Here is a 144,179-nt window from a genome sequence, read left to right on the forward strand (position 1 = left end):
AAAGTTGGGGATGTGTTTACAGCCCAAAATGACAGAAATGAGGAAACCCAAGATACAGATCCTACATTCTAATCTTCACCAAACTAGATTTAGGATTAAGCTGCATACTACAAAAGAACCACTAAAATAAATGGCAGCTGCAGTGCCCAGCAGAGCAGCGATGCCAGGTACAAACAATGGGTTGCCAAGGATCCATCTCCTTGTGGTAGTTGACCTATCCTGTCCATAAGGACTTGGACACCATCTGGAGACACCCAGAAATCCCTGAAGTGACTTTGCAGGAGGTGAGAGGTCCTGCATGAGCTTGCTTGTGGTATAAGACCATAAAAACAGTTTTCATATAGTTTTGTTACTAAACCAAAATCAATTAAAGCATTTGGAGGTAAATAGCTGCTGTGGGTAGATTGAAAGCTTAAGCACTGTGGTGTTTTTTTGTATATAATTCCCATGTGCTTATTCATTATTCAAAACATCAATATCCACAGCAGCTGCACATGAGCTAGAAGCACACAGATCAGCCTATAATGAGGTTTTTGTCTTGCAGGGTATTAATATAGGAATACCAAATAAAATTATCCTTTTTATTGTACCCGGAAATCCGGTTCTTGAGAATTGGTTTCTTGCTTTAAAGTGTAAACAATTTCAAAACCTTCATAAGGTTTAAATGCAAACAACCATGTAGGGACCCCAAAAGAAAATTCTTGTTTCTAGGTGATGACTCATTCTGTCCTCTGTGACTAATTGAGCCCAAATTTCACACACTAGAACGCTCTTATGCTTTTAAGTCTGGGCTAGAGAAGGACAATGTTTTGCAAAGCACTTTACTTCAGTGAAGAATATATTCTCACAAAAAAAAAAAAAAAAAAAAAAAAAGAATATATTCTGGAGTCACTATTATTTCAAGTCTTGTCCCATCCTCACCCAAATTTAGTCATCGAAACTCAGATAAAAAATTATAGAAATGGTTGAAAATGACATTTGACCACAGCACTACTGAAATATACGCGTAAGCTAATATCAGCCTCTATTATAATGTGCAAGATCACCCTTATTTCTTTCCTTCTCTCCTCTTTTCCTCTCTTTGGTCTTCCCCTCCTTCATCTTCCCTGTGCCCCACGAAGACCTCTCTCACCTTTCAAACTCCCTCTGTCCATGAACACCACCAAAATAGAAGAGCACATCAGCAGCTGATCCATTACTACATTCAGGGCAAAAATATCACCCACATTACCCACTAAAATAGATGTAATTCCAATGACTAGGAAGGAGGAAAAGGCGATATGCACCCTCTGTTTCTGGAGCTGTTGCTTCCCCTGCTGTTCTCTGGGTAGGAGTTACAAAGGAATGCCCAAGACTTCATGCTGTAGGAAGTTGTGCCCTTGCTGAAACCAGCATGAACATCTGTGGGTCATAAATCTTTGAGGAACAGTTGACATTTGGGATCCCCTGGTGGTAGGTATCCAGCAAGAATCACTTAAATCCATCCAAGTGTTTAAACTGCAGCTACAATATGCTGGCCGTTCTGTCAAATGTTAGATAAACAGGATGAACAAGATAAAGGGGTCCCTGCCCTGAAGAAATATATGGCATTTTTGCTTAATCATGGCAAAAACTTCTACGCACAAATATCTTTAATTTGCTAAATATTTTTCTCCATTTGCTCATGTCCTAAATGCCCAAATAATAACTACTGGGGTTTAAAATGTCAGAATGTGAGAAGTAAGTTCAAGGATCAGCTGGATGCTCCCCATTCCTTGTATCAGATTCAGTTACATTGTGCACTTTTAGGCTTTGAGTTCTTTAACAATGCAGACCTTAGTTTCTCTTCCCTAGAATTAGTTTCCTGGTCTTCCAGAGACAAAGAAGGTTAATGGTGGGGAGCTGGAGAGTGGAACATACTTTTACTGGTGACACCTCCTACCATTTGCCTGTGTTTGGGACCTGCAATCAAAGATAGCCTACTACCATCAGCTCCCATTCACAGTCAGGCATGTCCTGTGAAATCATGTGTTCTTGTGTTCAGGTGCCCATTATTCTTCTGCAAGCTTCTTTCTTCATCATTTTCTTCTATAGATAACTGGAGCAGCTATGACTCTCCCAACCAAGAAACATCTTCTCTCCACTTTTCCAGTGTAACACAACCTCTTTAACTTATGGCTAACCCTACTATGTGCTTTAGGTAACTTGACCTCATTCCTGAGTGCAGAGGCAGGCTTGTGACCCAGGCTCAGCCAGAGGATGCCAGTAACCCACTGGTCACAGTGGTTAGTTCAGTGATGGGCATAAGCTCTGAACCTGGCCCACCAGCATTTTCCCTCGAGCCATCAGGAAAGAGTCCCCATCCATTGACGGGATGAGCACTGGGTGTTATATATGTTGGCAAATCAAACTCCAATAAGAAAAAAAATATATATATATAAAAAAAAGAGCTCCCATCTTCTCTCTGGGTCACTATTAGCTGGTAAAGCCACTGTTAATGTCGAGCTGCCAGTGGGAACTTTTCTTGTTGGTGATGTTTTGCCACCTGATTAAGACAACCTTTAGACATGCAGCCAGGACTTAGGAAAATAGAAACAGACTGAAGAAAAAGAGAAAGAGAGAAAAGTTCTCTCAAGATACATCTCTCTAGAGATAACATCATCAGATGCAACACCACCCTTAGATCTAGATTTTTCTGAAACTTCAACCTCTTGACTTTCTATTTATGTAAGCAATACACTTCTGCTGTGTTCATATTAGTTTTGAATGGGCTTCTGTCACCTGATAACAAGAGATTCCAGACTAATGCAACTTTTATGTACTTGTTTCAATTCTCACATTTTTATTGCAAATATATATTGCTTTAGTAATCAGATATTGATAGCATATTTACAAAGGTAATTATCTAGGCAAGTCAAAAATTCTGGCTAGAATTGTACTGACTATTAAGGTATTACAACTAGACTATTGCACTATTTTCTTACTTCTAGTAGATAGCACCCTGTGGGTCTATCTTGTATAAGTGGCTCAAAAGCATCAAAGGAATAAACCAGATTTTCTCCTATCAGGGGACAGTCCTCTAACTTTGTCTGCAAGGCAGAGAGCCCAGATATATGATCACAGAGTCCAGGGGATTGTCTGGCTCATCCCAGTCCATTAGTCCTCTAAAGAGATAGGATTTTTCAGATATTCTAGATGCCAACCCCACAGCTTTCTCCAGAAAGATTACCAGAAAGCCAAGAATAATGTCTGTGTCTCAATTTCTACAAAGCAAATAAGGAATGAAAACAGACTAAATTAATTTAAAGATTGTCCGTTTACTAATATTTCAAGTCACTTTTTAATTCCAAGAAAACAAAGTCAGAAAAAACTATGGAGGGAGGGAGGGAAGGAGGGAAGGAGGGAAGGAGGAAAGAGAAAGAAAGAAAAAAGAAAGAAAGAAAGAAAGAAAGAAAGAAAGAAAGAAAGAAAGAAGAAAGAAAGAAAGAAGAAAGAAAGAAAGAAGAAAGAAAAAGAAAGAAAAGAAAGAAAGAAGAAAGAAAGAAAGAGAAAGAAAGAAAGAAGAAAGAAAGAAAGAAAAAGAAAGAAAGAAAGAAAGAAAGAAAGAAAGAAAGAAAGAAAGAAAGAAAGAAAGAAAAAGAAAGAAAGGAAGAAAGGAAGGAAGAAAGAAAGATGAAAGTCTACAAGGATGTTTAGAAATTGATTAAACATAAAGCCAGCAGGTCCCTGTGGCACAAATTCCAAAATAACAAAGAACAAAAAACAACCTAGCAAGTGAGTTTACAAAAACCTTTATAATTCAGTGCAAACAATCATATTGAATGTAATATATAAGTTGCGAAAAAAGAGAGAAATCTAATTTTCTCTGAAAGGAAAGAGATCACCCCATAAATCTGCACTGAGAGAAGCTTTTAAATACCTCTGAAATGGTCATATCATAAGTAATTGAACCACAACTAAATTAAGAATCTGCCACAGAATAACAAGTTTATGGCCCTTCTACATTATAAATCAGTTGATCTGTATCAAAATCAATTATGTAATGTGTATTAAGATTTTTTTTTAATGCACCTTTTGACCTGGTCATTTCATTCATTGGACTTTATCTTTGGGAAAAAGCTGAATTTGAAAAGAATAAAACTAAACACAGAGATAATTGGAATTAAACCAGTTATCCCAACAAAAGAGGTAAGCAAGCTGGTTGGGGAACTGGTACATCCATCAATGTCAAATTTAAGTTAAGACAAAAGCCAATTCCCAGTGGTCTCTCCTTTTGCAAAGGAAACTCAGCATCATCCAGTCTAGTCATCTAATACAAGAAATTAACCACCTGTAGGACTCAAAAGGAGTTTAATAGCATGTGCCTTCTTACTGTGTCCCTGAAGCAAGCCGCCTTCTCTGTATATACAAATACACCCCCAGGAGTATAGTACTTAACAAGACGATGACAGCAAAACTGAGCTGGATTCAATCCTGCCCCACAGATCCTCAACTGCATGGATAATTCATGAACATGGTTTTTCAAAGTTCATATTCATCATTTCACAGAAGACTGAAAACTTTTTTTAAGCTGGATTTTACAACTGAATTGAGACTCCTCAAATTTAAGATCCTGTAGCTCTTTCGATCCAGGTTTTTTGGTTGATGGTTTCTGCTTCTTTTGGGTTTTTTTTTGGGGGGGGGGGAGGTTGGGGGGTTTTTTTTGTTTTTTTTTTTGTTTGTTTTGCTTTTTAGTTCAAGCTCACAGGGTGAGAGGGAAAGGAAAACTAATATTTTGGAGAATAAAAAAGAAAAGCAGCTAAAATAAGGCACAAATGGATTTCTCTGATCATGCCAGCCTAATAGTGCTGCTACAGGGTGATCAGGGAAGAAAAACCTCAAAAAAAAAAAAAAAAGTAGAAAGAATGTGAGTAATCATCACGTTAAGATTAGGCAGAAATCAAACCTAACAAGTCTACTCTGAAGAACTTCTGTTTTTAACGAAGCCTAAAAATCCTTTTCAACAACTAAAGTGACATCTAGTGTCTAGAAAGAGAAGCAAGGTGGTTCTCAAGGGGAGAGAACTGCCTGGACATTTCTTTGCTTCACATCCTTCTTGTTGAAGATTAGTTAAAATGGACCATTTTTGGCTCCTGTCATCTCAGAAATATTAATAGGAAGTCACCAGCATGGACAATGGTAGGAATCATGGAGAAATTTAAGTCTTTTTTAATAATCAGACAAGGCATATTGGATATTTATTTGCAAATTCAGGTTAGAAGTAGATGAGAATCATTACAATAAAAGTCAAACAATATCCACTGATAGAAAATGGATTAAATAACTTACGACATATCCTTTCAACAAAATACTATGCAACTTAAAAGTTAAAATGTTTAATGATACTGGAAAAACATCTAGTATATCCTAAGCTGGGGGGCGGGGAACAAGCTACATAAAACAGAGAATGTCCTGATTTTGTATAAAATTTTAAAATGCATGTTCTTGTATACAATACCTCAGAAGTTAACAGTAATAGAATTAAGGTGACTTTTTCTCTTTTTTTGGGGGGGGGTAAATGTATATTGCTTTTGCAATAAAAATAGAATTAATTTCTTTTCTTTAACAGAAGAAAAAAATCTAAATAAGAAGAGAAGTGGGATTCTTGGATTCTGGAGGCAACAGACTCAGCTCTAGATTCCAGCCCTGCCACTCCACAGGATCCTTGACAAACCCATTAACAGCCCTGGGCCTTACCTTTCAAATCTGCACAGTGAGGATAATGGTAATACTTCATTCATATAGCTGTGCTGAGGATGACATGAAAATCTACTTGGAAAATACACTGAATAGCAGAAGTTTCAAAAATGTTATTTAGCACTATGTAGCTGTGCTGCCTGGAATCTGTGGTTTGCCTTGTATCATGCTTCACCCTAAGTAAGTCTCAAACAATTCTTAGTTGAAACCTGAGTCTGCGTCCTCATCCTTTACCAGCTCCTTTTTCAGGTTCACCAGACTGCAGCACCTCCATGCCTCCACATTTCACAAAGGATACAACCCTCTAGGATATCAAGCTCTCAACTATTCTGAAAGAAAGGTTTTCTCCATGGTTGACCATTATCAATACTCGGGGGAACATTCTGGGCCTGTTAAACATGTTGTACCTCCTCCAAGCTGCTTGACTTGCTGCATCAGGCCCTTTCTGGGCTTCATGTCATCTCACTAATAAACGTTGTTTGAGACCGGCTCCTCCAAATTCTCATTTTATATTGCCAGGCTGTGGACTCTCTTAACTCTATAGAGAAGCTTTCCCTTAAGAATTTCACAAATACCCTAGATATGAACTCACTACTATTTACACAGGGTTATGTTTTGTTTTTAACCCAGGTGATATCAGCGTTGTGTTCATTTCCCTTTTTGTTGGGGAATGGGGACACTAATGTAGCCAATGAATTAGGAATTAATCCAAATGTGTGAGTTAAATTTTCCAGGGAAAGTCTATAAATATCATAGGGTTGGATTCAAATTATGGGCATATCAATAAGCAAAATATATTGAAATATTTGTTTCCTGTCTAAAGCTCCAAAAGCCATCATACAATACCACATATTAAATAATACACCCCTAATGTTGCTGTATACAACCAGAAATAGAGAGAAATAAAACTTACCTTCAATTTCTTTAAGAAGGAGAAGAATTAGTAAAGGAAAAACAATGGTTAAAGAGGAAAAGAAATCAAGACATATACGGTAATTGCATCAGAGTAATTTGTTGCTTCCAAAGATTCTAAATATCCAAGCCAGATGAATCAGATCATGAGACTGGAGTAGGTGTTTACAGAACCATTATTAATCATCTTTGGGAACAAAACAAATATAAAGTATATCAAAGGATTGAAAATTGGCAAATATTTCAAGTTTCAGAAAGTACTGATTCCAGATTGATAAAGTTAATAACCAGCAACATTTCACAATGGGTTATTAAAGAGAGAGATGTTTGGAGAACATTAAAAAAGTCACTAATTAGTAACCATATGTTCTCTAAAAATAAACCATAACGACTACATTTTCTGTTCTTTTTGGTAAGGACATTAGCTAGCTGAAACAGATTGGGAATCCAGATCCATATGACTTTATGTGGCCATGAGCAAAGTCACTTGACTGGGACTAAATGTCCCCAGGTGTTTTTCTTATAAGTCACTAATAACCGTTCATCAAGAAAGGTTCTGTGGTGAAATACACTGCAGAAGCATTCAGTTAAGCAGAGATCAATAAGATTCGTTGTTACAGAATTCTCCGTCTTTAATAAGGTCACTGTATGGTCAATTTCCAAGAGTGAGCAACTGTGTGAATGTTTCCCAACTTCATTGCACAAAGAACAATTTTTTTTTCCAGAGCATCTAATAAGACGAGGCTTCTGCAGAACTCTAAGAACTGCTGTTCTCAAAGTCCCCTCCAGTCCTAACAGTTTACGGTTAATCATAAACTATTAGAGTCAATATAGTCACTGTTAATATAGTTAAACTCCATGGTTTAGAAACATTGTGTTAAATTTTCACATTCATACACAAAAACAATGAAAACTCTGAAACAATGAAATACATATTTTTGAACTCTGGAACTTAAACATTAAGTGATGCAACTAAATTTTAAAGCAACTTTAGATTCAGCTAAGCTTGTTTTCCTATTATTTTTTGTTTCGGGAGCTATTAAAGCTGATCTCCTGATAGGCTATCATTCATTCAATTTAAATTGGATGTTAATTCACTTATAAAAAGAAGCAGGACAGGGGATGAGGAATGGAGAGAGATCAGCCCCTTTATAATTCAATTAGATAATCCTGAATCCTTAATTAGATGAGAAAAACCTTTTAACTATATTCCATATTTGAAAGAACCCTGAGATATGTTCCAGATACAGAACAAAAGGAATAAGCTTTAGCAAACAGTATCATTCTGTAACCAAAAACATTCTCCAATCACATTTAAACTATTAATGTGCACTTTAAGTCTTATTTAAAAAATACTTGATTTTTTGAAGTATTTTTGAAGTATTGATGAAGACCTTCTAAGGCCAATTAATATCTATGATTTATATATGTATATAGGTTCTGCAAACACCAATCTCTGTATTTAACAACAACAACAACAAAAAGATTCATCTTCTTTTGATTCCACATCCTCCTTTTGACTGATCAATATTTCCAGGGAAAACTCAGGCTTCCTAAGCCCTTGAGTTCCTCACTTTGGTAAATTCTGAGAGAAGACAACCTCTCCACTCTTTCCTACACTCATGATTCCCACTTCTCTATTTACTTAGCCTTTTAGTAATGCCTTTATTTCTTGGCCAGACAGTTCATTATCACCTTGGTCTTAATCTAATCCTCACAATAATCAGGTTGTTGGCCTGTACATTTACAAGTGAGGATGCCAGGGCAGCCCCGGTGACACAGTGGTTTAGCGCTGCCTGCAGCCCGGAGTGTGTGTGATCCTGGAGACCCGGGACGATCCCACGTCGGGCTCCCTGCAGAGAGCCTGCTTCTCCCTCTGCCTGTGTCTCTTGCCTCTGTGTGTGTGTGTGTGTGTGTGTGTGTGTGTCTATGAATAAATAAATAATAAAAAAAATCTTAAAAATAAAACAAACAAGTGAGGATGCCCAGCCTGGGAAAGGTCATATGCACAGTAGAGGGAACAAGACCTTGCCTTCTGGCTGCTTCCATGCTGCTTCCACTCTGCCCCATAGCCCCACAGTAGTCTGTGGCCACAACTTGCAAACAGCAAGATGCTTTTCTATAGATTTGATCTCACTATTTATTAGAGGGCAGGTTTAAATTACTTAATTTCTCTACAGCTCAACTTCCCAAACTGTAAAATGGGCATATTCTGAAACATACTTTATCGAGAGATGAAGATTAAACTGGTTAGTGCATGTAAGAGACAAACCATAGATTTTGGTTCATAATAAATGCAAATTAATTAATTATAAGGTCTACTGATTACTTAATTCATTTATCCATCCAAAACACATAATCTGTGCCAAGGCAAGGGAGTCATGGCAATTGCCCTCATGGATTTCGTAGCTGTTTTAGTATGATTATTTTAATTGATAATAGCACTAAACAGATGAAGAGATCAGAAAGCTGAAGACTAAGGAGTAATAATACTCCATGAAACAGGAGTAGTACTACTCCATGCTAGGGGCATGGAATATATCTAGGTAGACCAAAGTATTTTTAAATAATAGTAATAAATCAGTAAAATTAAGGGTTGTGGGGTTTTTTAGATTTATTTATTTATTTTGGAGAGAGAGAGTGTGTATGTGTGTGTGCAGGGGTTAGGGGCAGAGAGGGTGAGAGAATCCCTAACCGACTCTGTGCTGAGCTTAGAGTCCAGCATGGGGCTCCATCTTACAATCCTGAGACCATGACCTGGGCTGAAATCAGGAGTTGGACGCTTCACCTACTGAGGCACCCAGGTACACCAGAAAAATTAAGTTTATTAATACTTTTTAAGTAGTATTCATGCCTCTATTTTCCAAAACTTCCATTTATCTCTTCAAACTGATTTCCTGGTAGCAGAATTTCTATCATGCACTTAGATGTAAGGAATGTGTTACTTAAACCATTATCTTAAATTTTCATTTACAGAGAGAAAAAAATCTGAGGGACATCCACAAGCTTGGGAAAATACCACAGGAAAATCATAAGTAGTCTCTAGGTCTTGGGTGTGTAGGTATAGCTTTTCTGAAAGATTCAACAAGCTTGTTTTAATTCAACCTTTGTTGGCCTCATCTTTTTTTTTTTTTTTTGGTTGGCCTCTGTCTTGAGGGGCCTTATTATAAATCCCAATTGAGATTCTCCCGGCTGAGAACTTTTCACCTTCTACTCAGCAATCTTGCTCTTCCCTTTGCTCTTCCCTTCTGGAAATGCTTTTGGCACACTTGAGGGGGTGACTTTAATAGTAGCGGAAGAGCTGGGGACAGGTAAAGCAATATAAAGAAAGAAAGCTGACATATGGAGATAATACAAGGAAGTAGACTTCTTATAAGATTTGAGGATCTTTTGAAACCTCTCTCCGTGGCTGCTGAAGAACTGGGAATCAGGTAACTCTCAATTATAATAATAGATAAAAAGGATTATTCCTTTATACACATGAATATTGGCATTTTTCCTGAGAGTTCTCTGATTTACTGATTTGAGCAATGGCTGCTATTGAATACCCCTTTGGAATAAGTCATTCCTGACATGAAATAATGTAAATCTTAATCTTCATACACCTTTTAGGAGCTGCCAAAGATCATTACAATTTGAGGTAATAAAATCCCCTCACCCATTTCATCACACATACAAAATAAAGACAGTCCAGACTGAGCAGGATCCCTTCATGTGTGCCCCAACCCTAAAATGCAGCACAGTTTAGAATATACCCTGGAAGTCAAAGTACAATTCAATTCCACATCACCTGAGTACAAACCATATTCAAAGCACTGTACTATATCAAGTGAGTATAAGAATGATTACGACCTGTCCCCTGCCCTAGAAGCATTTATAATCTACCAGCAGAGATGGATACTTCAGTAGACAATTCCAAGAATATGTGGTAGATACTAAGCGAATGGCACCCTTGGGACCATTGGACACACAGGAGACTGTGTTCAGACCAGTCTCATTGGCTGAATGAAAGTGTACAGGTGTGAAAAATACTTTGGGCAAGATAATATGCTCGAACTGATTCTTAAGAGTGAATAAAAGATTCTAAGATAAAAGCGGTTGGGGGATGTGTTCTAGGCAGCTGGGACTACGTGATCACAGATACTAAAGTGTGAAATCAGAGAGAAATTGCAAGTAATTTAGAACAACTAGAGCATAAAGGGTTTGGTGGAAGTGGCATGAGATGACCTAAGCAGGTAGAAGAAGGCTACAATTTACAACATATTTTTGAATGTATAAAAAATGTATTTTTGAAATTCAAAAAATTAAGATAATTTAGAAATTTTATTTAAAACAATGACTTTGGGGCACCTGGGTGGCTCAGTTGGTTAAGCATCTGCCTTCAGCTCTGGTCATGATCCCAGCATCCTGGGATCCAGCCCCGTGGGGACTTCCTGCTCAGCAGGGAGTCTGCTTCTCTCTCTCCCCCTCCTGCTGCTTGTACTTACTCTCAAATAAATACATAAAATCTTTTAAAAAAATAAAACAATGACTTTTCCTTTCCCCTTTTCCATTTCTCTAGTCCAGAAAGATTTTCACTGACAATCCTTTCCTTCATAGAACTGTTCTTGATCTCCTGCACCATTTTGTATCTATCTTAATAAACTTGTTTCTATTATATATTACATCCATTTGCACAAATAATATTTTACCTCCTTTCTCTTTCCTACACTTTAAAAGCATCTTGCAAATTAGGGTTTCACATGGTGCCTGGCATCACAGGTTTTCAACTGAAAGAAGTTGTGTGGTACTTTGAACTTTTCTAATCTTCGAAACCTAGTCATTTACACATTTTCTTGAACCAATCCTCAGAAGTTATGTTAATAGCACAATTTTCCCTCTAGAGGGAGCCGAGGAACTTCCTTTCATTCTACCTCTTAAGAATTCTCCTGTGTGACAAGGACAAAAATCCTCAGATACCAAATCATTAACCACAGGATATAGCTTATAAAAGATGAGGTGTAGCTTTGATGGGTAGTATAAACAGAAATGGATTGGAGAAAAAATTATATTTTCTTGGAACTCTTTTCTGCAAAGGACCAATCTTTCAAAGGTTCTCACTCTCTTATCTGGTATGAAAAGACCTTACCAAGGATTACTCTTATCTTTGGAAGCCACGAAAGAATAAATAAGAACTTAACAACACATACACAAAGGCAGGTGTACAGCAAGATACTTGAGGCTTTTACTCGTCTAGGTAAAAAGATTTATCCTGCTTGTTCCATCAGATTAAGAAACCACATAGTGGTCATGGCATTGATGTTTATCTAGAATGAAAGAAATTTCCATTCATTTAGGTCTTGGCATGCCCAGGACTGAATTTAGTGACACCAACATTCAGAAACTGATCACATACCAACATGACTAATAATAAGCAGAATTAGTATAATGATCCTCTTTCTCTGAAATAATAAAAACAAGCATCAGGAAGATAAACTCATTTGCTTAAGGTCACAAACCTAATTAGTTGTGAACAAATATCAGCACCAGGGTGATTTATGAGAATTGAATAATTATTTCAACCTGAATTCTAATTTTCAATAAGCATTTAATTTAACAAAAATAAACATAAGTTATTTAAGACAAATTGGAATATTAAGCTAGCCCTAAATGAAAATATTTTACAAAATGATAAAGAATAATTTTGTTGTGTGGGGTTTTAGCTTCATGTTGTTTTTCTAAAACAGTGGTAAGACTCTGAGTTCATCGTTAAATTTGAACGAAAGAATTCTCTTTGGAAGTCTAGCTGGCAAGTTTCCAGGAAATCAAGAGGTCATATGTCTGAAGAAGATCACCTTTACTTGTCCTGATACCACAGAACTCTAGTCTCTAAAAAAAGTGAAAGTCTGAAGTATCTACTTTCTATGCAAATTATTTCTGTTTATCATTTATATGAACTGTTATTATAAAATAGGCCTACTTTTCATTTAGAACCAAAACCAGAAAATTTTGCTTAATTTCATCCTAATATAGGTTTAGAGTCAGGACACAAGCACACCCTAACACATACAAACACACACACACACACACACACACACACACGTACATTTCTACCCTGAGCATAAAGCACAATCCTGATTGATTGTTGCCTTCTTTCTCTTTTTTCCTTCTCTCTCTCACCTCTTCTTTCATAGTTGGATTCAAAATTAAGGGATGGTGATAAGGCCAAAGCTTGGTGGACGTAGGGAAAAGATTATTGTGGAAGGTACAAGCAGATTTACAGAAAGTTGAACAAAAAAGACAGGAGATGAAAAGCATTGTTATCTAATAGCATTGGCCTTCTTTTTACCCACTCAAGCATAATTTTAAGTGATTACAATTCTATCAAAATTCCTTCACTATGCACCAGCAAGAATATCAGTAGAATAAGTTTATTCCACGTTGCTTCCAGGGTTGTGATTCTAAAACAAATGAGGGTGCAAACTAGATGTTCGTTCCTATATTTGATCCCAGGATTACAGATGTGATCTGTAACTGGTACGATATTATGGAACCCAACATGTCTGGATCAATAATTCACAGATCAGAGGATTTCTGCTTCTGGGAAGGGTGTAGCCCAATGCTGCCACTAGCAGCATCTAGGAAAGAGTGGATGAATTACAAGAAGCATACCTTAATTAAGGCAGGGTGGCATCCATGCCACGGGAACAAAATGAACTGGAATGGCAGATTAGGGGAAATCTTTCCAGGATGAGCTATCACCAGCTGTCCGCTTGCTGGGAGGAGGTGGTTGGCTGGTGGAAAGTGAAATCAGCAAGGATTTTGGCAGCCAGATGGACTGAACGGAGACTTGGAGTCTCCAAAATGAGGCCAGCTTCCCACCCTTCAAAGGTGGGAAATTCTTGCTGAATTCTGGATTTGTGAGTAGGAGGCTGGGGATCCAAAGGCTTTGAAAGGCAGAGTAACATTTGCTATGACCTCTTAGAACTCTTACATGTTACTAGTAGGAGGCTAACTTAGTACCACTGCCCTGAAAGCCTCTCTGGCAGAATGTAGTAAATAAATGCCTACCACGACCCAGCAATCCTACTCCTGGGTATTTACCCAAAGGAGATGGTATATGCTCACCCCCAAAGATTTGTACAAGAATATTTATAGTGACTTACGGGGCACTGCATGACTTCATTGGTTAAGCATTCAACTTTTGATTTTGACTCAGGTCATGATCTCAGGGTCGTGAGATCAAGTTCTGTGACAGACTCCATGCTGGGCATGGATCCTGCTTAAGATCTCCCTCTCCCCCAACCTGGCTCACATGCTCTCTCTCTCCCCCTCTCTCTCTCTCTCTCTCTCTCTCTCTCTCAAAAAGAGAATATTTATAATGATTTTATTTGTAATAGCCAAAATTGAGGGGAATTTTGATGAGTAGAATTAATGAGTAAGTAGTGGTATATTTATACACAGTAATAGACACCAAATAACATGAAAAATCACCCCTCTTGAAACCAACCTGAATGAACTCATGAACAGAATGTTGAGGAAAGATGACCAAGGAATAAGGTATACTACGTGATACCATTTATATGTAGTTCAAAAATGAGCAAAACAAACGGATGATTATATAGGTCAGAAGAGTAGATACCTTTGGGGTAGTATCACCTGGTGGGGGCATAAGGAAACTTGTAGGGGTGCTGATAATTTTCTGTATCAGTCTGGTGGCACTTACTTGGCTATAAACACGTATAAAAATTCATCAAACTATACACTTAATATGAATCTCCAGTAAAAAGTACCAAAAATAAATAAATAAAATAAAATCACTTACTGTTAGAACTAGGAAGCAGCTTAGTGACTCACCCTGGCCAGCTTCTATGTTACATGTGAGGAAACCAAGGCTCAGAAAACTGAAGCTTGTAAATGTCCCCCAGGTAATGTATCCATCCATTTGTTCAAGGAGTAATAGGTGCTCACTCTTTGCTGAGACTGTATTTAGACACGAGTTACACAAGACAGCTAAACAAGATGGGCCATCTTCATAAAGCCTACGATTTGGCTGGAGAAACAGAAATTAAACAGATAACCTAAGAAATAAGTATTGAATTGCACCACGAGGTGTTTTTAGCGATTGTACCTGGAGCTGGAAACCGGCTCACTTGGCTAACAAGTTCGTCCTCTCTTGACTGTAACAACATTGCCTTTTTCCATAATCTGAGCTTTTTAAAAACTAGGCATGAATTACAGTTTCTCCAGATTTAAAGGGCAACTTTTAATTGGAAAGCATAAGCAAAACAATAAATTCAAAGGGATGATTCTCTCTCAAGTCTTGCCAGAAAAGACCCAATTTCATCAGACGAGGCACTGCCAGAATTATCGGACTTAAAATTTGTTTCCCGTTTGTTAAATTTCAGTTCTTTAGATTCATCACATTTATGGCCTGGCAATGGTCTCTCAACCACTTTCCCTTAGCGGAGCAGCCTCTGGTGCCCATTTATTTGATATTTATCTGGATCCAATGGTTATAAATTAGCCAACTTAGAAAACAGAACTGAGATAAATCAATCCCAAGACAACCAAGATATCCGTAATAAAATTAAAATACACAACACATCTGATATCTTAACCAACTCACGGTCTATTGCTTTGGAGATTTGTTTTGAAAGATGCCAGCTTCTGCTCACTATCTGGCTGGAGCGGATTGTCTCTGCAGAAAGGCTGGTTCGATTTTCCTGCAACAAAGCAGAAGTCATTAGTAATCTCAGTTTTCTTTGATAAGAAACAACCATACTACCACTGTCTGAAGTTTGCTTTCCTGAGAGGCAGACCCGGAAGCAAAGATGTGAATGAAAGTCATTCAGCTGGGAGCTCACCCTAGGAAGCACCAGTGGGAAGAATGATGGCAAAGTAGGGAGAGAGAAGGCGAGGGCCGTGCACACCTGGGACTCATCAGGGCGGCAGCTGCTAGGAGACTGCAGGCTGTGCCTCAGCATCAGGCCACCTGAGGGGTGACAGGGCTGGGATACATATGCACCAGCTCCCATCTATCACCCTTAGAGGGCTGCTCCTAGGGCCATGGCTCCCTGGTGCTTCCAGCTGCCCCTTGTGTGGGCTGAGCACACAGCCATAGCCAGAAAAAGCCCACAGGCAAAAAATAACAGCTACTTGCAGTGAGAAGCCATCTGTGCACAGAGAAATGGCAAATGCTGAGGCGTACGATGGCCACCAACAGTGTCAGCTAGACATATATCTCAATTAGTGGGGCATGCAAGAGCGTCAATTCTTACACAACAATGAGGCATGTAAGAAAAGCACTGATTAACTGGTTAAGTAGAAGTCAGATAGGAATCTGCTGTACAATTATAACTTGCTCTAAAAATTGTAAAGCACTGTAGGAATAAAGCTATTCTTTTCTTCACTTATTACTTAGACTGTGGACCATCTGTGGCCTAAGTCCAATGATTAGAGGAATCATTTTTCTCAATGGGAGGATCACCCTGGGTCATCATGTGCTGTCAGAGTCTTTCTGTTCAGTTTCAGTGGAAGAATGAGCCAATAGTGGTCATGTATGGCATTAGGGAATTTAGATACATAATAGATGATATATATATATAGAGAGAGAATGATAGATATGAGATAAATTATACATATATAAAACACACACATCTCTTAATACATTTTTTAGTTTTTTAAAAAGATTTTATTTATTTATTCATGAAAGACACAGAGAGAGAGAGAGAGGCAGAGACATAGGCAGAGGGAGAAGCAGGCTTGCTGCGGGGAACCTGATGTGGGACTCGATCTCAGGACCCTGGGATCACACCCTGAGCCAAAGGCAGACGCTCAACCACTGAGCCACACTGGCATCCCCTATTTTTTATTTAATGAAAGAAAAAGAACCTAAATGAAAGTAAAGGTATTGTTAACTTTAAATACATCTTTCTTCAGCATCGTGTGTTATTTTCTAAAACATTCCTCTCAGGTTAAGAAAAGAAATTATAAGATCAATTAAGAATTTTGTGTCATTAGGTTTTTTAACTAAATCATTCAACTTAAGATCACACCAATTCTCTTTCTCTGACAGATGAAGTCATTAGCATGATGTCATTTCCTCTGTCCCATCTTGTGATTTTTGTTAGTCATATTTTTATGCTGTCAAGATATAACAATTTACATTCTTTTCTTTGACCTAATTTTCACAATTATGTAATATTTACTTGATATTTAAGTGAAGGCAGCACTCCTCACTAGTCCTTTTACTGTAGCTCCTCCATTGCTTAGACTCTTTTATTTTTTTAAGATTTATGTATTTATTTTAGATAGAGAGTAAGGGGAAGGGCACAGGGAGAGGGAGAAGGAGAAAAGCTTGAGGAGACTCTGCGCTCAGTGCAAGCGTGAAGGATGGCTCCATCCCATGTCCCTGAGATCATGACCTGAGCTGAAATCAAGAACTGGACGCTTAACCAACTGTGCTACCCAGGCGCCCCTAGACTATTTTGATTTATCTTTTAGTTGGCTGAAGTTTATGGCTAAGCATTTTTTTTTTTTTTTTTTAAGAAGGACTCAAGCCACCAGTAACCCTTAGGATATTTTTTCTTCCCTTTTTTTTTTTTTTTTGCTTGCTTGCCTTCATTCTCCAATGACATGTTGGCTGCTGGGAATAGCAAGCTTACTTCATACTTTCCTTTTCAGAGCTACTTTGTAGCCTCTTCTCCTTTATGTTAGCCTATTGAATATTGCTATGAGGTAGTCTGATGCCAGTCTAAAGTTTTTACCTTCCTAAATGGCTTGCTCTCAGCCTAAAAATTTCTAGGATATTATTCTTATTCTAGGAGTATTGGTATTGAACATTTTGTATCCATTTTCCTAGAACACGATGAAGAGATTCTTTAATATGCATTTATCTTGTCCTTTCTTCATTTCTGTAAGATAAGCTTGTCACTTCTGTGTGGTAGGAGTACCTTCTCCAATTCTGTCTATTTCTTCATACGAGTCATTTCTACTACACTGTCCTTGACAGACAAACGACAAAGTCACCCACTGCATTCATCTTGCCCCACACCTGGGTCAGGATTTCATGGACTTTGCAAGTGGCTCTGAGGAACAAAGATAAGTGAACTTGCCATGCTCTGTTGTGACCTTCTATTTTGTTTCCTCTGCAATTTCCTTTTTCTTTCCTTAGCTACCACTTTTTGATGTTAATAGCATTGAGCTATTTCTATTGATGATGATTTTTCTGGCCTTTTCCTACTTTTATGACATTTCTTACTAGAAGGCAGTTTTATTGTTCCATCTTAACATAGATATCCCCAGAATTTATATTTCTTCTCCTGAGCTAATTCATATGCTCTCAAAGTTCAATATCAGTGATTCATGTATTCTTGTGCCCAATAATACTTGCTGTTTATCACTTAGGATATACTTATCCTCCCTTATACTCATCACTTAGGATATACTTATCACACTTAGGATATACTCAGTGTGACTTTATTTGCAAAAGGAGAATAAGATCTTCCGAGATGCTATATATCGTGAAGTAGTGGCAATGAGAAAAATGAGTTACTATTTTAGAAAACTTTCTCACATTCAAGAGAAAAGATGTGATTATTGTGGTTTCCACATTCTCCTTTTATGAACTGAAGAATTTGCTCGAGTGTTTAAGTCTTTCACCTGTCTGGGTACTATAGTGGCTAAACTCAGAGATTTTATTCTCAATTGCATCTTATTGGAATAGCTGTTATAGTAGATTAATTAAAAATTCCCTTTTCTAAAGATCTTTTTCATGGAGACCTTAAAACCTTGAAAACAGGCAGTTATTCACTCTTGATTGGCATAAATAACATGGTTACTGTTAAATGGTTCATTCATTTGTTTATGACTTAAAATCCTACCATAAGGGAAATGATGCAGCTAAAAAAGAGGGATGTGGGGAGGAAAAAGGATTTCTCTCTTTGGTCTACTCCATGGCCAGGCAAAGTAAAAGATGAACAGCTGAACACACAACACTGGGAGGCCCATGAATGCTTCACTGTGTAGTAAATCAGGAAGATAAAAGACATTAAATAAATATTCATATGAATTCCTAAAACCAAAAGCTGTGTGCTGGTTTATGATAATAACCAAGTTGTAACCCACCTTAATCTGATGCCAAATGAAGGTCCATAGGCCCCTCTCAAAGCCAATAACCTTATCTTTATACTGAGAGATCAGCAAGTTTAACAGGTAGATTCATGTTTATGGCCAAGCTTTCTTAGGATTCTGCCAATATGGCACCAACCTATTGAGTGCAGAAGTTGCTCAACTTCCTTTTCTTCTTCCAAGAATTTCTCAATATCTCTGTTCTTACTGTAGATGTTCCATCTCAGATTGATCATGAAAGACACTCAACTTTCCAGATCCACACTCACCTTTACTTTCTGAGATCAAAAGGCCACTTCTTAGCACACGTCCTTTTCTTTTCAAGCCTCAGGAACCATCACCCCACAGACTTACAGTAAAGACCCATGGAAGAAACACTCTCGGGATCACGATATCTAGGGATTTGGAAAACTTGGGATGCCTCATGGTGCCATATGAATGTAAGGTATACATATGAAATGAGCCAAAAAGTAGGCGGTAGAAAACTTGGCTTATAATGACAACATATTTCAAAGCTGGATATATTTTATTTACAAATAATGTTTAGATACAGAAGTTAATCAGATATTCTCAAAGATCCCCAATGTATTAGCACAGACACACCAGAGAAGAAAGATAGCGCATTTCTATATTTCTGTCACATGATTTGACAGCAGGGTCCAGGACTGGTTATAACCAGCATCTTAGTAGATAGACATGGTGCTAGATCACCTGCAAACTACAAGCGTTGGGTTTATTTTTATAGTAGATCTTTCTGAATGATTTCTCTTAATACTTTCATTCCCATTATCCACATACTGTACAATCATATCATATTGATTATATGACTTCAAATCAATTTAAACTCATTCTCCAATTGTCATAAGTTCTGCTAAAAAATATTTAGAAATAAAGCACATTTAAATTTTAACTCCCTCTGCTCCCTCTCACAGCCATTCTTTCTGTGAATTTATTCCAGCCATGCATCATGTGAGACAGTCTAACAAAGCTGATAAGAGAGTGTTTTCATTTATCTAATATTATCAATAGTATCCATCTTGGAAAGTGTAACATTCTGGAATTCTAGAAGTAAATCTTAATATCAATTATATCATATGTGCTGATATTGGCTTTCAAAAAAAAAACAATCAAACATAGATTTTGATATTCTGAAGCCAAAGGGTTTTTACTAATGGTCAGATTCTTTCTCTGTCTTCAGTAGCACCAACTCAATGACTGTTGTGAAACCCAGACAATGGGGTTCTAATGACCCCAGAAATATGTGCCTTATTGATATGGGGTAGAAGTCATACTATTACAATAATGATAGCTTTTTTCATATGCACATGTATCTCCATTATTGTAGTGTCCAAAACACTGTTACTTTATCATTTCCACTGTATTTTCGTGCTTCAGAGAGTTTTAAAAAAATGGTTTCCCCATTTTCAGTGTTATTTATTCCTGATATGTATGATTTTCATAATCTCAAAAATATAATTTTAATTTGTGAGTGGGAAGGGAAAAGTTCTTATTAGGAAGGTACTAGTGGGACGGCAGAGCCTGATGACAACATAGTATTTAAAAAGCCCCAAAACTCTTTCCATGGACACTGTACCCCATAATCGGACTCCAGTGTATCCCCAGGGTGGAATCTATAGTTCTAGTTGCTCCTCATGGGGCTGCTAAAAAAAATTGGATCATTGGCAACTCATGCATATATACCCATCATTTGTCTTATTTTAATTTGAGATAGAAAAAGAAATCCATATTTCTAAAGGACTTTTGCACAGAGAGTGAAAACCAGCTAACAAACCATGGAGAGAAAAAAAAAGAGTTCTTAAAAACTTAAACTCCTCCTTTTTAAAAAGTAATATAAATATATGCCTTGAAAGATCCTGAGGGACTGAGTCTTAGAATTTGCTTTTGCTCAACTTGATCTTGGACCTGAACCCAGTGAAGCCTTTGAATCCATATTTGAAGTTGACAAACTCCATTCCTTCACATATCCGGCATGTCTTTTTTCAAATATTACAGAGAACACAATAACAATATTTCAGCAAAAAGGATTGCTGGTTATACTTGCAAAAAGATGCATAAAAGGCAAAAGTAAATAAACAAGACAGAAACTTCAGGAAAAAAGAACTTTAAAAATAAATTGTGCTGCAAAACTACTTTTGCAATTACAGAGTCGTGTTTGGCCCCGCTATGTTTCAGAGGCACTGCATTAATATAAACAGAATCGTCTAATGCACTTTTTCAACACAGTGTTTCCCAGCCAAGGGCTAGCACAAATTCATTCTACTGCTAGGTGCCGATGACACTTTGGTTTGCTTTACTGGCAACATTTTGGCAACGCATCCTATACTAAGAGGAAGGCTGGAAACCAAGCACATGACAAGAGCCAAATCCACTGTGTTACTTCTTTTCATGCTTCTTGGTTAATTCCCCCACGCCCAGTTGGAGGCTGCCCCGGCTGTCACTGGTTCTCTCTCCCCTCTGCTGGCTCTCCTGGGAGACTTGCTGCACAGCTTGCAAGATGGCATTCTGCACAATCTGTTTGCTGGCTTTCTGCAGCTTCACCTCTTCAGGCTCATTTCCAGGTTTCTCACCTAGCCAAAAATATGAAAGGGAGGTAAAAAGAACAAAATCAATTTCAGGAACTGTTACTTTGGAAAGGGCAGGCGGGATAGGTGAGAACTAAGAAGGTGCTAGAATGGCCTGGTTAATTGCTACTGTCTCCCTTTCCATTTGTTTGCCCCAGTCGTGTGCCCAACGTTTATTCTCACCTTCTCAGAATCCTCTGCTGCCAGCAGGTGTCATGAGAATACAGTCCCGGCCAATCAGGACCTCTGGGAAACTTCTGGAGAGAGATAAATTCATGCCTCTTTGGGCCTTTGACACCTACCCCTTCTTTCTATGCAGGATGCAGACATAATGCTTTTAGGTGCTGCACCCAAATTACAATAAGCATGGGGATGAAAGCCAACATTCTGGCCATGGCTGGGTAGAAAAAAAAGAGTCTAGTTTTGAAAGTATCACTCAGCATCCACATCAGCCCTGGACCATGTACTTCTGGACTTCTTTGTATGTGAGATAAATAAACTCCTTGTAGTTGAATCTGCCATTAGCCAGGTTTTATGTTATTTGCAACTGAATGTATGCCTAATCGATTTAATTTCACCAGGGCTGGAAAAGAATGGATTACTACTGAATCTGTTTTAGGCTCAACCCTGCTCCTATAATAACATCCTGAGGAATGAAGCCTTTTGTTCATCTGAATCTGTCCTTCATGACCTAGAACAGAGGTTGGCAAACTTTTTCAATAGAACCAGAGTGGAAATATTTTAGACTTGTGGGCCATACAGTCTCTATGACCCAACTACTCAGCTCTGCTTATTGTAGCGCTATCAACAATACATAAATGAATGCCTATGGTTTTGGTTCAATAACTCATTATTTACAAAAAAGAGGTTGTGGGCCAGATTTGGCCCTTAGGCCATGGTTTGCCAACCCCTAGTCTTAGAATGGTGGGAATTTTCTAATTAGAAGGCAGGTAGTCTACCCATAATTGAGTCTTCTCTTCCTTATTAAAAACAAGACAAAACTTTGATTTTATTCAGGTAGCCATGTAAGTAGGTATAGCTAAGGTCTGATCAATGAGGTGAAAGTTCATTTAGTAAAATATCTGGAAAAGGTCTTTAAAAGTAAATAAGTAGACAAAGGCCCTGTACTCTCTCCCCATCCCACTGTGACTTGACACAATGGCTCTCTCTACAGAGGCTTTTGTTAACCATGAGGGAATCTTTAGAATGGAAACCATTTTCAGGTATTTGCAGAGAAAAACTCAGAAAGAGCCTAAGAACCCAATGACCAAGAGCCACATATCATCCTTGGCTGCCCACTTTCAGGACTCTTTCATGTTCAAAAAAAAATATGTATCTTATTTCATGCACTGTTATTTTGGACTTTCTTTTATTATGCAGCACACTTATTGCTAACTCATGCATGGCAGACTGATCATGAATCTAACATTTGACTAAAGTGCAATCATGAAAATTTCAAATTCCACCTGCTTATATTTAGAGTGACAAATAGAATGGTCATCATTTGTTATTCAGAACCATCATTTCTGATGTTTCCTCTATTCAAATATGCTGCTGCCATGAAAATGTATTTAAAATTGGGGGTTGTTCACCGGGATTGATTCATTGACAACAGAATGTATATACCCAGGAGAAAAACATCACATAAGAGAATACGGAGTCATTCCAGAAGACCAGGCAGCTCTTATCCCTTGAGATGGAGTTGTCAATTATTTAGCAGCATTTGTATCACTAGCACCATTTCCTGTGGGATTTACAGTTTAATGAACAAAGTAAGATGAATCTATTCAAAACCAAGGGACAATCCTCATCTCCCTCCTCTCAAAAAAAAAAAAAAAAAAAAAAAGAATAAAATGAACAATCTGCACCAAAGTAAGCAGAGAAAGAATCAAAAGCTACAGTGTATAACAGATAGAAACTTTAAATTAGCTGAGAAGAATACTTCAAATATGCTCTGCAAAAAAAAAGAGTGAACAGTAATAATAAGGCTAGGGCACGATGATTTAGATTTCGTGCTTTGAAGCACTTCAGAGCTGAGTCCGGGTTCTTTCTACCACTTTATAGACTTCCAATCTTCGGCAAGTCATTTAGACTCTGTAAGCCTGTTTGTACATCTGTCAAATGAGCAATTAGTATCTATTTTAGGGTAGTTGCTAGAAAATTAAGTGACATGACATTTATTCAGCACTCAGTGTGGCTCCTGAGTACTTAGTGTCCACCACCATCTTTTGGTTAAGGCATAGACTCGGCTATTGTAACAAGGAAACTCAAAAATACACCAGAAAACTCACACAAGAAAGTGATAATTATTGCCCTCTCTTGTAGCAGCCCAGAGGTGCTCTGGTGTGCAGGTGACCATGCTCAACCAGGTTACCTAAAGGGTCTGCCTCCTTCTAGCTTATTGCTCTGCCATCTCCTACTATATTGACCTCATCTGCATGAATAGAACTGATTCACCAATATCCCATCTGGGGCTAGAAGGCAGTCAAAGGGCAAATGGAAGGTAGGTGATTTCCTTTAAAAGGATCATCATATAAGTCACAAACATCACTATGCTCACATTTCATTGGGGGAAACTGAGTTACAAGGCCACACCTGACCACATGGAAGGCTGGAAAGTAAGTTGCAAACTGGACAGCCATAAGGCCTCCTAAAACCAGGGAGGTTCTAACGCTAACACCAAGAAGCAATTACAGATTTTTTGAAATTTCTTCTGTGGAATCATCAACGCTAATTTGAAGAGGAAGAGTATAAATTTACAGCAGGTCATTATGATACCCGGGGAGCCCTGTCTACTACCACTATAGAGCATAAATGTGTAGACAAACAGAAAAGTTTAAAGAGTTCCTGTTTGTGGGATGCCTGGGTAGCTCAGTGGTTGAGCATCTGCCTTCAGCTCAGGGTGTGATCCCAGAGTCCCAGGATTGAGTCCCACATTGGGCTCCCTGCGGGGAGCCTGCTTCTCCTTCTGCCTGTGTCTCTCTCTGCTTCTATCTCTGTGTCTGTTACGAATAAATAAATAAAAGCTTTAAAAAAAGTTCCTGTTTGATCCTGGAAAGAGTATCTTAGCCAAACTACATATGTAGTACACATGTCCCTGCTGTAGAGCTATTTTTGTTCCTTTGGATGGAAGAAGGAAAAATGTAAGATGAGAGTAAGCTGATTTCTTAACAGGAGAGAGAGAGAGAGAGAGAGAGAGAGAAATATTCTAAATTTAGCTGTGACCCAATATCTGACCTACATTGTCATATTCTCATCTAACCACCATGAAGATAAATTGATTAAAAAGTCAAAGGCAGCCTGTGCCATGCTGTCTAGAGTATCCCTTTGGTGACTTGCAAGATTGGTAACCCTCATGGCCCTCATCACCACATTGTTTTGGGTCATGAATATCTATCTGAAGAGAAGAGTATAGGACAAAAAGAGTGGCAACTAGCTGGGACAGAGAAAGTGTGGAATGAAAATGAAGGTAAAAGCCACACACAGCATGTGGACAATAAAATCAAAACAAAACAAACAAGTAAACAAGAACAATAACAACCAAATATATATAGAGAGAGAACCACAGAAGACCCCAATAGCCAAAGCAGTCCTGAGAAAGAACAAAACAGGAGGTATCACACATCCTGATTCCAAACTATTATAAAACAAAAATCAAAACATGGGTACTGGCATAAAAATAGACACACAGACCAGTGGCACAGATTAAGAATCCAGAAGTAAACCCATGCATATGTGGTCAACTAATATTTGACAAGGGAGCCAAGAATACTCAATATTTTCTCAGGAGAAAATACAGTATACATTCACTAAATGGTACTAGGGAAATGGAATAATCATATGGAAAAGAATGAAACTTGATCCCTACCTTACACCAGTCACTGGATTAAAGACTTGAATACCTCAAACCATAAAACTCCTGAAAGAACATATGAAAAAAGCTTCTCAGCAACAACTTTTGGATATGGCACCTAGAGCACAAGCAACAAAATCAAAAATAAACAAGCAGACTATCTCAAACTAAAAAGCTTCTGCACAGCAAAAAGAATGAAAAGGCAATCTACAGAAAGGGATGAACTATTTACAAATCATATCTCTGAAAAGCGTTAATATCCAAAATATATTTTAAAAAGTATACAACTCTATAACAAAAAAACTATATAAATGGCCAACAGGTACATTAAAAGGAGGTCATCACTAATCATTAGGGAAATACAAGTCAAAACCATAATGAGATATCACTTTATGCCTGTTAGAATAGTAAGCATCAAAAAGACAAGGGATAAATGCTGGCAAGGATGTGGAGGAAAGGAAGCCTTGGTACAGTAGGAGGTTGTAAATTGGTGCAGCCATTGTGAAAAAACAGTATGAAGATTCCTCCAAAAATTAAAAATAGAAATACCATATAATCCAGAAGCTCCACTTCTGGATTTATATCCAAAGGAAGCAAAATCATTATCTTGAAAAATGTCTAGATCCCCATGTTCATTGCAGCGTAACTTAAAATAGCCAAGACTTGGAAACAACTTACGTGTCCATTGACAGATTAATTGGATGAAGAAAATGTGATATGTGTACACAGCATATGAAAGAAAAATGTTTATGCACTGATTGTGTATTTGGGGACACATGAATAATATAAGGCAATGGTTCAATGAAGGCTCTGGAATCAGAATATATGGGCTTTAAATTTCTGTCCCCCAAACAAAATGGCCAGTGACTAGTTACTTAATTTTTAAATCCTCAATGTCCCTATATGTAAAACAGGGTCCTACCATTTGTGATAACATGGACAGACCTGAGGGCATTGTACTAAGTGAAGTAAGTCAGACAGACAAAGACAAATACTGTATGATCTCACTTCCATGTGGGATCGAAAGAAAGAAGAAAGAAAGAAGAAAGAAAGAAAGAAAGAAAGAAAGAAAGAAAGAAAGAAAGAAGAAGAAAGAAAGAAAGAAAAAGAAAGAAACAAAGGAAGAAAGAAAGAAAGAAAGAAAGAAAGAAAGAAAGAAAGAAAGAGAGAGAGAGAAAGAAAAAAGGAAAAACCAAACTCATAAGAAAAAGAGCTCAGGGGGCACCTGGGTGGCTCAGTGGCTGAGCATCTGCCTTTGGCTCGGGTCCCAGAACTCTGGGATCGACCCTGCATCAGGCTCCCCATAGGGAGCCTGCTTCTCCCTCTGCCTGTGTCTCTGCCTCTTTCTGTCTCTCATGAATGGATAAATAAAGCCTTAAAAAAAAGAAAGAAAGAAAAGAAAAAAAAAAAAGAAAAAAAAAGAAAAAGAAAGAAAAGAAAAGAAAAGAAAAGAAAAGAAAAGAAAAGAAAGAAAGAAAAGAAAAGAAAAGAAAAGAAAAGAAAAAGAAAAAAGGAAAAACCAAACTCATAAGAAAAAGAGCTCAGGGGGCACCTGGGTGGTTCAGTGGCTGAGCATCTGCCTTTGGCTCAGGTCGTGATCCCAGAACTCTGGGATTGACCCTGCATCGGGCTCCCTGTAGGGAGCCTACTTCTCCCTCTGCCTGTGTTTCTGCCTCTCTCTCTCTCATGAATGGATAAATAAAACCTTAAAAAAAAAAAAGAAAGAAAAGAAAAGAAAGAAAAGAAAGAAAAGAAAAGAAAAGAAAAGAAAAGAAAAGAAAAGAAAAGAAAAGAAAAGAAAAGAAAAAGAGCTCAGAATTGTGGTTACCAGAGGTGGGGGATAGGGGGTAGAAGAGCTGGATGAAGGTGGTCAAAATGAACAAACTTCCGGTTATAAGACAGACAAGTAAATAAATAAGAAAATGGTTTTTTTTCTTTTTTCCCCTTGTGTCTACATGAGATTATGAATGGTAATCACTTCATAATAGATGCAAGTGAAGTTATTTAAAATTACGCAATTGGCCACCTACAACATGTAGGTGGTTCATTAATTTCAAGTAAATTTAATTCATGTAAGTAAATGGCAAGACTCTGAGGAGGATTTCTCTGGTTGGTTCTGCCTCCCCTAGGGTCATAGTATAGTTTTTCACACAGTGCTTTTATCAGGGGCTCAGCCAGGATGTTCTCGAACACCCTATCCTTTCAAGTGAATGCCAGAGAAGCACCAGGCAGTTATTATATTGGATCTACACTCTAAACTTTTACAGTGACCTCTGTCATTTCTATTTCAATAAAGCTGAAAGGAAAAAAAAAAAAGGTAAATCACAGATACACCACTCTCTTTTACCATACACAAAGATAAACTCAAAATGGATGAAAGATCTAAAAGTGAGACGAGATTCCATCAAAATCCTAGAGAACACAGGCAACACCCTTTCTGAACTCGGCCACAGCAACTTCTTGCAAGATACATCCACGAAGGCAAAAGAAACAAAAGCAAAAATGAACTATTGGGACTTCATCAAGATAAGAAGCTTTTGCACAGCAAAGGATACAGTCAACAAAACTAAAAGACAACTTAAGAATGGGAGAAGATATTTGCAAATGACATATCAGATAAAGGGCTAGTTTCCAAGATCTATAAAGAACTTATTAAACTCAACACCAAAGAAACAAACAATCCAATCATGAAATGTGCAAAAGACATGAACAGAAATCTCACAGACGAAGACCTAGACATGGCCAAAATGCACATGAGAAAATGCTCTGCATCACTTGCCATCAGGGAAATACAAATCAAAACCACAATGAGATACCACCTCACACCAGTGAGAATGGGGCAAATTAACAAGGCAGGAAACCACAAATGTTGGAGAGGATGCAGAGAAAAGGAAACCCTCTTACACTGTTGGTGGGAATGTGAACTGGTGCAGCCACTCTGGAAAACTGTGTGGAGGTTCTTCAAAGAGTTGAAAATAGACCTGCCCTACGACCCAGCAATTGCACTGCTGGGGATTTACCCCAAAGATACAGATGCAATGAAACGCCGGGACACCTGCACCCCAATGTTTCTAGCAGCAATGTCCACAATAGCCAAACTGTGGAAGGAGCCTCGGTGTCCATTGAAAGACTGAATGGATAAAGAAGATGTGGTTTATGTATACAATGGAATATTCCTCAGCCATTAGAAATGACAAATACCCACCATTTGCTTCAACGTGGATGGAACTGGAGGGTGTTATGCTGAGTGAAATAAGTCAATCGGAGAAGGACAAACATTATATGTTCTCATTCATTCATTATATATAAATAATAGTGAAAGGGAATAGAAGGGAAGGGAGAAGAAATGTGTGGGAAATATCAGAAAGGGAGACAGAACATAAAGACTCCTAACTCTGGGAAATGAACTAGGGGTGTTGGAAGGGGAGGAGGGGGGGGTGGGGGTGAATGGGTGACGGGCACTGAGGAGGGCACTTGACGGGATGAGCACTGGGTGTTATTCTGTATGTTGGCAAATTGAACACCAATAAAAAATAAATTTATTATTAAAAAAATCACAGATACATACTGTGTGTTAGACTCTCTGGCATGCAAGGAAAGATATCCTTCTGCTAGTTTAAGTTGGGGGGCTTCTTGGGGTGTGATTACCATGAGGAAACACATGTCTTAGCTGGACATCTTAGAAATATTTGGCTAAGTCTCATAGTACAATTCAGAAACTGGAGTCATCCAATATAACCCCAATAATTAGATTATCTAGATTATTCTCTGCTGTTAGAGAGTTTCAGCTGTCTGCCCGCAGAACTCCCTTTCTTCCCAAGTCACAGCATTTACTTACCCTTGTTTCTGCTTATTCATGACTTGAAGTGCTTCATGATTTTACATACTGCCTTCTTTCTGAGAGCTTTTCAGTTAAGGTTCTGCGGGTAACTGTCTAATTCTTGACAGCATCAGCTGAAATTCCTGAGAAGGAAACTGAAAGACTCAGCATACTACCACTATCCCTGAAAAACACAACTTTCATGCTAGGCCACCTCCTAGGCCAGCCATAGACTGAATGCGTGGCTCATTCTGGCCCAATCAGCTGTGGCCTCAGAGTTTGGATCAAGAGGTGATAACCATCTATGTAGGAGGAAGGAATCACCTAGAGCCCCATCATGGGCAAGGTGCTAAGGGCAGAGCAGGCCCTCAAAGGATTGGCCCCATCCTGTATAGTAACTGGTGCTTCTATGACATTCACTTGAAAGGATAGAGCATTCAAGAATATCCTAACAGAGACTCTTAATAAAAGTACAGTGTGAAAAGTGCATTATGACCCAACAGGATGCAGAACCAACCAAAGAAATCCTCAGTCTTGCAATTTACTTACATGCATTACATTATTTGAAATTAATGAATCACCTACATGTTGTAGGTGGCCAATTGCCTAGTTTTAAATGATGCAAATGTCCTCTAGCCTAATTAGCATTTACAAAATCATTCTGCTATTTCACAAAAGATGATGAATCGACTTAATTAGCTTTCAACTCTAAATGCCCAATATAAATACAACCAAGTCAAAAATGTGATGTAACTAAATTTATCTTCAGTGTCTTTCCACCTCGAATCATTACTCACCTACACGTGCCCACGTGCCCACACACACAGGCATCCCCACGGTCATGCTTCCCTGTGACACCCAGTTTACTCCATGGGGACCAGCCTTCTGCAGATAACACTGAGCTCAGCAGCCCTCCTCCGCTCCTCAGAGCTTGCTGCTCCATATGTCATCCTCACTTGCCCCAGTGGAACTTGTCTGGAACTCAATGCAATATGGTTAATAATTGGTCTTAATTCTTTATTTGTATCCATTAAAACCGTACTTCCAATGACCATAGGAAGATCCTTCTGGTAAAAATTTCCAGTTTTCTCCCTCTAATAACCTAAGTGCCATTGGCCTCTATTACATTAACCCTATTAGATTCCAGTGAGGTGTGTTTTAGGAAAGGTCAGTGTTCTCATTTTGAGGCAGAATCTGATTAATGATTTTCCTTCTATCAGATCGATTTCCTTTGACACCCAGAAAGTGTGGCAGAGGTTGTATCATAAGCAGCATCTGTATCTCTGGTATCTCTTCACTGGGTCACTAACTATGCAAATTATAGAAGTCCCTCTCTGGCAAGATAGGGTTCCATCACCACTGCCTGCCCATACTCTCCAAAGCACAGTGTTGCTAATGGTGACCATGGACCATATTTTATATCTTCCCCTCTCATTGCTTGAGACTATCAAGACAGTGTTATCATTCATCAATGACTAGCATGTGGAACACAGAGACAAGAACTAATTCTGGTCCTTTTATTAATGGAATGATAGTCTATTTTCTGGCTCTAAGTACAAGAATTTTCCATGAAGGACCAGATGTTAGCTCTCACTCATTTATGCCAACTGCTAACGAAGCTGTCCTGGCTGCCCTGCTTTGCCACTGAGCAAGCTAAAGTTATATGACTTCCTAGCAATGGAAAGTCACAGCCTCTAAGCTTCCAGCTTTCTGCTAACACCACCAAACCAGTGCTGCTTTCCTGTGCACCATAACCAAATCAGAAGCAGCATTTGGGGGTTTCTAGAAGGTAGATGTGAGAATCAGAAGGCAAGACAGGTATTGGCAGGTATAGGACACCTCTAAGTCACATTTGAGCAATGGCCCACCAATGCCACCATCACCCACATCAAAGCAAGAACAGGGCATGAAGAAACACAACTGACTGTGCCTGCAGTGGTCAGGCAGGTCATTTTATAATGAGGCAAGCTACTCTCATAAACTATACAGAGCTCTTTATTGAATTGTCCCATAGAGCAAGAAGAGATGAAAGATATTTATTGAGTATCTACATGCAGGATCCTGTGGAGAGTGACATAGGCCACTAGGCCAAAGCATTTCATTCATGTGTGCATTCATTTCTAAACAAATTACGGAGCACTTACTATAAAGCAAATGCTAGATTAGGTATAAGAGATTAAAATGTTGAGCAAAACAGTCACCGATCCTGCTTTACTGGTGTTTACAATACAATGGAAGAGTCAAGCTTTGATCAAATAATCAAACAGGCTTATCATTTCGAGCCAGGGCACATGCTGTGAAGGGGCATGGTAGGCATTACAAGGGAAACTGATCTTGTCTGGGATCAGGGAATGATGCCCAGGCAGGGGGATTCCGAAGTAAACAAGGTATTAACCAATAAAATCAAAGTGGCAGGAACAGGACGGGGAGAACATGTCATGCAGGAAGATCAAATCCATGTGGAAATTCACCAGTGTGTGTGGGACAGAGCCCTGTGGGGAACTGAGAGCAGCCTCAGGGGCCAAGTGCCTCTTGGGGGAAGGGGGCTCTAGAGACAGTGCCTAGGAAAGTGGGTACAGCTGCAGTGTACCACCAAATCTGCCCCACACATGGTAGCTGGAGAAGCCAGAGGGGAGTTATAAAACCGAAGTGGGAACACATGGGGTTTGGAGCAGATCTAGAAAGACAGACTGGATTTGGAAAGGCCAACAGGAAAAGGAAGGGAATTCTTTCCCTGGCCTCAGAGGGCACAACAGACAGTTGACTCACTGAGCTCAAAAGCTTTTATCTTGCAGAGCCACCTCATTATTTTAGAACATAATTTAACTTATACGACTGGGTTGCCATGTGTTATTTTTAGGACAGCCGTAAGGAATAGTGTCAATAAAACTCAAAAAGGAAAAGACCATTTTAAACTAGAAATCAAATTTGAGTGTGTTGGCCAAGACAAAGGTAATTTTGAAAAAGAACAACAAAGAAAAAAAGAAAAAAAATTATCAGCTATCAGTACCAATTATCGGTAGCAATTCTCAAAGTGTGATATTGATATAGGAATAGAAAAATCGGCCAATGAAATAGAATGGGAAGTCTAGAAACAGCCTACATATTCCAGGTCACCTGATTTATAATAAACATGACACAGCAGCGCAGTGGGGAAAAGATGGTATTTTCAGGCAATGGAGTGGAGGCTGATAGTTATTCATGAGGAAAAATTAGGGAGCTTTGGCTACCTCACACTATACATAGAAAATCAGTTCCAGGTGGACTTCATATCTACATTTGAAATGTAAAAAAATCTGGAGCTCAGAAGGTTTTTTAGGAGAGTGAAGTTACTCTATCACTATAATGGCAGATACAAGTTATTTTACATTTTTTTTAAAGCCCTAGAATGTACAACACCCAGAGTGAACCCTAATGGAGACTATGAACTGTGGATGGTTATGATGTGTTGATGTAGGTTCAGCAATTGTAACAAATGTGCTACTGTGGTTCAGGATATTGATAATGAGGGTAGGTTGGAGAGGGTAGGGGAGATATGGGAAGTCTCTGTTTTTTCCCCCTTAAATTTGCTGAGAACCTAAAACTGCTCTAAATGAAAACAGTCTTTAAAAGATGATCAAGCATTTAGAAGAAAATATAAAAGGGTATCTTTCTGATGTGGGAGTAGACAAGGATTTCGTAACAGAACACAAAAAGCAGCGACCATAAAGGAAAACATTGATAAATCAGACTATACTAAACCATGTGTTTTTTATCATGGAAATAGAGCCACAGGAAAAGGCTTCCTACTTTTGACAGGAAGTCGAGGTGAGGAAAATGTGAAATGCCATCTTGGAGATGCTTTAAGTATTTAATTTTCTGAATACTTGGATAACAAATTCTCAACCAAGACTGGGTTAAGAGTTCAGAAAGACCCACAAGGCTGTTCTGACCACCACACAGATTTCTGCCAACCTTAGCTACGGGCTTCCCTCCTTTCACCCCAAAAGACTAGGGAAATAAAATTTCTCCCCAAATCCCTCATTTCTTGCAGTCAGTAGAAGCTCTAGAATTTCTATGAAGGAAGGATTAAGGAACAGCAATCCAGAAGAAGGGGAAAAGAATAATTTTTCCTGAATCTAGGGCACACACAGCACCTTTTACAGCACCTTTTTCACCTTTTACTGGACTGATAAAATGTCCATTTACCATATCAAACGACAACAGGTGGGAAGGAAGAGATGGGGCCACCCTGTGACAGTGATTGCCTGTCTCCTCACCTTTTCTAACCAGCTCACTTGTGCAGAGCGGGCATGTCACCCAGTGTCCGCTCTCCCCTCCCAGAGCCACCAAACCAAGCCCAAACTCCTGGCTCCTGCATTCCTTCCCCAGGGATATGCCACATAAGTGAGGGCAGTTCCTCCCAGACAGCGACTCTGGAAATCTGGGAGTCAGGTGTTAAGGGAACAGAGGAAAGGAGCACCATGTGAGCCTCTGTCTTAAAGAAAGTGACAATACTAGATCTGAATAGATAGCAAAATAAATCTTGGAACCCAGGGGATCATGTGCTCTCTTCCCACATTCCGAACTAGATCTTTGCACCTAGGCAAGTACTACCATCCCCAGGGCTCAGCTTCCAGTTCACCACCTCCCCAGCTGGGCCACGGTTCAGTTCTGCAGCCTCTGCTGCCCCTTGGTGGCCACTCCTAGCATTGCCACAGACCCAGGACAGAGCCTTCCGGAGGGTGCTGTGCGCCCTGGTTCCTGGATAGTGTGTGTGGGTGGGGAAAATCCTTGACTCATGATACAGGACTGGTTATTTTATAAGACACACAGAATAACTAGCACATCCATGCTAGTTTCTGACCACAAAAACTTTCATGAGGCCATTTACAGATTTGTCCTCCCAAGAGTTCTGGAGCAGCTGGAAACACAGTCCAGAGGTTTCCCATCCTCATTCAGATGAAAATTGCTTGACTGAATTACCAGATCTCTTAACTATTTAAGGAAAGACTCTGAATTCCTAGGCAAAACTAGCCACAAGCTCTCCTTCCTACCCATCTGGGAAAGGGAGGGAGGAAAGGAAGGATGTGATTTTAAAGGAACCCTTAAAAGACAAAGACAAAAACTCTTCTCCCATCCTCCTCCCTAACATGAATAAGATAATCCTCACAATCACCTTTTTCCGCTAAAGAAGGAATCAAATTCCCACCTGCGACAAGTCATCAGAAAGTACAAGTCTAGAACTTAACTAAATAATCTCTCAAAAGTATTTCCTCACCCTTGGAGAATATAAGTGTATAGCAAGAGTCCCTGGGGGCTAACTGGAGAAAATTACACTCTGACATACAGTAAAATCTTGTCTATTCTCCTTAAAGAGCAGCTCCCAACCTTTTGAAGACGATGCCTTTGCAATGTCAAAATATTTCACATATCCCCTCGTCTGACAATGAGAAAAAGAGGCCATGAATTCAGCAGTGCTTTTAAGATGAATTTGAATGTTATTAATCACAACAGCCTCCACATACATTTGAAAAATTGCAGGAGTTATGTGAGACTGTGTATTCCAACCACAGAAAGAGTGCAGTGCAAATGTGCCATCCTGTCTCCTGAAACAGCTACTCGGCTCCCAGGGTCCTTCTTGGTCCCACATCAGACTAGTCTAGTGCTGCTAGAAGCAATACCAGGCAGGCAGATGTTACCATCAATTCTCAATGATGGAATGCAGACAGAGCCGAGAGCATGGGGCAGAACTAGAAGCCTTCTACCAGCTAGCCTCAAATTCTCCCCTCTCCCAAATGGTCGCTTGGGAAACATCTACTCAATGTCCAAATGTGTCAGGTTTGCACAAGACAGACCAACTTTTCACCTTCAGGAAGGAAACAATGACTACGATTTTTCAGAGTTTTTAAGGACCACAAAATATTTGAAGACTTAAAAGATTAACAGAGATTGAGAATCAATTCTCAGTTTTTTAAGTGGAAGAGTATGGAGTCTCCTCCTTGGGGTCCCACTCTGTAAGTCCCAGAGCTGAGACTAGAACCCATGCTTTGTAGACCTCACCATGGCACATTCCAGCTGCTGTCTACTCTGCAAGAAGGCAAGGATTCAGCAGCCATTAAGAGACCCCAAAGACTATTCCCTTCTCTGCACAAAATGGAAGACGCATAAACATATGCTTTCCTTTCCTAATTGCTTCCTTGGCCTCCTATTTGCATTTAGAATGAAAGCTCAGCCTCTTATCATCGCCTTCAGGGCCAGACACCTGTCTCAGGTCCAACATCACACCGTCCCTCCTCTCACTTGGCTTTGTATTCAGCTCATCACAGACAACATCTAGTTTTGAAAGTATGAATAGCCTAGTGGGCCCTGCTGTGTGTCTTGGCCTGCTCAGGCTACTATAACATCAACACCATGGACTGCGTGGCTTACACATCAAATGTATTTCTCACATTCTGGAGGCTAAGAAGTCCAAGATTAAGATGCCAATGGATTGGGTGTCTGGTAAGGGTCAGATTCGTGGTTCACAGATGACCCTCTCCCTGAGTCTTCACATGGTAGAAGGACCAAGAGATCTCACTGGGTTCTCTTTTCTAAGGAACTAACTCCATTCATGAGGGCTCCATCCTCATGACCTAATCACCTCCCAAGAGCCCCACCTCCAAATTCCATCACCTTGATGGTTAGGATTTCGACATAGGAATTTGGGGATGACACACACATTCAGTCCCATAAAACTGTGGGAACTTTGGCAAGCTATGTTTCCCCTATAAAATGCAGACAATAATAGCACCTCCAGTATAGGATCATTCTGATTAAAGAAGTATTTGTAAAGTGCTTGGAGCCAAGATTTAAGAGGAGCAGTACCCAAGTGCCTGTTAAAAAATTTTTTTATAAATGAAAAGTCTGGATCCACATGGTTTCCAAGCAGCCCTCGTCTAAAAGGTAAAACAACCACACATAGATTCAACTATTGTGGCCATATTGCATTTAGCTTCCTGACATTAGTACTGAGAAGAAAGCCTTCCATAGGCAACACCTCCTCCAAAGCCTCTCCTTAAGAATCTGCAGCTGCCAGAAATGCAGCCCAACACGTCCCATCTGCTGATCACATGCCTGTGCTTGGTGTCCACCTTCCTGGCCAGGGCATCGGCTCCCTAGGGCACGAGCCCCATCTGTCTTGCTCAGCACTCTGTCCCCAGGACTGAGCACAGCAATGACTCACAGTGGACACTCAGAAGTGGTGCAAAGAATGATGATTGTACTAGTTTTCCAGTTTCCAGTTTCCTGTTCTAGCTTTCTCTCCCTTTTCTCTGTGCTCCCATTAATTTATTCCTCTTGGCCTCTTTTGCTGCTTCTCTGCAATTAGAGTTTGGGAGGAAACAGCTGAAGAGATGCTCTTTTGGTACCAGCTCAGACCCTCCATGTGAACAAGAGTGCAGAAAGCAGCCTAGAGTAAGAATATCAAAAAGTCTGCTCCAATTTCCAGGTCACAGAGAACTAGGTCAATCAGCATTTAGAAATTTTACAATAAGGTCATATCTCTTTTCCTATCTCCCTGTTAAACTTCATCATTTCCTGTTTTGCATACCTACAAGCCCCTCCAAGGATCAATTTTCAGCTCCCTCCTTTTGATATCAACTGCTTTTTAGAATAGGCAACGTGATAACAAGCTCCCTTCGTGGGGTCCAGTGATGTTTCCAGGTGATTCAACTCCTATTGGCTGTTTGCCATGCAAACAGTCTCCATGTTTATAAACTCCCTGAACCCTGTACATCTCGGGTCCAGACTCTTGGAGGCTGTGTAGCCATCCATTTGTGCTGAGGAAGCCCCAGTCCTAGAGGCACCAAGTGTGACTCCCACCTCTGGGCCACCCTGAGTTCGTCTGAACAAGCCTTGACTTTGTCAGATTTAAATCATATAATACAGGTGAAATGGGTAACACGTGACATTTGGTTCGTTTCTTTAAAGCAGAGGAGTGAGGAGACAAGTCACCATTGTGTCATCTACAAATTGGACAAAGACATATACAACTACTTCTTCAACCGTGAGTTTCCTTGGGCGAAATTCTACTATATGTAGCTTTTCTTTTATTACACCTTTTTTTATGTAACCGTAAGAATCTTGGCTTTCTTTACTGTGTTGGGGTTAATTAGAAAAAAAGAACAGGTGGCTGGAAATAGAAAAGGAAATGAAGAACAAGATCAGATGTTTTGTCTTTTTTTTTTTTTTCCAGTGATATTTCAGAAGGAGAAAGAAGCTGAAGGAAAATAAACCCAGACTTCAGGAGTGTGTGTTGTTAGAGCTGTGTGACAGGAGGTAATCTCCTGGTCTCTCCCTGTGTCTTGGGGAGTTACGGCTGCCAGCACCAAAAACTCCAAGTCAGAGCACAGCATGGGTACAGAGCATCCATCTAAGATCCCATATGAGATAAAAAGAAGAAAGGGAGGAAGGAGAGGTGGAGTCAGGAGGAAATAAGAAACAGCATTTCAAAGGATGCAAATCATATAAAATCAAATGATATGCATCTAATTGAAATTGTAGATAGTGCCTTTGAAAGTTTCTAGCAAGCAAACTATAGTAAATAGCAATTAATTATACAAGACACATTATAACCAGTTTAAGATGTAAGGCTTCACACTGGTATACTTTTTATGAGGTAACTCTCACTTTTGCCTTATTTAGTGAAAATAGTATAAGTGCATGGGCTAGCACAGATAGATTTATATCCTACCATTCCTCTCATCTTATTTTTTTATGAAATCTCAATCCTCAGCCACAAATTCTTCTGCCATAATTTTTTAGTTTGTTTAACCAGCGATTCCATATGAGAACTAAGAATTGGCAGCGTCTCTGAGGCCACTGAGTCCCCTCTCCAAACTCACCCTCTCCTTCCTACTAAATTTAAGTAATCTCCCAAATTTTCTGATAATCATTCTCTTGCTTTTCCCTAACATTTGGCTACATAGTGTTACCCACAGCTCTAGTTTGATCATTTCCATTGCAATACAGCATCCCATTTAATGACCAGATCAAAATGTTTATTCTCCTACTAATAGCACTTGGCTCGATTCCAGTTTTACACTATTATGAATGATTCTGCTGCAAACATTCTTGATTTTTGTCTATAAAGGCACATTCACAAGAGTTTCCAAGACCATGAAGCAGGAGTAGCCTTCTGGGTTGTAGAGAATAATCATGCTCAAATTCCCTAAGCATTGCCAACTTGTTATCCAAAGGAGTTGTACATGGGACGCCTGGGTGGCTCAGAAGTTGAGCGTCTGCCTTCGGCTCAGGGCATGATCCCGGGGTCCGGGGATCCAGTCCCACATCAGGCTCCCTATGGGGAGCCTGCTTCTCCTTTTGCCTGTGTCTCTGCCTCTTTGAGTCTCTTATGAATAAATTTAAAAAAATAAAACCTTAAAAGAAAGGAGTAGTACAAATTTACAATCCCTATAGCTAGGAGTATTCCCACTGTTCAAAATCCTGGTCAAAACAAAACAAAAAAATCCTGGTCAATACCTAGTATGTGTCTTTTTTATTTTAATCCCAACCTGGTAAGCACGAACTTTTATCTTCTGAAAAAAAAAATGTTTATCTTCTGGATTTAATTTGAATGTCCCAGATACCTAACGAGTTTGAGCATCTTTTCTGAGATCATCATGATTTCCCTCTTTTATGAAGCACCTATTCTATTTACCTACTCACCCATTTTCCCACTGAGTGGTTTTCCTTTTCTTTATTGTCTTGTGTATATTCTAGACACAACCACTTTGTCAGTTATATGTGCAGGGAATATCTTCTCCCTCTTTGTGTCCTTTTTCTTTTTCCTCTTAACTGTGTGTGGTTCACTTACTGAACAGAAGTTGTTTATTTTAACATAGTCAAATCTATCTTTTTTTTTTTTTTTTTCATTTCTGTTCAGTGATTTCTTTTGTGGTCTGAACTCACTCCTGAGCTCAGCAAGTTGTTTTTGGTGAGGGGAAACATGAGTGAGAAGCCAAAGCTTTTTTCTTTCAGTGTGTTTATTATTGCTTTAGAAAAAGGAAGGCACAAGCATTTCATTTTGCTTTTGTCATTGAGTGGAATGTACTAATCAGAACAGGGTTCTAGAATATAGGATAAAGGCCACGCAGGAGAAGGAAACTTTCAAGAAATTGTGCAGTTCAGCTATATCTTGAAAAGTGAGCCAGAAAAAATAAGTGTGGCAGATAAACAAGGCAAGAAAGTAGAGTTGTTAATTGGTTGATACTATTTTAACCACAAGAGTGATGGTAGCCAGAAATCCCAAAAGGAATAATAAAGTAGGGTAGAGGATCCAGAGCAGACTGCTTTATAGCACTGAGCTCTGCCTTGGCACAGGACCCCAATTTATAGTAACCAGCTTATAATGAGGATAGTCACAAGCAGATGAAGGAAATAGTAATAAAAGATGGAGCCATTCAAGCTTGGGGAGGTCTGAGAGGCGGTTGTGCCATGGACTAAAAACAATATATTATGTCAAAACAATAAGGAAAGGATTTATGTGTAAGAGGGCTAAATTGAGTCTATGCACTCTAAAGAGATGTTAGGGACTCAGGTCAAAGTGAGCAAAAATAACAAATTATGTAGTTTCACAGCTACATTGTCTCACCTGGCCTATTTACCAGCAGCTTCTCTTAGAAAGAAACCTCAGGAATCAGGAACCCAGGGCTAGCACTGGTGGGTCTCAGCTCTTGGCCCGTGTGTAAGGAATCAGAACAAGATGGCAATCCCTTGCTCTGTTGCTCTGTCTGCCTTTGCCCTGAAAGGTTGGGTCTGCAAGAGGACCCAATGCTACATGGAGTTATTCAAACATTTATTGAGCATCTATTATGTCCAGGCAATGTGCTAGGCATTAGGGATATTGAGACAATCTACTGGCACTTGAGATATTCATTGAAGACATGAGATATGATCTGGTTCTATGAACAAGCCTCTTAACCCCTTAGCCTGGTTTAACTCATCTTACAAATTCCCGTAGAAATGCCTTCCCAGCTAGATTTCATTGGATGAATATGAGGGTAAAAATTTATAAAATTCAAATGTATGAATGTGATGTATACATATTACATCACTAACATACTTATAGATAAGGCTGATGGGCTTCTTTCAAATTCTGCCATGAGTTTAAAATTCTTATATTTCAGAGTTTTGTCTTTAGAAAGGCCTGAAGATGGGATCCCTGGGTGGCGCAGCGGTTTGGCGCCTGCCTTTGGCCCAGGGCGCAATCCTGGAGACCCAGGATCGAATCCCACGTCGGGCTCCCGGTGCGTGGAGCCTGCTTCTCCCTCTGCCTATGTCTCTGCCTCTCTCTCTCTCTCTCTGTGACTATCATAAAAAAAAAAAAAAAAAAAAAAAGTTTAGAAAGGCCTGAAGAGGACTTAAAGAAGAAAGGACTTCCCCATCATGGCACAGGCAGTACAAAGAGAATGAAGTAATAAAGAGGATGACCTGGTACAGGAGAGACCAGCCTGCAGGCAGGTCATTGAGCATCTGGTTGATTTGTGGTTCTCAAACTCTGGCAACGTAAGCACCACCGGGGTTAATAGTTATAGCAATGACTATGGGATGCAGCTTAGAAATTTACATATTTAACTGTGACTACAGGTAATTCTAATAGAGATTTCAGGTCAGCTGCCCTGTTATTTAAAGCTCACCTTCAGCCTATCCCTACAGAGCATGAGGAAACTAAATGAATAAGTGACCATTTCACAATTTATTTAATTAAAGGGGACAATTTGAGCAGATGACACAGGCTCCAGAGTGCAAGATGGCCTTTTCCATTTACTAAATTAGCTAACTGCCAAATCTGTGCTATACTTTGGGAAACAAATCAGCCTTCAACAAGATTTTAATCTTAATTTCAAAATCCTCTTACTTCATCTACCCTCTCTCTAGGTCTCAAATTGGAGTTCTGAAATTAGCATCATTTTCAGGGCTTTCCTCTTTCATTATAGTTTAATTTGTCAAAGGACTCAGATTTATTGACAATATAAAAAACCTTTTGCTGAGGGAAAATGGAGCTGCTTCTGTAATTTTTGGATCATTGAGAGATGGAAATAAGTGAAAAATACTCAAAGTCTACTGTGTTGTGAGGCCAAAGGGATCATTGGCCAGGAACACTCTTCAGAAAAGAAGTTCTTATTTATGGAAAATTTGCCTCTGATATATATATATACTCTAAAGTCTTTGTATGTTAAAGTCATATTGTCTTCTTGGCAGCCTTCAAGGTATTTCTTTCAATACTTGATTGGAGTTAAACAGTATGAATTAAAGTGGGTTCCAAGAAGTAAGAAAATTAGAAGACCCATTTCCAAATCTCATGAAACATTCACAAGTAAATCAATGTAGAACATTTGCAAATGATAAAAAAGAAATGCTGGCAGATAATGTTATCAATATGTGCTTAGAAGGCTGAACAATATGACTTATTATCTTTTGGATCCATCTGGTAGGCTTATGTGAGTCACATAATGTACTGGGCAGTTTATTTTAAAAATCCAATATTACAACAATTATGCCTTTTTAGAAAACAGGGGGTTGTAATCCTTACTGTCAGATGAACAGAAAAAAAAAAAACATTGTGCATTTGAATATATATCACAGGCAGTGATTGCACCTATACAGAAGTCCCTCCTTTACCCATGTTTTCACTGTCCACCGTTACCCACAGGCAACCAGGGTCTAGAAGGCAGATGGTCCTCTTTTTTTTTTTTTTTAAGATTTTGTTTTTAAGTAATTACTACACCCAGTATGGGACTCAAAATCACAGTCCCAAGATCAAGAATCCCATGCTCTACTGACTGAGCCAGCCAGGTGCCCCAGGTGGTCTTCTTTCTGATGTATCCTCAGAAGGTCAATAGTAGCCTAATGATGCATCACAATGCCCACATCATTCACATCTCTTCATTTCATCCTGTGGGTATTTTACCATCTCACATCATCAGAAGAAAAGTAGATACAGTATAATTTTTCAAGAGAGAGCGAGAGAGAAACCACAGTCACATAACTTTTAGTACAGTTTATTGTTACAATTGTCCTATTTTATTTTGAGTTACTATTGTTAATCTCTTATTCTGCCTAATTTATAAATCAAACTTTATCATAGTTATGTGTGTATAGGAAAAAACATGGTGCATAGAGTTTGGTACTATCTGTGGTTTCAGGCATCATTGAGGGTCTTGGAATGTATCCCCCATGGATAAAGGTGGGGGAGGACTCCTGTATTTGGAAAATATTCTCTAATCATGTGCAGACAACCTAGATCAAGATGAAAAAGGATGGTGAAAGAAAACCTCAAACTCATATTTCAATTTAATATGCACATGGAGGGCAGCCCTGGTGGCTCAGCGGTTTAGCGCCGCCTTCAGCCCAGGACCTGATCCTGGAGTCTGGGGATCAAGTCCCACATCGGGCTCCCCACAAGGAGCCTGCTTCTCCCTCTGCCTGTGTCTCTGCCTCTCCTTCTCTCTGTGTCTCTCATGAATAAATAAATAAAATCTTTAAAAAATATAAATAAAAGGTTATTTCTTTAAAAAAATAAATAACATGCACATGGATATGATTTTATATAAAATGTTACCTTGAGGAAGAGAGTGAGGGATAAGTTAATTAATAGCAAGGTGATAAAAGTTGAAAAATATACTCTATCAGTACCTTTCCAGCCCATTAATTGGATAATTTCTACCCATCATTTTAACCCATACAACTCATACTATACAGATACTATACAGCTGGTGTCTCTCATATGTTTATTCTAATCCCCCACCCCAGTAGGTAAACAGAAATATGGATCAGTGCAAGTGCCCCCTAAAGAAGAAAGATGAACCCAGCAAAACATGCCATTGAAATGTTTCAAACTGTGTGTTGTACTTATCAAGGGGAGATGCCATCCAAGACTTTAATTGGTGCATAATACGAACAGATAAAATGGATCATCAGCCACTGGTTCCACCCCAAACTCAGCTCATAACCGGAGAGTGGCCAGGCCTGACCGGCAGACACCTGTTAACACTCCAAGGGTGACAAGGAGTAGGTTGCAAGAAAGAACAACAGCCACGACAAAGCACTTCACTTCCTGGTGTCCTCTGTGTAATTCTACTATGAACTCAAACTCTGAAAATCAGTAGAGAATAATAACATTCTGGAGCTGTATCCAGTTTTTAGATTAAGCAGACATGAGAGTTTTCAAAGATGAGACGCCAAGTGTTCTGATTTGAGCTCTGGTTCTCCCTTCATGCCGCCCTTAAATCAGATCAAAGGAGCTTCACCTACACATCCAATGAAATCCTTCAAATATAAGCTAAGGATATCTATAGGCTGGTCTCTCTAAGTAAAAGAAAGGTGTGCCACAGGAAGAGCAGATACAGGCCTCATGTCTCTCCACTCCTCTTTCTAAGGCTGGTACTGCCAAGCCTTTGTGTCACTTGTTGTAAATGAGCCTGGCTGACCCTCAGGAACCTTCTCCACTCAGTGCTCCAAACAGCCCTTGCCAATTAACTGATCCTCATAGAAAAGAGCCAGCAGTTTCAAGGCACAGAACCCACACGAGGCTGAGAGACAACCAGCGTCGCCACCAGCCCACCGAGTAACTTTGACAATTCACTTGACTTACCTGCCTCAAGCTTCCCTTTCTGAAAAGGAAATTCTCCTAATTCTCCATTCAACATTCCAAAACGTGCTGTGCAATGACCCTGATAAACTATTACTTTCATTGCTTTTGAACTATCTGATCTTTAGCAAATTAATCAAAAGTAGACAGTTTCCAGAAAGATAATAAGCATCTATTGGTGAGAAGGCTCCCTAAACTAAACAACAAATTACCTACTAAGTGTTCTATTGTTGTCTATGTGTAAGCTCCTCTCCAATTCATTATTGTATTGCTGATGATGGGGAGGAATTAAAATGCTCACATCTTGGTGAGTATTGTGTAATGTATAGAAATATCAAATCACTATGTCGTGCATCTGAAACTAATATAACATTGTATGTCAACTTTATAATTTTTAAATTATGATTTTTAAAAAATGCTCATGTCTTATAGAAATGTATTTGGTTTTTGCTCTTTTGCCACCACAAAGTGGTTAGAATTTGTATTTTTCTGAATTAATTAAGTTTGGCTCTTCAGGCCCTAGTGAGTTGACATTTCCCCTCCGTCTGTCCTAGGAGGCAGGGACAGTGTGTTTGCTATGTTTCTCCTTTATTTTGCTCCCCCACATCAGGCACATAGAATCACCGTCCACTGCTGTTGCAAGGAGCAAGGCACCATTCTGTGTCCAGTTCTTGGCATCACCACAATCTGTGCGCATACTTGATGGAGTATGAACTATATTTAAACCATATCTTGATAAACTTACAGAAAAGACAAGAGTTGTTGATAAAAATCAAATCAAGATAGAAGAATCTGCTCAACACAGATAAAAAGAAGGTCAGAATCTGATTTCATTCCTGGCTCCTATTTCACTGGGGCTCAAAATGACATTTGAAATTGTTTTCTTAGAAACTGGCAGAGCGTGATTTAAGGTTGCAAGAATGTTAATCACAGTAAGCATCTTGGGTAACTGGGAACCAGAGTTCCCAAAAACATGTGAGCATCTGTTTCCTTTTCAATTGGTTACAGGCACTTCTTTTAAACTGTTTCTGCTCCTTAAGTCACATCTTCCATAGTGTTTTTCAACATGTGCGAAACGTAGCACATGATTGGTTTAGGTGACAGTGAGTGACTAGCAATTTGCTATGCTAACATGCAGAGACGTGCTAATTATTAAAGAATGGCTCTGCTTCTCAATCATATTTAAAAGGGGAAAAGAATTAAATGATCAGGAAGGACATTGACTGTGATTTTTCATTCCTGCATACTAAAATGTATTTTTAAAATTACATAATAATTTAAGTGGTGTGATCCTAGCACCAAAGTAGACAGTTGGGTAAATGGAACAGGTTAGAAAGCCTGGTACCTGGAATTTGATAAAAATGGTAATTCACATGAACAGAGACAGATACTGATAAAATTTGATAAATGATTTTTTTTTTTTCATTTAAAATTCTAGCTCTAGGGCAGCCCTGGTGGCTCAGCGGTTTAGCGCCGCCTTCAGCCCAGGGTGTGATCCTGGAGACCCGGGATCGAGTCCCACTTTGGGCTCCCTGCATGGAGCCTGCTTCTCCCTCTACCTGTGTCTCTGCCTTTCTCTATCTGTGTGTCTCTCATGAATAAATAAATAAAATCTTTAAAAAAAATAAAATTCTAGCTCCAGATAGAGAAAGAAATGGTGAATTTTTAAAAAAATGAAGAACATAAACCATGCACACTAGAGTAGATGCGTGTGGCTGAAGAAATGCAGTGGAGAGAAATAGCTCTGGGGGTAGAAGATGAAAGAATAGAAAATAACAAAATAAAAGACAGGGGCTCTGTGTGGGTCAATGATGGTGGTGTGTCATGATCTAAAGAAGGTGATCAGTTAAATCCAGCACATTGGAGGTTAAAAGGACAGAATAAAAAAGAAAAGGAGGAAGTGAGGATCAAACATAATGAATATATATCTGATCTTGGGAAGAAGTCCTTCTCAGAATAAAAACAAAGAAAGAAATCACAAAGAAGATTGATAAATTTTACCACACTACGGTAAAATCTTCCATACGTCAAGAAAGCCATAATAATTTTAAAAGGCAATGAACTGGAGGATATATTTCCTCTATGTATGAAATAGGTTGATATCTTAATATATAAATGGGTCTTGCCAATCAATAACAACCCCAATACAAACATGACTTAATTATAATGACTGACAGAAGAAATAGTCAAACTGGTTAAGGAAGCACAAGCATTAGCCTGTGTACCTTCCAATGTATAAAAACACAAAAAGGAATGAACCCACAACCATGACAAGAAGGGAGAATGAAACTGAAGGCACCTATGAAGGGAGAGCTCTACAAATTTCTGGAAGAAGGAAAGCATATGGCATTGAGTAGACATAGGAAATTGTCCGAAAAAGCCACAGCCTAGAATATACAAGAAGAGGACAGCCAAGAAAGTAAGCCACACTCAGTCCAAGAGATCAGAGAAATTCTGGGATACATATGGGATCAGAATGCTCAGTACTGTGGAGGTAGAAATACGAAGTAGGATTCATCAGACAGAATGATGGAAAACAATTGCAATATGCATTCATCCTCCTTCTCCAGCCCAGTCCTCATCTTGAATAAAAACAGGACAGTATTTTCTCCCCAGGCAAATGTAAGGCAACAACATAATAATAAAATGGCAGCTATTCTCTACCTCATGCCCACAGATGGCTGCAATAGATCCACATATCAGATCCTCATAAAGCAACATGCAAAGGCAGAGTGTGGACTCCTTTCTCCTAATGACTATTGCCATGAAGTGGGATAATTTTTTACTAGGTGCCTCCCCCCCCCTTCTCATCACTCTCCACACCCAACTCAACCAACAGGCTTCCTTTCTTCCTTCTTTGGTCTCAGGGCCAAACCATCACTGGCAACAGCCGTGGAACAATCATCAGAGCATAGACTTGTCAGCATTTTTGTGAGTCAGATGAGTGAAAGGTAGATACCAGGACAAAATCCAGACTCTTTCACACAGATGAAGAGGAGCTGGTTTTGCGTCGGCAAGCATCAATGTTTGCCGCATCAGTGTTATTGGCTTTGCAGAAATACCAGGCAACATGATCCCATCAAGAGTTTATAACAATTGAATTTACAACAGGAGTGATTTTTGCATATTCTCCTAAAAACCATTGCTAACGGTGGTAAAAATAACCATATAACTGTTTTGAGTTTTATGATAGTCTCCTGATTCTACCTGAAATGTTATATCTTTTACTAATCGCCAGCACAAACTTTTTCCTCAGTCTGGTTGGTGCTGAGGATACACACCACGTTTATTTCCCCACCTAGCCTTCTATTATACCCTCATCCATCTGAAGGGCTCTGTGCCAATCTCTGTAATAAAATTACTGCCGCCACTGGGCCTGCTGCCTGAGACTGTTTCTAGCTAAACCTTATTGAACACTCGCTAGGTTCCCGGCACAGTTAAGCACATCTTGTGGATTATCTCATTTATTCCTTTAAACACCCTTAGGAAGTGGCACTGTGCTCCCTACATGTAGGCAGAAGGATAGGGTCAGGTGCACAACTGACTGCAGAGATCACTGTTTCCCTATTCCCCAACCCAACCTGAATATGGGTTCCCCTATGTTGTGGTTGGTACCAGAATTTTGTCACTTGGGCTCTTTTTTTTTTTTTTTTTAAGTATTGTTGACACTTAATGTTACATTAGTATCAAGTGTACTGTTTAGTATTTGACAAGCTTATACTTATGCTATGTTCACCACAAGTGTAGCTATCGTCTGTCCCATTACATCACTATTATATCATTGACTGTGTTCCTTATGCTGTGACTTTTATTCCCATGATTTATTAATTTCATAACTGGAAGCCTTTATCTTATTCTTAAGCCTTATTGCCAAAAAGGGGTAACAATGTATGCTCTTTTTTATCATGTATGTCTCGATAGGAATGAACAGTCTGTAAGCCAGATTACATAAAGTAAAGGCAGGAGGGGAACTTGAAAAAAATTGTTTTACAGAGCAGAAAATAAAAGCAATAAGGAAAAATATAACCCACTTCCTTATTTTACCACCGCCTTCATATAGCCTTCCTTAATAACCAGTCAAAGTCATCACTTATTAGCCCTGGCAGGTAGGTACCATTCCCCCTGTTTTAGAGATGAGGAAAGCAGAAACTCACAAAGTTTAAGTGCCTTTCCAAAGATAATACAGCCAGAAAGTTGCAGATCACAGTTCAAATCCAAGCTGCCCACTTCCAAACCTCATGCCCATTCCTCCTCAGCACCACACTGTCTCCAATTTTCCAAATCTCTTACTGTCTGAAATGCTACTTTATCTTGAAATCTACCACCAACTTTTTGAACTTTTATCTTAATGTGAACCCTTCTCCTTATAGTTCATGCCTCCCAGTCTCAAGTTTCTAGAAGCATGGCACTTGGATAACATGGATCACAAACAGGTGTCCATATCTCGAAATGAGGCAACTCTCAAACAGGTGGGGAGGAACTACATAAGGGACCTAAAGGAGGTGTATTAGTCAGGGTTCTCCAGAGAAACAGAACCAGTTAGATAGAGACATAGAAGGAGATTAGGGGGGATCCCTGGGTGGCACAGCGGTTTGGCGCCTGCCTTTGGCCCAGGCACGATCCTGGAGACCCAGGATCGAATCCCACGTTGGGCTCCCAGTGTATGGAGCCTGCTTCTCCCTCTGGCTATGTCTCTGCCTCTCTCTCTCTCTCTCTCTCTCTCTCTGTGTGACTATCATAAATAAATTAAAAAAAAAAAAGAAGGAGATTAGGGACAGGGGTAGGGATGAGGGGGCTAGTGAGAGACAGAGAGAGAGAGAGAGAGAGATTTTAAAGTATCGGTTCTTACAATTGTGAGAGCGGCAAAGCCACCCTTTATAGGACAGGTCAGGCAGCCTAGAGACCCAGGGAAGATATGATGTTGCAGTCTTGAGTCCAAAGACAGTCCGAAGGAAGAATTCTTACTTCCTCAGGGAACCTGAGTCCTTTCTCTTAAGGCCTGGCACTGACTGGATGAGGTCCACTCTCATTATAGGGGCCATTTGCTCTACTCAGAGTCTACTGATTTAAATGTTCATCACATCTAAAAGATACCTTCCCAGCAACAACAGACTGGCATTTGACTAAAATCTGGCCAAACTGACACATAGAATTAACCAGGACAGGACAATTGGGTGAAATTCACAGCAAGGACACCAAGTACACCCCATGACATTGCAGCCATCCCATCTGCCTGAGACCATGACAGATACCATTCATCAGCCAAAGCCCTGTTCCCAGTAAATTCTACACAGCTCAGCTTCAGAAAGCCAGTCTGAACTGGAATATGAAATGGAATCTACTGTTACCCATGGCCTACAAGGTAGTATAGGTAGCATCCTTCCTCACATCAGCACCACTGCCATGGACCATATTTGACATGCCCACTCCCAACTAACCTGGCTGCCCCAGTCTCCTCTGAGATTCCTAGAGAGATCCCTAATGGACAGATTTAGAAAATCTAGATAAACTAAATGTGAGAAAAACACTTTTTCCCAATTAATGTATTTCTGAGCAAAAAGGTAAAGCATTATAACAAACTACCTGGATAATTTCCTAGGAGAGAAATGAAAACAATCTTATTAAAGTCTGTTTATCCAGATTTCCTCATCTGTGATGATATCTATCATTACAGAAATGTCCAGCAATGATAGTTAACTTTCACCTGCCTGTGACCTGTCAGTACTATACTAGCCTAAAGTTCTAATAATTGTAACAATTTGAAATTTTACATTGGGTACAATTATATTCATAGATAAGACTGGCATACCCTGTGTATTACTAATTCACATATTTGGGATATTCAAAAATATTCTGATATTTAACAAAAATACTGCCTAGTATGCATTATGTGGCAAAATATGTGGTACTAGCAACTTCAGCTGAAATTCATCTGATCCTATTAATCACAAAATAAAATCAGAAAAAGAACTTTGTCACTGAACACAAATATACCAGAAATATAAAGAAGACCTATTCCTTTTATAATCAGGTTTGATTCTAAGCATCTCTGGAGACAGAGCACTCAATACTGGACTACATTAACTGCTTAGAGGTTTATTTCCATGATTGCCAGCTCTGTAAGTTTCCACACTCCTTAGTCTGACCTTAAGTAAGAAGCATTCACAACTTTGGTCTCCTGGCCCTAGTTCTTTCATTGCATGGGTGAACAACTTAACCTCTGGGCTTCAGTTGCCTTATGTTTAAATTAGAAGTTAGACTAGTGACTCCAGAATTCTGAGTTTCTGCTAACCAAAGGATTTATACAGTCCCCAGCACATTTTACATACTCTTATAATAACACTAGCACATTCATTTATTATTTAATGTGTGCTAAACATTTTCTGTATACACTGACTCATGTAGTCCTCATGAAAACCACATTAAGTAGTAGTCTGTGTTTTCCAAAATTGACCACAGCAATATGTCTGGTCCTCCATGTTCTTCAGAAACTTGCTATCACCCATCAAGGGATGGAGTCTTTTTCTCTTCCCCTTGAACTTGGGTAAGCATTTGTAACTGCCTCAGTTAATAGAATATGACAGAAGGGACATGGCATGATTTCCAAGGACAGATGATACAGCTCCCACCTGGCTTTTTCTCCCTGGGGATATTTGTCTTGGAACCTGGCCACCATGCTATAAAGAGACCCAGGCTACATGAAGAGGCCATCTAGAAGTGTTGCAATCAGCAGCACCCAGCTAAGATCTTAGCTGATGGCCAGCATCAACCACCAGTTGTGGAAGTGAATGAACCGTCAGGTGATTCCAACCTCTAGAATCAAGTCATCCCAGCTGACATCCAGTGGAGCAGAGACAAGCTGTCTTTGCCAACCTCCCCCACTGACCCTGCATGGCCCGGATTGAAGATTCATGGCCAAAAGGAATGGTGTCATATTGTGATGCAACTAAGTTTTGTGGTGATTTGTTATACAGTAATAGGTAACTAGACCAATACCTGATACCTATTACTGTATATAACAAAAACGTGTTTTATCCACACTTTACAGGTGAGGAAACGGAGGTAAGGAGGGACTGTAAATTGCCAAGGTCACACAACTTGTACATGGAATTTGACCCCAGGTAATCTGCCTCCACAGGCTGGGCTCTTAGACACTATGCTATCCTTCCACTTAACAATTATGAAAAGAACAGTTAGTCATTGATTCATAGCCCTACTTATCCCTGTGATGTTTCACAGCGCATCTCACCTAACCAAATTATTTACTATTACATATTTCACATAAGTTTTATATAGTTGTATTCCCCCCAAAGAAATCATGTTACCAATTAATAACAATATCTTAGGAAGAAAAAAACCATATCAAGAAAGAGGTTTTTCAGGGTGCCTGGTTGGCTCAGTTGGTTAAACATCCAACTCTTGATTTCAGCTCAGGACATGATCTCATGTTCATAAGATGGAACCCCGCATCAGGCTCCATACTAGCTGTGGAGTCTGCTTAAGATTCTCCCTCTCTCTCTCTGTCCCACCTCCCCTGCTCACTCTCTCTCTCTCAAAAAGAAAAGAAAAAGGATTTTTGGCCTCTTCTATTTATACTTCCCAAGAACATAAGAAACTGAAATTTTACTTCTAGAAGAAGAAATTTCTATGAAGTCTGACTCCCTTCACTTGTACCATATCTATAAAACCCCCTCTGAGGGAAATATTAAGATTATAAAGATCAGGGTCCTTCCAAAGAAGAAAATAGCTATGATGGAAGAAAAGAAGATGGTATCTAAATTATATACCTTTTGTTTTAAAGTTTACAGTGAAAGGGCACCTGAGGGCTCAGCTGGTTTGAGCATCTGTCTTTGGCTTGGGTCATGATTCCAGTCTCCTGGGATTGAGCCCCACAGATGGCTCTCTGCTTGACGAGGAGCCTGCTTTCTCCCTCTCCTTCTGCCTACTGTTTCCCATGCTTGTGCTACGCTCTCCCTCCCTCTCTCTCTCTGTCAAAGAAATAAATGAAATCTTAAAAAAATAAAGTTTACAGTGTAACTAGATATTGTGAAGCCAGATAAATGATTTGGTGAAAAGTTGTATTTAAACATTGTCTGAGTTAGGATTCATGAAAAATGTTTAATTTCACAACTGGTTAAAAAGTATTTAATCATTAAAATACTGCAAGTAGATATTGTAATGTGCAAAATAAAAAATGTAATAAACCATCCTAGTTACTACTAACTGTGAAATGCTCAAATCCCTTCCCAAGAGAGAACTTGCTTTCACTGACCACAACACTGCTGCATAATTCATGTGAATTTCCTTGATAAATGCAATTGCTAAAAGTCTTTTTTAGAAATAAACAAAACAAAAATTAAATATCAGCTCATGGGGCATTGTAGTTGGTATTGTGTGTGTGTTGTATTACATTTTGTAGCTTTCCCAATTCCTGTATATATTTTGTTTTCCAAATCATTGATTCAAGATACTGACATTTTCCCCATGTCCAAAAAGAACAGCCATCAGTGACATGAAAGCCCAACAAAAGCAGCTGGCAACTCTACTGTGAGCCAAAAAATGATGGATCGACTTTTGTTATATTGTACTTGGAATAAAATTAGGTGCTTTCCTTTGGAGGAGAAAACCTGGTCCAGACTACAGGCAGGTGTTTTTCTAGACTCTGCCCAAACATGCTAGGTCCCCTGAGGGTAGGGGTCATGTCTGTTTAGCTCTAGTCCAGGTCTGGCACATAATGCCTGTCCAATAAATAATTAATTAATATGACACAAACTCTGTTCTACACTGAGGAATTCAGAGATTAGGTTCAAAGAACAATCCTGAGCTCTACGAGAACAGAAGCATAGTTGGGTTGGTGATCACTAAACACTTGACCACAGTAGTGGTAAGTGGCAGGCACCTGTCCCACCTGGGCCTTCCTTGGCATGTGCCCTCCTCTACCATCTGCCGTGCATGGTTAAAGATCTAGAATTGACATTACAACCAGAAAAGGGGGCTGCAGGATTATTTCTCAGCTGTCTGGTATATTTTGTTCACCCACTCCTAGTACTCCTCCTGGTAGATGAAGACCAAAATCCAAGAAATATGCTCCAAACACTTGCCCAGAGCTTCCCCTCACTGATGCATTTATTCTATGCCTGCTTTTTTGCTCCTTGCCCTTGATCTCCAGACCACTTAAGGCAACTTTTCTCCCACAAACTTTTTTTTAAACTAGACTTACAAGGAAGTTGCAATAGTGCTGTGGACTCTGGTGTTGAAGATGGTCCGTCCACCCTGGCTAAGATAACCCTGGGAACCATACCATAAGGAGGTCCAAACTCTTGAGGGCTACCTCTCCCAATGTCTATCCCCAGAGGAGAAGCAGTGCTCTGAGGATTCCCTTTCAAGGGAGCCCTGCCTACAGAAACACTGAGGTCATGTAGTACATCTAGAAGCAGTCAAGGTCCACCTTGGAGACCCTGTCTGGCCTCATCAGTAAACTGACAGCAAAGAGCAGTAAGCAAAACTGCCTGATGAGATAAGGCACTGAGGGGCCTGACCACCATTGCAGAGTAAACAGCCCCTCAAAGAGCAGAAAGTGGTTATCTTTAGTGTAATGAGCATGACACTATAAAACACAGAGCAGCCCCCCCGCCCCCCATGGGAATATTCTACTGAAAAGGAGACAGCTGGCCTTGTGTGCAGGCCTCAGATGCTTTTTGGAGACAGAATGCCAACCTACTGCTATGAATGCTATGAAACCTAGTGCTTTAAATTCTGTAGGCTATAGGAGCCAAGTGCTGGATCAGAGGCTAAAACTTAAGATCTTTTCCTATTTGATGCCTCCTGGGGTTTTTTCATTTGGGGACATTGTAGGATTAGGGAAGGGAGACATAACTCTTTCTTTTGTACAAGGAGAAAAGGGCAGTTATGCACTTTGGTAGCTGGACAATGGAAACTGCACACCATTGGTGGTTTCTCAAGCAAATCAACTTTGAGAACATAGATTTAAAATAATGTCATAGGGACACCTGGTGGCTCAGCGATTGGGTGGCTGCCTTTGGCTCAGGTCGTGATCCCAGGATCCAGGATCAAGTCCCACATGCATGGAGCCTGCTTCTCCCTCTGCCTGTGTCTCTGCCTCTCTCTCTCTCTCTCTCTCTCTCTCTCTCTCTCTGTGTGTGTCTCTCATGAATAAATAAATAAATCTTTAAAAACAATAAAAATAAAAATAATGACATAGAGGGGCACCTGGCTGGCTCAGTTGGAAGAGCATGCAGCTCTTGATCTTGGAGTCATGAGTTCAAGCCCCAATCTTAGTGTAGAGATTATATAAATAAAATAAGGACACAGAAACTGACTCTCTTAAAACTCTCCTCATAAGCACATACCCCTTGGAAAGTTTTCACATACTTCCAGGAATTTATCTAGTTCTACGCAGAGACCAGCTGTGGCCTCAGGCAGGGTATGCTGGTCTCAGCAAGGCTACGAAACACAGCAGTTCCCAAAGGCCAGCACCAAATGCAGTTGAGATCTCAGTTAGTTCAGAGGCAGCAGAGAGCTCATAAAAAAGGTGGAAAACACTTAAGGATATCATGGGACTTTTTTCTTATAGATTCAGGCAAGGTGAATATCTCATTCAGGTTAAAAATTTTAAATACAAATTAGAACTCAAATTTCATGTGATTTATAATCTATTAAGCATATTTTGTAGTAATTTCTCTATGAATCATTATCATAAGAAAGATCATTATTATTACTATTCTATAATTAAGTAAACTGAAGTTCAGAAAGACTAAGTAACTTTCTCCAAATTATATAGAAGGTATGTAGAGAATCCTGGTTGGTATTAAAGTCAAATTTCTTATTCCAAGCCAAGTAATGTTTTCCAATGCCTTGTGGCCTGTATACTTTATATGCTAACTTTGAATTATATTTTCCTAAAAGATTTGAAGACAAATCATTTTAAAGATTAAAAATATATAATTGCCTTTTATGATAGTATAACAAAACATTTAGGCAATTTAATCTCAGGATTTCCAGAATAAAGTAGGACACTTAGCATATTAAATACCATTAAAAATGTATTTCCAGACTCATGCATTGTAAGTAATACTCTATAAATAATAAATAAGCTATTCTTATTTTACCATATATAAATTGATTCTAAGCTAAATTATATAACAAAAATACACCTTAAGCCTAAAGGAAAATTATTTGATTATATACGTGCTTTGATTCTTTTCTTCAGTGTTTGAAATTTGCAGTAACGTGCCCTTCTGAAATGAGGACCCAAGAAAACTATACCCATTTTTCCATTTGACCCAGATTATTGCAGGAACATGAAAAACTGCTTAGAATGTCATTGGGAAGGACACAGAATCTACACTGAGCAATCCCTGGCATACATGTCATTGGTTCTGCCCTATTCCTTCCTCAACTGTGACTCCAATCATCTCTCAGAGTCATGCCTGTAGACAAACCACCAGGCAAGAGGGATATCACCCCCAAGGCCCTCAGTGCAAATCTCTGGTCAATGTCCCTCTAGGGTCATGACCTGCCTTGTGTGTCTGCCTTCTGCCCTATACTGGGAATACTGTGCTAACTCAACTTTGACTCCTAGCCTAACTACAGTAGGACTCATCTGCCTGTGGATATACAGACCCTCTGTGTGGATATATAGACCCTCCTGCTAATCGACGTGTGTAATCCTGGTTGTACGACTGCTATGACCTTTGAGTGATTGAAATCTCAGTGTAAACAAGTGGAACAAGACCACCACCAGACTTTAATCACTGACAATCCTACAGTGCTGTCAATTACCAGAAAAGGTCTCTTCATCAAACCAGAGCAAGACTTGGATGGGAAGGCCCCAAGTGAGCAGAAGAGTTAGAATCTTCTCTTGGTTTTTAATTTAATGGGATGACTATGAGGTGAAAAGAAAGATGGCCATTTGTTCATTCATTGATTCATTTATCCAACATGTACGAAGCGCTTGTATGTGCCCTGTTTTGAGTAGAGAAGATACATAAGGAACAGGAGTATAAGGAACTGGGCAAGCTGCCCACCTGTTGTGCTTGCCCTTTGAAGTTAGATCAGTGATTTTCAGCCCAAACGCACAATCAACCATCAGGAGAGCCTCTAACAATCACTTATGCTTAGGGCACACCACCTGAGATTTTTATTTTACCAGCCTGAGTAGGACCCAGAGCAACAATATATTGCCCTGGTAATATTGGTATTAACATTGGTTAATATTGGTAACATTGGTTAATATTGGTAACATTACCAATATTGGTAATGTTAATGTGTAGCCAGCATTGAGAATCCCTGAGCTACAGCACAGACAGTAATGGGATGGGCAGGAATAGGGACCTAGACGTAAAATACCTATGACCAGATCAAAATCCTGACCCTTTTAATATGTTTGCATGCTAATTTCCTTTGGATTTTCCCTTAGTGTTTAATAAAAGTCCACCTTAGCTATGCTTAGAAAACAGGAAAAGACATGTGTACCCGTGCTTGAGGCAATGCTTTAAAGGGAGCACAGCACACTTTCATCCCATCCTGGTGCTGGCAGTGGTCATTTAAGGGAGATGACCTCAAGTAAAGATAAATTTGGGGGGTCAGAGTCAGGCCTAGATCAATACATCTGCTTCTCTTAGAGAGTCTACTTTCAGATCTCTAATATGCTCCTGCCTTGAGAGAATCCTTATTGTCACTTCAGGGCAATAGAGACCATTTCTTTATAAAGTGCATATTTGGACCTAAAATATCAAGACAAAAGAGACCCTCTCTTTCTACTTTGGTAGTCATGTCTCCCGGTCTCACGTTCCTGCACTCACAAACAGGGTTCTCATGCATGGCCCAGTGGCACTACAGAATGGTCCAAACAGGAGGGTTTCTCTTTTGGAGTAAGGCTTTATCCATTCCCAGGGCAGGCTCCCCAGGAGGAATCAGACCCAGACAAGACAGTCACTTCCTTCCGTACAGAACTGACCCATTCTTCCTCTTCATCCCCTTTTACTCTCTACTCTTCAGTTAAGAGACCCTGATCCTTTGGTGTACCTTTGTATGTTAAAATCCTAGTGATCACTACATAGCAGGGCACCTGGCTCAGAGAAGAGAGTCAGTGAATGTCTGTTGAATAAATGATTGAAAATATCTAAAGCATTTACACCGCCTCCCCATTAGTGAATATTTATGATATCCCCAGCTCTGCTCCCAGAAAGGCAGCTACCATCTCCTTCCCAGGCCAAACTGCACATGACCTTTACCAAGGTATCTGCTGCGGTCCAAGATTTTGGGTAGAGGAGGGTCATATTTATTCTTTTTAGTTAGTTCCAGTCTAATGAATACTGGCACCACCCAACTAGTATTGCCCTAGTAGACGCAAGAAAGAATGGCAAGAAAAACGAAGCTATAAAGTTTGTCCTTCTTAACATAAGTTATTTTTAGAGCAAAACAACTATTATTTATTGACTCGTACAGCATGGCCTAATGATGTGGTGAAATAATCTATTCTATAGCATGAGTCAGATTGCAATTAAAGCTATAGGGAATTTCATTCTAAATTCCTGGTCAGGGGTGATCAAAATCTCATTTATGGTGCTGCAATAAACATATAATTTCATTTTTCATTCCCACAAAAAATGTAAAATTAAAATGGAGAGGCAGAAATAACTACACAAGAATGTTAGAAATAAATTCCATGAAGAAAAAATTAACAATTTCTTCCAGACAACACAAGATGTGGATTCCAATGAAGGCTCCCTGTCTAAATACCAAACAGACCCATCATACATGGCTTATGTGAGGTGTCCAGAACAGAGATATAATATTACTAATTTGAGTGTATTTCTTGAGTACCATAAACACTATTTCTCTCATTTTAAAGAAAAAAAATTTAAAGAAATGGAAAAATTGCATTTTTGCCTACTAGTTTCAGCAAATAGATCATCTGTCACTGTTTGAAACATGAAACGGTATTTTAGCTACAAGTTAAAGAAAAACAATTTGGCATGTACTTTATAAAGTTGTTCCTTGCACTAAGAAAAGTGCATGTGATACATGCAGCATGCCATGCATCTTCTACAAATGTAGTTCCCCTGCCTTTTCTTACATTTATCCCCTCTGCCCAGTAAATGTATGTACTGAGAACCAAGATGCTAAATCTCTAAGATGTTGAGGAAGACTTTTAGACAACGATTGGGAAAGAGGCACAGGAAGCAGTTTAACTAATTCAAAGTCATATTACAAGTCAAAACAAACTTTTGAAGGAAAACTCCAATGCCTCTACCTATCTCTGGTTAGTGATTGTGTGGCTGTCTCACCAACAAAGTATCTTTATAAGAAGAAAGAAAAGCTTTCTTACTAAAAAGATTCATGTAGGACCAAAGATAATATTCAAAGAATAGTATCTAAGAATGCTGGTGTGGCCATGACATAAGACCACACACACACATACATACACACACACAAAAGGTAAAGAGAATATGAAACAAAATTTCATATCCAAAATACAAATCTACCCTAATTAAATAGTTAAATATTAAAATATAATGCTTTATACCCCCCTAGAAAATCATCATCCAGCTTTTAAATTTAGACAATATCAGGATTATTCAGATCAGCAAGATGGCCATCTGCTTTCAAGCATGCAGCTGCTAGCCTTTAAACGGCAACTTTTCATGATTCATAACTTATTCATCCCAGGACACATTCAGACATCTGCTTTATCATCAATTCAGCTTGTTATAGCATTTGGCTTTAACATTTAATAACCTCTACTCAGGTAACATATTGAACCAGTAAGTTAGTCTTCTTCCAAAACAAGAAAATCAACTGTATAACTTTCCAAGACTGATGGTCCAATTCTGAAATCAAAATCATGCATATGTACATAAAAACACATTATAATTCATTCCCTTTCAAAACAATAACATCAATAATAGCTTACCATTTAGCCTACTGCGGGCCAGACACTTCATCTTTATCTTCATTAACACTTAGGAAAATAGATACTATGAATTCATTTTACAATCCAGCAAATCAAGATTGGATGGCTCTCCCAATTGCACTAAGTGTAGACATGGCTCTTTAAACCCAGGCCTATCTGTCCTTAAATCCATGCTTCTGCAGCAACCAACTTTGTCTCATATTTGAATTGCTCTGGAATAACTGAAATATTCTCATCAGTGTACAGAGAAGAAAAAGACTATACTTAGTCCCAGGCCTTTTATTTAAACTCAAAGATTACCTTGCATATGGCACTGAGTTAATACAAATGCATTGAGAATTATCAAGCACTTTGTAAATTTGTTAGCTCTTTTTTGTCTCCTGGTCAACTTTTGGCAATCTTGTCTATCCATCCTTTCACTCTATCACTAATAGCAGCAGTCTGGAGTCAATGAAGAATCCAGGAAGTGTGAAAGGACAAAGCCCATTTCTGTGTGGTTGAGAGAACACTTTTTAAAGTCCAGATTGGAAGAAGGGTTTTCAAAATACATAAGATTTTCTCCACAGGAGAACAGTTTTATCTCTTCTCCTTTGTCTCTAATCCTAGTGTGCAAATTACGTGTTGCTTGCTATGTTTTTAAAAAACTATGTTGTATATAGAAGATAAGTGGATCCAATGTCAAATCTTGGTTCTGTAACCTAAAATTGGTCAGGCATTCTGAGCCTTACTTTTATCATCTGTAAAAACAAGGATAATGACACCATTTGCTCTATGTCGTTTTTTTTTTTAATGATAGATATAAGGCAACTGAATAGCACGAAAAGATGATAACAGTACATGTGTAAACAATCGTGTCAAAAAGTAGTATGCATGTCAGGGTAACATTTTTGTTTTAAAAAGAGCTATGTTCATAGAGACAAGGTCTGAAGAGTTTGAGAAGTTATATATAAAATATTGACAGTGGTTACTTCTGGATAATGTGATTTTTAAAATTTTCTTTTTGGCTATCTATGCTTACTAAAATTTTAAAATTCTAACAGAAATTTTCAAATGGTAAAATATTACTTAATTTAATTTTTTTAAAGAGTTTATTTCTTTATTCATGAGAGACACAGAGAGAGTGAGGCAGAGACACAGGCAGAGGAAGAAGCAGGCTCCATGCAGGGAGCCTGATGTGGGACTCTATCCTGGGACTCCAGGACCATGCCTTGGGCCGAAGGCAGGCACCAAACCACTGAGCCATCCAGGGATCCCCAATATTACTTAATTTTAAACAATAATGGAAAATTAGAAAAAGCAGTCAGTTGCTAACTAAACCTTTTAAAACTATGTATTTGATTTAAAAGTAAGACCCAGGGATGCCTGAGTTGCTCAGGCAGTTGAGCATCTGCCTTTGACTCAGGGCGTGAACCCACGGTCCTGGGATTGAGTCCGGCATTGGGCTTTCCATGGGGAGCCTGCTTCTCCCTCTGCCTATGTCTCTCTCTGCCTCTCTCTGTGTGTCTCTCATGGATAAATAAATAAAATCTTAAAAAAAAAAAAAAAAAGCAAGACCCAACAATATGCTGTCTGCAAGAAACCCACATTGAATACAATGATCATGGTAATTTAAAAGCAAAAGGATGGGAAACAATAGAAACAATATACAGTCTAATCTCATTCGCAAAAGTTATGTTCAGTGAATTAGCAAATAGGGAACCATTGCTCCTAAGGGAAATACAGGGTTGGGTTCCTATGGCCTCTGGTTGTAACATTTCGGTCAACTGATCAATACATAACCTTGTTTTCTGTGTGTTTCTGATTAAGGAAACTATATTTAATATATGTTGTTGATTCATTAAAATTTACCTCACAGTGAACAGCACTATAACTCATGCCTGAATGGAGCTTATCTACCATTTTCCTGCATAAAGTATGTCACCATCTTCTTCTACTTATAAACATCAGGCAACCCCTCAGCACTACACTTGAGGGCCACATTAAACAGTGACATCACCAACAAAAAGTACAAATATGTGAAAAACCAAAAAAAAAAAAAACCACAAAAATCACACTTGTTCACAGTATGAGAGCTGAAACAAGAAAGCTAAGTGTTGCTTGTTCAACCTTAGCTGAGAACATGCATGCCAGGCAACTCAATTTTTCTACCATTCTGCACATGTTCTTGAATGATAGAGAAAATGCTGCAAGTACTGCTTTTGATTGATCTATTTTACGAATAGTTTTTACTGAGCAGGCAAATTTGCAAATATGGAGTCTGTGAATAATGAGGATTGACAGTGCCATACAAACACTAATCAAAAGAAAGCTGCAGTAGCTATGTTATTATCAGTCAAAATAGACTGTAGAGCAAGAAAAATTACAAGAGATAAAGACATTACTTAATGTAAAAGAGTCAATTCAGAAAGACATAATAGTCTATTAGATTGTTGTCTCTCTAATAAGAGAGCTTCAAGACACATAAAGCAAAAAGTGTTAAAAGGAAAAAATGGGAAAATCCACAATTTTTTTGCTGGGAGCTTCAGCACTCTTTACCTAATAATCAATAGACCAAGTAGGCTGGATATGAGCTAAAATAGAGGAAATTAACAATACTAGCAACCAATCATATCAAAATTACATTTACAGAGCATTCCACCCAAAAAAGAACAAAATAAACATTTTTAGTGGACATAAAACATACCAATATAGACCATATTCTGTCTCATAAACATACCTTCCCAAATTAAACAGAATTAAAATCATAGAAAGATAATTTTCTGGCCATAATGGAAATAAAGTAGAAATCAATACCAGGAAGATATGTAGGGGATTCCCAAGTAACTGGAAACTAAGCAACATACTTCTAAATAATCCATGGGGGAAAAGAGAAGGTATCAAGAGAAATTACAAAATATTTTGTACCTGAATGAAAATAAAAATACAATATTAAAAGTTGTAAAATATGCTAAAGACACACTTAGATGGGAATTTATAGTGCTGTCTATATCAGAAGAAAGAAAAATCTAAAACAAACAATCTCAGTTTAATTTTAAGTCTACAAAAAGAAGGGCAAAATAAGGTTAAAGCCAGTAGAAAGAAGGAAATAATAAAGAGCAGAAATCAATGACATTGAAAACAGGAAAAACAATACAGAATATCAATGAAATCAAAAAGATGTTTCTTTGAAAAAATTTTAAAAAATGAACAAACTTGCAGCCAAACTGACAAAAATAATAAATAAATAAATAATAAATAAAGAAGCCACAAATTACCAGTATCAGGAATGAAAGGAAGCCATCACTATAAATCCTACACATACTGAACAGTTAATAAGAGAGTATTACAAGTTTGTTCACATAAAAACAGTAAATTAGATAAAATGGACCAATTACTATAAAAACTACCAAAACTAACTCAAAACTAACAGAATAGTCTTGCATCTATTAAAGATATTGAATTCATGTTTAAAGAGTTTCCCACAAAGAAAATTCTAGGCACACATGGTCTCCCTCCTCAGTGAGTGATGATTCATTTAAGGAAGAAATTATACCAGGCTACATCATCTCTTTGGAAAAAAATCATCAGCAGAAATATTTAGCATATTTATAAGGATAGCATTACGCATTACACTAATATCAAAACCAGATAAAGGGGCAGCCCCGGTGGCGCAGCGGTTTGGTGCCCCCTGCAGCCCAGGGTGTGATCCTGGAGACTGGGGATCGAGTCCCACATCGGGCTCCCTGCATGGAGCCTGCTTCTCCCTCTGCTTGTGTCTCTGCCTCTCTCTCTCTCTTTGTCTCTCATGAATAAATAAATAAAATCTTTAAAAAAAAAACAGATAAAGATAGTGTGTGAAAAGCAAACTACAGAGCAATATATCTCATGAACACAGAACAAAAAAATCCTTAAAAAAATATTAACAAATTGAATCCTTCAGCACATGAAAAGAATAATACACCAAAACCAAATGAGTGTTATTCAGAAATGTAAGGCTTGTTCAACATTTGAAAACCATTGTAACCCATCATATTAACACTCAAAAAAAGAAAACCAACATTATCATATCATTAGAAGCAGAAAAAAAATTTGATGATATTCAATGTCTTTTGATGATAAAAGTTCACAGCAAACTTGGAATAGAAAGGAACTTCCTCAATCTAATAAAGAGCATCTATGAAAAGTTCTATGGCTAACAACATACCTAATGGTAAAAGATTACATGTTTTCCCGCCTGTGTCTCTGCCTCTCTCTCTCTGTGTGTCTCTATGAATAAATAAATAAAGTCTTTAAAAAATAATAATAAATCAAGAATGTCCACTTTAGGGCAACCCCGGTAGCTTAGCAGTTTAGCGCTGCCTTCAGCCTGGGGTGTGATCCTGGAGACAAGGGATCGAGTCCCACATCGGGCTCCCTGCATGGAGCCTGCTTCTCCCTCTGCCTGTGTCTCTGCCTCTCTCTCTCTCTCTCTCTCATAAATAAAGAAATAAAGAAACAAATAAAATCTTAAAAAACAAAATAAAAAAGGAATGTCCACTCTAAATACTTTTATTTAACAATATGCTAGTGTTTTACCCAATGCAAAAAGGCATAAAACTGGAAAAGAAATGAAATGGTCCTTATTTACAGACAACATGATTGCCTAAATAAAAACTCCTAAGAGGGATGCCTGGGTGGTTTAGTTGGTTAAGCATCTGCCCTAGGCTCAGGTCATGATCCCAAGGTCCTGGGATGGAGCCCCCCATCCGGCTCCCTGCTTGGTGGGAGGAGTCTGCTTCTCCCTCTCCCTCTGCAGCTCCTCCTGCTTGTGCGCTCGCACTCTCTATCTTTCTGTCAAATAAATAAATAAATAAATAAATAAATAAATAAATAAATAATCTTTAAAAAAAAAAACCTCCTAAGAAATCTACAATATAACTCCTACAACTAATAAGAGAGGTAAGCAAGATCATAGGAAACAAGGTCAACATAAGATACCCAACTATATTTCTATATAGTAATGAACTTTCAGAAATTGAAAATTTTTAATGACAGAGTATCTTTTCTCAAAAATATATTTAGGTATAAACCTATCAAAACATACATACAATCTCTGTGCTAAAACCTACAAAATACTGATAAGAGAAATCAAGGAAAAGCTAAATAAATGAAGAGACCAATCACGTTCGTGGACTGGAGACTCAGCATATTTAAGATATTAATTCTCCACAAACTGATCATTTTATGATAGATTTGAAATAGATAGAAATCTATTATGATCGATTTCATTTTATGTAGATACAGGCAAGCTGATTCAAACTTTTAAAAATTTTTTGTAAAAGATTTTGTTTGTTTGCTTGTTTATTTGAGAAAGAGAGAGAGAGCATGCATGTGCAAGCACAAACAGGGTGAGGGGCAAAGGGAGAAGCAGACTCCTCACTGAGCAAGGACTCCACAGACACACAATGCTTCAGGTTGATACTAGGATCCTGGGATCATGACTTGAGGCAAAGGCAGATGCTTAACTGACTTTGCCACCCACACGCCACTGATTCTAAAATTTATATGGAAAGTCAAAGGAACTACTACAGCTAAAATAATTTTGAAAGAGAAAAACAAAATTGAAGGATTCCACTACTTAATTTCAAGACTTACTATAAAGCTATAGTAAGCAAGATGGGCTGATATTAGTGAAAGGACAGATATATAGATGAATGAAATAGAGTCCAGAAATAGACCTACAGTAATATAGCCAGTTAACTTTTAATAAGTTACAAAGGTAATTCAACAGAGAAATATTGTCTTGCCAACAGATGGTATTAGAATAATTGAATATTCACATGAAAAAAAAAACTTAACCTATAATTCACAACATATCGGAAAGCCAACCTGTCCATTTAACTGTATGTAAGCTTTTTAAAATTATAAAGTAATAAAAGTAAAAAAATATTTATGCTAATAAATAGCTGCCCAGTTTGCAGATGGCAAACCTCAGAGTTAAGACAGTCTGTCTGTCATATAATTTATTTATTCATTTATCTCTCAAGAACTGGTTAAGAGGTTTACATAAATAAGCAAAAGCTATAACTACCTTGCACTAAATATTTTCTTAGATATTTTTATAACTCTCTTAGAGCTACTGTTGCTAAATGTTATTCAAAGTAATCTTAGAAGTCAAGAAGCTGGCTATTCAATTGCTTGCAATTATACCATTTTTATCTCACCTCGAAATCCTTGTTATCATATCTTGTCTAATTCATGTACAAGAGAAAAAAGATCTTTTTCTTGACAATACATCTTACTTGAAGGCAATTCAAACAAGTCAAGTATATCTTAGATCCATCCACAAAAAGAAGTACATTAATTCTTGAAGTATATACCAGTCATTCGAGGATATGTGGAATGGCCCAGGGATAAGGAAAATTCTGTTCTCACTTTATACCTCACAGTCTATTTTTTATTAGCTCTTCCTCAAGGGAGGAGTTGCTAATCTGATTGTTTAGAATCTGGAATTCCTTGGATGAAACCAGGGCACTGAAAAAACACTTGAATCTGTGAACATACCCTTTCTCATCCTGGAACAGGCCAAGAAATATCCTGAAATTTTCTTCTATACTTTTTCACTTTCAACACCAATACCCAGTGGTTTTCCTCCTTTCTTCTACTTTGACTTTGTCCAAAAATTGGTAATAATGCCTTGATTTTCCTCCACAAAAACAGAAGTACCATATATAAAATCCAGATATCCCAAAACTTTTTTTCCTCTCAAAAGGAAGCTTTTTCAGAGCCACAGACTAAGTAACCTGGGTCAGTTAAGTATTATGCACCAGAGCCAAAAAATTTTTCCATATCTGTTGTTTTATCCTCTTTCCTTTGGAACCGTTGATATGCTTCTTAATCTTCTCACATTGCTCTACAAAGATTCCATCTTCAGTTTTGGGGAAATGAAGGAGGAGGAATAGATAAGAGATTTAAGAAAAGCAAGGGGCCTCAGTTTGTTTTTCACCTCAGCCATGTGCCTCAGCTTGGTTTAACCTATATGTAGGGATAGATGGTACTTACAGAGGAATTAATATATTTATACTTTATTCCTCATTTAACTGTTATTAATTTTACATCATTCCTTTAGAGAGAAGAAGAAATGCATGATAGGTTTTAGATAACTGAATCCTTAAATAATTAGTAGTCATAGTCCCTTACTATTAAGGAGTTTAAATATTAAATGCATAAAATTAAAAGTCTATGAATGGTATAAGAAGGAGGAAAAGTACAGAATTGAGTTGTCTGCCCTATGTAAGCTGAGAAACCACTCAAAAACCCTGCCCAACTTGAACCATATTCCTTATATTCTGTAGACTAATTGAAATAAGAGAATGCAAGGTTGTTTTATACCATGTAATAAGAGTGAATCCTGAGGGGGAGGAGCAAGATGGCGGATGAGTAGGGTCTCCAAATCACCTGTCTCCACCAAACTACCTAGAAAACCTTCAAATTATCCTGAAAATCTATGAATTCGGCCTGAGATTTAAAGAGAGACCAGCTGGAATGCTACAGTGAGAAGAGTTCGCGCTTCTATCAAGGTAGGAAGACGGGGGAAAAAGAAAGAAACAAAGGCCTCCAAGGGGGAGGGGCCCCGCGAGGAGCCGGGCTGAGGCCGGGGCGAGTGTCCCCAGGACAGGAGAGCCCCGTCCCGGAGACGCAGGAGCTGCACCGACCTTCCCGGGCGGAAAGGGGCTCGCGGAGAGTTGGAGCAGGACCCAGGAGGGCGGGGATGCCCTCGGGCTCCCGGGGACAGTAACAGCAACTGCGCGCCCAGGAGAGTGCGCCGAGCTCCCTAAGGGCTGCAGCGCGCACGGCGGGACCCGGCCGGACCCGGAGCAGCTGAAGGGGCTCGGGCAGCGGCTCCACGGAGGGGGCTGCGCCGCCCCGGGAGCAGCTCGGAGGGTCTCGGGCAGAGGAAGAGGCTCCGTGCAGAGGGGGCTGCGCGGTTCCAGGAGCAGCTCGGAGGGACTTGGGCGGCGGCTCCGCGGAGGGGGCTGCGCGGCCCGGGAGCGCGAATCCAACAGCGCAGGCTCCGGAGCACAGGGCGCCGGGACACAGCCCAGGATCCCGCCTCCCCCGGGACAGGCAGAGGCCGGGAGGGCCCAGGACAGCAAGGACGCTCCTGCCCCAGCTGAGCAGATCAGCGGCCCCGCCCCGGAGCCTCCAGGCCCTGCAGACGGAGTTCCTGCCGGAGCTGAATCCAGGGCTCCAGAGCTGCCCCGCCACTGGGGCTGTTCCTCCTGCGGCCTTACGGGGTAAACAACCCCCACCGAGCCCTGCACCAGGCAGGGGCACAGCAGCTCCCCCAACTGCTAACACCTGAAAATCAGCACAACAGGCCCCTCCCCCAGAACACCAGCTAGACGGACAACTTCCAGGAGAAGCCAAGGGACTTAAAGTACACAGAATCAGAAGATACTCCCCGGTGGTTCTTTTTTTGTTTGTTTGTTTTTGTTTTTGTTTTTGTTTTGTTTTGCTTTTTGATTTGTTTCCTTCCCCCACCCCCTTTTTTTTCTCCTTTCTTTTTCTTTCTTTTTCTTCTTTTTTTTTTCGTTTTTTTTTTCTTTTTCTTCCCTTTTTTTTTCTCTTTCTCTTTTCTTTCCTTCTTTCTCTCCTCTCTTTTTCTCTTTTTCCCAATACAACTTGCTTTTGGCCACTCTGCACTGAGCAAAATGACTAGAAGGAAAACCTCACCTCAAAAGAAAGAATCAGAAACAGTCCTCTCTCCCACAGAGTTACAAAATCTGGATTACAATTCAATGTCAGAAAGCCAATTCAGAAGCACTATTATACACCTACTGGTGGCTCTAGAAAAAAGTATAAAGGACTCAAGAGACTTCATGACTGCAGAATTTAGAGCTAATCAGGCAGAAATTAAAAATCAATTGAATGAGATGCAATCCAAACTAGAAGTCCTAACGACGAGGGTTAACGAGGTGGAAGAACGAGTGAGTGACCTAGAAGACAAGTTGATAGCAAAGAGGGAAACTGAGGAAAAAAGAGACAAACAATTAAAAGACCATGAAGATAGATTAAGGGAAATAAACGACAGCCTGAGGAAGAAAAACCTACGTTTAATTGGGGTTCCCGAGGGCGCCGAAAGGGACAGAGGGCCAGAATATGTATTTGAACAAATTCTAGCTGAAAACTTTCCTAATCTGGGACGGGAAACAGGCATTCAGATCCAGGAAATAGAGAGATCCCCCCCTAAAATCAATAAAAACCGTTCAACACCTCGACATTTAATTGTGAAGCTTGCAAATTCCAAAGATAAGGAGAAGATCCTTAAAGCAGCAAGAGACAAGAAATCCCTGACTTTTATGGGGAGGAGTATTAGGGTAACAGCAGACCTCTCCACAGAGACCTGGCAGGCCAGAAAGGGCTGGCAGGATATATTCAGGGTCCTAAATGAGAAGAACATGCAACCAAGAATACTTTATCCAGCAAGGCTCTCATTCAAAATGGAAGGAGAGATAAAGAGCTTCCAAGACAGGCAGGAACTGAAAGAATATGTGACCTCCAAACCAGCTCTGCAAGAAATTTTAAGGGGGCCTCTTAAAATTCCCCTTTAAGAAGAAGTTCAGTGGAACAGTCCACAAAAACAAAGACTGAATAGATATCATGATGACACTAAACTCATATCTCTCAATAGTAACTCTGAATGTGAACGGGCTTAATGACCCCATCAAAAGGCGCAGGGTTTCAGACTGGATAAAAAAGCAGGACCCATCTATTTGCTGTCTACAAGAGACTCATTTTAGACAGAAGGACACCTACAGCCTGAAAATAAAAGGTTGGAGAACCATTTACCATTCGAATGGTCCTCAAAAGAAAGCAGGGGTAGCCATCCTTATATCAGATAAACTAAAATTTACCCCAAAGACTGTAGTGAGAGATGAAGAGGGACACTATATCATACTTAAAGGATCTATTCAACAAGAGGACTTAACAATCCTCAATATATATGCTCCGAATGTGGGAGCTGCCAAATATATAAATCAATTATTAACCAAAGTGAAGAAATACTTAGATAATAATACACTTATACTTGGTGACTTCAATCTAGCTCTTTCTATACTCGATAGGTCTTCTCAGCAAAACATCTCCAAAGAAACGAGAGCTTTAAATGATACACTGGACCAGATGGATTTCACAGATATCTACAGAACTTTACATCCAAACTCAACTGAATACACATTCTTCTCAAGCGCACATGGAACTTTCTCCAGAATAGACCACATATTGGGTCACAAATCGGGTCTGAACCGATACCAAAAGATTGGGATTGTCCCCTGCATATTCTCGGACCATAATGCCTTGAAATTAGAACTGAATCACAACAAGAAGTTTGGAAGGACCTCAAACACATGGAGGTTAAGGACCATCCTGCTAAAAGATAAAAGGGTCAACCAGGAAATTAAGGAAGAATTAAAAAGATTCATGGAAACTAATGAGAATGAAGATACAACCGTTCAAAATCTTTGGGATGCAGCAAAAGCAGTCCTAAGGGGGAAATACATCGCAATACAAGCATCCATTCAAAAACGGGAAAGAACTCAAATACAAAAGCTAACCTTACACATAAAGGAGCTAGAGAAAAAACAGCAAATAGATCCTACACCCAAGAGAAGAAGGGAGCTAATAAAGATTCGAGCAGAACTCAACGAAATCGAGACCAGAAGAACTGTGGAACAGATCAACAGAACCAGGAGTTGGTTCTTTGAAAGAATTAATAAGATAGATAAACCATTAGCCAGCCTTATTAAAAAGAAGAGAGAGAAGACTCAAATTAATAAAATCATGAATGAGAAAGGAGAGATCACTACCAACACCAAGGAAATACAAACGATTTTAAAAACATATTATGAACAGCTATACGCCAATAAATTAGGCAATCTAGAAGAAATGGACGCATTCCTGGAAAGCCACAAACTACCAAAACTGGAACAGGAAGAAATAGAAAACCTGAACAGGCCAATAACCAGGGAGGAAATTGAAGCAGTCATCAAAAACCTCCCAAGACACAAGAGTCCAGGGCCAGATGGCTTCCCAGGAGAATTTTATCAAACGTTTAAAGAAGAAATCATACCTATTCTCCTAAAGCTGTTTGGAAAGATAGAAAGAGATGGAGTACTTCCAAATTCGTTCTATGAAGCGAGCATCACCTTAATTCCAAAGCCAGACAAAGACCCCGCCAAAAAGGAGAATTACAGACCAATATCCCTGATGAACATGGATGCAAAAATTCTCAACAAGATACTGGCCAATAGGATCCAACAGTACATTAAGAAAATTATTCACCATGACCAAGTAGGATTTATCCCTGGGACACAAGGCTGGTTCAACACCCGTAAAACAATCAATGTGATTCATCATATCAGCAAGAGAAAAACCAAGAACCATATGATCCTCTCATTGGATGCAGAGAAAGCATTTGACAAAATACAGCATCCATTCCTGATCAAAACTCTTCAGAGTGTAGGGATAGAGGGAACATTCCTCGACATCTTAAAAGCCATCTATGAAAAGCCCACAGCAAATATCATTCTCAATGGGGAAGCACTGGGAGCCTTTCCCCTAAGATCAGGAACAAGACAGGGATGTCCACTCTCACCACTGCTATTCAACATAGTACTGGAAGTCCTAGCCTCAGCAATCAGACAACAAAAAGACATTAAAGGCATTCAAATTGGCAAAGAAGAAGTCAAACTCTCCCTCTTCGCCGATGACATGATACTCTACATAGAAAACCCAAAAGTCTCCACCCCAAGATTGCTGGAACTCATACAGCAATTCGGTAGCGTGGCAGGATACAAAATCAATGCCCAGAAGTCAGTGGCATTTCTATACACTAACAATGAGACTGAAGAAAGAGAAATTAAGGAGTCAATCCCATTTACAATTGCACCCAAAAGCATAAGATACCTAGGAATAAACCTCACCAAAGGTGTAAAGGATCTATACCCTCAAAACTATAGAACACTTCTGAAAGAAATTGAGGAAGACACAAAGAGATGGAAAAATATTCCATGCTCATGGATTGGCAGAATTAATATTGTGAAAATGTCAATGTTACCCAGGGCAATATACACGTTTAATGCAATCCCTATCAAAATACCATGGACTTTCTTCAGAGAGTTAGAACAAATTATTTTAAGATTTGTGTGGAATCAGAAAAGACCCCGAATAGCCAGGGGAATTTTAAAAAAGAAAACCATATCTGGGGGCATCACAATGCCAGATTTCAGGTTGTACTACAAAGCTGTGGTCATCAAGACAGTGTGGTACTGGCACAAAAACAGACACATAGATCAGTGGAACAGAATAGAGAATCCAGAAGTGGACCCTGAACTTTATGGGCAACTAATATTCGATAAAGGAGGAAAGACTATCCATTGGAAGAAAGACAGTCTCTTCAATAAATGGTGCTGGGAAAATTGGACATCCACATGCAGAAGAATGAAACTAGACCACTCTCTTTCACCATACACAAAGATAAACTCAAAATGGATGAAAGATCTAAATGTGAGACAAGATTCCATCAAAATCCTAGAGAAGAACACAGGCAACACCCTTTTTGAACTCGGCCATAGTAACTTCTTGCAAGATACATCCACGAAGGCAAAAGAAACAAAAGCAAAAATGAACTATTGGGACTTCATCAAGATAAGAAGCTTTTGCACAGCAAAGGATACAGTCAACAAAACTCAAAGACAACCTACAGAATGGGAGAAGATATTTGCAAATGACATATCAGATAAAGGGCTAGTTTCCAAGATCTATAAAGAACTTATTAAACTCAACACCAAAGAAACAAACAATCCAATCATGAAATGGGCAAAAGACATGAACAGAAATCTCACAGAGGAAGACATAGACATGGCCAACATGCATATGAGAAAATGCTCTGCATCACTTGCCATCAGGGAAATACAAATCAAAACTACAATGAGATACCACCTCACACCAGTGAGAATGGGGAAAATTAACAAGGCAGGAAACAACAAATGTTGGAGAGGATGCGGAGAAAAGGGAACCCTCTTACACTGTTGGTGGGAATGTGAACTGGTGCAGCCACTCTGGAAAACTGTGTGGAGGTTCCTCAAACAGTTAAAAATAGACCTGCCCTACGACCCAGCAATTGCACTGTTGGGGATTTACCCCAAAGATACAAATGCAATGAAACGCCGGGACACCTGCACCCCGATGTTTATAGCAGCAATGGCCACGATAGCCAAACTGTGGAAGGAGCCTCGGTGTCCAACGAAAGATGAATGGATAAAGAAGATGTGGTTTATGTATACAATGGAATATTACTCAGCTATTAGAAATGACAAATACCCACCATTTGCTTCAACGTGGATGGAACTGGAGGGTATTATGCTGAGTGAAGTAAGTCAGTCGGAGAAGGACAAACATTATATGTTCTCATTCATTTGGGGAATATAAATAATAGTGAAAGGGAAAATAAGGGAAGGGAGAAGAAATGTGTGGGAAATATCAGAAAGGGAGACAGAACGTAAAGACTGCTAACTCTGGGAAACGAACTAGGGGCGGTAGAAGGGGAGGAGGGCGGGGGGTGGGAGTGAATGGGTGACGGGCACTGGGTGTTATTCTGTATGTTAGTAAATTGAACACCAATAAAAAAAATAAAAAAAATAAAATAAAACAAAAAAAAAAAAAAAAAGAGTGAATCCTAACTACAGTCATATAGATTCCCAATCATTTCTCCCTCATTACATTGTACTTCTGGGCTGAAATTTGCTTCCTGAATCTCTGTCACTTTTTACCTTTGCCTTTAAGGTAACCAAAGAGCAGTAGAATCATTCAAGGCAAGTCAATCGCAGAGGCAAAGCCAGAAGTAAAGCTCAGGGTTCTTGCTTCCCTTTGCTAAAATCCAAAGAGCTACAATGGGTTTAGGAGGGCACAGTACACACTGACCCAATTTTATGGACAGCTCGATATTAATTTATTATTATATTCATTTGGGATTATTACTTTAATTTACTTTACTAATTTTGGAATAATGATAGCACATGCCTCTGTTCTCTCCCTTCCGGGGTGGGCTTAGAGAAAATGGAGGGGGGGGGGAATATTTGCCTTGACTAGTACAAAACAGCTGTATCTCTGATTATAGAGATTTAGAAAAGCAATAGTCCTAGAAATGAGACAGTAATGATGAAAATCTGGCAGAGTTCAAAAACAATTGATTGTTTCAGTATTCTTTTAGAATAATATCAAAATGGGGATCCCTGGGTGGCGCAGCAGTTTGGCGCCTGCCTTTGGCCCAGGGCGCGATCCTGGAGACCCGGGATCGAATCCCACATCGGGCTCCCGGTGCATGAAGCCTGCTTCTCCCTCTGCCTGAGTCTCTGCCTCTCTCTCTCTCTCTCTCTCTCTCTGTGACTATCATAAATAAATAAAAATTAAAAAAAATACTTAGAATAATATCAAAATGGGCAGCCCGGGTGGCTCAGGGGTTTAGCGCCGCCTTCAGCCCAGGGTGTGACCCTGGAGACCTGGGATCAAGTCCCACTAGGGTTCCCTGCAGGGAGCCTGCTTTTGTGTGTGTGTGTGTGTGTGTGTGTCTCATGAATAAATAAATAAAATCTTTAAAAAATAGAATAATATCACTATATGTGTTGGAAGATATGTGATCTGTAAATGAAAAGGTAAGCTGACACAATACTTTAAGCACTCTATTCTTATTGCCCCAAAATGCTTATAATTTTTAAGAGAAAGTCAAAATTGAAGAAATGACCCAAAAAGTGTTTCCCCACAGGTTTCTGTAACGTATCCTATCCAGGACAATTTATGCCTTCTCTGACAGTTATGAATAACTTCTACTTTCCTTTCAGGGAATGAAAAACTAACACAAAACTTAGAAGAAAAATGGAAAACTAATGTCCGGTCCAAGCAGTAGTCTGCTTAAGTCAGCTCAATCCACTCCAGGAATTACTCACTACTCATTACACAGTCTTTCACTCACAATCATGCCTTTAGAAAATGCCTAGTTGATTTCACCCAACAACACTAACTGGGGACAACGCTAGCCCATCCTCACCTCAGAAGTGAAGGACAATTCCCTTTGGATACATCTGAGCCTGGACCAAAAAGCAGCTATCCCGGAAACTGAAAAGGCATTTTGTCAAGCAGATAGGTATAGGAAGGTATAGGAAAAAAGAGATTCAGAGGATTCAGAAAACTCCAGCTGAGGCTGGCAAGACTACCTGAAATTAGCCTCCTGGGGCTAGTAAAAGGGAAATGATATTGCTTACCTCAGAGGATAATTTGAAGATCATATGAAATAATGGCATAAAAGTGCTTTATAAAGTGGTAAGTAAGCAGTTTATAAATGTAACAAAGAACTGTTGTTTTTCAACTTCACAGATCCTGTGTTGATTGAATGCCCTTCACTGTACAAAAGGACTTCCCCTTGCCTTGAATTATTTGGGATGGTCAGCAGAAGGGCCTCTGGACTTTCCTCTAAGTCATCCTCTGAGTCACTGCCTTGTGGTGAGTGTTAGAACTGACAGAAACTCACTCCTGCCTCAGCTGACATCCCGGGGGATGTTAAGTCTTGCTGTTTGAATTGTTTTGAAACCCAGACTCAATTCTTCCCTTTTAAAATTGCATTACACTCTTCCTCCCCAGCTATCTGAGGTCCAATGGCTATAGCAAATGCAAAAGAACCTTTCAAGGGAAAGAACCATAACAAACTTAAGTTTTCATCCCCTCTACTCTTTTCCATACTCCCCTTTTTCCCCCACAGCAGTCTTTTATGAAAGCAGAGCCTGGAACTTGAGAGAAAGATATTGTATTTACCCCCTAGAAACAGCTTCGTAGGTTAACAGTGACCATGCTCCCCCCCACTCCCCCGCTGCTCAATTTACACACCCATCACTCAAATACACACACACACACACACACACACACACACACACACCAGTAAGCCAAGCAACCACAGGCAAATCTGACTCTTCGCCAAGTTGTAGCCAGAGATAGCAGCAAAGGGACCAAAGTCCTTCACCGCCAGCTCCAAAAAGACACTGCAACAGCCAGCGGCGCCGGCGCCGCAGTAGCAGCCTCCGCGCTGCAGCCTCCAGCCAGAGTTTCAGGTCTAATTCCTTGAGGAGTAACACTCTTCTGCCCTTCGTCCCAGTCCCGTGGGCTTCCCCACTTCTTTCCTCAGGACATCGGGAGGGACCGGGTCACTCTGCCGCTTTTTCAGAGGGGGAAGTGGCAGGGAAGAAGATTCCCACCGAAGTATCCTGAAGCCCACGACTCCTGGCCGGATCTCTCCACTCTCCAGCCCACGTAGGCGCCTGTGTGTCTGGCAAAGGTCCCAGTTCTCAAGGTCCCTGAGCTCGGATAGGATGTGGAGGGACCAGGCGGCTAGAGCAGCGACGGGACTGCTGCTGGGGATGGTTAGAGGACAGATGGGACGGGACTGGGGAGAGGGGGGACGACTCCGCACAGAGGCACTCTCCCGCCCCTAGCTTACAGACAGTAACTCCCAAACGCGCGGATGGGAGGCGAGGTAAAGGCCTTTTCTCCCTCTATGCTCTCCCTTCTCTTCCCCGCTCCCCGCCTGGACACCTGGTGAAAAAGCAAGGTGCTGGGATACCTGGAGCGAACACCATGATTTCCTCCAGCCGCTCCGCCCCTAGGCGAGGAGCAGAGACCCGCAGACGGAAGGGTGGGAGGAAGGCCAGGACTTGGGGTCCTTGGCAGAGGGGCGCGCGGGCGTGCGCCGGGCTGGTCAGCACCTCGGACAGCTCCCCGGGCGCGGTCCCGGGGCCGCAGCTCCAGCCGCCGCGGCGCGCTCGGCCTCCACAATGCACTGCTCTGCCCGCGGCTACCGCGGCGGCGGGAGGAGGAGACCGAATCCCGCTCGGTGCATCCCTCATTCCCGTGCCAGCTCGGCGCACGCTGCTGCTTGGGGAGCAAAACACTTCTATCGCTTCCACGGGAGAAGGAAGGACGGAAGAGGAAGAGAGAAAAAGGTAATTGCCTGGCTTCCCGGCAGGGGGACGACTAATTGCTTCTAATTACCTGCTGTCTCTCGCCTCCGTGGATATCGGACTGACATTTAGGATGAGTTTGCCCTTTTGTAATATATATATATAAATAACTCAAAGAACTTTACTCTTGAGGACGACTCTGAGTTCTCCGGATTGAGTGACTCTGAATAGAGGGGTGGGGCCTCCAAGTAAATGAGCCCTTGGGGCTCCTCTCTCGAACTCAGTCTTTGCTAACGTCAGGAAGAGAGCTAGAGGGAAGGACGGGGTGACTGGAGCACGTGAGGAGGGCGCCCCATCAGGCCCCGCCCTAAGGCGGCCAGTCCCCTCTGAGAGCTCTTAAACTTGGAGGTCCTCGAGGTTATCATTTTAGTTGAAAGCAAGGCTGGCCAATGCACAAGAAAGAGACCACAGTGAGATATGTCTTCGCTCTGAGACAAGCTTACACGCTCTGAGCCAACAGAGTCCCCTTCGGTTGTGAGAATCGCCGAGACTGACTAAGAAACAGTGCTTCCCCTACCTTGATCCAACTGAAAACTGCACCCCCCCCCCCATACAGGCAGAGTTCTAAAGTTACTGGGACATGTCCCACACTCACTTCATGCTTCTAATTCACTGCTCATTTTTAAATCATTATCTAGTTCCAAGAACAAACGTTTGTGTAGTGTGGATAGCACAGAGTAGATGTTTGCCAGCTTGAAACAAGTCCATCTGGGTTACAAGCCCAGAGCTAAGGTGACACAGGATCCTCCAGTCTCAAAGCATATGTCAGTTACTTTAGATTTTATTCTCTGTTTTTGCAGCTGGAGTTTTGCAAGAACAAAAGGTGACCTGGGCCATCTCCAGTATTTTATGGGGTTTCTTCACTTGCACCTCTCCCTGGAAAATATAGCTATTCTGAAAATACAATATTTCCGAATAATTTGGTTGGTGGCCATAATTTCTCCACTCTTTTGCCAAATATAAAGCATTCAAATAGCCTTATTGGCACTGGTTTTGTTCAAAGCCATCTGATGGATTTAGAATGCAAACAGTTTTACAGCTCTTGAACTACAGTTTGTGTGGAGGCATATGGGCAGCCTCAACATAATACAATCAGTACTGCTCTTAGCACCTGGCTCAACACAGCCTTAAACAGATGGAACCTGCCTCAGCAGCAACAAGATGCAGGTCAGCTGATGGGCAGGACAAGGAATGTGCATGACAAGGTACAGTCCTCTCACTTCCCCCAAATTACACCAAAAACTAGGGACCAATGGCACTTCATTCTGTCTTCTTTGCTTTATCACCAGAAACATGATACAGTCTTTGAAATAATCTTTGAATGATTGAAAGTCCTCTTTAAAAGCTCTCTTTAAAACCTTTAATTTTTTATGGGTTTTATTCTCTTAATGCATAAACAGTTAATAATGATTAAGTTCAAGAGAAAGCAGTGTGGCGTAGGAAAAAAAAGATTTGAGAACAAGTCAGACTCAAGTAGAGCATCTCCACCATTTATTAGCTGTGTGACCTTCGACAAGTTACTTAACTGTCTCATCTGCAATATAAGGATTAAGGTATTGTGAAGGTTTTTTGTGGGGATTAAATGTGATAATGTATTAACAGATTAATTAAGAGAGAACACAGCCCCAATTAAACCCTTTCCAGGAAATTGCTGACACACTGGGAATAGATGACACCCTACAGGAATGGGAACTAAATATGTTAAATCATTACTTCTCAAATATTAACGTGCATATAAATTCCGTGGAGATTCCTTAAAATGCAGATTATGATTCCGGAGATCAGGGTGGAAGAGAGAGATTCTGAGATTCTGCATTTCTAACATGCTCCCAGATGATGTCCAGGCTGCAGAATCCTACTGGTCCATAGACTATATTTTGAGTAGCAAGGTATTAGATGTATCAGCATTTTATTTTTATTTTTTTTAAGATTTTATTTATTTATTCATAGAGACACAGAGAGAGAGAGAGGCAGAGACACAGGCAGAGAGAGAAGCAGGCTGCACGCAGGGAGCCCGACGTGGGACTAGATCCCGGGCCTCCAGGATCACACCCCGGGCTGCAGGCGGCGCCAAACCTATGCGCCACAGGGGCTGCCCTTGTATCAGCATTTTAAAAGAGAGAAACAATTTATACCACCTCTAACCTCAGAGCATGTCTTTCTTAATGTTAAATAAGGAATGAATACAGACGTATTCCCATAGACTCCCAAGCTACACAGAAGCCAAGACAGTAGTAGAAATAAAGAAGGCCTGAAAATGGTCCCAAGAGCACCTTTGATTAGCTTGCTGTGGCAGTAGCAGGTAATATGATCCAGTAAAAACCAGTGCAACAGGTCAAGGACAGAAGAAAAAACTTCTCAGCCTTTCTGAGCTGTTCTCTGCCCTTTTGTCCCCAGTGAACTCTTCATTTTCTCTACCCAACACATTATGGCTGCTTAGCCAAAGGACAATATACTCCCAATTCAGTTTTTGCTTGTTTATATTTTCATAAGAGCAATTAATATTATTCCCAGTAAAACCCAAGCACTTAATACATTTTTATTTATAAATATTTTATCAGTAAATTTTATATTCAAGAATATTATCTCCAATTTTTGCTACTACTGGAGTTTTTATTCTGTTGGTTTAAGTACCCTAATAAAACTACTAGATTTTTTATATCTTAGTGTATATGGTCAATTTAATAACAGACTGTCTCATAGGAAAATAAAAATTTCCTTTTTCTACCATAAAAGCCAGATTTCTTGATAGAAACAGTCTTATTCAACAACTGAGGCTTAAGTTCCCAATATAGCCTCATTGTGTCTCTGTTTAAACACCTCCACTTAAAAAAATAAATAAATAAAATAAAAATAAAAAATAAAAAAAATAAACACCTCCACTTAAGGCAACTCATTCTCTAGCCAAACAATTCACTGCATTTTTACGTAGCCATCTATCAGAGAGGCAGCCACCACCTCCACCTCGACCATCTACCTCATTCTAGTACCATCATTTCCAGTGAATGATGGGAATACTGATAGGAAGCAAGACAGTGAACAGGTTGAACTAGATGTCCCAACTTTCCTGCTCTCATGCTGAGCTTATCAAACTGGGCCCTTCTACCTATGGATACTTGACCAAGGTGCTAGATGAACTAGAAGGCACATTTAAAAAAAAAAAAAGTCACCTAATAGAATCAACTATTTTAATTGGAAACTTGGGAGAATATTTTATACAAAAATAAACATGGTCACATTATGAAGTAGTGATTTATAAAAATTAATGTGACATATAAACATTAGAGATGCTAAAGAAATTACAATAGACAGAGCTATAACTCTCGGATTTCCCCCCAAGTTCTCATCTATTCTCTCTAACATTACTTTATTCTACTCATTCTTTGAGCTTTAAAAAGTAGAAGAATTTTGAAAACCCATCTTGAAATATTTCCACTGTTTGCATTATTTGCAGCTCACCTTGGCTCTAGCCATACCCTGATTCTTCCCATTCCATACTCATTGTAATGAATTATTCAACCAAATATAATTTCAAACAATTTTTAGTATCTCTGAGGACAGTTGAAATAGATTGAAAAGAAGAATTTTCATTATGAAGCATTAAAACATAATTTTTTTCCAAATGGCTTGTAGGTTTCAAATGATTACAGAAATGAAGTGCTGGAAAAGAACTCTTTTCTTCTAAGATATTGAATTGGGCCTAAGGGAAGCCTGTAGAAGTGAAATAAGCAGGAATAATAATAATAATAAAAGGAATGAGAGGATGTGGCATAGACATGAAAAGAGAAAAACTGAATGAGGAAGAAGACATTGAAAAACTAATCTTTATGTTATCCAATCTGTAAAGACTTAAAGAAAGCGAGGTAAAAATACATCTAGAGAGGGAAATGGCATACATTGAACAAAAAAACAGAAGATAGAAGATGGAATAAAAGGGAAGGGAAAATAAAATTAATAACTATACTGCTGTAAGAAAAGAAATGGAAAATTTTTAAGAATTTTACAGGCTTAAAACATAGGACAGTGTCTCTGTAGACTTGCATTTTGTGAAGCAGTTTATGAATCCTGTGAGATGCTTTAAAAGGTACTATAACAAGCTGTATTTTTTAAGGGAAATATCAGCAAAACTTCTCTATTGGAAAAAGGAAATTAGAATAGTTAAAATTTTATTGTGTGCTTATGCACAATGAATATTTTCCTGGGAAAAAAATCTAACGTTGTTTGAGACCTTTTTTCCCCACCAAAGCACTATGTATCCATGTCTATTTTTGTACAAAAAGTTCTCCGTAGTTACACACACACATACACACAGTTGTTTTTACTAGATGATGGGAGAGGAAGAGGAAGAATCAGTTGAGCAGAACATTCAAATTAAAACCAGTTTGGTTTTTAAAAAGAAGCACAAAGTATGCAACTCAATGTTGAACTTCAAAATTGTAAATAGATGATATAAATCTTATTCAACAAGTTCTGAATGTAAAAATCTATCTGTTTATATATAAGTGCATACTAAGTCAGGGCACCTAGGTGGCTCAGTCTATTAAAGCACTCAACTCTCGATTACAGGTCATGATCTGAGGGTTGTGAGTTCAAGCCCTAGGTCAGGCTCCACACTGAGTTTAGATTATCTGTCTCTCTCTCCCCCTTCTCTCCACCCCTCCAAAAATAATAATAAAAATAAATAAATAAAATGGATAAATTCCACACTAAGTCAATTGCAGGAGGGAAAAATCAATGAGAAAAAAATATCTGGAAAGAAGAGGTGAAGAGAAAAGTAAAAGATAGGAAAGGGACATGAGAAGGGGAAAGAAAAGTGGCAGGAAATCAAAACAGAGTTTCCTACTAAGCATATATATAAAGGAAGAAAGACACTAAAGACAGAAAAACTGGCATAATGAGAGAGTCAAAAAAGACTTTTCAACAAAACAAGAAAAATAAACAATAACAAACTTTTTAAAAGTATAATGACAAAGATTAGATCCTCAATACAGTCCAAATTGAGTGCTCTTCTTATATCTGGCTCACTTGGGCTGTATGTTTGGGAATAAATTTAATCATTACCTTTAGAAATACTTAATAACTTTATTGCTCAGCCATAAAAAAGAAAGAAATCTAGCCATTTGTGACAAGAGCCATGACCCTAGAGAATATTATGCTAAGTGAAATAAGTCAGAGAAATCCAAATGATTTCATGTGCATGTTGAATTTCAAAAGCAAAACAAATGAACAAACAGAAAACAGAAAAAGACTCATAAATACAGAGAACAGACCGGTAGTTGCCAAAGGGGCATGGAGTGGGATGAGCAAAATAGGTGAAGGGAATTGAGAGGTACAAAGTTTCAGTTACAAAATAAATAAGTCAGGGAGATGAAAAATATGGCATAGGGCATATAGTCAATAATATTGTAATAAGATATGGTAACACATCATGACTATACTAATAGTAGTGAGCACTGAGTAATGTACAGAATTGTCAAATCACTGTGTTGTATACCTAAAATTAATTTAACATTGTATGTCAACTATATTTCAATAATAAATATTTTATTTTTTTAATAATATTTTAAAAAGAAAGAAACACTTATTAGTTTTTTAAACAATTGCTTAAAGCACGCACTGCATCTCTATTCAAAGGCTCAGTTCAGAATTAGCAGAGTCCTACTACACTACACAGGGATTTTGGTATCAGAGAAGAATTATTTTTTAGAGCATGGTAGCTAAGAACGTAGAAATGCTGACTCTGGTTACTTTTTAACCTATTTTAAGAATCAGTTTGTGGGGTACCTGGGTGGCTCAGTGGTTGAGCGTCTGTGCCTTTGGCTCAGGCTGTGATCCCGGGGTCCTGGGATCGAGTTCTGCATTGGGTTCCCCACAGGGAGCCTGCTTCTCCTTCTGCCTGTGTCTCTGCCTCTGTGTGTCTCTCATGAATAAATAAAATCTTTTAAAAAATAATAAAATTTAAAAAAATAAAAATCAGCTTGTGGCATAAGAGATATCCTTTGCAACTGTAGAATAGGAAAAAATTTCCTAGATGAAAACAGAAGCATAAATCATAAAAGAAAATAATTGATGAATGGGACTTCATCAAAATCAAAGTTATCGTCTATCTGAAAACCGCTGCTAAGAAAATAAAAATGCAAGTTACAGACTAGGGGAAAATATTTATAATATGTTAATATGTTTATCTGACATCTATATTCATATATCTTGCAACTCAATAAGACAACAACCCATCTAAAACTTGCCAAAATGTTTAAATAGGCGCCTCATAAGAGGAATGTATTACTAATGGCCAATATGCATATGAAGACTTCTCAATACAATTAGTCATCAGAGAAATATAAATTTAAACCACAGTGAGGTATTATTACATACCTAGGAGAATGGGGAAAGTGAAAAAGACTGGTAATGCCAAATGTTGATGAGATATGGAGCAACTAGAACTCTCCTATATTGCTGGTAAGAATGTAAAATGTTACAGACACTTTGGAAAACATTTTCATAGTTTCTTATAACCTTAAATATATACTTACCCTGGGACTGGTCTATCCATTCCACTCCTACGTGGCTATCTAAGAGAAATGAAAACTGTGTCTACACAAAGATGTATGTATGAACATTGACAATAGCTTTATTTATCATAGCCACAAAGTGAAAATAACCTCTAAGTCCATCAACATTGTATGGATGCACAAACTGTGGGCATACAGAGATAATAATATGATATATCTCAAAAACATACTGAGCAAAAGAAGCCAGACATAATAGAGTACATACTGTATGATTCCATTTATGTGAAATTCCGGAAAAGGCTAAGAAGCTATAGCGATAGAAAGCAATTCAGTGGTTATCTGGGGTTGGGGGACATGGGAAGATGGATTGGGAATGACTGAAAAGAAATACAAAGGAAGTTTTTGGGATGATGGAATGTGCTATATCTTTACTCTTAGTGGTGGTCACCTGGGTGTGTACCTGTGTCAAAACCCATTGAACTAAAAAAAAAAAAAAAAAAAAAAAAACCCATTGAACTGTATACGTATAATGAGTGCATTTTACTTTATGTAAAGTATACTGCCATAAGTTTATCTAAAAGACAGTTTGTAGCAATCCGATATTTCTCATAAATAGAAATATGGGTATGCATATCCTAAAAATGAAATTTTTGAGAACTAGAATTAACTATAAAATATGCTAACTCAATTTTTCTTATATTTTAAAAATATTTTAAACCTAAAATAGCTTCATATTTTCTATTCAATCATTTTGAATTATTGTATTTAGTCAATATGAATGACTGAAGAAGGAGTACATTGATATAAAATGTTGCAATTTATTTTACAAATACACATTATTCTTCATGCATTTATTCAATAAGCATCAGGGGATCAATACTAAGAATATTAAGAATAGTATCAGATATTAAAGATTCAGAAGCATAAGACACAGGTATGCTCTCAAGTAGCCTACAGTCTGATAGAAAAAAGACAGGGAAAAGGAAAGGAAAAGGGAGAGAAAAACAGAGACAGAGCTGAGGTCTGAAAATATAAATCTACAGAGGTGTCAGATGGCACGGTTATATGAAGGCAGGGTGGAGATGTGTTAAAATATCTACAGTAAGCCTGACATGGAGTCATGCATGCTAAGTCCCCATGTCAGCCGACCAAAACTTACCTAAGTGTCTATGCTTGGCTCTCCCAGAAAAGGCATGCCTAGGTCAACCAATCAGCACTTGCCTGCTCAGCACAATTCCTCACCAGACTCAAGACTTCCCTTTGCAACATGAGCTCAATCTCACAACCCTGAGATCATGACCTGAGCTGAAATCAAGAGTTAGCTGCTTAATCAACATAGCCACCCAGGTGCCCCCCCTTCAGAGCTTTCTATCCTGCTAGACTGGATGCTGCCCAACTCATAAATCACTGCATAAAGGTGATATGATCTTTTCAAAATTTATGATTGTTGGATTTTTCCTTTAACACACGAGAATGCCACTAAACCAATGGAATCCAATTTGGAGAGGGAAAGAAATTAAGGCATGAGGGACTTACTAAGGGAGAAGGAAATTAAGAGGTCATTCTGGACTAGAATTATGAGGTTGAAAGACTAGCACCATGAGAGGAAAGGCATAAGAAAGCTGGCAGGACCAAGGCAGGATTTCTAAGTTGGTCTTGAGAGCAGCTCCATAAGTAACTAGTGAAAAATCAGCAGAAAGGAAGTGAAAGAATTCTGAGAGTGAAGTATCTAGGCTGTTGAAGTGTTCCTGGATGGTAGGTGTACATAGGGCAGAGAAGATAATAAATGTCACAGCTTGGTTTCTATCAATGGGAGAGGGAGTTGGAAAGTTAGAAATACCATTGACCCTTGAACAACACAGATTTGAACCACATGGGTCCACTTACACATGGACATTTTTTTACAGAACTGTAAATGTAATTTCTTGTTCTTATGATTTTTTTAATAACATTTTTTTCTCTGGTTTACTTTATTGTAAGAATACAGTATATACAGTATATAATGTATAATGTATATAATGTAAAGAATGTATAATGTATATAATGTAAAGAATACAGTATATAATGCATATAACACACAAAATATATATTAATTGACTATGTTATGGTGAGGCTTCTGGTCAACAGTAGGCTATTAGTAGTTAAGTTTGGGGGGAGTCAAAAGTTATACACCTATTTTCAACTGTGGAGGAGGGAGGTTGTTGTACCCCAACTCCCATGTTGTTCAAGAGTCAGCTGTACTGAGATGATGTCACCACATAAATCTAAGGAGGAACTAGTTAAAAGTTCTTTGAATATGCTAATAATGCTTAAGTATTCAGAATGATACCATTTTTGAAATTGAAATGGATGGTTTTCCTAGTTAGTAATTCCTTTTTACACCAATTTAGGTAACAATAGTAGACATTTAGGATGAACCCTATTGCTTTCTTTTTTAAGATTTGAGAGAGGGAGAGAGAGACTCCCCCACTGAGTGCAGAGCTCTTTTGGGGCTTAATCTCAGGACTCTGATATCATGGCCTGAGCCAAAATCAGGAGTCAGATGCTTCACCCACTAAGCTACCCAGGTGCTCCTGAATCCTATTGCTTTATAAAGACACTGAAATGAGTTCAGAAAATAAACAAGCAATTTCTTAGCATTTGAATTTTAAAATAAGTGCTTGAAATGCAGAATGGAGACTAAAATCTTGAAAGCCAAGGCTTTCACTTTATTGCTGGGGGGCGGGGAGGAGTGTGTCCTAGCCTCAAGGCCTCAGGGCTAAAATTGTAAAGTCTAAACAGAGTTAGGGTGAGACCTTCATTTGACTCTCAAGGATATATATAGCTCCAAAAGACCTCTAGCCTCTTGAAAATTTTCCAGGCTGATGCTGGAGGGATAAATACCCGTAACAGAGTGAGTTGTCTGGATAGATGAAACTTAGGGCCCCCTCCTAGGTCCTTCCTAACCCCAGAGAACTCTCATATGAATCTGTGAAAAACAAGAAAACAGGTCCAAAATGGAACTTTTTATGCTAAGCACCAAGTCACCAAACTGAGATTTAATTACAGGCTAAGCTTGGATCTTAAACCAGTCAGTCAGGAATTGCCTAATCAGCACTAATTAGGTAATGCTCCTGACAGACCCCTGCAAGCCCCTAAAGGAAAGTAACCCAGCAAAAACTAACCTGCTTTTTTGCCTAGAAGAGTTTCCTTGTTCCTGCTTTCTGCTGCCTATAAAAGCCTTTATTTTGTGCACCTCCTTTCTATATGCTAGATTGCTGCCTGATATGAATCAAGTTTTGCTCAAACTCTTAAAATATTTAGTATGTCTCAGTTTATCTTTTTTTAAAAGATTTATTTATTTATTCATGAGAGACACACAGAGAGAGACAGGCAGAGGGAGAAGCAGGCTCCCTGCAGGAAGCCCGTTGCGGGACTCAATCCTGGAACCCCAGGGTCATGACCTGAGCCGAAGGCAGGGCCCAGTCAGTTTATCTTTTAATGACTGGGAAGGATTGAACATGTAGCCAGCAGCAGTCTTGAAGTCCGAATAAGAAAGGCTGCAGAGGGGGTACCTGAGTGTCTCAGCCCAGGGGTGATCTGAGGTCCTGGAATCAAGTCCGACACCTGGCTCCTCACAGGGAGCCTGCTTCTCCCTCTGCCTATGTTTCTGCCTCTCTGTGAATCTCATGAATATAAATAAAATCTTAAAAAAAAAAAAAAAAAAGGCTCCAGAGGGACCAAAGGCCTTGGTGAGACATGGCCATCTAAGATGATGGATCAAGGATCAAGCTCCATAAGCAAAGGACAAAGTCCCATCTCAGTAACTGCTAGAGAATAGCTAGGGTCTGAAAACTGGATACCTTACCCCCTTGAGTTTGGACACAACCCCAAGACAAAAGTGCACAAAAGAAATCTTTTATTAGCTATTCAAAATCCTGAGTTTCACTCAAAGGTTTCTGAAATGAGAGTAATCAGCCATTTTGACTGTTTGACCAGAAGTTACTAGATTAAGTATTCTGCTATTGAATATGATAAAAAGATTAGCATTAGTTATAGACAAATCTTTAAAAAAAAAAAAGTCTCTTGAAAATTGCACGGTTCTACCAAATTCTGTAATATTTCTGAGTACTTATTTAGTGCACTCACATAGCATTTCCAGCTACCTGATATCTTATCACTTCCATTCCACATAACGGCTTCTATGCCATCTGAATTTAAATATTACCCTGAGAGGTTTTTCCTGTCTGACCAGCCTTAGTAGGTCCAACACCCATCCCACTACACACACACATACACACACACACACAAACACATACACACTGTCTATTCTCTGTCAGGGGCCCTAGATTCATTTCCTTTATATCACTTTCCTCAACTTGCTATTTCATAGTTATTTGTTTGATTACCTGTTTAAGGTCTGTACAATTACCTGCTTAGTGCTACACCGTTATCTCTATAGGGGCAGAAACTGTTCCTGCTTTATTATCGCAGTACTTGCAGTGCCTAGTATGGTCTTCACTATATAACAGCAATTCAATAAACTCCTGTTAGGTGACTGTGCCAAGCTATATGCTGTAATTTGCCTAAATTTATTTACTCTTAAGATAGATGCTATTATTGTCCTCATTCTAAAGACAAGGAAAGTGAGCCATGGAGAGATTAGGTAGCTTTGCAAAGCCACTTAATGATACAGCCAGAATTTAAACCCAAGTAAAAAGGAGAAGAAAAGAAAAAAAAAAAAAGCATGACTGATGTGAGAGCATGCTCTTTGTCTCTTACTGAATATTTTCCTTTTTTCCAAACACAGAAGACAATGGCCTGGGCCTCACCATCCTGGTAGTGCGGGGAGGACAGTGACCAGTGAACCCATCCCAAAGCCAAGACAGTTTCCACTTCATTTCTGGGAGAGTTAATGAACTGAGGAACTGTTCAGTCCAAGGGTACATAGTAGAGGTTGCCATAGTAGAGGTTTCTGATGTTACCTAGAGTCTACAGGGGAATAGGCTACATGGGAGGACGATGAGATGGGGCTTTTTTTTTTTACTCAGGGATACTTCCACATAGCTTAAAAATACAAAACATTGAATTTTTTTTGAATATTTTTTAATTATCATACTGCAACAGCCATCCTATCCCAATCCCAAACTTCAGAACTCCTTGACCCTGAGGTTCATGAATGAGGTATGAAGTCAGCTGGGTAGGATATTTTAGACTCACTTTATTCAAAACTGAATTCATCAGCTTTCCTTCCATTTTAACATTCTCCCATGTTCTCTCTCCGTTAGCATCAACTTCTCAGTCTATGCCAGAAGTCTACAAGTGACCCTTAACTTGGCTGATTTTATTTTCTAAATCTCTCTTAACTTAAATGTACCGACTACTTTCCATTCCCATCACCCCTGCCCTCATAAAACCCTCATCGTCTCTCACCTGGACTATTGCAATAGCATTGTAACCACTCTTCTGGTCTCATGTTTCTATATTCATCTGCTTATTTACATTCATCTGCTTTATGTTCCTCTCTTTCACAACAACTCTGCCTTCACAGTGGGAAAACCATCATAGACAGCGAGTAAATGCATGGATGTGGCTGTGTTTCAATAAAGCTTTATTTATAAAGGCAGGTGGTGGGTCAGAGTAACCACAGATTTACCTGGTAGTTATCAGAGCTATCCATAGAGAATACAGCACTAACCATGTAACTGTATCATTTCTCTCCAAAGAAAATCTTAAAACATTAGATCATGCCACATTGTCTATAAAAGATCCAAACTTCTAAAAATAAAAAATAAAAAAAAGAGATCCAAACTTCTAAATATGGCCTATGCATTTGATTTGGTCCCTGCCTACTGTCTTAACATTCTATCTTACCACCTCTTGCCTTTCACTTCACGTTCCTGTAACACCGAACTATATCTAGTTCTCTGCACACAAAGGTTGTCCCTGATGTTTCTAGTCTGACATCCTTATCCACACTCTTCCTCCTACCTGAAATGACCTGCTCATGTTTCCTCTTCACTTGGCTTACTCCTGCTTATTCTTCTGACAAGACCCAGGCCTCCTTCTGGAAGCTTTCCATAATCCACACAGATCCCTGTCTCCCAGGAAGCTCTCTGTTTATCTCTGTCATTTCTAGTACTGCACTTGATCATAATTATTTGCCTGTCTCCCTCATTAACTCTAAGTCCCTCCATAGAAGCTTTCCTGTGTCTCATTTACCTTTCAATTCAATGCCCAGCATTTTCTTATCACATAGTAAAAACTATAAATATTCTAAAATATTTATTAAATAAGTGAATGTGTGAATGCACTAAACTTGTCTGATTTTTTAAAGTTTATGTAAATGAAATAGGACTTTTTGAATACTTGCATTGTCTGCCATACACATCTTTAGTTATATTTCTAAATGTGCATGCATGTATGTATGTATCTTTTTTAAAAATTACAGACAGATGATAGATTATAGATATTTAAAACAATTTTATTGTGGAAAATTTCAAACATATACAGAAGTGCAAAAGAACTTCTTGTTCTTAATGAACTCCATCCCCACCATATACTCCTTAACTTGACCTACTCACCTACTTACCTACTCACTCAGTGCCAATATATATTAATTTATGGCATATTTTGTTTTACTATACCTGCACCCATATCCCTAATCCTCCTACCTCAAGATATTTTGAAGCCTATCTCAGGTATATCATTTCATGTGAAACTACTACAATAAGTATCTCTAAAAATTAAGGATTTAAAGATTTTAATAGAATCATTGCATTGTTGTACCTTTAAAAAAATGATTCTTAGCCATAGTTAAAATTAATGAAAATTAGCATCTTCATTGTCTTACCAACAGCTGAAAGTCTCAGATTGTTCAGCTGAAATGTAGAGATGGAGGATGGCCCAAGATAGGTCAATTCCTAAAGTTTCTGACACTTTTGCCTCTGGGATGTCTACTTCAGATTTGTATAAGATAACCTTACTATGCACATTTTCCTGACAAAAGCCATCTGGTACTTTGTTATAACCATTTGACACTTTCTGATGCTTACTGCACTGTCTGAAATAGGACAAACTAAGCCATAAGTATACATGTAGATGGGGGTCTGTGCTTAAAGTGGAGGCATTGTATGATTCCATCTGTAACTTGCCTTTAGCTTCAGAAGCTGGGTTGGCATAATCCATCACGAAGGATGAAGCTTTTCTCTAAGCTGCTCTCTATCACACAGGTGAGATTCAGACAGATGTACAGAATAGTCCTTTAATTCAGGTTCAAGCTGCCCACTGCCAACCAGACAGTATCAACCCTGAATGGTGTGAAGGAAACAGCTTCTCCACCCCATTACTCCTATGCCACCTGATTTCAAAAGTCTTTATCCTCAACTTATGCAATTATACCTCTTTTGAACCTGTTCTTTCCTTTTCTCCAGAACTCTTGAGAAAACAAGCTCCCATCACAAACAGTGACTTACCATAGCTAAAAAATATCCTAGCTCCCAATCAAGGAGATTCTCTGTTTACCAAAACTACTATTGACGTGAAAGAATAAAGAATAACATTTCAATAAGAGAGATGAGATACTACCTTTCTTTTAAATAAGACTTTACTTTTTGTCTCTTCTCCAGGCCGTTCATCTACCTACACAACTTCACACTTCAGTTGAACTAGATTTTAAACCAGGTGGTTGTCACTGAAAGTGGAAGTCTAACTGGGATCTTGGGAATTTCCATATAGAACACAGAATTGAGCTACCCTTGCTCTCTAGCTTCATTTCTGTTAAAAAAAAAAAAAAACAGAATTTACTTATTTATTTATTCATGAGAGACACACAGAGAGAGGCAGAGACATAAGCAGAGGGAAAAGCATGTTCCCTGCAGGGAGCCTGATTCAGAACTGGATCCCAGGACCCCAGGATCATGACCTGAGCTGAAGGCAGACACTCAACCATTGAGCCACCCAGGTGCCCCTCCCTAGCTCATTTCCCTCCTCTTTTATACAACCTGGCAAAATTCATTCAATTCAATGACATTACCTGAGTACATGTATACTAAGCCTTGGAAATACTAATATGAGTGCAATCTCTGCACTCAAGAAATTCACCATATGGTGGAGGAAATCATTTTAAAGAAATAATGAGGGACGCCTGGGTAGCTCAGCAGTTGAGCGCCTGCCTTCAGTCCAGGGTGTGATCTTGGAGTCCCAGATCAAGTCCCACATTGGGCTCACTGCCGGGAGCCTGCTTCTCCATCCGCCTATGTCTCTGCCTCTCTGTGTGTGTGTTTCATGAATAAATAAGTAAAATCTTTTTTAAAAAATAAAGAAATAATGATGCCAGCATAAGAAGCACAATAAAGTGGTGATATAATCCACCGTATCCAAAGGTAAGGGCATCACTGTGGGAAGGAATGACTTATTCCATTTGTAAAGTTAGGTGAGTACTTGAAAAGGGGTGGCTCCACTCTTCTTTTTGCCTTCAAGTACAAAAGGAAAAGAAAGGGAAACTTCCCAGAATATCTTAATTAGTGCTCTTTGAACACGATGACTAAACAGAACTCTAGGTGCTTTGTTGACCTATACCTGGACTCAGCCCCAGTGGCAATTACTTTGGATGACTTGGTCTTCAAATTTGATCTTATTCCTAAACACTTGGCTCTCAGATGTATTCCCAACCAGGACCAGTCTTTCCTCACCTTAGTGCCCAGTTCAAATTGTACCTCAGACATTGGGCTGCATCCAGGATCCTATTGTGTTCGAAGAAGCAATGTTTCTTCCCTATTCTTGATGTTTCCTTCCCAGTAGGAGAAGCAACATAACATTCATTCACTCATTTATCCAACCAACATAAATTTATTAACAACTATATACCAGGCACATTCTAGACCCTACTCTCATCAAATTTCCACTAGATAGACACTGCCTGTGGAGAATAGACAAAGTACTAAGCATATACAACAGCTCAGAGTGATGAGTACTGTGGAGAAAAATAAAGTAGTATAAACAGATAAACAGTTCTGGGCAGAGAATTCTGGGTCTTATATAGAGAATAGTCAAGAAAAGCTGCATGGAGAAAAGTGCATTTGAGCAAAGACCTAAAGATGATGAGGTTCTGGAGTTCAAAGAAGTATTTCAGTTTGGAGATAATATAAAATTGGAAATCATCAGTATATAGAGCCATGAGACTAGAGGAGACAAATGGGAAGAGAACAGGGTAGGTAGGAGTTTTCAAAACTGAACCATGAAACACTCCAGTATTTGGAATTCAGGAAGATGAAGAGAAATCAGCAGACGAGACTGAGAAGAAGCCAATGAAGTTTCATACTTCTGGCCCTTTTCTGCCTCTGTCTCTCTTTGTCCATCTGAATTTCTCCCCTGAGGAGGAGCAACTTACTGGTTGGTAAATTTATGAGAGAACCTGATATTTGATGGCTCCACTCCTTCCTCTTTCCTTACCTTTACGGAGCTGGCTGCCTGCAGAAAGCCTGTATTCTGCTCTGTTTCCATATGTGATAATATGCTCAGGGACAATGTGAAATTCTGTGCTTCCCATGCCTCTAGTGGGTAAGTCTTCACATTCTGGAATTCAGTATTTTAAAGCCTACATCTACATAGCTATAAGCCACATTCTCCAATATCAGATTTACTACTAACAAAGACAATGTTTTAACTTATGTCTGCCTGCTTCCTTTGCCTTATCTCCTAATTGATTCAAAACTCTGGCCATCAAGAAGGTTCAAGTTCATCAGACCCCCTTGAAAGCCAATATCATGGAACACAAATTCAGAGTCAGGTAATCTGTAAGAATACTTCCAACTCCAAAAGAAGTCCATGATTTACATCCCTGCTTGACAGTTGAAAGCTAAATCTAGACTCAGAGATTTTAAATGTAGAAAGAAAATTAAGATCATCTGTTCACAGCATTTTGATGAGAAAACTGACACCTGGAGAGAGAACCTAGCTAGCAGCAGAGCCACAACTGTGAATCAGGTGTCTTGACTACCACCCAGTCCAGTGAGAACCTTAATCTACTCCATCTCATTCATTCCTGAAAGAGAAATAAAATGAAACAGACTAAGTACCTTCTTGAGAGTTTTTCTCCAAACTATCCCTACTTACCCATATGCATATGTTGACTCATTATATAGCAAAAAAGGAAGTGGCTATTTGGTCACTTAAGATAATGCCATCTCTCTCTCTTTTTTTTTTTTTAATGTATTTATTTATGATAGTCACAGAAGAGAGAGAGAGAGAGGCAGAGACAGGCAGAGGGAGAAGCAGGCTCCATGCACCGGGAGCCCAATGTGGGATTCGATCCCAGGTCTCCAGGATCACGCCCTGGGCCAAAGGCAGGGGCCAAACCGCTGCGCCACCCAGGGATCCCAAGATAATGCCATCTCTTAACTGTTTTTCCCTAGTGATTTTTGCTTGATCAAAGAAAAAAGCCTCTTATTTCCCATAATCACCTAGGTAACAGGAAATGTTCACTCATGATTCATGATCACCAACCTCAAAAGAGCCTTTAACATTGTTTCCTTAGTCTCTTTCTCACTCTTCAAACTGCTTTAAGCCCCAGACATCTCCCTCATTCCCAGATGGTCTTGCCTCTTTCTCAGAAAAATTGAAGACCTCAGATAGAATGCTCTTTCCCTCCCTATCCAACTCTACAAACACTGCTATATATGCATCCAGCCTTTCCTTCATCCTTGCAGTTACAGTAGAAAGGTATTTCTTAACCTACCTAAAGCCAATCCTTCCATCTGTCTGCAGATCCAGTCCCCTCCCGCCTTCTCGATAAAATGCCACCATCGATTATCTCTTCCCTCCCCAGCAGAGTATTCTGCTGGTCCCTCTCATCTGGACCTTCTCTATCAACATTTCAACAAGCTCAAATCTCTTTCAAACAAAAATATTAAATAGTATTTCTTGATGTCACACAAACTGGCTGGCACCTATGACCATATTCGGATTACATTGTTTGGAGGACCCAAGTATTGATGTATCCTTTTCCATGTGTAGTGCAAACATTTAGAAACTCACAGAAAGCAAATAAAATTATGAGTTTTGATTAGAACTCCTTTAATTCCATGTTTTCAAAATGTCAAGTACTAAATTGTTTCCAAATGTGTCTTATTTTGGTGTTCCTGCTTTGCTAGGAGCTTTACCTGAGGCCTATCTGCTAATTGCATAACCCAGAATTTGCCCATTCCTTCTCATATTGACATCAAAATATGAAGTTTTCTATAATTTGCTGTCTTTGTTTCCTCGTTTTTCCTCCCACCATTTCATCAGTCTGGTTTCTGCCCTAATCACTACACCAAAAGTAGAGATTGTCATTGACTCCCAAGATCTAACAGGTATTTTTTCAGTCCTTATATTATTTGATTTTTCAATAGATTATTATAACCCTCCTCCCTTTTGAACTACTTTTTCCTCTTAGCTTTTGTGCATTCTTCTGGTTTTTCTCCTTTTTTCAGACTGCTCCTTTCCAATCTTATTTTCAGATTCTTCTTTCTCTTCAAGCCTTTATAAGTTAGAGAACCTAAGAGCTCTTCCTTGGTCCTCTTCTGTTTTCACTTTATAGGCCTTCCCTAGGCAATCCCATCCAGTCCTCTGGTTTCAATTATCGTGTATTTTTAGGAGAACTACATAACCTATCATTCAAACCACACCACTTTCAAAAGTAAAGGAAGGGGACTATCAGTAATGTTGCCTACACTATTCAGAGCCAATTTGGATATGTGGTCACCCCACATATATGCCAATGAGTCCCAAATTTATTTCCCCGGTGAAGACCTCTTCTCTGAGCTCCAGACTCATAAACTGAATTGCCTACTCACTATGTGCACTTGAATTCATCAATTCATTCATTGAACAATTACTTATCTATTGTAGGTCAAGCACTATTCTAGGAACTGATGATATATTAATGAACAAAATAGACAAAGCTCCTGTCCTCATAAAGTTTACATTCTAGTTGAGGGGAAATCAATAAGAGCACAAATACATATTTTTCATCATGATAAATGGTATGAAGAAAAATTAAATTGGATAATGGGACAGATAGTATTGAGAGGAAGTTGGAAATTTTAAGTAGTATGTATGATCAGGTAAAGCTTCACTGAGAAGGTGACATGTGAAAAATGACTTTTCTGGAAAAGTTGGTAAAGTAATGAAAGTGGACACGAGTAAAGAGAACAAAATGCGCAAAGTCCTATAAGTGGCAATAGGCATAATATCTTGAAGAAACAGCAATCAGGTCACATATATGAGGCTGAATGAATAAAGGAGAAAGCAGAAAGATAAAATCAGAATTTTAACAAGTTTATATCATATAGGGCCTTGTAGGCAATGGTAAAGAATTTGACTCTTACACTAAATAAAACAAGAAGCTACTGGAGGAGTTTGAGCAGAGAAAATAATATGATCTGACTTATGTTTTAAAAGTACCACTCTAAAAATAAATAAAAATAAATAAAATAAAATAAAATAAAATAAAATAAAATAATAAATAAAATAAAATAAAATAAAATAAAATAAAATAAAATAAAATAAAATAAATAAAATAAAATAAAATAGTACCACTCTAGGGGCAGCCCAGGTGGCTCAGCGGTTTAGTGCCACCTTCAGCCCAGGGCCTGATCCTGGGGAACCGGGATCAAGTCCCGCATCGGGCTCCTTGCATGGGGCCTGCTTCTCCTTCTGCCTGTGTCTCTGCCTCTCTCTCTGTATGTCTTTCATGAATGAATAAATAAAGTCCTTAAAAAAAAAAAAAGTACCGCTCTGGCTGCATGCAGGGGTGACAGCAGACCAGATGGGGAATAAAGGCAGAAGTGGGGCAACTAGTTAGAAGGCAACAATCTAGCTGGTTTGGACAAGAGCATTAAGAGGTAAAGTGATAAAAAGCGGTCAGAATTCTATATATATTTTGAAGATAGAGCTAACAGAATTTGTTGATAGATTAGACATAGGGTTTGAGAAGAAAGATGGAAGTCAAGGATAATTCCCAGGTTTTTGGTTGGGATAATTAGAAAAATGAAGTTTCCATTTTCTTACTTGAAGATGATTTCAGAAGAAGCAGGTTAAGAAATGAACAGAAACTCATTTCAGGACATGTTAAATTTGAGACACATATTAGACATCCAAGGCGAGTTGTCAAGGAGCCAGATGGATATACAAGTCTAGAGTTCAAGAAGAGGTCTAGGCTGGAGATAAAGATTGGGGAGGCTTCAGTTCTGTATATGCTATTTAAATACATGAGCCTGGATAAGATCACTAAAGAAAAGAGAAAAGAGGTCCAAGAAATGAGATATAGGCTCTCAGTATTTAGAACTCAGGGAGACTGAGAGGAGCATTTAGAGAGATGGGTGTAAAACTAAGAGAGTATGACACTTGAAAACCAAAAGAAAGAGTTTCAAGGTTGAAAAAGTGATCACCTATACCAAATGCTGCCAATACATCAAGTAAGGTGAGGATTGAAAAATGACATGGAGGTCACAGTAACCTTGATACATTCAGGGTAAGTAGCAAGTATAAAAGTCTGACTGAGTGGTTCAAGAGAGGATTGGAGGAGATAAAATAGAGAAAGTGAATTACAAACAACTCTTGAGAAGTTTCACTATTAAGAGAAGGGAAGGAAAAGGACATTAGCTAGAGGGAAAAGTGAGGTCAAAAGAAGATTTTGGTGGAGGAGAGAATGATGATGCAGGGAAGAGGGAAGAGAGTTTACAGAGCATTGCCCTTCCCCTTGAGTGGTCCCATCCTAAGAGGAAATGAGACAAGTGAGGAAATTAGTCTATGCCAGGGATAAGTAATTCGCCTATAAAGAGAAGAAAAGACAACCTAAATGGATACAGACACCTGCAAGTGGGTAGATGTAATGGTGGGAGGTTGTGGAAGTTCTCTTCCAATTGCATTTGTTTCTCAATGCAATGAACACAAGCTCCTCAGTTTAGAGTGAGGACTATAGAAGAATGATTTGAGGTGTGATCAGTATGAAACAGTCATCAAGAAGAAATGGAGACTGAGTATTTAGTGAAAGCCAGTATGATTTCCAAGCAGTATCATGGCCACATTTGATGTTAGTAATCACATACATTGAGCCCATTCAGTATGCTTTTTGAGTTTTTCTCTAGCACAAGGGTAGGTGAGGAGCAGAGGGGGAATTGAAAGTAAATAGGGTTGTGTTTTCTCCAAGAAGATAGAATGCAGCAAGAGAAAGTCAAGGGAATCAAGCATAAATGTATGTGAAAGAGTGATTATAATGCTGTAATGGAAGGAATATAAATTGAATCAAGTGCTCAATAAGATCACAAAAGAAGTGAGAAGCAGGAAACAGTGAGTGATCAGTGGATTATAGATTCTGATGGGAAAAGCAACATTGGAGTAGGGGAATTAGAGTGAACAGGAAACATTAGGAACTGGTGTAAAAGGGTGGTTGAAACTGGTAATTAGGGAGTGTGTTATAATTATTGGTAATGACAGGCTCCGCATGTCTGAAATGAAATTATTATGCTCTTCCAATATTCCCTAACTTAGTAAATGAAACTGTGAAGGTGTTCCTGCACTGTATGCAATATATTACTACATCTTGTCTACAGAACTCCCAAAGCTACCCATTTCTCTCCTCTTTGTTACTACTCTCCTAATCCAAGCTACCTTCATCCCTTGCCGAGACAACTGCAATAGCCTTTTAACTGGTCTCCCCACATCTGCTCTGATCCCAACTGTAATCAGTCATCTTTTCAAAACAAATAAGTAACCATATCCCCCATTAATTAAAACTTCAGTGGCTTTCTATTGTTCCTAGAATGAAGACCAAAATTTGCAACATGGCCCACTGCCTAGTTCCTGCCTTTCCCCCCCACCCCTACCTTGTACTGCTCCCCCATCACTCTCTGTGCTTTAGATATGCTAGGATTTTTTGAATCTTCAAACATACCATACTTATTCTAACAGAGACTTGGCCTATTGCCTCTGTGAAAGTCCACCCTTCCCTCCTTTCCATTTTATTAATACTTTCATATACTTCAGATCTCAACTTAAATTCCTTTTCTTCAAGGACTGCTTCCCTGACTCCACAGTGGAAGTTGGGTGCCTTGTCATGTGCTCTCTCAATGCTAATTTTCTTTCAGTATGCTTGCCCCAGTTTTCTTTAGTCATAGATCATGAACTCCAGAATAGCAGCAATCTTAGCTATTTCTATTCATTGTTGTGACTCTAGCATCTAGGACAATTCGGACACATAACTGGCAATCATAAATTTTTTTCCATAAATAAATAATGGTATTATTTGCATGTATGTCTAATACTTTCATCACAACTTTCTCCCATCTTAAGCCAACCATCCTCATTAACTTTATCTCATGTGTCATACAACCTGTTTCATGACTGAACAGTAACAATTTATTTAGTATGTACCATGTACCAGTCATAAAAGATTCAGAAATTCACAGGCATAATCTTCATCTTTAATTTTTACATAATCCAATATGGCAACAGGATGAGGAATATCTGAATGTACAGGAATGCAGAAAAAAAAAAGGGATTAGAAGAGAATACCTTCTCAAAATTTTTTTGATTTTTACTTTATACAATAAACCAAAATAGTTGCTCTTAAAATTCTGTCTTTCTAAGGAAGACTTAGACTTGTTAAACTGATAGTCCCATAAGCCATATTACTGCCTCTGCTATTAAAAGATTGAATTCAATGAATTCCTTAATGCTTTGCTTCCTTAACCATAAGTTCTAAAATCCAATGAAACCATTCCTCCTGCCTAAAATGCCAAAATTAACTTAAATACTGTAAAAGCTTTGAAACCAACAAGTGACCCCTGATGAATTCTGACACGTCTTATATAAGTTCTTTGGTTCAGACCTTGCCTATCCTGTCATCAACTTTCTAATGTTTGATCTCTTTCAAAATGCTTTCACATGCATTATTCATTTGATGCCCCTAACAAATCCATAAGGTTGAATGCAGCTGGAGCTCCAGACATGCTGACAAATGATCAAAAGGGACTGTTACCTTACTATGGGGCCCATGTCAAAACAAAGCCTATTCCAGGAAACAGAATAACTGTCTTCCAAGGATATCTGCAAGAAAAGCGTACCCATTTAAAAATGCTATTTCATTATCTATTCATCAAGCCCCTGTAGTTTGTAAGTCTCACCAGTCTTTTTAATGTGACATCAGTGGACATCTTGCTTCCTGACTCAGTCTGAGTCACTGTCAATGATCCCCCAAAGAGAGTGAGCAAGTGATAAAAGGTGCATCCTGGACAGCAGAAACAATCATTTATTTGATAGTTGCAGCAGCCTTTGTCATAATGGCTTTCAAATATATGCTGATTAACTCCCCATCAGATAGGGGCACAGTTATGCATTTACTTCCCTAAAGGAAGTGGCCATTTTGAAATATTTCGGATTTAACTTGTCTTTTAAAAAAAAAAAAAAAAGATTTTTTTACTTATTTATTAGAGAGAGGGACAGAGAGAGCACAAGCAGGGGGAGGGGCAGAGGGAGAGTGATAAGCAGATTACTCACTGAGTGGAGAGTGCAGAGTCAGACGTGGGGCTCTATCCCATGACTCCGAGACCATGACCTGTGCCAAAGTCAGACATTTAATCAACTGACCATGCAGGTGCCCTTTAATTGTCTTCTAATAAAAGTACAAGTCAAATAAAACCAACTTTCAGATGAGTTCTCATAAATTCCCACTTTCGTTTAAGCCATCTCTTCTAACTTCAAATATTATTCTAAAAAGACCAAATTTCTTTTTTTTTTTTTTTTAAGTAGGCTCCACACTCAGTGTGGAGCCCAACGCAAGGCTTGAACTCATGACCCTGAGATCAAGACCCGAGATGTGATCAAGAGTCAGACACTTGGGCAGCCTGGGTGGCTCAGCGGTTTAGCGCCATCTTCAGGCGTGATCCTGGAGACTCGAGATCAAGTCCCCCATCGGGCTCCTTGTAGGGAGGGAGCCTGCTTCTCCCTCTGCCTGTGTCTCTGCCTCTCTCTCTCTCTGTCTCTCTGTGTCTCTCATGAATAAATAAATAAAATCTTAAAAAAAAAAAAAGAGGTCAGACTCTTAACTGAGCCACTCAAGTGCCATTAAAATGACCATATTTCTACACAGATGATTCTATGTGTCAAGTTGGCAAAACTATGGTGAATGTTATTTAGTCAAACACCAGTTGCTGTGAAGGTATTTTTTTGATGTGATCAACATCGAAAATCAGTTGACTTTAAGGTGAACAGATTACCCTCCATGATGTGGGTAGGCCTCATTCAATTGGCTAAAGATCTTAAGAGCAAAGTCTAAGGTTTGCCAAAGAAAGAATTATGCCTCCAGACTACAACATAGAAATCCCACCAGAGCTTTAAGCCTTTAGACTCAGAACTACACCATCAATTCATACCTGAATCTTCAGCCTGCTAGCTTGCCCTCCAGATTTTGAACTTGCTAGTCCAATTTTCCCACACACCATCAGGATAGTGAAGAAATGATCCTACCCTACTTCAACCCCACCTCAAGACTCCAAGCTACTAAAGCCACGGAAGAGTCTAGCCTAAAATATAGATAGAGGTTAAAATACGGGTAAAGTCCCTTTCTATATATTTAACATCCTCTACTCAAACATTGTTGCTGTCTAAAGTAGCCATGTAGTGCCATTCAATGTATTTCTCTTAAGCCTTTTAAAACATCTTGAGAAGGTGGCAGAACCACACACTCATAAAAGAAATTATTGTCCTTGTTCTTATTTGTTGAGGAATTTTTTTGGTGGGAAACACTTGAAAGATATTTTCTGTAAGAATATATCCATGAATATACTCTTGATTGAAGATTTGGAAATAAACAAAAGGAGAATGTATTAGTCAGGGTGCTCCAAAGAAACAGAAAAATATTTATGATCTCATTTAAGCTTAGTCACCTCCCTAAAGGCCTAATCTTCAAATACAGCCACATTGAGGGGTTAGGGATTCAACGTATCAATTTGGGAGGGACACAGTTCAGTCCATAACACACTTTAAGAAACTAGATAAAGAAGAGCAAATTAAACCCAAAGCTAACAAAAGGAAGGAAATAATGAAGATTAGAGCAGAGATAAATGATATTGAGAATAGAAACAACAAGAGAATCAATAAAACGAAAGGTTTGTTCTTAAGGGGGAAAAATCAATAAAACTGACAAACTTTAGCTAGACGAGAAAGAAAAAGGAGAAGATGCAAATAACTAAAATCAGAAATTACAATGGGGACATTACAACCAACTCTCCAGAAATTTTTTTTTTAATTTTTATTTATTTATGATAGTCACACAGAGAGAGAGAGAGAGAGGCAAAGACATAGGCAGAGGGAGAAGCAGGCTCCATGCACCGGGAGCCCAACGTGGGATTCGATCCCGGGTCTCCAGGATTGCGCCCTGGGCCAAAGGCAGGCGCCAAACCGCTGCGCCACCCAGGGATCCCCAGAAATTTTTTTAAAATAAAATACTATAAATAATTGTCCACCAATTAAACTAGATAACCTAGATGAAATGGACAAAGTCCTAGAAACACATAATTACCAAAACTGGCTCAGGAGGAATAGGAGAAATTAAATAAGTGACTTAAAAAGAAAAAGGAAAAAAGGAAGAAAATCTCCCAACACAGGAAAGTCCAGGACCAAATGGCTTCACTTGTGAATGCTACCAAACATTAAAAACAAAAAAACAATTAAAACCAATACTCTTCAAACTCTTCCAAAGGAAAAGAGAGCACTCCCAATTTATTCTATGAGGCCAATTTTACCCTATTACCAAAGATACCTCAAGAAATGTTCCCTATGAATATACATATATAGATCCTCAGGAAAAAAATACTACCAAACTAAATCCAGCAGCGTAGTAAAAGAATGGATGTATCTCAGGAATGCATGGGTGATTTAATAGGTGAAAAGCAATGCTATATATACCACATTAATATAATGAAGGGAAAAAACACATGATCATCTCAATTGATGCAGAAAAAGCATTTGACAAAACCCAACCCTTTTTAATGATTATAAAAAACACTTAATAGAGTAGGAAAACAAGGAAACGTCTTAAGCTGATAAAGGACACATATGGAAAACCCACAATGATCATCACATTTAATAGTGAAAGACTAAAGTTTTCACCCAAATATCAGGGCAAGATAAGGATGCCTAATTTCAGCACTTCTGAAGCATTATACTGGAAGTTCTAGCCAGAGAAATAGGCAAGAAAAAGAAACAAAAGCATAAAAAGTAAAACGATCTGTATTTACAGATGACATAAGACTACATATAGAAACTCCAAAGAATCCACAGAAAAACTACTACAACTTATCAATTAGCAATTAAAGGATACAAGAATCAGATGTATTTCCAAACACCAGCAATGAATAAACAAAAAAAATTGAGAAAAAAATTCCATTTACAATAACATCCAAAACTACCTAGAAATAAGTTTAATCAAGCATGCAGTACACTAAAAACTACAAAATGTTGCTAAAAGAAAATGAAGAAATCTAAATAAATGGAAAGCTACCCCTTGTTCTGAATGGGAATAGTTAATATTTTTAAGATGATCACCCAAAGCGATCTACATATTCAATGCACTTTGTCAAAATTCCAATAGCTACTCTTGAAGAACTACAAAAGCCAAAAATCAAATTCCTATGGAGTTTTAAGAGGCCACAAATAGGTGAAACAGTATTTAAAAAGCAGAATAAAGTTGAAGAATTTACACTTCTTGATTTCAAAAGTTACTACAAACCTACAGGTAATCAAAAAGTGTGGTGCTGGCACACAGACAGACATACAGGATGAATGGAATAATATTAAGAGTCCAGAAATAAACCTATACATTCTTGGCCAACTGATTTTCTGTAAGTTTGCTAACACCATTCAACATGGAAAGAATAATCTCTTCAATAAATGATGCTGAGACAACTGGATACACACACACGCAAAATGAAGTTGGACCCTTATATCATACAATATACAAAAATTAACTCAAAATGTATGAACAACCTAAGTACAAGAACTAAAACCATAAAACTTTTAGAAGAAAACAAGGCTAAGTCTTCATGATGTTAGATTTGGCAGTGGGTTGTTGATATCACACAAGCAACAATAACAAAAGAATGGATAAATTGGATTTCATCAAAATTAAAAACTTTTATGCATAGGACATTAGCAAGAAAGTGAAAAAATAACCTACAGAATGGGAAAAACATTTGCAAATCATATATCTGACAAAAAGCCTAGTATCTTCAACATCTAAAGAATTCTTATAACTCAACAACAAAAAGAAAAGCCAATTGGAAAATGGGCAAAGAATCTGAATAGAATCTGAGTCATCTCTCTAAGACAACATTTAAATTGCCAATATTCACATACATGAGAATATGTTCAACATCATTAGTCACTAGGGAAATGCAAATCAAAATCACAATCATGTATCACTTGAATATGTACTCCCTAGAATAACTATATTTTATTCTTAATGAAAAATAACAAGTGTTGGTAAAGGATGTGTAGAAAGACCCTTGTACATTGCTAGTGGGAGTGTAAAATGGTTCAACCACTGTGTAAAATCGTTTGGCAGTTTCTCAAAAAGTCAAACATAGGTTTACCATGGACCTAGCAATTTCACTCCTAGGTTAATACCCAAAAGAATTGAAAAGTAGGTACTCAAACAAGTACACATACACACAGGTTCAAAGCAATACTATTCACAATAGCCAAAATGTAGAAATAGTACAAATGTCCATCAATATAAGAATGGATAAACAAATTGTGGTTTATACTTTACAATGGAATATTATTCAATCATAATAAAGAATGAAGTACTGATATATGCTACACTTTCTAAAACTTGAAAACAGATTAGTAAATGAAAGAAGCTAAACACAAAAGTCCACATATTGTATGATTCCATTTATAGGAAATATACAGAAGAGAAAAATTCATACAGACAGAACACAAACTGGTAGTTACCAGGGGCAGGAGAAGGAAAAAATGCAGAGCAACTTCTTAATGGGTACAGGGTTTCCTTTTGGAGCGATGAAAATGCACAGCATCATGACTGTACTGAAATGGCACTAAATAGTTCACTTTAAAGTGGTTAATCTTATCACATGTGAATTTCACCATAATTTTTAAGATTATGCATAAAAAGAGAGAGATCCTTAAAATAATACCCTGTATATAAATTATTAGCTTCCAGAAGGATTGTTCAAATGCTCAGTTTCTGAAGTGTTATAATTTCTCCTCGGACAACTTTAAAATAAGGTCATAATGCTATTTAATAGTCATGAGTCCTTACTATGTATCAAGCATTATGTCAAAAAGTTATATATACAATACTTCCTTTAAATGTAATTATTTTATAAAAAAAATGTAATTATAGCCAAAATTATCTTCAATTTAAAGAAGAAAAACTGAGGTACAGAGAGATTAAATTGCCCAAAGTCACACAGACAGGAGGTAAATGGACTTCAAATGAGCATTTAGCTCATCTAACTATTCTTTAGTTTAACAACAGAATTAAAGAAATATTAATTCAGAAAGAGTTTATTGAGAAGCTTTTGTGTTTTCTTCAGGTGTGGTACTGATAACACTTGATGGTACAAAAGATATTTGAAGCACATATGGATAAATATTTTAATAGGTATGTTCCTTAAACTGTATTAAAATAAATGTATTAGATATCAAAACAATAATGTCACAAATAGTACTACTTGGCATAAGACTAAAGTAAAGAAATTTGAAAAGGTAAGTTCATTTAAGAAAAAATGTTAAAAATAATAGCTAGCATTTATTGAACACATTATTTGATAACACTGTTTTAAGGACTTTAAACATATTAATGCACATTAATAAGATCTATTCATATACTGAAGAGTAGAAAACACTGGTATAATTAAAAGAAATAGATTTTGTAGTTAGACGTGAATTTAACTCTGGGCTCTACCATTTAACAACTGTGACGTGAGCCAGGAAATAAAGGATTATTAACTGTTATACCTATATATCCCAAAACATCCAGACTATCAAAATAGACATATTAAAAATAACTAAATAAACTTCTAGAAACAAAAAATACAATCATACCCCCAATGAACATGAATGTAAGAATCCTCAACAAAATATCAGCAAACCAAAATCAACAATATATTAAATCACCAAGTGAGTTCAACAATACACTTGATCATTCACCATGACCAAGTACGATTTATTCCAGGGATGCAGGGTGTATCAATATTTGTGAATCTAACAATGTGGTACATGACATTAACAATGGGAAGGATAAAGACCATATGATCATCTCAAGAAATGCAGAAAAATAATTTGACAAATACAACATCCATTCATAATAAAAACACACAGCAAAGTAGGCTTAGAGGAAACATAACACAATAATGGCTACATATAAAAACCTACAGCTAACAACATACTTAATGGTGAAAAACTTATAGCTTTTCCTCTCAGGTCAGGAACAAGACAAGGCTGTCCACTCTTACCACTTTTATCCATCATAATACTAGAAGTCCTAGCTACAGCAATCAGACAAGAAAAAAAAAAAAAGTTCTCCAAATTGGTAAGGAAGAAGTAAAACTGTCACTATATCCAGATAGCATGATACTATACATAGAAAACCCTAATGACTCCACCAAAAAACTAGTAGACTAATGGATGAGTTTAGTAAAGTTGCACTATACAAAATTAATATACAGAAATCTATTTCATTTCTATACATGAATAACAAAGTAGCAGAAAGAGGAATTATAACAATCCCATTTACAACTGCACCAAAAATAATTAAACATCTAAGAATAAATTTAACCAAGAAGGTGAAAAACCTATACTCTGATAACTATAAGACACTGATGAAAAAAACTGAAGACAACAGTAACAAATGGAAAGATCTACCATGCTCATGGATTGGAAGAATTGATACTGTTAAAATGTCCATACTACCCAAAGCAATCTACAGGTTCAATGCAATCCCTATCAAAATATGAATAGCATTTTTCACAGAACTAGAAAAAGAATCCTGAATTTTTTTTTAAGATTTTATTCATCCATTCATGAAAGACACACACGAGAGAGAGAGAGAGAGAGAGAGAGAGCAGAGACACAGGCAGAGGGAGAAGCAGGCTCCATGCAGGGAACCTAATGTGGAACTCGGTCCCGGGTCTCCAGGACATGCCCCGCCAAAGGCAGGTGCTAAACCACTGAGTCACCTAGGCTGCCCAGAAACCTGAAATTTGTATGCAACTACAAAAGACCTTGAATAACCAAAGCAATCTTGAGAAAGAACAAATCTGGAAGTATCAGAATCCCAAATTTCAAGATATACTACAAAGCTATAAAAATCAAAACAGTATGGTATTGGCACAAAAATAAACATATAGAATATGGAACAGAATAGAAAGTCCAGAAATAAACCCGCATTCATAGGGTTGACTAATCTATGACAAAGAAGGCAAGAATACACAATGGGAAGAAAACAGTCTCTTCAACAAAGGTGCTGGAAAACTGGACAGCATCATGCAAAAGAGTGAAACTGGACCACTATCTTACACCATACACAAAAATCAACTCAAAATGGATTAAAGACCTACATGGGAGAGGTGAAACCATAAAACTCCTAAAAGAAAACATAAGCAGCAACTCTTACACATTGATTTTACCAGCATATTTATGGATCTATCCTTCACACAAGGGAAACAAAAGCAAAAATAAACAATTGAGACTACACCAAAATAAAAAGGCTTTGCACAGCACAGGAAACAATCAACAAAACAAAAAGGGAGCTTAAGGAATGTGAGAAGATATTTGCAAATCATTCATCAGATAAGGGTTACTATCCAAATACATTAAGAACTTACACAACCTCATATCAATAACAATCTGATTTAAAAACGGGCAGAGAACTTGAATAAAAATTTTTTGAAGGAAGACGTCCAGGTGGCCAACAGGCCCTTGAAAAGATGTTCAACATCACTAATCATCAGGGAAGTATAAATCAAAATCTCAATGAGATAGCACCTGTTATCTTTCAGATTGGCTATTATCAAAAACAAAAAATAACAAATGTTGATGAGGATGTGGAGAAAAAAGAACTATTGATCACTATTGATAGGAATGTAAAATGTGCAGCTGCTTTAAAAAAAATAACAGTATGGAGATTCCTTTAAAAATTAAAAATAGGGGATCCCTGGGTGGCTCAGCGGTTTGGCGCCTGCCTTTGGCCCAGGGCCTGATCCTGGAGTCCCGGATTGAGTCCTGTGTCGGGCTCCCGGCATGGAACCTGCATCTCCCTCTGCCTGTGTCTCTGCCTCTCTCTGTCTGTATGTCTATCATGAATAAATAAATAAGATCTTTTAAAAAAATTAAAAATAGAACTACCAATCTAGCTATCCCACTTCTGGGTATTTATCAACATCAATTTGAAGAGATATATGCACCCCTATGTTCACTGCAGCACCATTTACAACAGTCAAGATATGGAAGCAATCTAAGTGTCCATCCATAGATGAATCCATAGATTCACATACACACAATAGTGTATTAGTCACAAAAAAAGAATGAAATCTGAGGGAACTATGGTAAGTCAATCAGTAATAAAGAGAAAAAAAAATACCACATGATTTCACCCATATATGGATTCTAAAAAAACAAAACAGAAACAGACTCATAATATGGGAAACAAATTGATTACCACAGAGTGGGGAAGGTTTAGGGGTTGGGCAAAATAGGTACAGGGAATTAAGATGTGCAAACTTCCAGTTAAAAAATAATCTTGGGGATATAATATGTAGCATTGGGAATATAGACAGTAGTATTAAAATAACTTTGGATAGTGATAGATCATGGGGATCATCACATGATGTATAAAAATAACAAATCACTGTGATGTATACCTGAAACTAATAAGATTTGTTGTCAATTATACTTAGCAAGAAAGGAAGGGAGGAAAACCTCCCACAAATGACTAAAATGCATAAACAAACATGGCACACAATAAGAAACAAATGGTTGGGGCGCCTGAGTGGCCCAGTCAGTTAAGTGTCTGCCTTCAACTCGGGTAATGATCCCAGGGTCCTGGGATCAGCCCCATGTTGGGCTCCTTGCTCAGCAAGGAACCTGCTTCTCCCTCTCCCTTTGCTATTCCCCCTGTTTGTGCTCTCTGGCTCTCTCTCTGTCAAATAAATAAATAAAAATCTTACAAAAGAGAGAAAGAAATACAAATGGTCAAAAAATACATGAAAAGTTACTCAAACATATTTTAAAAACATAAACAATGCAAATTAAAAGAACCAATTAGGCATAATTTTACTCCTACTAGAGTGGCAAATGGAAGACAACAGAAAATACCAAGTGCTGGTGAAAGTATAATGGGTACATTTTAAAAGACAATGTAGTAGCATTATCATGTAAAATTTAATATCCACATGCCCTCTAATACAGCAACTCCACTCCCAAACCTAAATGTAACCCTAAAACAATTCTTAACGCATGGGCCGGGAGATACATGCAAGAAAAATCATGTCATCATTTATAATAGCAAAGAGCTAGAGACAATTCAAACATCCAGTATCAGGAAAATGCACACATGAACTATGGTATATTTGCACAGTGGTATATTTCACAGCAATAAAAAGAAACTAATGCTGCATGAATGACACAATTTGAAGCAATTTTAGAAACATAATTTTGAATAAGTGAAACAAGTTACAGAAATCTAAAGCAGGCTGATACTATTTTCAAAAGGCCCTGAAATAAGCAATAATAAGCAAATAGATCTATAGGTATAGACAGATAAATATAAAACCATGTTTTGTTTTGTTTTTTTTTAAGATTCTATTTATTTATTCATGAGACAGACACAGAGAGGGAGAGACGCAGGCAGAGGGAGAAGCAGGCTCCTCACAGGAAGCCCGATGTGGGACTCGATCTCAGGATTCCAGGATCACGCCCTGAGCCAAAGGCAGACGCTCAACCACTGAGCCACCTGGGCGTCCCAAACTATATGTTTTTAAAAGTCAGGGGGTGATTAACAAACTTCAGGATACTGGTTAGCTCAGGAAAGATAGAATAGGGAAATACCACACAGAAATTCCACAATTTAAGTCTGAATCTTGAGTCATAGACTCAAGAATGTTTATTATCAGGTTTAATAACTTAAAAATATATATTACATATTTATGAAGCATCTATCATGTGTCTGGCAATGTAGGTTTTTTAAATGTGTTTTGTAATGTATGTTATTTGCAAAAGAAAATACACGTAGCTTTCATTGTTAATAGCGGGCACATCCTGAGTATGTTCAGCATGATTGCCCAGTCTTGTATTTGTGTTCATAAATCTCATATTGAGGCCAAAGTAAAGAGTTCATTTTGGTTCTGAAACTTTAAATGACATTTTGTTACTATCTGTAGCTCCAGAGAAATTCAATAAATTACACTGGCTCAATAAATGGCTTTCCTTTTTTAGATAAAGTGAATATGATGACGCTATCTTTTCCTCAGCAACAACAAAAAAATCAATTTCTAGCTATAAAAGATTACAAGAACACTACATGTTCTTCAGATTACGCCTGAGATGTGAAATGCAGTCTAAGCTCCATATCCATCCTTTATGGTTTCCAAAATTCCCTTTACATAACTAGCATGTCGAAAATCGAAAGCATTTCTTCCATATTTCCATAATTTTTTTTTCACTTTAACAAATTTTATTGCTTTTAATAAAATCACTTTCAAGAGAGGCATAAAAATTTTCCATAATAAAGACATACAGAGCCTTTACTACCCATAGATAACTTTTTCGTTGCATATTTCTCTTTCTCAAGGTACATATACTTCAGGTGATAAGACGTCGAAACTCACCTAGCTTAGCATTCTGCTTTTGAAAGTATTGCAACAGAATTTGATGCCTGCAGTTTCATTAGCAAATGTTACTTTACTTGAAGCCTTCTTTACCTACTATAAACAACACTGATGGAAAAAAAAAACTGAGACTGGTTGGGTAGGAAAGGGGTCCGAGCAGAGCCTGCGACAGGAGAGCAGCAGTGCTCACGACCCGCACTGTACATAGTGGCTGAACTGAAGCAGACGGTATACATACATTCCCTTCACCACCGTAACTACAGGAGGCATTCCTCGAGACACGGTCCTTTCCCATCTATGAACCCTGCCCACCACCTCATGTTTAAAGTTCATGTCCGAAGCCCTGACAGTGAGGTAGCATCCTCCCAGGAGTCCACCCATTTTGTAGCCGAAGTCTGTGTGCTCTCTGAGCTGCCTCTGACCTCCAGAAAAAAAAAAAAAAAAGGAAGGGGGAAAAAAAAAAAAAAAAAAAAAACTAGCATGGGCTTCAGAGTCGGAAAGATTGCACGAGATTCTGCAAGGCGCGGGGCAGAAGAGAGAGCTGCTGCTCCAGGGCCCGTCCCGCCCCGGTGGAGTCTCCTCGGGAGGCACGGAGAGATTCATTAGAATCGGCAACCTGCAGCTGTCAGGCTTTCACGTGAAGAGCCAGAGCAGCGGACCGCACCCCCTAAGCATCGGGACCACAGTACCTCGCGGGCGAGCGGAGGAACCCGCAGCCCCCGCGGCCGCCTTCCCTTTAAACACCTGCGCGCGCACCCGCGGAAGGAACTGTCCGGGGTTCACGCGCGCCGCCCCGGCCCCAGATCCCTCCGCCGACCCCGGCGCCCGTCTGCCGGCCGGACTTCCTCCTCTCGCTCCCGCCCGCCGGCTCCAGGGCTCCGGGTCCGCCCTCCTCCGACCACTAGTCCGGGAAAGCCGGGACGTCCGGCGCTGGCAGGGGCCGACCCGCGGAGCCGCATCGCGACGACTCTCCCGGCGGCGGCCCGCCCCCGAGGCCGACACGCACTTCCGGCAGCGCAGCGGAAGGAGCGGAGCCCGGCGGGGGCGGGGCGCCGGCGGTCCCGAGGCTGGACCTCCCGACGCAGACTCAGGCCGCGCACGCGCGGGGGCGCCTGGGAGCCCGCGGACCAGGTGCGGCGGCGGCGGCGGCGGCGGTGGCTGTGGGACCGGGTCGCGCTGCGGGTCCAGGTGCGTCCGCTGGCCTGCCCGGCGGCTCCTCCCGAATCGTTTGATTGTGACTCCGCCCGACCTCTTCCAGGCCAGGTTCTCCAGCGACACCCTCACGGCGACGTTCGGATCGCACCGAGGGGGAGCGCCGAAGCGGGTGGGAGACGGGCCGGCAGGGGCCCCTCGTGTGGGCGCGGCCGGCTGGAGCCGCGGCTCTTGCCTTCGACCCACGAAGCCCTGCAGTTCCCCGCTCCAGGCCCTGACGCTTGCTGGGAAGCTCGGCCGCCGCCTGTTCTCGCCGACCCCCCTGCCTTTGTACCCTGCCCGGCAGCCCGGCCACTGGCAGGCGACCTGTGGGACCTGAGCGGAGCACCCAGAATCACGCCGCTGCACCTGCCGTCTCCCAAGACTGCGGCGCGCCGCCTGCGTGCGTCACACCCCCGTGGAAGGTGCTTGGCTCCGGCCGGGAGGCGGGAGACCCCTCCGGGGTTGCTGTGCCCGGCAGCCAAAATGACATTTCTGCCCCAGGAACCAGCTTTCCGTACTGGTTCCATCCTTCATTTTCTCTTCTGAAACCACAAGCCTCACAGATTGTGCCTTTGGGGCAGAGAAAACCAGGCGTTGGACACTACGTGGAAAAACTATTTTACATTTAAGGCCTTAAACATGTGTGTCTTGCATCACCATAGGCCCAGTACTAGGTGTTCCAGGAGAAACGAATGAATGAGACAAAATATGTGGCCTCAGCAACACGATTTTTTTTTTCTCCTAAGTGTGGTAAAACATGTTTTTGTGTGTAAAGAGTGCATATTGGATTCTTGTTTTATGGACTTTTTAACTTTCTACCCCATAGTTTTTTTTTTTTTTTTAAAGATTTATTTATTTATGATAGACATAGAGAGAGAGAGAGAGGCAGAGGGAGAAGCAGGCTCCATGCACCGGGAGCCCGACGTGGGACTCGACCCCGGGACTCCAGGTTCGCGCCCTGGGCCAAAGGCAGGCGCTAAACCGCTGAGCCACCCAGGGATTCCCCTCTGCCCCATAATTTATACGTTAAAAACATGCAGCTTACAAAGGAGAAAGAACACCACTTGAACAGTTTTTAGGTTTATTACTGATTCTGTGAAGGTGGTATTTTTAAAGATGCATATGACTTGTGGCCAAAAAAAATGGGGATGGTGCATTCTTCGAGCTTTAGCCACATGACTGTTCCTTTACATTAAATGACAGCACTCTTTTTTTCTTTTTCTTTCTTTCTTTTTTTTGGGGGGGGGGATATATTACTTTACTTTTTTTTTTTACCTCTGTTTTCCCTGTATAATTAAAGACATTACTTGATTATTAAAATTAGATTCAAAATTCTGTGATTCTCTTATGGGACCAAAGGGAAGAAAAAGGAGGATCCAAGACCATTTAAACAAAGGGGTTCTTGAAACCCTCTAGGAGGAAAATCTGTAAAGCCTTTCCTTAAATGACTGTGAGTTTATCATTCTGGTGGGTAATATGGTCTCACTGAATTATCTTACTGAATTCCTGGTTAGACATCTTCCTATTAAGAAAAACTCATCGCTGCCTTTTTCATGGGCAATTTATATATCTCCAGACCATAGTAAAAACCTCTAATAATATCTTTGCAAGATATAATTAAAAGACAGGCTATAACAGTTATTGCCAGTTAGCATTACAGGCATTGTGTAAGAAAACTGGGCCCCTCAACGTGATCTCTTATATTCCAGTATGTTTTAGTAGCACACATGTACTAACAACAACAAAAAAATCTTGGATATATTGATCGATAATTCAAAGCAGTATTTTTTCCCACAGAGAAAAAAATCTGTTAGTTATGGCACCAAAAATTTTTTTTCAACAAACCTCACAAGAGCACATATTTGATAGGATACAAAAACTTCATTATAAAAGCTCTGCATCAACATTTAATTAGTCAAATATGGCTGAAAAAATGTAACTCAGAAGTCAAAATATACTTTTCTATAGCCTTTTTTTTTTTTTTTTTTTTTGAGGATCACTGAGATCTTCACTAAAAATTGAGAGAAGAAAGTACATGAAGCTTGCTTACAGTTACACACAGAGATCGCAGTGGGGAGAGGCCACAGGTCAGTGACTTCCACATCAGATTTTTCCACCTCCAAAATCAGATCATAACAGATCAGTTCATGATCACTTCATTTTCTTTAGCCTTCTGCTGCATGGTCTCCAGGGAACAGTTCTGCATCCGCCCGGTACCAATCTCACCTAGAAGGCCAACAGGCCACTGAGGCCCTCTCTTCCAGACCTGAGCAATTTCCGTATCTGCTAGATTGAGTTGCTTTTCTGTGTGGGACTCTAATGTTTGGTATCTTTGGCCTTCCATTTCAATTAATAATATGTAGCCCTCAGTCTACCTCTTCATTTGTTTTTATTGAAGTTCGATTTGCCAACACAGTATAACACCCAGTGCTCATCCCATCAAGTGCCCCCTCTCAGTGCCCATTACCCCAACCCCCACCCTCTCCCTTTCCACAACCCTTTGTTCATTTTCCAGTTAGAAGTCTCACATGGTTTGTCTCCCTCTCTAATTTTTCCAAATCAGTTCTCCTCCTTTCCCTTATAATCCCTTTCGTTATTTCTTATATTCCCCATATGAGTGAAACCATATGATGAAACCATATGATAAGTCTGACTAACTTATTTCATTTAGCATAATACCCTCCAGTTCCATCCACATTGAAGCAAATGGTGGGTATTCGTCGTTTCTGATGGCTGAGTAATATTCCATTGTACATATAGACCACAGCTTCTTTATCCATTCATCTCTCAATGGGTACTGAGGCCCTTTCCACAGTTTGCCTATTGTGGGCATTGCTGCTATGAACATTGGGGTGCAGGTGTCCCAGTGTTTCACTACATCTGTATCTTTGGGGTAAATACCCAGTAGTGCTATTGCTGGGTCATAGGGCAGCTCTATTTTTAACATCTTGAGGAACCTCCACACAGTTTTCCAAAGTGGCTGTAACAGTTTGCATTCCCACCAACAGTGCAAGAGGGCTCTCCCTTCTCCACATCCTTTCCAACATTTGTTGTTTCCCGTCTCGTTAATTTTCACCATTCTCACTGGTGTGAGGTGGGATCTCATTGTGGTTTTCATGATGTGGAGCATTTTCTCATGTGCTTGTTGGCCACGTGTAGATTTTCTTTGTGAAATTTCTGTTCATGTCTTCTTCCCATTACATGGTATGTTTTGTTTCTTGGGTGTTGAGTTTAATAAGTTCTTTATAGATCTTGGATACTAGCCCTTTATCTGATACTTCATTTGCAAATATCTTCTCCCATTCTGTAGGTTGTCTTTTAGTTTTGTTGACTATTTCTTTTGCTGTGCAGAAGCTTTTTATCCTGATTAAGTCCCAATAGTTCATTTTTGCTCTTGTTTCCTTTGCCTTTCTAGATGTATCTTGCAAGAAGATACTGTGGCCGATTTCAAAAAGGCTATTGCCTGTATTCTCCTCTATGATTTTGATGGATTCCTGTCTCACATTTAGATCTTTCAACTATTTTGAGTTTATCTTTGTGTATGGTGTAAGAGAATGGTCTAGTTTCATTCTTCTGCACGTGGCTGTCCAATTTTCCCAGCACCATTTATTGAAGACACTGTCCTTTTTCCAATGGATAGCCTTTCCTGCTTTGTCGAATATTAGTTGACCATAGAATTGAGGGCCCATTTCTGGGTTCTCTATTCTGTTCCATTGATCTGTGTGTCTGTTTTTGTGCCGGTACCACACTGTCTTGATGATCACAGCTTTGTAGTACAGCTCGAAATCCGGCATTGTGATGCCCCCAGCTCTGGTTTTCTTTTCCAATATTCCCCTGGCTTGGGATCCCTGGGTGGCTCAGCGGTTTAGCGCCTGCCTTTGGCCCAGAGTATGATCCTGGAGTCCCCAGGATCGAGTCCCTAGGATCGAATCCCACATCAGGCTCCCTGCATGGAGCCTGCTTCTCCCTCTGTCTGTGTCTCTGCCTCTGTCTCTGTCTCTCATGAATAAATAAATAAAATCTTTAAAAAAAAATATTCCCCTGGCTATTTGGTTGGAGTCTTTTCTGATTACACACAAATCTTGAGATTATTTGTTCGAACTCTGTGAAGAAAGTCTATGGTGTCTTGATAGAGATTGCATTGAATGTGTACATTGCCCTGGGTAGCATAGACATTTTCACAGTATTTATTCTTCCAATCCATGAGCATGGAATGTTTTTGCATCTCTGTGTTTTTCTTAATTTCTTTCAGAAGCGTTCGGTAGGTTTTAGGGTATAGATCTTTACCCCTTTGATTAGGTTTATTCCTAGGTCTCAGTATACCTCTTCATTCTTGGGATAGTCTTTAATCACCTGCTTTTCAAGTCTCTTGAAAAGTTCAGAGAATGATGTGTTCATAGAGTTCGTGTCTATAGTAAGTTGATCTTTTTCTTTCAGACCTAGATTTCAGCTTTGGCACGTTCCTTCTGTTTTGCTTCCTCTGTCACTGGGGATAGAGTTCTTATAAATCCATCCAGAATTTTTCCCATCTCTAGGCATTTCATGTGGAGCTCCTCATATTGCCTTTTTTAAATGATTTTATTTATTTATTTATTCATGAAAGACACACAGAGAGAGGCAGAGAGATAGGCAGAGAGAGAAGCAGGCTCCCTGCAAGGAGCCTGATGCGGGACTCAATCCCAGACCCCGGGAATACACCCTGAGCCGAAGGCAGACTCTCAGCCTCTGAGCCACCCAGGCATCCCTCCTCATATTGCTTTTTAATGCCAGATTTTCCATTTACCTGGTGTTAACTGTCCTGTCCAGCTCCTTCTAGCTTAACTGCAATATATCTATGATGGGATCAATGGACAGAGGCAGGTCCATGGCCTAAGGACATATGAGAGAGAGTCTATCACAGGAATATCCAGAGCTCCTAAGAAATCAAATGCCACCAGCCTTACTTGAGATGGACTTCCTCAGGAAGGCTTGGCATAAGAAATGCTATTTGTCTCAGTGGCCACAGAAACCAATTTATTAGGGCTGTCTTTCAGGAGCGGGTTAAATTTGAAGTATAAAGGACTGTTCTTTAAAGAGTAAGAATACACTATTACTCGTAAGAATACACTATTGTGATGAGCACTGAGTAATGTATAGAATTATTGAATCACTCTATTGTACATCTGAAACTAGTATAACATTGTATGTTAATTATACTTGGATTAAATAATAAAAAATATAAATAAAAAGTAAAAGAACAAAAAGTGGCTACCAAACAGAAGTCATGGTAAACAGTTTCCAATAAAAACACATGACATGAAGAAAAAGGAAAAAAAAGACTTCTCAAAGCAGACTCCTTAAGTGAAAGACATTTCAAACTGCTCCAAACAATTCACCTCCATCTCCGTGCTAGAACTTCAGCTGAGTCTCTGAAACTCCCTTTTCCCCTCCCACCCCTAGACAAAAGGCAGTACTTAGGAGGAATTTAGACACACAAGTGACTTCATAAACGATATTGAAAGGGAGATTTTTACACACGAGCTAGCAGTGCAGAAAACTGACGTACGGATACATGGTTAGTAAACAAGGAGGTCAGAGTTGTTCTAATTTCACTAAACCACATGCAGCACAAGTGTTAATTTTCTGCCCATCATTTCTCTTAAAGGAGAAAATTAAACTTTACAGTTATAGCCATAAATCAAAGTTTATGCATCTTGTATATTTTACATAAATAATTGTGTGAATGCTGCCCTAAATAGCAATTCCTGAGACTTCCAAAGTAGTCCTATTTGACCATTCAGAATCACAGCACCTTCCCTCCAATAGAGACCAAAGTATTTTAAAGTATAAGCACTTTTACAATCCTGCCTAGCTTCAACAGGAGAAGAGGCAAAGCAATTCATTCTCATTTCATCCATTGGCCCTTCTGTGAAACCTCGCTGAGGAGAATGAATTTATTGACCAGTCTCCACGGCCACTTCAGAGTTAATATTAGGGGCTTAGCTTTAGAAGGTTCTTAGTATGATGACTGAGCACAAATACACAGGATCAACACAGCAGTAACATTCAACTGAAGAATTTAAAAGATGTTTTTGTATAAATCATGTAATTATTGGCTTGAAAATCCATTGCAATTTTCTAAAGTTCTCTGAGTAGCAGCAAACTACAAAATACTATAAGCTAAAAAAGGAAAAGAAAAAAAACAAAACAAAACAAAAAAACTTCACTTAGCACCTTTAGATGTTTTCATCTTCTGCTCTTCACACTACAAATTTATGTCAGAAGGCACATTTGACACCAATGAACTTAAATTTAGAGGGGTCAAATGTGAGACTAAAACAAGATATAACCGGTCTGCGCATTGCTTTATCACAAAACAGTTAGCTTTCAACTCTGTTACGTGCTCTGTAGTCTTAAGACCCCCAAAAAAGAATCTGACAGCAAAACTAAAATTATCTTTCCTTTAAGAATTATGATTTTTTCCTAGAACTGTATTAATTCAACAAAAATTAATTCAGCACCAGCAATATGCAAAACACTGTTCTTGACCTTGACAATTCTCCAGAACACAAAGGTAACATTCTTTACCCTCTTGCAGTTTACTGTCTATTTGCAGGTCTCTCAAATAAAGAAACAGACACAAATTGTAAGCATGCACAAGTAATGTGACTATGAGTCCTCAGGCCCACGTTCACTGACGGCCACAGTGGACAGTTTCCAGTGTACCGGCAACCTCCAACCTCAAGCTTTCCTCATCTCTGTTCATGAGAGTAAAACTCTCACCTCACCTGCTGCTTTGGAGACCCTTCCCTCTGACAGTGTGTCTTTTTATCTTCAAGTGATTCCAAGTTTACCTCCAAAATTGAGGAATACTGATAAAAGATAGATTTGCCCCACCCTTCCTAGAGAGCCAGGTGAACTAAGAAGGGATCCATGGGGAATAAATTGCACAATTGTTTATTTTCTCTCGAGTTTGGCTTTTATAGCTTTACTATTCTGAGCATTTTGTGAGTTGCCAGAAAATCAGACAACTCTTTGTATATTAAATTAGAGAATGTACTCTGAGCTAAATGAGCATAATTATTTTTGGTAATGCTTTTGCTTTCATTTCCCTCTCATGCAAGTTGTTAAGATTTGACTAACTTAGCTAAAGTTAGGTTCATTTAATAGCTTTATTTCAGACATCTTAATTTCTTGCCAATTAATTGAAGGTAATTCTCTAGCAGAACAAGTAATGAAAGCTGCAGATAGCTATTCAAGTAAAATAAAATCCTTCATCTTCCCTAGACCCTTTTCAAATGGCCTGCTGTCAGCAGTCCTCTGCAGTGATTCTCACACGTGAGGCAGCATCAGCATCACCTGAGGAGATGATTAAAAACCGCAGATTGCTAGGTCTGATAGCCAGTTTCTGATTGAGCAGGCCTGGGTTGGCATCTGAAAATTTGCATTTCCAATTAAAGTTCTTAGGTGATGCTGATGCTGTAGGCATAAGGATAAAACAAATTAGAAAAAAGAAAAATATTTAATTTTCCCTGGTGCAAAGGAAAAAAAGAGAGCATTCACTTTAGAAAATTTGTCATTACTCCAATAAAACAATATTCAAACAAACAAACAACTCTGGGAAATGAACAAGGGGTAGTAGTGGAAGGGGAGGTGGGTGGGAGGATGGGGTGACTGGGTGATGGGCACTGAGGGGGGCACTTGATGGGATGAGCACTAGGTGTTATACTATTTGTTGGCAAATCGAACTCCAAAAAATAAAATAAAATAAATAAGTCACAGGAATTTAAAAAGTACAGCCTAGAGAATAGAGTCAGTACTATTGTAATAACTTTGTATGGGGACAGATGGTGATTACACTTCTCGTGGGGAGAACCTGAGTAACGTACAGAATTGTTGAATCACTAAGTTGTAGCCCCTGAAACTAATGTAGCATTGTGTGTCAACTATACTTAAATAAATATTAAAAAATAGAGATTTCCGATACAAATCATGGTCGGTCCGTGAAAGGTATTTATACGGCCATTACACATATGAAGGCACTTCTGCAGAGATGATAAAAAAAACAAAAAAGAAAATTTGTCATTGTACATTCTATCTCTGCCTCATGAAATGTGCGGGAAACTTTTTAAAGATACATAGGCCCTTTGTTCACTTAACAATCCAGGAATTTCTCTTTGAAATGGGACCTGGAACCATCACTTTGAAATGTAATCATCAGGGAAGACAGTACCCCTATTTCCCAGTTTGCTGGGAGAATCGGAGCCTATCTTCAGAAGGGACCTGGCTCCAAATCACAAACCCACCTTCTGTCATAATGTATGAGAAGTTTATTTTTCCTTTGTATGAAACAATTAGTCCTCTTACTTGAGAATCAGTTACTATTTGTCTTGAGAACATGGATGTGATGGTTTTATTTGTGTGCCTAAAATTTGGATGGGATTTTTTTTTCTGTCTTTGCTATCGTTTTAGCAGCTTACCTGTGATCCACATCACGTTCTGATTTAATATTTATTCAATAATAAAACTGTTTTCTTTCTCTTCTATTTTATGGACAGCTTTCCTAGGTTAACAAGAGCTTTTGTTTGTAATTACATTTCCCTCACATCCATCTGTGCCATGCTTTGAGTGAGCACCACTGCACCATATGAACCTAAATGTACGTCTATAATTTCACCTTGTTAGTTCCACTCTGTTCTCATAGCCTGGTGAAGTCTTTTTGAATCTTTGAATTTTGATTCTATCATCCTCCATATTTTATATACAAAATTGATAAATTTGTTTTATGTTTTCCATACCGTTAGTAAGTTCTGAAAAGAGGCAGCAAACATCCCTGTAATATGCAGTGCTCACAGTATTAGTCATCAGACAATTATATATCATATAGTGTGCTAGGTGCCGAAGGCACAATTATGAACAAAACAGTCCTCTCAAGGAGCTTACAGCTGGGAAGACAAAGAAACAGACCACTGTAATGCAGGACTGCAGTGGGGAGGTAGGAAGAGTGTGATGGTAGTAACACAAAGGGGGGCCCCCTAACCTCAGCCTTGGAGGGTATTGTGGAGTAAATGTTTACGTTCCCTCCAAAATAAAATCCTATCTCTCAGTGTCGTGGTATTAGTAGGTAATTAGACCATGAGGGTAGAGTCCTTGTAAATGAGATGAGAGCCGTTGGAAGAAGAGGCACAAGATCTTGCTTCTTCTCTGTTCTGTGAGGATGCAACACAAAGATAGCCATCTGTAAACCCGGAAGCAGGCCCTCACCAGACCTAAGATCTGCTGGCACCTTAATCTTGGACTTCCCAGCCTCAAGAGCTGTGAAAAATAAATGTTTCTTTTCTCAGCCACCCATTCTGCAGCATTTGGTATAGCAGCCCCAGCTGACTAGGACAGGGAGCCAAAGATGACTTCCTAAGACAGATGCCAAAGCTGACAAGGGAAGGATGAGTAAGCATGAGGGAAGGAGAAGAGCGTTGGTCTAGGCAAAGGATTTGTATTTCCCAAACCCAGAGGTATGAGAATGTGATACATTTAGGGAACTGGAGATAGCTCAACAAATCTGGGGGTGACTAGGAACACTGTGGGAGAATAGGCAAAGGGCAGATTGCTACACTCAACAGTGTCAAATGCCTGCAAATCCACTTAATTATACCACCATGTCATGTTTCTCCATTATATCAAGGTGCACATCTTATGATTTGGTCAAATGACTTAAAAATCAAGATACATTAAATATCTAGCATTGGCCAAGCAAATCTTATGGCCAAGCCTAAGATTAAAGCCGAGGACAGAGTCAGGTGTGTGCTACAGCCCCCTCTTAACCAGCTTACAGGAGTCTACTGTACATTTTCAGGAATTTGGCAGGCCAGTTGTTAAATATAGCCATTATTTAAGATTAAATTGTTATAATTAAATTATATTAAAACAATGACAATAAATTCTGAAAATGCATGACTTCTTAGTTACTCCATTTCACTACTGTTTATGTTCTTAAGGTTGTTTGTGTTTATTGTGTCTACTGGAAATCTATTATGTTTCAGTTGCCACTAGGAACTTGAAATCAACTCTTCTAAGAATGTTTATACCATGGAAACTGACAAACAGTATGAGTTATTGTTTTGCTGATTGCCACACTTAAGAAAGTGATAGAGAAAATAATAATGCAGGTTAAAACTTAAACTATGTTTTATCTATAGCCATTACATCATGAATACAAAAAAAAAAAAAAATACAGAAATATTCTCCCAAAATGCAGAAACTTACCCAGTTCCACAACTGACAAGATGTCATCCCACTGACAAACAATTGAAGTTCAAATTACCTCTACACTATTTCCCGTTCCTTTTACTCATTAACAAAGAACTATCAACCAATGTTCATGTTGGAATTACAATTGTTCATCGATTACAACTATGGGTTGGCTATGGAAAAGAGACCTAAAGTAAAAATCAAAGAAAGCATTCTGCAAGAATCAACTGGCTATAAGGAATTTGCAATACAGAATATTGTATATTGTATCATTATTTGTCAGTTGTGTGTTACACATCCTTTATTTCATTAAGATATATATAATATAATATAATATAATATAATATAATATAATATAAGCGTGTATTTTGCATAGGGGAATATTTTGCCACTAATATGATTAAAGTACCCCAAGCTCAAGCCTTTCTTGGGTATTTCCATTAAGCAATTGCCAGTCAGTAGGACCTAGACCACTGGCAAAGACCAAGTTCTGTCTATTATTTCAGAATGTCTCAGGATTGGCAACATCTTTTGAAGAGCTGTGGTGTTGGGGGAGGCAAAGGGGAGAATACGCAGAGCCTAGAGGTCTGTACATAAAAGTCCTGTCTTCAGGCTTAAAAATTATCTAAGACACTATATGTGGTTACTAATACACTTGGAACTAACTAAAAGCAAATGGATAAGAAGATTATCAAATTTTATTTTTTTTAATTTTTTATTTATTTATGATAGTCACAGAGAGAGAGAGAGAGAGAGAGAGAGGCAGAGACACAGGCAGAGGGAGAAGCAGGCTCCATGCACCGGGAGCCCAACGTGGGACTCGATTCCGGGTCTCCAGGATCGCGCCCTGGGCCAAAGGCAGGCGCCAAACCACTGCGCCACCCAGGGATCCCAATTATCAAATTTTAAAGAAACTTTTTCATAAAAGACATTTCAACCCTGACCTGTGACCAAACTAGGAAAGAAAAAGGAGAAAGAAAAGAAAAGAAAAGAAAAGGAAAGAAAAGAAAAGGAAAGAAAGAAAGAAAAGAAAAAAGAAAAGAAAGAAAAGAAAAGAAAGAAAAGAAAAGAAAAGAAAAGAAAAGAAAAGAAAAGAAAAGAAAAGAAAAGAAAAGAAAAGAAAAGAAAAGAAAAGAAAAAAGAATTCCTGAGTCTGAAAACCCACACCAGCAAGAATACTTAAAAAACTGCAAAAACCACAAAGGGCCTCTGCTCCAGGGCTGACTTCAGATACAGCTATGGAATATGATGTCCAGAAAGCAGAGACAGGGACCTAAAAGGACAATGGACAAGAGAATTTAATCAGAGACTACCAAGTGAACTAAGCTAAGAATTCACTCCTTTACAAGAGGGTGCTCACCTTCTGCTCAGAGATATTTGATAATTGATATGACCAGTGACTGAGGCCAGTTTCTCCTCCTTGCCTTTCCCAAGTGGGAATTTTATTGTGATATCTTGTTTCTGTATCCATGTACATCTTTTAATTTATATGCTTTCACATCATAAGAAGCGATGTATAACCTAAAGGAAGAGACTGCATATGATACAGAGACTGGACTTGGAGCAGGATGCAGGAACTCCGATTTAGAAGCTGCCTCACTTGGGGAAGGAGTGAATTTTTTCTGTGTGTGTATGTTCTTGCTTTGTCTTGAATCATTAGGTCTGGGGGATGTCAACTGCCACACAATGAGAACTGAAGCAGCCCCATGTGGGGAAAAATAGCCCTGAGACATTTGCATAGCCAAAGGAATACTTGCTGTGACCAATATTCATTCTTTCTTCCTTAGCAAGAAAACTGATTGTTTAACTGAGCATATGGCCATCTACAAATAAAGACTTCATTCACCATATTTCCTTATTCATATGCCCCCATGATTTGTATCATGTGTTTACAAGCAGCTAAGTGCTGACCATTGAGATGGAGGCAGTATTGTAGCTTCCAGGAAAATTCTTAAATGGCTGTTAGCACACTTTTCCTTCCTACTTTCCTTTGGTCCCAGTGCCTGGATTTCGGTTGTGATAACTGGAACCCTAACCCATATGCCAGACCATGAGGATGAGGATCATAACCTGGAGTCACCAGAGCCCAGCTCTGTGAGGATGAAGGCACAACCTTACCAGCCTTGGACTGCCTGCTTCCAAACTTTTTTTACAGCCCGAAAGAAATAAACATCTACTGTTACTTAAGCGACTGCTATTTTGCACTTTCCTGTTTCTACAGCCCAAACCAATTCTAACTGACACCAGAAATAGATCGGAGAATGTGGGTGTATTTGGGGTGGGTGAGTGGGGAGGTGAGGCTTGGAAAGGGCAAAGGGGGGATCCCTGGTTGGCGCAGCGGTTTGGCGCCTGCCTTTGGCCCAAGGCGCGATCCTGGAGACCCGGGATCGAGTCCCACATCGGGCTCCCAGTGCATGGAGCCTGCTTCTCCCTCTGCCTGTGTCTCTGCCTCTTTCTCTCTCTCTCTGTGACTATCATAAATAAATAAAAATTTAAAAAATTAAAAAAAAAAAAGGAAAGGGCAAAGGGGTTGAATTGGCAAGGAGGGAGCAGATTTCAGAAGGAGAAGCTACGGGATCCCTGGGTGGCGCAGCGGTTTGGCGCCTGCCTTTGGCCCAGGGCGCGATCCCGGAGGCCCGGGATCGAATCTCACATCAGGCTCCCGGTGCGTGGAGCCTGCTTCTCCCTCCGCCTGTGTCTCTGCCTCTCTCTCTCTCTCTGTGACTATCATAAATAAATAAAAATTGAAAAAAAAAAAAAAAAGAAAGAAAGAGAAGCTACATTTGGATAGAGACTTAAAACTATGCCCCCAAATTCCTTGACTCTCCTTTTTCCAAAAGGTGGAGTTTAGTTCTCTTTCCTTTATTTGTGAGCCAAAATTAGTGATTCGCTTCTGATGAGTAGAATGTGTCTGAGTGATGGTGCATGGATTCTAAGATTAGGTTTGAAAGGTATCCTGGCTTTTCACATTGCTATCTCTCTGATCCTTAGCTCTAGGCAGAATCAGATGCCATATAGACAGGAGCCCATGTGGTGAGCAACTGGGTCCTTGGGTGGTCAACATACACTTGCCACCAGGGAGCCATCTTGGCAGCAGATTGCAAGCCCAGTCTAGCCTCGGATACCTACAGCCCCAGCCAACATGTTGACTGCATGGAATACCCTGAGCCAGGAGCAGCTAGCTGAGCTGCTTCTGCATTCAGGACCCATGGAAACTGCAATCATACATTTATTTTTGTTTTAAGCCACAGGGTGCATCAATGAAGGATGTAGATAACTATACATATGTTATCAAGCTGATACATTATGGATGAAGAAAAACATTGCAATGACAGAGTAGGATGGGCAGGTGTTTGCCAGTCTGGGACAGGACATCTGGGCTCTGACTTAATGCTAAACTTTGCATATGACAGAGGAAAAGGGAGTGATGTTTAGTCATGCTGAATTCATGCAAAAATTCTGCTTGGTTGGGGGTCAAGGTGTGAGCCAACTCTCTTCCTTCCTCTCTTCCTTCTGGGAACCTACCTTTGGAAGCATACACAATAGGGCAGGCCCTGCGAGGGAAATAAGGCAGCATCATTGGCTGATTCCTAGGAAAACACTCTATAATGAAGGCTTCTGATAGACTTGGAGGAGACTCCAAGTATGGGACCTCATACCTCCTCTCGTCTGGATTTCACTCAGCAGAGCCCTGAATTGCAATAATTCAAATGTGAAAGGATGGGGCACCTGGATAGCTCAGTAGGTTAAGTGTCTGCCTTCAGCTCAGGTCATGATCTCAGGGTCCTAGGATCCAGCCTCACAAGGAGACTGGGCAGGGAGCCTTCTTCTCCTTCTCGCTCTGCCCTTTCCCCTGATAGTTCTCTTTAGATAAATAAATAATTTTTTAAAATGCAAAATGAAAGGGTTTTGGCCTAAGGTAGAAGTGGCCAAGGTAGAAAGAGGGGGATAGATTTGAGGTATGTTTTTGAGATAGAAATGGCCGGCCTTACAAATAAATGGGATAGGGGAAGTGTTTCTTCATCTTTCCCCAGTCAGGAATATTGGAGGTTCTACTTTTCCATTTTTCAATATCCCCCTTCATGTTCCTCCCCAAGGGAGGAGAAGGAGATGATGTGATTGGTCAGATATCACCAGTCTTTGGACATCCTTTTTTCTTTGTGGATGGAATTGGGAGGCACACTTCCTGTGCCCAGGCACAGCTGGTCCCCTGGTGCTTACTGTCACTCTGCAGTATGGCATTATGCCAACACCCTCCTAAGTCTGTTCTTACTCCCTTCCAGCGTATTGTCCACACTGGCCATATTACACATTTTGTTTAATTTCCCCAAATAGCTCATTTGATTTACCTGAAGAGATTTTTTTTTTTTTTTACCTGAAGAGATCTTAAAATCTATGGTTAGCCTACAACAATGGGAACAGTAGTAAGAAGCATATCCAGTCAAGTCAAATTCATTGTTCATTTTGATGCAGAAGTGGCATTGACATTTTTATGATATAATATTGTATATGTCTCACATTTTTCTCATTGGACTTCGCTATTTGAAGCCACAAATACCTGTATCAAAAAAAAAAAAAAAAAAAAAAAAAATGTAGATTTTCCAGTTTCTTCAAAATGGAAAAGAATAGGCTGATAGAGATATTTTCCATTTTTGAAAGGCCTATTAAAAATGAAACCAAAAAATTTTATTATAAGTTATGAAAAATGCATTGACTGACCTTTGAAGTTCCTACAAGCCCAAAAAGAGCAGGATAATTAAAGAAGACAAGCAAAAAGCCCAAGAAAATATATGAAGCTTGACTAATGAGCATGTTTAAAATAAATAATGTAGCTTCATGAGTTATTGATGATTTTATAATTCATGAATGATGAGAAAAACATAAGAAATGATTTGTAAAAGGTCATCAAAAGCAAATAAGAACATAACCAGGCACTGCTTATCTTGTAACTGATTAAAGTTCTAAGAAACAATGAGAAAGAAAAAAAAAAAAAAGGAGTAATGGAGAATGGTCTTTACTTGGTTGAATAATAATGTTCCCCTAAAATTCATGTTCACCCAGAAACTCAAATGTTATCTTCCATAGCAACAGAAATCCTAATTGGTTGCAATGAAGTCATACTGAATAGGCTTCTAAATCCAATATGACTGGTGTCCTTATAAAAGGAAGACACAGAAACACACAGGGAAGAAAGCCATATGACAACAGAGGCAGAAATTTATTGATGTAGCAGCAAGCCAAAGAATGCCAAGGATTGCTAGCAGCCACCAGAAATTAGGAGAAAGGCATAGGAATATTCTTTCCTAGAACCTCAGTTAGAACAAGCCCTACTGACACCTTGACTTCAGACTTTCCTAACTCAAATATTGAATTCAATGTGTATATTTGCCAGAATGTGTGAGCCACGTATCTTTTAAGTCATAAATAACCCTATATTTGAACATCAATTCTCTTCAACAAATATTCAATGATCCATTAGAACCTAAGAATGCTAAGGGCTGGATTTAATAAAAAGGAGAAATGTATAAATTATAGGCCTCAAGTAACTTCACTTGTTAGGAAAACAAATAATAAATAACCAAGGAACCTAGTGGAATAAAAGAAGATAAATTATAAAGCACACATTAGGCTGTAGCAAAGGTCCAAATGGAAGATACTAATTATAATGATTACGAAGCATGAAAAAGAAGATGGGCTGAAGTCACTGAGTCTATTTCCTGGAAATTAAGAAACTTAGTGGGACTATAAACAATATTTAAGATTTGGTAAAGCTGAGTTAAAAAAAAAAATACTGGGAGGGGGCAAACATATTTAAACACAACTCTCTTTTGGAGATCCATTTAATAGGCTCCAGACAACTGAGCAATTGCTCAGGCACTGTGCTTTGCTTTTCCTGATATGCTCTCTATTTATGATGTCTTGTAGAATTGTGACACTCATTGTTAGGTTTTTTTTCCAAATGAATGGTGGAGAAATTAAAAAAACCGGCAGAGCCAGGCAGTAGGTTCGAGGGTGCTTTAATGGGGAGCGCTCCCCAGCAAGGTTCCGTGACTCGGAGAGGTGGCCCAAGTCAGGGAAGTCGAGCCTGGGTTGGGGAGTGTGGTTTTTTTTTTTTTTTTTTAAAGAAATAGACAAATTTACTAAATAGTCATCATTTTAGCACTTTTAAAAATAAACACATGCAATGTAGAATCTCAAAGGCATTTTTCCTTAGGATGAAGCCAAACACTTAATTTTTAAGAGGACTCCATGTAAACAAAAATCAAATATAAATAGAGATGATGTGTGGTTATAATGAAAATTGACAAGTACCAAATAGCTGACATTTTTAAAATAGTTCAAACTTGGGATGACCCAGGAAAAAAAAGGAGAGAAGAGATATTCTGGGCAGAGTAAAAGGCGTAAGCCCAAGCAAGGAGGCAAGAACCATGAGGATCTGCAGGGAGTTGAAACAAATGGGCAGGGCTGTTATGTAAAGCTGAAGGCAGGTAGTGGTAGATGAGGGCTAGATCTGCCAGGTTCAACAGGATGAATTTGCCTTGTAAGGTGACAAGGACCCACATAAAGGACATGGCTACATTTATATTTTAGAGGGATCCCTTTCATGGATGAGTGGAGGGCAGGTACTGGAGAGTATGTTAGGGTAGGGACCACAGGTTTAGTGGGAATCATAAACAAGAAATATTTAGCTGTTAAAAAAAAAAATCATCGGGCTTTGGTGATTGGGTATGAGAAGATGAAATCACTGAAGGATAATTTGATGGTTTATACCTTGGGTAATTAATAGACAGTAATATCTAATAAAAGGGCTTAAGTGAGAGCTTTGAAGGGTTTTATTTTGTGTGATAATGATAATAAGCATGAGTGATAATGAGCATGCTATCCTAAGAGAAAGGGAAAGAAAGTGGTAAAATGAATAAAGTGGATGATACAAGTCCAAATCAGATGAGTTCAAAGTAGATACAGTGTATGAGACTCAGGCCCCCCTTCCTCCTGAGAGAGGTAGTATGATCGCATCAACTCAGAGTACTGTGTAAGAACAATGGTCCCAGCAACAATTTGTTTGAGGAAGGAATCCAGAAATTAGGGAGTCAAACAGGGTGCCCAGAAACCAGATGTAAAAGAAGGGGGTAACATGAAGAAAGATTAGAGTCATAACAGCACCAGTTCAAGGTTGGGAATGTGTCAAGATAACAGCCTTACTGGTTCCGGGTCTGGCAAGGGAACACTGTGTCCCTAGGTGATTGGCTGGGGGAGGGGAATAGTACAGACGATGGGGGATGGTCCCTGGCTGGAAAGTCCTGGATGGAAAGTTTCAGTTTTCCCATCTAGGCTTCTATTTACTAGAGACGACATGGTGGTCACGGCTGCCTTGGCAGGAAGATCAGCCATTTTGACCCAATTTGAGATGTCTGCCATTTTGGGTGCCCCTGTCTCTCAGCCAGCCCAACACTCATAATGGTCAACTAGTGTGGGGTTGGGATTAATCCTGGTTCTAAAATCAATAACTGAAAAACTGTTAACTGAAGGAACTTGTGACTGTTAATAGCATCAAAGGATGTAGATCAGTAACAAGATATGAAAAGTGAAAGATGGGAAACAATTTTGAAGCACATTATTTATGAGTATAGGAGTTAATTTTCTGGTTCAAATTAATCTTTACTAAATAATGCTATTCCGTGATTACTCTCATTTAATGTAATAAAACATGGAAATTACATTATTTTAGATTACATGCCATAAGTTAATGTTCAATTACCATTTACTATAAAAGTACATTATTTTAAATTTAAAAATCAACTTTGTTCATATCCTGATACACAACCAATTAAAATTGGTAACCAAATAGGTGAGAAGTTACACTATTGTTAAATCAAATTATAATTAATTCTTGTCCTCAATTGTACAGTCTTGTCATTTTTAAATTTTCATATTTTCATAATGCCATTAAAAATATTCAACTATATACCACCATTGCATGTTAAAGTATGTAGATCAACAGGAAATTATTGTTTTATTTAGGCTCTTGGTAGCTCATTAAATTTGCTTTTAAAAAGCAAATGGACACCCAGTGCTCAGATCCTGATTTCTTAAACCATTCTCCAATAACAGGAAGCAGAGAGAAATGGCTGATTCCAGGGATGGAGCAGAGAACATATAAGATGACCCTGGAACATCCTGTAATGCTAGAAAATAAGGAAGTGTTCAAAATGACTAAAAGATAGGCCTGTCAAGAGGACCTGGGAGCCATCTTGAAAACACTCAAAATAGTCAAACCTGGAATAATGTGTAGTATTGAGTAATAAGCCACAGTACAAATTATTCATGAGCCCCATGATTGCCCTAGCTTGCTGCCTGGAGGCAGCAATGACAGAGTAGGGAGGGAGAACACAATCATAACAATCAAAGCCAAGTTTAGAATTGACAGAGACTAACGCAGCTGGTATTGACAAGGCAGAGTAGCAGAGAAGAGCAAGCTCTGGACATCTGCTGAGGGATCCCCTCAGGTCTTTCACTGAGTCCTGATCCATGTGTGTGAGTGAGGAAACGATGGAGGTTAGAAAAGAGACTACCAGAAAGAAGCAAACAGAACAACCTCTGAACCTCACAGAGGGCTAGGGATAGTGAATATTCCCACCAGACAGGGTGGAAAGATCAGCACTTGGGGCATCTAGGAAAATCTACAGGGTGACTGTCTCACAGAGGAGTCACATTAGTCCTTTGTTGAACCCATCTAACAAAGTTTCAAATCAAGCCTTGAAAAAATATAACTATTCAGTAAATTAACTCCACCCCAAAATGAAGCCCAAAGCAGTTTAAGAAATACAGAAGTCTAGCATCCAATAAGGTAAAATTTACACAGTCTTGAATGTGATTTTAAAAAGTTACCAGCAAAAGAACCAAATGTTATCAAGAATGTGGAGAAAAAGAAACCCTCATACACTATTAGTCAGAATGCAAACTTGGTGCAGCTACACTGGAAGAGTATGGAGGTTCCTCAAAAAATTAAAAATAGAGGGGCAGCCCTGGTGGCTCAGTGGTTTAGCGCCACCTTCAGCCCAGGGTGTGATCCTGGAGTCCTGGGATCAAGTCCCACATCGGGCTCCCTGCATGGAGCCTGCTTCTCCCTCTGCCTTGTGTCTCTGCCTCCCTCTATCTCTGCATCTCTCATGAATAAAGAAATAAAATCTTAAAAAAAAATTGAAAGTTTAAAAAAAATTAAAAATAGAACTACCCTACAAAACAGTAATTGCACTACTGTTGATTTACTCAGAGAATACAAAACCACTAATATGAAAGGATATAATCACCCCTATGATTATTGCAGCACTTTTTACAATAACCGAGCTATAGAAGCAACCCAAATACTCGTTAACTGATGAATGGATAAAGAAGATTGGGGGCGGGGTGTATATATAATGGAATATTATTTAGCCATAAAAAAGAATGAAATCTTGCCACATGCAACAACATGGATGAGCTAGAGAGTATAATGTTAAGCAAAATAAGTCAGAGTAAAACAATACCATATGATTTCACTCATATGTGGAATTTAAGAAATAAAGCAAACAAAGAGGAAAAAAGAGAGAGGAAAGACAGAGAGAGAGAAAGAGGCAAACCAAGAAAAAGACTCTTGACTATAAACAATAAACTGATGGCTACCAGAGGGGAGTAGGTGGGGGATGGATGAAATAAGTGATAGGGATTAAGAGTACACTTATCATGATGAGCACTGAGTAATGTATAGAATTGTTGAAACATCATATTGTACACCTGAAACTAATATAACACTGTATGTTAACTATGCTGGAATTAAAATAAGTACTTAATACATTTTTTTAAATTATCAATCATACAAAGAATCAAGAAAATATGATTCATAACAAAGAGAAAAATACTTTCTTAGAGACAAAGAAGTGACACAGCTGATGGAATTAGTAGATAAGGGTGTTTAAAACAACTGTTATAAATTTACATTCCAAAAGGTGGAGGAAAGCTTAAGCATGTAAGAAAACAGAAGGGAAGTATAAAAGACCCAAATCAAATTTCTAGAGGTGAAAATAATATCTGAGATGAAAAATTGCCCTGGATGTGGTTACCAACAAATTAAATACTACAGAAAAAAGATTAGTGAACTTGAGAATACAGTAAGTAGAAACTACACAAAATGAAATCGAATGGATAAAAGACTGAAAAAGTGGGATCCCTGGGTGGCACAGCGGTTTAGCGCCTGCCTTTGGCCCAGGGCGCGATCCTGGAGACCCGGGATTGAATCCCACGTCGGGCTCCCTGGTGCATGTAGCCTGCTTCTCCCTCTGCCTGTGTCTCTGCCTCTCTCTCTCTCTGTGACTATCATAAATAAATAAAAATTAAAAAAAAAGACTGAAAAAGTAAGTGGACACAAAATGAAATCGAATGGATAAAAGACTGAAAAAGTAAGTGGATCCGTGAAACACCAAGCAGATTAACATATATGTAAGATTGGAGTCTTAGGATGAGAGAAGAGAGATGGAGGAAAAAGAACTTGTCTCTGGCATATATAAACTAAACAACAAGACAACTCAATAAAAAAAAAATGAGGAATAGATTCGAATAGATGCTTTACCAAGGAAAAAAAGATACACAGATAGCCCAAAAGTGCATGAAAAGATGCTCTAAATCATTAATCATTAGGAAATTGCATATTAAAACCACAAAGGGATACCACTACACCTACTGGAATGGCTAAAATGAAAAACACCAAGTATTGACAAGGATACAAAGCATGAGCACTCTTATACAATGCTGATGGAAATTTTAAATGGTACAACCACTTTAGAAAACAATTTGGTGGTTTCTTAAAAGGTAAACATACATCCACCATGCAACATAGCCAATCCACTCCTAGGTGACTATACAAGAGGAGTGAAGCCGTATGTCCACACAGAGTCTTGTATACAAATATTCATAGAAGCTGTATTTGCAATAAAGTTTTTGATAGTGATAGAAATGTGCATGATCTTTTATGTAGTGATGGTTTCATATAATATATATGTCAATTAATCAAATTATACATTTAATTCTATGTAGCATATTGTATGTCAATTATATTTCAAAAACTATAATAAAACAATTATTAGGAAATAAGCAGAAATTTAAAAAGCATATAAAAATAGTTCATTTATAATTTCTGAGAAAAAAAATCAAGCATGTTAATCAGAATTATAAGATGGCCCTCAAGGTTCTTGCCCCCTGGTGCACATGCCCTGTATAAATCTCACCCTTTGAGTGTGGATAAGATCTGTGAATATGTTGGGATATCACTCTTATGATTAAATTACAATCTATGCCAATAATGAAGGAATTTTGCATATTCAATTAGGTCTCAAATCAGTTACCTTGGAGTTAATCAAAGGGATTATCCTTGGTGGGCCTGACCTAATCAGGCGATCCATTTAAAAGAGGATCCATGTTAAATAGATCAGAAACAGCAGAGATGCTCTCCTATTGGTCTTGAAAGAGTAAATCATTGTGAACAGCAGGCAGCATGTAGTTGCCAAAGGCCTCAGTCCTCAGTCATAAGACCTTTCTTCCTACAACCACTGAGCTTGGAATAGAGCCTGGAGATTTAGGTGAGATCAGAGTCCTGGCTGATGCCTTCATTGTAGCCTTGTGAAATAGTGAGCAGAGAACCCAGTTAGGATGTGCCCAGACCTTTAGCTCTCTGAAACTGAGATAATAAATGTATGTTGACTTAAGGTGCTAAGGTTGTGGTAATTTATTACACAGCAATAGAAAACTAATATACATGAAAACTGCAGCAATGCAAATGATGACATAAATGATGACTTGGAAATGAACAAGTTAATGAATTGGAAGATAGTACTTAGTAATTCACCCAGAATATTGCTCAGAGCAATAGAGTTAAACAAAATAAGAACAAAACTTGAAAAAGCATTTGTGAAATGTAAAGACTGAACAGCTAGTGTGTGTGTGTGTGTGTGTGTGTGTGTGTGTACCTGAGAGAAGTTGTATAAAAGCAGAATGTAAAGATTGATGGAGAAGCAATATTTAGGAGATTCTGGATACAATTTTCCTTTATTAAATAAAGATGAGTCCTCCTGCCAAATGTACACTCTAGAGGCAAGAAAAATTGAGTCCAGGGATGCCTGGGTGGCTCAGTGGTTGAGCATCTGCCTTTGGCTCAGGTCATGATCCTGGGGTCCTGGGATTGAGTCTCACATTGGGCTCCCTGTGAGAAGCTTGTTGCTCCCTCTGCCTGTGTCTCCACCTCTCTGTGTCTCTCAAGACTAGATGAATGGAATCTTTGAAAAAAAAAATAGAGTCTATACTATGATATCTAGAATTAAACTTAAAATCAAAGAGATAAAAGACAAATTATCTGCAAAGAAATAACTAGTTGATTAACAGTAAACATCATATCAGCCACAACAGGTGCCAGGAGACACTTTAATTGTGTCCACAAAGTGTTGAAGGAAATAACTTGGAATTATATACCCTGCTAAACTGTTATTCCAAAGGAAAAACAAAGTAAAGACATTTCCAAGGGTATAAAGATTAAGAACGATTGCTATTCACAGACTCTCACTAAAAGAACTATTAAGAACGTGTGTGTGTGTCTGCGTGTGTATAAAATGAATTAAAGGGAAAGTTCATCCATCACTAAACAATGGTAAGAACAAAAATTGATAAGTTAATTTGCTAAATTTAAATTACTACTGAATGTTTAAAAAGATAATTTTTTGTATATTTTTAAAAAGGCAAATCCAAAACTTTATAAAAAATAACTGATGGGGGGATCCCTGGGTGGCGCAGCGGTTTAGCGCCTGCTTTTGGCCCAGGGCGCGATCCTAGAGACCCGAGATCGAATCCCACGTCGGGCTCCCGGTGCATGGAGCCTGCTACTCCCTCTGCCTATGTCTCTGCCTCTCTCTCTCTCTCTCTCTCTCTCTGTGTGACTATCATAAAATAAAATAATAATAATAATAATAACTGATGGGAGAAGTTTTGAATAGGTAGTTAAAATGAATTAATGTCCTCACTATATTTAAGAACACAATAGAGATTCCAAATAACTTTAGACTTCATTGGAAACTTCTATATTTAAGCGTAGGGTATGTTAAATGGTTAGTGATAATCACTAAAAAATATGAATAGAAGCTACAATTTCTTAAACAGTAGGGAAGAAATGAACAGGGGTTGGTGATGAGGACTAGAGAACACATATGTATTGAACAGAAAATGAACAGGAGAAAAAAGATGAAATGAAAAATCTTAAGGGAAGACTCAAGATCATAGTAGAAATAATATGAATGCATTAGAAATAAAAAGTGCTAATTAAATCCACCAGTTAAAAGATAAATATTATCAAACTGGATTTATTCTTTAAATTTAGTTATATGGTGATAAAACTCACACCTAAACACATTACTCAGAAGGTTAAGGGATGAAGATAGGTATTTTAGGTACATAGCAACTAAAAGAAAGTTAATTAGGAAATGCTAATTTCTTAAAAATAATTTAAGCAAAAACACATTAAGAAAATAGAGACATTATATAACAATTACCAAGAAATCTACCAAAAAGATACAACTTTAAACTTGAATAATCATAAATTTAATGCACCTAACAAAATAATGTAAAAATACACAGTAAAAGCAACAAAGTACAATAAGATATTAGAACAAAAAATAGTGGTATTTTTATATGCATAATTATTAAAACTAATATATAGGGTTATAAAAACTTTAGCATTTATATAGAAAATGTGAAAAACAAAATATAAAATCATTATCTAAAACATGCATTTTGAAACTCTCATGCAACAAATAGAGACTATGTGTTTTTTGAGCTTCAAATTTACTAGGTCATAAGCAAATCTCAGTAAACCACAAAGTAAATTACAAAGAACTAAAATTGTACAGCCACATTTTTTTGAAACCACAATGTAATTAAATTTGAAATTTACTATAAAAAATTTTTTTTAATTTGAACTTTTAATAACTCATGGAGGGAATTACAATGTACGTGTATAATATTTAGGACTGAAAATATAAACAATATCAACGCTTGTTTAATTTTTAATTTACAAAATAAAAACAATAAAGATAAAAATAAATGAGTTCTGTATTACTGAAGAGCCTAGAAAAAGATAGATAATAAATACACAGGCATAGAATTAAGGTAAAAAAAAATAAGAACAGAGATTAATGAAATAGAAAACCAAGAAAAATAGAATATCATTAAAAAAAAGCAAATAGGTTCTTAAAAAAAAAAGACAAGGTATTACCAAGACTGTCAGAAAAAGACAAGAAAAAACAAATACATACAAAAATGTAAAAGATCTATAGCTTCAAATTAGAGTTTTAAAAATAAATCTATGAGAAGGGTATAAATTACTCAATGACAAAAATTTAAAGACTTACAGGAATTCATTATTTTAAATAAAAATACAATTTAATGAATCCAGGAAGAAATAGGAAACTTGAATAGATCTAGAACCATTATAAAAAACTGAAACAGCAGCAAAACCAACCCATAAAAAGACAAATACATAAATAAACACAAAGAGACCCAGATAGTTTCATAGTTGAATTTTCTCAAACCTTTAAAAAAATATAGTCAATCTGACATATGATTTAAAGATATGAGCAAAGATATGAGAAAAAGAGATGAAGCTACCCAACATATTTATTGGAATTAAATAACTGGTAACAAAACAGTACTAACACAAGAAAATAACATGAGTGACTGCACTCCCTGAAGTGCTGTGAGGAAGGGCAGGATGTAATCAGATTTGTTTGTGAAAGATAATTTTAGTATAAACCTTTAAGAAGACAGAAAATTTTGGAAACAGTAGAGAGTGCATTATGCAGGATAGAAAGAAACTAAAACCAGAGAGATCATGTAAAACAAAAACAACAATTTTTAATAGTGCAAAGGACAAAAGATAATAAGCCAGGGCAAAGATGTATGATAGGCTTATTGGAATGAAAATCCTGTGCTTTTAGCAAAAGTAAGTAAGATATATTCTGGGTGATACTTTTTGTTTTAATCTATTTCTGAATGCCAACCAACAACAACAAAGGGTTTTCAGCTACAAATAATAATAATAATACTTCCAAGATTATTATGCATAAAACTTAATTTTGAGTATCTCCTTATTGATTTTGCTTCCCATATGAAATTTGACATTTGATCTAAGAAAATCCCTGTAGTCAAAAGAATTTTTAAGAACTATGGCAAGTGTTGAAAGTCCATTTCTATTATTCAGCAATGAAAGGATTTTGGTACCTGAATCATTGTCTCTCTTTAATTTCCAAACTGACAAAAATATTTAGATCAGTTTATTTAATTGTCAGGCATTTCCCCCCAAATATTTAGGACTGCAGGAGTAACAGACTCCTTCCTAATATTGGAAGAGCAGATTTAATCTCTTTCAAAGATATGTATCATTTAGCTTTTCAGGACTTTCTTTTAAGAGGAATTGGTATGTGTTTTGAAAATAATTTAAGGGCAGCCCCGGTGGCGTAGCAGTTTAGTGCCGCCTGCAGTCCGGGGTGTGATCCTGGAGACCCGGGATCGGGTCCCACGTCAGGCTCCCTGCGTGGAGCCTGCTTCTCCCTCTGCCTGTGTCTCTCTCTCTCTCTCTCTCTCTCCCTCACTGAATAAATAAATGAATCTTAAAAAAAAGAAAAGAAAAGAAAGAGAGAAAAGAAAATAATTTAATTACCAATGGAGTCATTTGTATAAAATTTCATGTTAAGAGAAATACAATGTTGGAGATATGAAGGAAAGAACACTAGGATAAAAATGAGAAAGTTGTATCTCTAGATCTGTCAGTAACTACATAAGAAATAGAAAGTTCTCTAGGTTTGGGATTTCCTCTTTTTTGAACAAGATTGTGGAACGGCTTATTGCTAAAGTTCCTTCCAAAAATAATATAATTTAGCTTTGATGTTAAGTATAATTTATGACATTTGCTTTAGGGGGCTTGGTCCTAGGACTGCGGGACCATGACCTGAGCCAAAGACAGATGTTTAACCAACTGAACCACCCAAGTGCCCCTAATTCTCGGATTCTGACACATTTTCTATTTCCATTTATGTCTTAATCAGAAATCAGTCTCAACTTCTATCTCCCCAAACTCCTAAAGCTGAATCGTGTGAAGGGCTCCCCCTAGAGCCTGGGTGGCCCTGCTCTGACCCTTGGCTGAAGGAGGTCTTAGATCAAAAGCCCCTCAATAGCCAGGCGGCCATCTGATTCCCTATTCCTTTGAATTGGTGCTTAACACCAAACCCTATTGTTCAGTTTACTTGATTACTGTGCCTATTTCCCAAATCAATCTTTCACCTTAGATTCTGTTCCTGCTCAGAGACAACCACGTTTGGTTAGGTTATGTGGATACTTTGCATATTCTTCCCTGATGATGGTGAGGAGGGGTGAAGAGAGGATGACTTCAATCCACTTTATGTTATGGGTAAAGCTTCTGATCAATAGTTAGACTATTTCTAGTTAATTTTTTTGGTAAGTCAAAAGTTCTGTGTGGATTTTTGACTGGGTAGGAGTCAGCACTCCAACCCCTGCACTGTTCATGGGTCATCTGTAATTACAAACAATATGGTATAATAAAGGCAAATATTAACAGTGATAACATCCAAGAATTTAAAAATTGTTACTATTATACTGGTGTTAGACCATAGAGAGGTAAGTTCAGAATAAAATATCCTTGAAGGTACAAATCATAGGATTTTTTGGGGGAGGGGGTTGTTTGTTTTTAAAGATTCATTTATTTATTTGAAAGAGAGAGAGAGAGGAGAGTGAGGAGGGAGGAAAGAGGGAAAGGGAGACTCAAGCAGACTCCCCAATGAGCACAGAGCTCCACACATACGGGGCTCCATCTCACAACCCTAAGATCATGACCTGAGCAGAAATCAAGAGTCAGATGCCCAAACAACCTAGCTATCCAGTCGCCCCTCAAATCAGTTTTGTTTTTAATCTCAGTTTTGTTTAAAGATTTTATTTATTTATTCATGAGAGACACACAGAGAGAGGCAGAGACATAGGCAGAGGGAGAAGCAGGCTCCCTCAGGGGGAGCCCAGGAGGGACTTGATCCCAGGAACCCGGGGATCCCACCTGAGCCAAAGGCAAACATTCAATCACTGAGCCACCCAGGTGCCCTCAAATCAGTTTTCAATGCTGAAACTCATGCACAAAATGAAGTTATAGCAGGAGCAGACCATGCTCTGGACTTAGCAAAGTAGCCATCTCTGCTTTTTCACGCACTTATCCTTTTGCCTTGTTAACTAGTAATTTTTGGCTGAAAGAGTAATTACATGTTGTGTATTTTCTCCTTTCCAGACTGACTTCTTGAAAGCAGGGATCAAGTTTAACACAACTTTGTATCTACTCCCTCAAATCCTGGACCCCAGTACTTACAACTTGGAGCCTTGTTTCTTTGTTTAACGACTGAGAGTTTCATTGAGCAAGGGGGAATGGCCTAAAGGACGACAGTAGAACAATGTAAGTATATATGTGTCTCAGAGATGAATACCTGCCATTTCCATTTTTATATTAATTCTTACCAATATCTTCCTAGCTTACATGGCAGGTGTTTCTCATATTTGAGCATGGCACAAATCCCTTTTTAAAATTAAGACCAGGGATCCCTGGGTGGCGCAGCGGTTTAGCGCCTGCCTTTGGCCTAGGGCGCGATCCTGGAGACCCTGAATCGAATCCCAAGTCTGGCTCCCGGTGCATGGAGCCTGCTTCTCCCTCTGCCTGTGTCTCTGCCTCTCTCTCTCTCTCTCTCTCTCTGTGTGACTATCGTAAATAAATAAATAAAAATTTTTTTTAAATAAAAATAAATTAAAAATATTAAAATTAAAACCAGGGACACCTGGGTGGTTCAGCAGTTGGGCGCCTGCCTTTGGCCCAGGGCGTGATCCTGGAGTCCCAGGATCGAGTCCCACGTAGGGCTCCCTGCATGGAGCTTGCTTCTCCCTCTGCCTCTCTCTCTCATTCTGTCTCTCATGAATAAATAAATAACAATATTTAAAAATAATAATAATAAATTAAATTAAATTAAAACCAAGAGTTATCACCTATCCCTGATGATGGTGTCAATTCTTTTTGTTAGAATGTTACTTAAGCATATAAAAATTAAGCCAACTAGAAATCCTTATGATCATAGTTCTTATACCACTATTAAAAATTACAAATTAAATACAAACTAAATTTCAAAACCAACAAAATTCAAATGAACATGAATTCAAACTAAATTATGATGGGCTTTACTGAAAATAAATGACTCCTTCACAACATGAATGTGGTACTAATTATAAATGGCATTATATTCCCCCGTGGGAAGCTTATAGCCCCGGGCAGGCTCATGCCTGTGGGCTACTTTCTAGGGCAATCGCATGATTCTGCCTCTATCAACCGAGTTGTATGCCCACTAAGAGTTGTTATGTTCCCCCATCCCTACCCTGGACATGTTTATGCTAGTTGTACTTCTTAATTTAAATATGCAATTTAATCAAATATTTTACAAACTGATAAATATTCATATCAAGAGAAAGGCTGCTTCCCTAAAAAGTTCTTTAGATATTTTAAAAATTGAATGGCTAAATTGTTATAGTATGTATAGATGAGTCAAATAAAAAATATTGGCCAAGAAAACCTAGGCAATAATTGTTGTTTCACGGTATTTTTAAATTCTTTATTTTAAAGAAACAGTGGTATTATGGGTATAAATCATTTAAGATATTGATTATAACAGTCTAGTCATTGCATCCACAAGAAAGGTTTTGACCCTGTATCAAAATGCAGGTTAATAAATGTATGTGTAAGTGATCTACATTGAGATGTTTAGGGTACACATTACTTTATCAATGTTTTTGACTAAGTGATCAATCTTTTTTTTAAAGATTTTTTTAAAATTTACTTATTCATAGAGACACAGAGAGAGAGAGAGAGAGAGGCAGAGACACAGGTAGAGGGAGAAGCAGGCTCCATGCAGGGAGCCCGATGTGGGACTTGATCCAGAGTCTCCAGGATCACACCCTAGGCTGCAGGCGGCGCTAAACCACTGTGCCACCGGGGCTGCCAGTGATCAGTCTTTTATTTGCCAATGCCATCTGCAAGAATACAATTCTTACATATTAAATCTAACTTCATCCTGTTTTATTATTCCATGACAATACAAGTAGTAGTATTCCTGTGCATTCCTGTGCATTCCTACACACAAATCTAAAATGTGGGAACTACATGTGACTGGCAGTTATTTCTTGCTTTAGGGTGGCCTTCCAAAAAGTATTGGATATTATGTTTTATTATTATAAATTTCCTGTAGAAAACAAGCAAAGCGCCAGCAAATGAGAAATGAAAAAGTCTTATAGAAGATAAAGCTAGTCTCCAGGAATGACTGAAAAGGTCATTTCCCCATGTTTGAGTGACTTTCACAAAGTTTTAGAGTGACAGATTAAGCAATAGACTGTAAGGGGATGATTTTGATCTTTTTTTTGAAGATTTTATTTATTTATTCATGAGAGACACAGAGAGAGAGAGAGAGAGGCAGAGACACAGGCAGAGGGAGAAGCAGGCTCCATGCAGGGAGCCCTGATGTGGGACTCGATCTCGGGTCTCCAGAATCATGCCCTGGGCTGAAGGCAGCACTAAACTGCTGAGCCACCTGGGCTGCCTTGATTTTGATCTTTAAAGAAAGGATTCCAATTCTTTCTGGTTTATTTCATCTTGAAAAACTGGTGCTATTCCATACCTCCTACAACTACTAATGTAAGTGTGAAAAAAAAATTGGAGGACACAACTGGTAGGAGAATAAATGACATCAACTTCCTGAAATGTAATGTGGCAATAAGAAAGCTTTCTAATTTTCCATAGATTTCAACCCAAAAAGTCTACATCTTAAGATCCATCCCAAGAATATATACTTTGTGCAGAGATATGCATAAGTATCTGGTTCTGGTCAGAATGGTGACCTTATGCACATAAAAAAATTAACATACAGAGCGCTTGGGTGGCTCAATTGGTTAACCATCCAACTCTTGACTTCAGTTAAGATCTTGATCTCAGGGCCCTGAATTCAAGCCACACACTGGGCTCCACAGTAGGTATGGAGCCTACTTAAAAAAAAATTTAATTAACATACAAAAAGAGTAAAAGTTAAGGCTTGAATAAATTATGGTAATATCCAAATAATGGACTACTATGCAGAAATAAAAATCTACTGCACAAGACTAATGTTGTTACTGTAAAATGTTTGTTACAAGCTGTTTAGTGAAAGCAGCATGATAAGAACAGGATATATAAAATGATCCTATGTGTATTTAAATAGATTTATTTACATAGAAAAAAGTCCAGAAAATGGACTTAACAAAAAATGTTAAGAGAAATTTACACAGTTCTGGGATTATCTAGGGACTACTGCAATGGACAAAATAAACTGGATTCTAGTTATTCTGGAGTACATATTCCAGTGGGGAAAGAAAGAATAGTAATTTTACAAAACAGTAAATTTACAAAAGCAATATATGTCATACAGTGATAAGTACAGCAGGTAGTGAATGCCCAGGTGGAAGTAGGCAAGGTTGATGTCTATATAAAGTGGTCCAGAAGCATTCACTGATCAGGTGACATTTGAACAGTGCCCTAAAGGACCCCAGGAATGTGATGGAAGAGATGTTAAATTTTCTACTTAAAAAAAAAAATCTTTCTGGCTATTATATTTAACACAGAATGTAGTGGAGTAGGGCAAGGGCAGAAACAAGGAGCCCAGAAGGCCATTTCAATATCTGGGCAAGAGACAATGAGAATTTAGAAGTAGGCCAACTTTGAAGGCTGGGCCGACAAGGGGTGCTGGTGGCTTGTATGTGGGTGGATGTTAGCTGCAAAAGAGTATAGGTTTTATACCCTTAATGGGGAGGTCAGAGTTGCCATTTAGTGAGATCGGAAAGATGTGGGGAATGGATATGAGGGTCAGGTCAGGAGTATGGTTTTAGATATGTTATATTCAAGATTCCTACTAGAAATCACAATGGAGATCTTTTATGATGTAGTAGCTTTCCAAGTGCTTTTCCTAATCCCTCCCTCACCCTAAATTTGAATTAGTTACCTTGTCTTGTGTGGCACTACTGCCCCCATACCCCCAGCTCCCCATTTACATCCCTTGCATGAGCTGCACTTATTTATGAATCTTTTCTCCCCCCACTAGATCACGAGGATTCTCACTGCATCTCTAGTACCTGTTAGAGGACTTGGATTGTAATAAAGCACAAGTGTCTGCAGAATAGGATTAAAAAAAAATAGAGAACTAAAGCCAGTGAACATCATAGACCCATAAGTTATTGTTACCAATAAAATAAATATCTTTCTATATTTTGTTTGGAAAACTCCTACTAAAATGTTTTTACCTGGGAATGATAAAGATTAGTAGTACTTTTATAATAATATATTTAAGTCTCATGACAGTCAATCCAGTAACATAGCTGCATGCTGATTTCTTTCCAAATTTTACAAATTAAAGATCTATAACCAGAGTGTAGAATTTGAATGTTCTCATGTTAATCTAGTTCAAAGGAAAGACATTAGAACTTCAGACTTATTGACTGAATCCACAGGCTAATAGGCATGCCTCCATACATTTCTCCCAAGTTCTTTTTTTTTTTTTTTAAGATTTTATTCATTTATTCATGAGAGAGAGAGGGAGAAGCAGGCTCCTCACAGGGAGCCCGATGTGGGGACTCAATCCCCAACCCAGGATCATGACCTGAGCCAAAGGCAGATGCTCAACCGCTGAGCCACACAGGAGCCCCCATTTCTGCCAGATTCTAGTTTAAGGTATTCTAATAACTCCCTTAAGAAATTTCATACTAAGGGGCACTTGGGTGGCTCAGTAGTTGAACATCTGCCTTTGGCTCAGGTCGTGATCCCAGGGTCCCGGGATTGAGTCCCACATCAGGGTCCCCACAGGGAGCCTGCTTCTCCCTCTGCCTATGTCTGTGTGCCTCTCTGTGTGTCTCATGAACAAATAAATATATTTTTTAAAAATCATACTGAAATAATTACTAAAACTTCTGACAGATGAACATGAGTATTTGTTTACTTAATTTACCATCCCTAACTGTCACTAAATGACAGTGAAATGGTTTTTTAAAAACATTCTCCAGATGGGGTAAAATAGGAAGTCTCTGGATTGTGGGACACCAGAGCCAACTGAAGGTGGGAGTTTAGAAAACAAGAGGACTAGAGGGAGAACACATATATTGAATGATGGCATTCTTCAGCCTTCTTCTCCTATAGATTCCTAGAATACTACCAGCTAGAAAATTCCCCCAAAGAGGAGATGTGAGAATATGTCTTGCCATATCTGACCATCTCAAAAGGTGTTGACATCAGATGATAACCAACAAGCATGCCAGTCAGATCACCAAAGAATGAAGTCTCCCCCATGGGCTCAGGGATTCCCATCAGCTTTTATAACCTAGTTTTAGAAATGAGATGACAAAGCAATACCACCAGTCAGTCATCTGAGGAAAGTCTTTAACATGAAGAGAGAAACAAACAAACAAACAAATGGGAAAAACAGCTTGGAGTAACAAATGATTGGTATTGGGAGAAGAACATTCAATAACAAACTATCAATATCTTCAGAAATATAAGAGAAGATTTTGCAACCATAAAACAAGAATAGGATGCTATGAAAATGGAGCCCATGTGAGGCATTCAAAAACAAAACAAAGTGTATGGAAATTAAAATTATGATAGTGCAATGGCCAAAGTTGAAACAATTTGAGTAACAAAATAATGTTAGCATTGGCATATAGCCCACAGAATAAACTAAACATTCATGAGCTCTGATATAAATAATTGAGCAAATAATTGGGGGAGAAGGCACATTTTTTCCTTATAAAAGAATTTCAATGAACACATCTCTAGAAAGTATTAAAAAAAAACAGAAAAATCACTACTAGAACATCATAATAATAACTATTATAGGCAATTTCCATCAAAGTCAGATGCTAAAATTAGTGACCAAATGTTTGAGGAAAAACTGGATGTTTACATATCCTCAAAGTACAAAGATATTAATCAGAAAGAGAAAAATAGTAATTTCATTGTTAAGAAATCCTGCAGAAACTAGATTACTCGAGTGGATAAGTTACACATCACCAGCAGTAAGAGAGGGCAACATCAGGAACCCCCTGATATGATTCACAGAGAAAGGCACATTACTTCAGTGGTATTCTTGCCACAAGATGCACAGCCTCAGACAAACTCAAATTGAGATATTCAACAAAAATAACACACCAATACTGTCCAAAAGTGGCAAGGTCATGGGGCATCTGCATGGCTCAGTCGGTTAAGCATCTGCCTTCAGCTCAGGTCATGATCTCAGGGTCCTAGGCACAAGCTCCACAACAGGCTCCCTGCTCAACAGGAGTCTGCTTCTCCCTTTTCCTCCTGCTCATGCTCTCTCTCACTATTTCTCCCCCTACCTCTCTCAAATAAAATCTTTTTGAAAAGTGGCAAGGTCGGGACTGCCTGGGTAGCTCAGTGGTTGAGCATCTGCCTTTGGCTCAGGGCGTGATCCTAGGATCTGGGATCAAGTCCCACATCAGGCTCCCTGCATGGAGCCTGCTTCTCCCTCTGCCTGTATCTCTACTTCTCTCTGTGTGTGTCTCTCATGAATAAATAAATAAAATCTTTTTTTTTAAAAAGAAAGAAAGAAAAGTGGCAAGGTCATAAAAAACAAGGAAAGAATGAGAAACCATCACAGATTAGA

General features: G+C 38.8%; 1 protein-coding gene across 6 annotated transcripts; it reads right to left on the reverse strand.

Annotated features, from left to right (window-relative positions):
- Positions 1 to 19,245: 19,245 nt before the first annotated feature.
- On the reverse strand, positions 19,246 to 109,716 carry AKAIN1 (A-kinase anchor inhibitor 1). Of its 6 annotated transcripts, none has more exons than XR_007412137.1 (4): positions 109,644 to 109,716; positions 98,600 to 98,657; positions 98,082 to 98,149; positions 96,956 to 97,567 (listed from the first exon to the last, which is right to left on the reverse strand). XR_007412137.1 is itself a non-coding variant. In XM_035718657.2 (3 exons), exons 2-3 carry the CDS (start codon positions 98,652 to 98,654, stop codon positions 21,133 to 21,135), a joined length of 249 nt encoding a protein of 82 aa, XP_035574550.1. In that variant the 5' UTR covers positions 98,655 to 98,657; positions 109,644 to 109,699; the 3' UTR covers positions 19,246 to 21,132. The 6 variants fall into 6 exon arrangements, 4 of the variants coding, with proteins under 4 accessions (XP_035574550.1, XP_025285189.1, XP_025285190.1 ...); XR_004817172.2 differs by lacking the exon at positions 109,644 to 109,716 and adding an exon at positions 108,955 to 109,611; XM_035718657.2 differs by lacking the exons at positions 96,956 to 97,567; positions 98,082 to 98,149 and adding an exon at positions 19,246 to 21,326 and having other exon boundaries at positions 109,644 to 109,699.
- Between the last annotated feature and the right edge of the window lie 34,463 nt (positions 109,717 to 144,179).

Source organism: Canis lupus, chromosome 7, assembly GCF_003254725.2.
Source record: "Canis lupus dingo isolate Sandy chromosome 7, ASM325472v2, whole genome shotgun sequence".
In the NCBI taxonomy this organism is placed as follows: domain Eukaryota; kingdom Metazoa; phylum Chordata; class Mammalia; order Carnivora; family Canidae; genus Canis; species Canis lupus.

What these genes read in the sequence shown, in the direction of transcription:
- AKAIN1 (XM_025429403.3), bottom strand. Translation starts at nt 75,452, where the DNA reads ATGAGGGATGCACCGAGCGGGATTCGGTCTCCTCCTCCCGCCGCCGCG. An exon ending in AATCATGGTGTTCGCTCCAG is followed by an intron (nt 21,327 to 75,169) that starts GTATCCCAGCAC and finishes ATTTTTGGCTAG; the next exon opens with GTGAGAAACCTGGAAATGAG.